The following is a 144,179-nucleotide window of genomic DNA, read 5'->3' on the forward strand; positions in this document are numbered from 1 at the left end:
AAGAGGAAAGAAGGAGAGCCCAGAGGAGAGAAGGAAGTTTCACAGAGTTGATTTGACGAGTCAACCAACAACCCGTTGAGTCTTCACATTCAAAACAATTCCAAGTTTAATACAAACCTTATATGCGATCCCTGACAGGTAGACTCTCCTTTAACCCATCTTATATTCAAAACAGTATGCTAGTTAGGGTTGATGTTATTGACTCATTGAGTCAACTCACTGAGTCATTAGGTTGAGTACTTAAATTTCACTAGAGAATAGAAACTTTAGTTTAATTTATGTATGACCAACAATTTTAATTTCATGTAGATGCCTTCACTAATTTACGTAGAAACTGTAAAGAGTTGCACCAAGTCCCTTAGTGTATAATGCGTTCAACTAAGTTAGATACGGGCAGAGTCAGATCGCGAACATGTTAAGACCAATCATACATCAAATTCTAACACATTAAATCAGGTAGGTAATCTTCCTGGTTGAAAACCCTACAGTTATACTATAAACTTACGTTAGTATGTAAATTTACATTCTTCTCTTAATTATCAAAGTGTATAATGAATTCCTTAAATTGTATTTACATGTTGTATATCAAATTTGTTTAACTCTTATTACGTGTATAGATTGAATTTAATGTATTATAATTATATGTTGTGGACTGCATTTATCATTATTTTTATATGTTATAGATTGGAATTATTTCATCATTATTATATTTTGTAAATTAAATTTAGTTGTTTACTATTACATATTGGACAATGAAGTTATTTGATGATTATGGTGTATTTAAGTTATTGGTGCTTTGTCCTAAAAGGAACATTACATTATTTTGTTACAGGTTCTCTGCCCAAGGTCATTCTTGAAAGGATCAGCACAGGTGATCTGTCCTGGGTATTTACCCTAAAAGTCTATTCATCGGTGCTCTGCCGAGAGTCATTACCTAAAAAGATCAACACCGGTGCTCTGCCAAAGATCATTCTCTGAAAAGATCAACACATGTGGGTGCTCTGTCTTGAATTGAACCAAAAAAGATTTTGAATGATTGTCTTATATTATTTTGTTATTATAAATCATTATTATTGTCATGTAAAATTCTGATTCAATACTTGTCATTAGTCATGTTTATGTTATTAATATATTGATATTATCATAGAATTTTCAATTTTGGAAAGGATGTGACCCTACGAGCTGTTGCGCTCACACCTGTATAGATTATTTTACAGGGTTTGTATATGAAGATTCAGTTAGGTAAGATTGAAGACTTTTTTCCTTATTTAATTAGAAATTAATTAAAATTCAATGTATGTTATTATTAATTATTTTTTAATATCAATGTAATTAGATATTCAAGAATTGATTTGTAGATATTATTTAATGATAATTATTTTTAACCCCTTTAGTTACTCTAATTGCCTTGAAAATCATGAAAAATAATGTGGGTTGTGGTGTATATTTTGTTCAAAGTCAACTCATAGCCCGTGAATTCAAATTCAGGCCTAGCCAACTCAGATACTAAATTTCGGGGGGTGACACGACCGGTTAAAATCTTTGGACCTATCGACCAAAGTTTTCGATCTGTCAAAAACACCAAAAGCTATCTAGAGAGTTTTGCCAAAAAAAAATGATTTAATTCAATATCCTTCAATCAGTTGACCAGACTATCGATCGGTTGAAGGGTCCTATTTTAACACAGATTTGAGGCATCTGAGTTTCAACAAGGAAATCTTCATAATCTAGTTTCAATAGAGAAATCATCATAATCTGTTATCTATATTAAAATGGTCATAAAACATAAATGGGGCACCACTTCTACTTGGTTTCTTGACAATGCATCTTTCAATCAGTGCGAGCATAGAACAGATGATTTTCTCCTTGATTTTTTGATGCAGGGATGGACGTGATGACCATCTTCCTGAAGGGGATACCTACTCCGAATCCATGGAGCTTTTCTGGACTCCTCGCAGAGATACCTCGAATCCATGAGGGAAAATAAGAAAATAGAAAAAATTCTAGAAATTCAAAATTTAATTGATGGAAGATGAAAACGCATTTACAACCATTTAAATAGTGATACCGAACTTTGGAATAAGTTTCAGAATCAAACTCCAACTCAAACTTCCTAAAATTCGTGACCTACTATAAATAGTAAACTTACTATTTATAGACGACCATGATTTCTACTAGACTTCATGGTTTTGGGCCAAAAATAGTAAGTGTCATATTTGGCTTAACCATGTTATTGATCTCCTCATTTTTCTAAGCACTTTTAATGTTGGACACAACTCCTAAAGTTCAAAGGATGAAGAGTTGCAATGAAACTAAAACTTACTATAAATAGTAAAAACGAAAATAAAATGGATTTTTAACCGTTGATCTGATGGAACCTCACAAATTCGGCATGGGAAATCTGGCATAGTGTGGTTGGGTGGCTAAAGTAGCTTCTCCTACCCCAAAATTATATACGGTACATCGACTAACACATTTGGGTTTGCAAGATACCCCATTTTAAGGTTCTAACGGTCCGGATCACTTCCACCTCCAATCAAGCCTTCTCTGGTCCATCTTGGACATGGAAGTGTCCGCCACCCCCTCTACATTAGTTTTGAAAGCTAACGACATTTATTTGCTTTAATTTCGTTTATTTTCTACTAGATTCTCCCAAATGACTATTGAACCAGTAATAATGTTTGAGATAAATAGTTTACTTTCGTAGTATTTCCCCCAAAATTACTTGAGTAGGTGCTTTTTTTCGTCGGGATGGGCAATGCACTAACTTAATTCAACAAAATAGCAGATGTAGCCCCGCACAAAAATAAAAAATAAAAAAATAAAAAAATAAAAAAGTACTAGAGACGGAAGACAGGTTAAGAGCAAGAGCAACGGCAAAAGCCCAATACTAGCTCAAACAGACCGAAGAGAGCTAACTGTCTCTCTTTGGCTACAGCAAGAGCTAGCTGCCCCTCTTTGGTGATGCAGGGGAGGACGTGAGGTCAAGCACTGTCTTCCTCAAGAGAATAACTATTCCGAATCCACGGAACTTCTCTAGACTCCTCACAGAGACTTCTCGAATCCACGAGAAAAGAAAGCAGAAAATATAAATAAATTCTAATAAATTCGAAATTGATTAATGAATGAGTAAAAACAAGTTCACAACCCTTTAAATAGGGGTACCAAGCAATGGGAAAGAAATCAAAATTAAGCTACAACTCAAACTCCTAGAATCCGCGACTTACTATAAATAGTAAACTTACTATTTATAGACGGTCGTGATGTCTACTAGTGCGCAAGGTTTTCGGCCAAAAATAGTAAGTGTCCTATTTGGCTTCACCAAACCGTTCTCTTAATTATTCTAAGCTCTTTTCACATTGGGCGCAACTCCTAAGGCCCGACGGATGAAGAGTTTTAATCAAACTAAAACTTACTATTTATAGTAAAAATGAAATTAAAACAGGGAAACGACCGTCGATCAAGGGGTTTTTCACAATTTCGGGCTATGTAATCCAGCGTAGCAGGGTTGGTTGGCTAAAGTAGCTCGTTCTACCCTAAAATCATATATTTTACGTTAGATAACTCATTCCGGATTGCGAGATACGCCCGATCTAAGGTCCAATGGTCCGGATCACTTCTGTCGTCGACTGGGCCTTTTCTGATCCATCTTGGCCATGAAACTGTCCGCGACCCGCTCTGCATCAGTCCCCTCCACTTCAAAAGAACTTGTCCTCGAGTTCTCATCCTGCGTTGGTTCATGATACTCGGTCAGGTTCGCGACGTTGAAAGTCCGTGAGATTGCCATGTCATCTGGAAGATCAACAACATAAGCGTTGTCATTAATCTTTCGGATGATTGGTACCGGTCCAATCTTTTTATTCTTCAACTTGTTATACATTCCAATCGGAAATCGTTCTTTGCGCAGATGGACCATTACTTGGTCGCCCACCTCAAACACTTTTTGTCGCCGATGCTTGTCCGCTTGCTCCTTTTACTTTTCGTTCGAGGCATGTAGCTTGGTTTGTACCTCCGCATGAATGCCAATGATCTTGTCAGCTATATGTTCTGCTGCAATGTTCATGCCTGGGAGCTTGGGTAGAGGGACCAAGTCTAGTGTGTGGCGAGGTACTCGTCCATAAATAACCTGGAACGGGGATTTTCCTGTCGAGCGGTTCACCATGTTGTTGAATGCAAACTCCGCTTGAGAGAAGGCTAAATCCTACTGCTTTGGTTTTTTTCCTGAAATACATCGAAGGAGGTTTCCCAACGTGCGATTCATAACCTTAGTTTGACCGTCAGTCTATGGGTGGTAGGCGCTGCTGAACTGAAGTCGTGTATCGAATCGAGTCCACAAAGTCCGCCAAAAGTGGCTTATGAACTTCGTGTCACGGTCAGAAGTAATAGTCTTGGGAACCCCGTGTAGCCGCACAATTTCTCTGAAGAATAGATTCGCCACATGTGTTGCATCGAGAGTCTTCTTGGATGGAATAAAGTGCGCCATCTTGGAGAAACGATCTACTACCACGAACAACGAATCCATGCCGCGTTGTGTTCGTGAGAGACAAAGCACGAAGTCCATAGATAATACTCTCAAGGGTCGTCAGGCACGGGTAACGAAGTGTAGAGGCCCGTATTATGAGATTGTCCCTTAGAGGTCTAACAAATATAACAACGTTGGACTGCCTTTCCCACATAACGTACCAATTGCGGCCAGTAATACCTTTCTTCCACAAGAGCTTTCTTCTTGTGTCGCCCAAGGTGTCCACTGAGGACCTCCATGTAGCTCTTAGATTATCTGTTCCCTTAGCAAACTGTTTGGGATGTACAGTCGATTTTCCTTGAAAAGGAACCCGTCTTGCATATGTAAGTTGCCGAAGTGACCTTCTTGGCATCTAACCTATGCGTCCTTGAAGTCGTTGTCATCAGCATATATGTCTTTGAGGCGCTCGAACCCGACAACCTCATTGCTCATAGTGACTAAAAAAGTTGCACGGCGACTCAGTGCATCAGCTACTTTGTTCTGTTGCCCTGACTTATGTTTTAGTACGAACGTGAATTCCTGTAAAAATGAGATCCATCTAGCATGCACACGGTTAATGTTAGCTTGACTATTAATGAATTTGAGAGCTTGATGGTTCGTGTAAAGTATGAATTCCCTTTGAATCAAATAATGTCACCAATGCCATAGTACCTGGACCACCGCGTATAACTCGATCTCATATGTAGACCACTTCTTGCGTGCATTGCTAAGTTTCTCGCTGTAGAAGGCTACCGGCCTACCTTCTTGAGACAAAACTCCCCCAATTCTGACATATGAGGCATCACATTCGACTTCAAACAGTTTTTCGAAGTTGGAAAGTACAAGAACCAGGGTCGTAGATAATCTGCGCTTGATTTTGGCAAAGCTCCTGTCGGCTTCGTCAGTCCACTGAAACTACCTTTTCTTCATGCAATCTATGATTGGTGACACAATGGTACTGAAAATTTTCGCGTACCGATGATAAAATGTCGTCAGTCCATGAAAACTTCACACTTCGTGAATATTTGTAGGAACCGGCCATTCTCTGATTGCCTTCACCTTTTCCTCATCCACCCGAATGCCCGTGGATGTTACGACAAAACCTAGGAACAATAAGCTATCAGTCATGAAGCTGCACTTTTTTAAATTGAGGTACAGTTTATTTTTAGTGAGCACTTGAAGGACCTTCTTGAGGTGTTCCATATGAGTGGTTTCTTCTTGACTGTATATCAAAATATCATCGAAGTAAACCACAACGAACCGCCTAATGAAAGGTTTCAGAACTTAGTTCATCAATCTCATAAATGTGCTAGGCACATTCGAAAGACCGAAGGGCATGACCATCCATTCGTATAATCCTTCTTTAGTCTTAAAGACCGTTTTCCACTCATCACCCGACCGTATTCGAATCTGATGGTAGCCGCTCCTTAGGTCCAATTTAGAGAATATTTTTGCACCCTCTAGCATGTCCAGCATATCGTCCAACCGTGGTATAGGAAACCTATATTTTATGGTGATTTTGTTGATGGCTCAGCTGTCAACACACATGCTCCAACTCCCATCTTTCTTCGGAGTTAATAGAGCTGGTACAACACATGGACTCATGCTCTCTCGAATAAGACCCTTACGGATCAACTCCTCTACTTGTGCAGAATCTCGCACTCATTCGGACTCATTCAATAATATGGACGATTAGGTAAACTGGACCTAGGGACAAAGTTGATATGATGTTGGATATCCCGCATGGGGGGTAACTCATCGGGAAGGTCATCGAGCCAGATTTCTTTGAATTCATGTAGTAGGGGCCTTACTCTTTCAGGGATGTTGGTAGGCTCGAGTTCTTCCCCTTTTACAATTAATGCATAAGTCTGTCCTGTTTCCTTGGATTCTTCCACGAAGTCCCATATGGTTAAGAGAAAACGGCCCTCCACTTTAGAAGTTTCAGGTGGTCCCTCTGGATCCATAGGGGCCAATATAGTTTTTCGGTCGTTCTTGACGAAGATATATATATATATATATTATCTGGCCCTTTATGAGTGGCGTCATGGTTAGATTGCCAGGGCCGACCTAGTAGTATGTGACATGCTTCCATGTCAACCACATCGCATACTACTTCATCCTTATAATGTTTGTCAATTGAAAAGGATATGGTGTACCGTTCAGTTACCTTTGTTTCGCTGACCTTCTTGATCCAACCGATTGTATATGGAGAGGGATGACGCTCCGTTTTCAATTGTAATTTTTTCACTATGACCTTAGAGACGATGTTCTCGCTGCTCCCACTGTCAATGATCACGTCATAAACCTTTCAATTCACCGTACACCTAGTGCGAAAGATGTCATGCAGCTGTGGATGCACCTCTTTTATTGGCGCATATAATAGTCACCTTACGACGAGTGACTCACCGTGATCTTGCCGAACCCAATCTGAATCATCTGCCTCGTCCTCGGTGGTATCCTTCTGTTTTTTAATATTTGGATCTTCATAAGCGTTATCAGCACTACCATCATTGATGGCGAGGTTTGCTACTTTTCGCTGGGGATAAGTATTTGATAGGTGGCCCGGTTGGCTACAACGATAGCAGTTATCGGGCCTTGGCCGAGCATAGGGGTTCGGGATTCTACTTAGACCAGCAGCAGTCGATACGCCCCTTTGGGGTCTAGCTTGCCCGCTTCCCTGATCTCGGTTCTCAAACGTAAGAGGTTGAGTGCGTGCTCCTACGGGTTCCTTCCCCTTAGGTTGTGCAGTTCCTTAGAGTAGACCTGCCACAGGGATACTTGCAGTATGATAGGTCCATGTGTTAGGATGTTCAAGTTGCGCTTCTGCCCGAGTAGCCAACTTGATCGCATCATTCATCGTCTAGACAGACTGCATCTGGACCCGATCCTAGATAGCCATACGCAATCCATCGTTGAATCAGGCGACTTGCTGCGATTCAGACTCGACCAAATTGTTACGCGCCGCCAGGCGGTAAAATTCTTCTGCGTATTCTCTCACCGACCGACTACCCTGTCAACAATTTTGATATTGTTGGAATAATACCTGATCGTAATTGCTAGGGAGGAATCGGGCACGTAGTAGCTGCTTCATCTGTTGCCAGGTGCGGATTGGTGTTTTCGTCTGCCTGGTTCGCGCTAGTTGCAGTTGTTCCCACCAAGCTAAAGCTCCTCCTTTCAACTTGTAGGCCACAAGCTTGACTTTTTTTACTTCAGGGATGTCCATATAGTAGAAAAATTGTTCAACTTTAGAAAGTCAATTGAGGAAATCCTCAATGTGTAGTTGGCCATTGAAGCTAGGAATATCAACCCTCATCTTGAATTCTCGATCCGTTCGATCTACTCGATCGCCGCCATGTCTGGGTTGTTGGAAGATTGTGTCATCGATTTACTCCTCACTGGATCCCCCATCCTCAGGAATGACCCTTAGATGCACTGCCGGTACTATCCTGCGATCAAGGCGATTAATTGGGGGTGGAGGATTACCACCAGGAACATGGAGTTACATTAAGTTTTCCATAAAGAGATCCGCTATGTGGTCGATGGAAGCCTGCAGCCCTTGCATGTCTTGCTGATTCTCTCGTTGCGCTACTTCGAAAGCTACCGCCGTTAAAGGTAAATTCCCTGGAGCACCACCCATGGGATTGTTGCCCGACCCGTCGTTAGAAGCATCAATCCGAGGAGAAACCTCGCTTTGATACCAAACTGACGCAGGGGAGGACGTGAGGTCGAGCACCGTCTTCCTCAAGAGGATAACTATTCCGAATTCATGGAACTTCTCTGGACTCCTCACAGAGACTTCTCGAATCCACGAGAAAAGAAAGCAGAAAATAGAAATAAATTCTAATAAATTCGAAATTGATTAATGAATGAGTAAAAACAAGTTCACAACCTTTTAAATAGGGGTACCAAGCAATGGGAAAGAAATCAGAATCAAACTACAACTCAAACTCCTAGAATCCGCGACTTACTATAAATAGTAAACTTACTATTTATAGACGGTCGTGATGTCTACTAGTGCGCAAGGTTTTCGGCCAAAAATAGTAAGTGTCCTATTTGGCTTCACCAAACCGTTCTCCTAATTATTCTAAGCTCTTTTCATGTTGGGCGTAACTCCTAAGACCCGACGGATGAAGAGTTATAATCAAACTAAAACTTACTATTTATAGTAAAAACGAAATTAAAACAGGGAAATGACGGTCGATTAAGGGGTTTTTCGCAATTCTGGGTTGTGCAACCCGGCGTAGCAGGGTTGGTTGGCTAAAGTAGCTTGTTTTACCCCAAAATCATATATTTTATGTCAGATAACTCATTCTGGATTGCGAGATACGCCCGATCTAAGGTCCGATGGTCCGGATCACTTCTGTCATCGACCGGGCCTTTTCTAATCCATCTTGGCCATGAAACTGTCTGCGAGCCGCTCTACATCAGTCCCCTCCACTTCAAAAGAACTCGTCCTCGAGTTCTCATCCTGCGCTGGTTCATGATACTCGGTCAGGTCCGCGACGTTGAAAGTCCGTGAGATTGCCATGTCATCTGGAAGATCAACAACATAAGCATTGTCATTAATCTTTCGGATGATTGGTACCGGTCTAATCTTTTTATTCTTCAACTTGTTATACGTTCCGATTGAAAATCGTTCTTTGCGCAGATGGACCATTACTTGGTCGCCCACCTCGAATACTTTTTGTCGCCGATGCTTGTCCGCCTGCTCCTTGTACTTTTCGTTTGAGGCATGTAGCTTGGTTTATACCTCCGTATGAATTCCAATGATCTTCTCAGCCATATATTCCGCTGCAATACTCATGCCTGGGAGCTTGGGCAGAGGGACCAAGTCTAGTGTGTGGCGAGGTACTCGTCCATAAATAACCTAGAACGGGGATTTTTCTATCAAGCGGTTCACCATATTATTGAATGCAAACTCCGCTTGAGACAAGGCCAAATCCCACTGCTTCGGTTTTTCTCCTGAAATACATTGAAGGAGGTTTCCCAACGCTCAATTCATAACCTCAGTTTGACCGTCAGTCTGTGGGTGGTAGGCGCTGCTGAACTGAAGTCGTGTATCGAATCGAGTCCACAAAGTTCGCCAAAAGTGGCTTATGAACTTCGTATTACGGTCAGAAGTAATAGTCTTGGGAACCCCGTGTAGCCGCACAATTTCTCTGAAGAATAGATTCACCACGTATGTTGCATCGAAAGTCTTCTTACATGGAATAAAGTGCGCCATCTTGGAGAAACGATCTACTATCACGAACACCGAATCCATGCCGCGTTGTGTTCATGAGAGACCAAGTACGAAGTCCATAGATAAATCCTCCCAAGGGCCGTCAAGCACGAGTAACGGAGTGTAGAGGCCCGTATTATGAGATTGCTCCTTAGAGGTCTGACAAATATAACAATGTTGGACTGCCTTTCCCACATTACGAACCAATTGCGGCCAGTAATACCGTTCTTACACAAGAGCTCACGTCCTGTCTCGCCCAAGGTGTCCACTGAGGCCACCTCCATGTAGCTCTTGGATTATCTGCTCCCTTAGCGAACTGTTTGGGATGCACAGTCGATTTTCCTTGAAAAGGAACCCGTCTTGCATATGTAAGTCACCGGGGTGACCTTCTTGGTATCTAACCCATGCGTCCGTGAAGTCGTCGTCATTGGCATATATGTCTTTGAGGCGCTCGAACCCGACAACCTCATTGCTCATAGTGACTAACAAAGTTGCACGGCGACTCAGTGCATCAGCTACTTTGTTCTATTGTCCTGACTTATTTTTAGTATGAACATGAATTCCTGTAAAAATGAGATCCATCTAGCATAGGCACGGTTAATGTTAGCTTGACTATTTATGAATTTGAGAGCTTCATGATCCGTGTAAAATATGAATTCCCTTTGAATCAAATAATGTCGCTAGTGCCGTAGTGCCTGGACCACCGCGTATAATTCGATCTCATATGTAGACCACTTCTTGCGTGCATCGCTAAGTTTCTCGCTGTAGAAGGCTACCAGCCTACCTTATTGAGACAAAACTCCCCCAATTCCGACATATGAGGCATCACATTCGACTTCAAATAGTTTGTCGAAGTTGGGAAGTACAAGAACCAGGGTCGTGGATAATCTACGCTTGATTTCGGCAAAGCTCCTATCGGCTTCATCAGTCCATTGAAATTGCCCTTTCTTCATGCAATCTGTGATTAGTGACACAATGGTACTGAAATTTTTCATGAACCGACGATAGAATGTCGCCAGTCCATGAAAACTTCGTACTTCGTGAATATTTCTAGGAACCAGCCATTCTCTGATTGCCTTCACCTTTTCCTCATCCACCCGAATGCCCGTGGATGTTACGACAAAACCCAGGAACAATAGGCTATCAGTCATGAAGCTGCACTTTTTAAAATTGAGGTACAATTTATTTTTAGCGAGCACTTGAAGGACCTTCTTGAGGTGTTCCATATGGGTGGTTTCGTTTTGACTGTATATCAAAATATCATCGAAGTAAACCACAACGAACCGCCCAATGAAAGGTTTCAGAACTTGGTTTATCAATCTCATAAATGTGCTAGGCACATTCGAAAGACTGAAGGGCATGACCATCCATTCGTGTAATCCTTCATTGGTCTTAAATGCCGTTTTCCACTCATCACCCGACCGTATTCGAATCTGATGGTAGCCGCTCCTTAGGTCCAATTTAGAGAATATTTTTGCACCCTCTAGCATGTCCAGCATATCGTCCAATCGTGGTATAGGAAACATGTATTTTATGGTGATTTTGTTGATGGCTCGGCTGTCGACACACATCCGCCAACTCCCATGTTTCTTTGGAGTTAATAGAGCTGGTAGAACACATGGACTCATGCTCTCTCAAATAAGACCCTTACAGATCAACTCCTCTACTTGTCCCTGCAGAATCTCGGACTCATTCGATAATGGGGACGATTAGGTAAACTGGACCCAGGGACAAAATCGATATGGTGTTGGATATCCCGCATGGGGGGTAACCCATCAGGCCAGATTTCTTTGAATTCATGTAGCAGGAGCCTTAGTCTTTCAGGGATGTTAGTAGGCTTGAGTTCTTCCCCTTTTATAATTAATGCATAAGTCTGTCCTGTTTCCTTGGATTCTTCCACGAAGTCCCATATGGTTAAGAGAAAACGGCCCTCCACTTTAGAAGTTTCAGGTGGTCCCTCTGGATCCATAGGGGCCAATATAGTCTTCCGGCCTTCCTTGACGAAGATATATATATTATCTCGCCCTTTATGAGTGGGGTCATGGTCAGATTGCCAGGGCCGACCGAGTAGTATGTGACATGCTTCCATGTCAACCACATCGCATACTACTTCATCCTTATAATGTTTGCCAATTGAAAAGGATATGGTGCACCGTTCAGTTACCTTTACTTCGCTGACCTTCTTGATCCAACCGATTGTATATGTAGAGGGATGACGCTCCGTTTTCAATTGTAAATTTTTCACCATGACCTTGGAGACGATGTTCTCACTGCTCTCACTGTCAATGATCACGTCACAAACCTTTCGATTCACCGTACACCTAGTGCGGAAGATGTTATGCCGCTGTGGATGCACCTCTTTTCTTGACGCATATAATAGTCGCCTCACGATGAGCGACTCACTGTGATCTTGCTGAACCCAACCTGAATCATCTGCCTCGACCTCGGTGGTATGCTCATGTTCTTCAATATCTGGATCTTCATATGCGTTATCAGCACTACCATCATTGATGGCGAGGTTTGTCACTTTTCGCTGGGGACAAGTATTTGATAGGTGGCCCGGTTGGCCACAACGATAGCAGTAATCGGGCCTTGACCGAGCATAGGGGTTCGGGATTCTACTTAGACCAGCAGCAGTCGATACGCCCCTTTGGGGTCTAGCATTCCCACTTCCTTGATCTCGGTTCTCAAACGTAGGAGGTTGATTGCGTGCTCCAACGAGCTCCTTCCCCTTAGGCTGTGCAGTTCCCTGGGGAAGACCTGCCACAGGGATCCTTGCAGTAGGATAGGTCCGTGTGTTAGGACGTTCAAGTTGTGCTTCTGCCCAAGTAGTCAACTTAATCCCATCATTCATCGTCTAGACAGACTACATCTGGACCCGATCCTAGATAGCCATACGCAATCCACCATTGAATCAGGCGACTTACTACGATTTAGACTCGACCAAATCATTACGCGCCGCTAGGTGGTAAAATTCTTCTTCGTATTCTCTCACCGGCCGATTACCCTGTCGACAATTTTGGTATTGTTGGAATAATACCTGATCGTAATCGCTAGGGAGGAATCGGGCACGAAGTAGCTGCTTCATCCGCTGCCAGGTGCAGATTGGTATTTTTGTTTGCCTAGTTCGCGTGAGTTGCAGTTATTCCCACCAAGCTGAAGCTCCTCCTTTCAACTTGTAGGCCACAAGCTTGACTTTCTTTACTTCAGGGATGTCCATATAGTCGAAAAATCGTTCAACTTCAGAAAGCCAATCGAGAAAATCCTCAATGTGTAGTTGGCCATTGAAGCCAAGAATATCAACCCCATCTTGAATTATAGATCCGTTCGATCTACTCGATCGCCACCATGTCTGGGGTGTTGGAAGATTATGTTATCAATTTCGTCCTCACTGGATCCCCCTTCCTCAGGAATGACTCTTGGATGCACTACCCGTACTATCCTGCGATCAGGGCGATTAATTGGAAGTGGAGGATTGCCACCAGGAAGACGGAGTTGCCTTAGGTTTTTCGCTAAGAGATCCGTTATGCGGTTGATGGAAGCCTGTAGCCCTTACACGGCTTGCTGATTCTCTTGTTGCGTTACTTCGAAAGCTGTCGCCGTTAAAGGTAAATTCCTTGGAGCACCGCCCATGGGATTGTTACCCGACCCATCGTTAGAAGCCATCAATCCGAGGAGAAACCTCGCTTTGATACCAAACTGACGCAGGGGAGGACGTGAGGTCGAGCACCGTCTTCCTCAAGAGGATAACTATTCCGAATCCACGGAACTTCTCTGGACTCCTCACAGAGACTTCTCAAATCCACGAGAAAAGAAAGCAGAAAATTGAAATAAATTCTAATAAATTTGAAATTGATTAATGAATGAGTAAAAACAAGTTCACAACCCTTTAAATAGGGGTACCAAGCAATTGGAAAGAAATCAGAATCAAACTACAACTCAAACTCCTAGAATCCGCGACTTACGATAAATAGTAAACTTACTATTTATAGACGGTCGTGATGTCTACTAGTGCGCAAGGTTTTCACCGAAAAATAGTAAGTGTCCTATTTGGCTTCACCAAACCGTTCTCCTAATTATTCTAAGCTCTTTTCACGTTGGCGCAACTCCTAAGGCCTGACGGATGAAGAGTTATAATCAAACTAAAACTTACTATTTATAGTAAAAACGAAATTAAAACAGGGAAACGACCGTCGATCAAGGAGTTTTTCATAATTTCGGGCTGCGCAACCCGGTGTAGCAGGGTTGGTTGGCTAAAGTAGCTCGTTCTACCCCAAAATCATATATTTTACGTCAGATAACTCATTTTGGATTGCGAGATACGTACAATCTAAGGTTCGAAGGTCCGGATCACTTCTGTCGTCGACCGGGCCTTTTCTGATCCATCTTGGCCATGAAACTGTCCGCGACCCGCTCTACATCAGTTCCCTCTACTTCAAAAGAACTCGTCCTCGAGTTCTCATCCTGCGCTGGTTCATGATACTCGGTCAGGTCCGCGACATTGAAAGTCCGTGAGATTGCTATATCATCTGGAAGATCAACAACATAAGCGTTGTCATTAATCTTTCGGATGATTGGTACCACTCCAATCTTTTTATTCTTCAACTTGTTATACGTTCCGGTCAGAAATCGTTCTTTGCACAGATGGACCATTACTTGGTCGCCCACCTCGAACACTTTTTGTCGCCGATGCTTGTCCGCTTGCTCCTTATACTTTTCGTTCGAGGCATATAGCTTGGTTTGTACCTCCGCATGAATGCCAATGATCTTGTCAACCATATGTTTCGCTGCAATGCTCATGCCTGGGAGCTTGGGCAGAGGGACCAAGTCTAGTGTGTGGCGTAGTACTCGTCTATAAATAACCTGGAACGGGGATTTTCCTGTCGAGCGGTTCACCATGTTGTTGAATGCAAACTCCGCTTGAGACAAGGCCAAATCTCACTGCTTCGATTTTTCTCCTTAAATACATCGAAGGAGATTCACAACCTCAGTTTGACCGTCAGTTTGTGGGTGGTAGGCGCTGCTGAACTGAAGTCGTGTATCGAATCGAGTCCACAAAATCTGTCAAAAGTGGCTTATGAACTTTGTGTCACGGTCAGAAGTAATAGTCTTGGGAACCCCGTGTAGCCGCACAATTTCTCTGAAGAATAGATTCGCCACGTGTGTTGCATCGAAAGTCTTCTTACATGGAATAAAGTGCGTCATCTTGGAGAAACGATCTACTACCACGAACACCGAATCCATGCCGCGTTGTGTTCATGGGAGACCAAGCACGAAGTTCATAGATAAATCCTCCCAAGGGTCGTCAGGCACGGGTAACGGAGTGTAGAAGCCCGTATTATGAGATTACCCCTTAGAGGTCTAACAAATATAATAACGTTGGACTGCCTTTTCCACATTACGAACCAATTGTGGCCAATAATACCGTTCTTACACAAGAGCTCACGTCCTGTCTCGCCTAAAGTGTTCACTGAGGCCACCTCCATGTAGCTCTTGGATTATCTGCTCCCTTAGCGAACTGTTTGGGATGCACAGTCGATTTTCCTTGAAAAGGAACCCGTCTTGCATATGTAAGTCGTCGGGGTGACCTTCTTGGCATCTAACCCATGCGTCCGTGAAGTCGTCGTCATTCGCATATATGTCTTTGAGGAGCTCGAACCCGACAACCTCATTGCTCATAGTGACTAACAAAGTTGCACGGTGACTTAGTGCATCAGCTATTTTGTTCTGTTGCCCTGACTTATGTTTTAGTACGAACGTGAATTCCTGCAAAAACGAGATCCATCTAGCATGCACATGGTTAATGTTAGCTTGACTATGAATGAATTTGAGAGCTTGATGGTCCGTGTAAAGTATGAATTCCCTTTGAATCAAATCATGTCGCCAGTACCGCAGTGCTTGGACCACCGCGTATAACTCGATCTCATATGTAGACCACTTCTTGCGTGCATCGCTAAGTTTCTCGCTGTAGAAGGCTACCGGCCTACCTTCTTGAGACAAAACTCCCCCAATTCTGACATATGAGGCATCACATTCGACTTCAAATAGTTTGTCGAAGTTGGGAAGTACAAGAACCGGAATCGTGGATAATCTGCGCTTGATTTCGGCAAAGCTCCTGTCGACTTCGTCAGTCCACTGAAACTGCCCTTTCTTCATGCAATCTGTGATTGGTGACACAATGGTACTGAAGTTTTTCACGAACCGACGATAGAATGTCGCCAGTCCATGAAAACTTCGTACTTCGTGAATATTTGTAGGAACCGGCCATTCTCTGATTGCCTTCACCTTTTCCTCATCCACCCGAATGCCCGTGGATGTTACGACAAAACTCAGGAACACTAGGCTATCAATCATGAAGCTACACTTTTTTAAATTGAGGTACAATTTATTTTTAGTGAGCACTTGAAGGACCTTCTTAAGGTGTTCCATATGGGTGGTTTCGTCTTGACTGTATATCAAAATATCATTGAAGTAAACCATAACGAACCGCCCAATGAAAGGTTTCAGAACTTGGTTTATCAATCTCATAAATGTGCTAGGCACATTCGAAAGACCAAAGGGCATGACCATCCATTCGTGTAATCCTTCTTTGGTCTTAAAGGCCGTTTTCCACTCATCACCAGACCGTATTCGAATCTGATGGTAGCCGCTCCTTAGGTCTAATTTAGAGAATATTTTTGTACCCTCTAGCATGTCCAGATATCGTCCAACCGTGGTGTAGGAAACCTGTATTTTATGGTGATTTTGTTGATGACTCGGTTGTCGACACACATGCGCCAACTCCCATCTTTCTTTGGAGTTAATAGAGATGGTACAGCACATGGACTCATGCTCTCTCGAATAAAACCTTTACGGATCAACTCCTCTACTTGTCCTTGCAGAATCTCGCACTCATTCGGACTCATTTGATAATGGGGACGATTAGGTAAACTGGACCCAGGGACAAAGTCGATATGGTGTTGGATATCCCGCATGGGGGGTAACCCATCGGGAAGGTCATCGAGCCAGATTTTTTTGACTTCATGTAGCAGGGGCCTTAGTCTTTCCGGGATGTTGGTAGGCTCGAGTTCTTTTCCATTTACAATTAATGCATAAGTCTGTCCTGTTTCCTTGGATTCTTCCACGAAGTCCCGTATGGTTAAGAGAAAACGGCCCTCCACTTTAGAAGTTTTAGGTGGTCCCTCTGGATCCATAGGGGCCAATATAGTCTTCCGGCCTTCCTTGACGAAGATATATATATTATCTCGCCCTTTATGAGTGGGGTCATGGTCAGATTGTCAGGGCCGACCGAGTAGTATGTGACATGCTTCCATATCAATCACATCGCATACTACTTCATCCTTATAATGTTTGCCAATTGACAAGGATATCGTACACCGTTCAGTTACCTTTGTTTCGCTAACCTTCTTGATATATGGAGAGGGATGACGCTCCATTTTCAATTGTAAATTTTTCACCATGACCTTGGAGACGATGTTTTCGCTGCTCCCACTATCAATGATCACGTCACAAACCTTTCGATTCACCGTACACCTAGTGTGGAAGATGTTATGCCGCTGTGGATGCACCTCTTTTCTTGGCGCATATAATAGTCGCCTCACGACGAGCGACTCACCGTGATTTTGCTGAACCCAACCTGAATCATCTGCCTCGTCTTCGGTGGTATGTTCCTGTTCTTCAATATCTGGATCTTCATAAGCGTTATAAGCACTACCATCATTGATGGCGAGGTTTGCCACTTTTCGCTGGGGACAAGTATTTGATAGGTAGCCCGGTTGGCCACAACGATAACAGTTATCGGGCCTTGACCGAGCATAGGGGTTCGGGATTCTACTTAAACCAGCAGCAGTCAATACGCCCCTTTGGGGTCTAGCTTTCCCGCTTCCTTGATCTCGGTTCTCAAACGTAGGAGGTTGAGTGCGTGCTCCTACGGGCTCTTTTCCTTTAGGCTGTGCAGTTCCCTGTGGGCAGACCTGCCACAGGGATCCCTGCAGTAGAATAGGTCCGTGTGTTAGGACGTTCAAGTTGCGCTTCTGCCCGAGTAGCCAACTTGATCGAATCATTCATCGTCTAGACGGACTGCATCTAGACCCGATCTTGGATAATCATACGCAATCCACCGTTGAATTAGGCGACTTGCCGCGATTCAGTTTCGACCAAATCGTTACGCGCCGCCAAGCGGTAAAATTCTTCTGCCTATTCTCTTACCGACCAACTACCCTGTCAACAAGTTTGGTATTGTTGGAATAATACCTTATCGTAATCACTAGGGAGGAATCGGGCACATAGTAGCTGCTTCATCTGCTGCCAGGTGCGGATTGGTGTTTTAATTTGCTTGGTTCGCGTGAGTTGCAGTTGTTCCCACCAAGCTGAAGCTTTTCCTTTCAACTTGTAGGCCACAAGCTTGACCTTCTTTGCTTCAGGGATGTCCATATAGTTAAAAAATTGCTCAACTTCAGAAAGCCAATCGAGAAAATCCGCATGCGTAGTTGACCATTGAAGCTAGGAATATCAACCCGCATCTTGAATTCTCGATCCGTTCGATTTACTCGATCGCCGCCATGTCTGGGGTGTTGGAAGATTATGTCGTCGATTTTCTCTTCACTGGAGCTCCCTTCCTCAGGAATGACCCTTGGATGCACTGTCGGTACTATCCTGTGATCAGGGCGATTAATTGGGGGTAGAGGATTGCCACCAGGAACACGAAGTTGCCTTAGGTTTTCCGCCAAGAGATCCGCTATGCGGTCGATGGAAGCCTGCAGCCCTTGCATGGCTTGCTAATTCTCTCGTTGCGCTACTTCGAAAGCTGTCTCCGTTAAAGGTAAATTCCCTAGAGCACCGCCCATGGGATTGTTGCCCAACCCGTCGTTAGAAGCCATCAATCTGAGGAGAAACCTCGCTTTTATACCAAACTGATACAGGGGAGGATGTGAGGTCGAGCACCGTCTTCCTCAAGAGGATAACTATTCCGAATCCACGGAACTTCTCTGGACTCCTCGTAGAGACTTCTCAAATCCACGAGAAAAGAAAGCAGAAAATAGAAATAAATTCTAATAAATTCGAAATTGATTAATGAATGAGTAAAAACAAGTTCACAACCCTTTAAATAGGGGTACCAAGCAATGGGAAAGAAATCAGAATCAAACTACAACTCAAACTCCTAGAATTCGCGACTTAGATGTCTACTAGTGCGCAAGGTTTTCGGCCAAAAATAGTAAGTATCCTATTTGGCTTCACCAAACCATTCTCCTAATTATTCTAAGCTCTTTTCACGTTGGGCGCAACTCCTAAGGCCCGACGGATGAAGAGTTCTAATCAAACTAAAACTTACTATTTATAGTAAAAACGAAATTAAAACAGGGAAATGACCGTCGATCAAGGGGTTTTTTGCAATTCCGTGCTGTGCAACCCGGCGTAGCAGGGTTGGTTGGCTAAAGTAGCTCGTTCTACCCTAAAATCATATATTTTACGTCAAATAACTCATTCCGGATTGCGAGATACGCCCCATCTAAGATCCGATGGTCCGGATCACTTCTGTCGTCGACCGGGCCTTTTCTGATCCATCTTGGCCATGAAACTGTCCGCGACCCGCTCTACATCATTTGGCCACAGCGTCTGCATCCCATTTGCCTGGCAATGGACATGCAAAAAGAAAACCTGCTGGCCGAAACTCAGATCAGTAACTTCCTCCACGTATGCAAATCTCCATGGTAAATTCCGCATGAGGCCCAACCAATAGCATTCAGCAAATCAATGGACCTAACCATTTTAAGATGAGCCACGGCATCCGCATAATTTGAATCTCTCCAATCTGATCGGAAAAGGTAAGATTGCGGAGAGAGCAGCTGTCAAAATCAGCTTTAAAAACCAGCACTAGAGGGTGGCTATTTCGGGGATCCAAATTCCTTTTACCCTTGTAATCACTGCTCAGATAAAACTATTCCAGATTTTGGTTTCAATTGGTCTTTCATTCTGAATAACAAATTCAACAGCATGAGAGGATTCAGATAAGCATAACTATACTAATATACTTTCTTTTATTAATTTAGGCTACTAATGTCTCGAAATAGAAGAGCACAGCCCCTATATAAGTTCAAAATGGACGTTCCTTTTTAAAGTTCATCTATCAGACCCTCAAAATACAAACCTGCACAATCAAGATATAAATAGTGGCCTTACAGAAAGGAAGAATGATCTCATCATGTGTTGCAGATCGAATGATTTTTAGTCCAGAAGATCTAGACAATGTGGCCCACCTGACATGTGTCCCATGCGGGCATGTGTGCTGGTTCCACACACATGTGGGCATCAAAAACTTGAGTGTTTCATAAGTCAGTTGAGATGTACGGGATTTGCACGGGCAACGGGGACACACACCAAGGGACGTGCCCTAGTGAGTGTCAATCCTGGGCCCTCCATCATATCAACAGTTGCACACTCTCCACGGATCCCAACCGTCCAATCAAAGCATTGGATCATGGAAGCGAGCATCGTTTGTACAACCTGCAACGCTAGAGAAGTACCTGGGCAGCCTCTCTGTCCGCTCCCAAATGGCAAGAAATGGAAATGCTGCCCCCTAACATCCACGTTATGACTCCGGTCACTTTCATCGGATGGCATGAATCTCTCAGGACAGAATTCAAGTGGGTCAACCCAATGCTCGGGGTCCCTTCCAATGGCCCACACATTAATGAACACTTGGGTGTTAGCTGGTACATCGTAGCCTCCTATTTTGCAGTCTTTAGTGGATTCTCTAGGAATCACTGGGACTGTCGGGTGCAGTCTGAGTGTTTCTTTGACAATTGCATGGAGGTAAGGAAGATTTGGGAAGTCGGATTCTCCGACCAATCTATTTTTTCCAACCACTGAATCGATCTCTACCCTTGCTTTCTTGAACAGGTCAGGATGGTTGATGAGCTCCGCCAAAGCCCATTCTGTTGTGATTGCAGTTGTATCAGTACCCGCCACAAAGATATCCTGTTGAAGATTCAAAAGATGGCATAAATACTTAACTGAACAAATAGTAAATAAGCTGGGATGGGCTTCCTCCAATTTTTGGGCCTCTGGGTAGTTAAAACCCCAATTCAGCCTATTTATAGTTGGGGCCTTTGGGCTTAGAACTTTGGAGTGGGGCGATGGTTATAAGAGTCAGGCAAGTCCATCCGAGTCGACTCGGACTCGGCCGGACCTGATCCGATTCGACACCAAGAGTCACCCGGATGAATCATGGTAGAGCCCGGTGATTCAGCCCCCACTCGCCCGCAACTTAACTCGAGACTGGACGAATACAATCGCATGGAGGGCCAACCTGGCCCAAGGGCTTGACTGTTTACAATCCATGCCATCCATCCATTTTACCGGCTCGCCCTAAAATGAGGCAGATGCAAGTCTCAGGTGGACCACCCCACGGTAAACAGTGGTGACCGAGCGCTCACGGTTGAAAACTTTCTAAGGCTACTGTAACGTTTATTTGCCATCTAACCTGTTGATTAGGTCACACAGACCTGGAATAGGGGAACACATGAATATCAGCTTTATCCAAAACTTTGATAGCCCCCTGGTAAATTTTTAATGGAGAGCATTCAATCACCACTGTTTTTTATAATGTGGTCGACCTGGCATTTGGATCTGACTCATTTTTGGACTCTTTCCTTAAAATGAGCTGGAAAAATGTACGGACAGCATGTATATAACACATACATCATGGTGGGGCCCATATTGTTTTTCTAGCATCAACGTAGGTGCTGTGTGCTATGCTACGCAATCAAGTTCGTTGTCACACATCTGATGTACAGGTCGTATGTGCTGAATAATCACGTGGACCACCGACCACGTGACGCCTGCTGGGAGGTCGGTGGATCCCTAACTATGTTACCCACCGTGATGCATGTAACTTGCATCTATGTCATCCATTTGTTTTGAAAGCTAATTTTATGCCATGATCCCAAAAATAAATCGGATTTAAAAAAAAAATAATAATAATAATATAGATGGACCACACCAAAGGAGTTAGTGGTGATTAAATACCTACCATTAAAATTTTCTTTGGGGCCATAAGAATGTTTATTTCCCTGTTTATAAGCTTACAAAGACCTGTTTGAAGAGGCCACTTAAATATCATCTGGATCAATCACTTTTACAGCTCACAAGTAGTTCTTAACAGTTAATCACCATTGTCTCCTACGGTATGGTCCACCTCACATTTGGATCTGCTGCATTTTTTTTAATCATACCGTAAAATGAGCTGTAAAACCGGATGGACGGGTGGATGTAAGGCACAAACATCATGATGGGCCCCACTGTTTAAGGATCCACCCCGGATCCATCAATACTCCCCCATCACGGGGAGCGGATTGGTGAGACCCCGGATCCACTAGGTGGTGGGACCCTGACTATAGGGTTCACAGTGAATAGACCTTAAATCCACAGTCCGACGTTTTGAAAGCTAGTTTTACGGCATGATCCAAAAATTGAAGCAAATCAAAATATTAAGTGGACCACCACAAGAAATACTGGTGATTGAATACCCACCACTTAAAACTTCTTGAGGGCCACCGGAATGTTTATTTGCCATCCAACCTGTTGATAAGTTCACAGAGACCTGGATGAAGGGACCGCACAAATATCAGCTGATCCGAAACTTTTATGGCCCACAAGAATTTTTTAATGGTCAATCACAACTGTTTCCAATGGTGTGGTCCACCTGATATTTGGATCTGTTTCTCTTTTACTAACACGCCCTAAAACTAACTATCAAAACGAATGGACGGCGTGGATTCAAGGCATGTACATCAAGCTGGCCCCCGCAGTCGGGTATCCAATGACCTCGGTGGATCCGGGGATCCATCGAAGCCGTGCCCAGCTTCCGAGCGCAAGCCTTACGAAAAAATACAAGGTGAATGGGCTTACCATGATAAAGGCTTTAATGTTCTCCATCGTCAGTTTCATCTCGGCGCTCTCATCTTCCGATATCTCGAGCAAAATATCGAGAATATCCTTCACACCATCGCCTCTCTCCATCTTCGTCTTCCTCTCTTCTTCACGCTCTTTGATGATACTCTTCATCATCGCATCGAATCTCCCGTGCACGTTCCCATACCTCTTCTTCAGCCCCTGCAAATCCAAATTCCGACATAACCCGATATAATCCGATACGTTAAACGTGCCGACTAGCTCTGCCATCTCATGCACAATCTCCCTCACTTCCTCTGCTTCCCCTTCTGTGTCCGAACATATCCGGCTAATCGCCATGCTTGATACTATGTTGTTCATCATCGTTATGAGCTTTAGGCCAACAGCGACTGCTTCCCCGCCGTTGCATTTCTTATGTAGCAGTCGCAAGAATCGTCGGATCTCTTCACGGCGGATGGGCTAGAGCTGATCAAGCATGTGACTGCCTAAGAGATCGGACATGCAGAGTTTCTTCATGAACTTCCAATAGGGGCCATAGGGAGCGAAGGCGAAACCAGAAGCACCGTAGGCGAGGTAGTAAATGGCTGAGTATTGAGGTCTGGATGCATAGGTGGTCCTGTGGGTCTTGAGGATTTCTCTTGCTATATTGACGTTGGAGGCAACGACAGCAGGAACGGAGCCGAGGCGGAGGTGGATCAATGGTCCGTAGCGCTTGGAGAGCTTGTGGAAGGCTTGGTGAGTTATGGGATCGAGGAGGTGGAGGTGTCCGATGACCGGAAGCGGTATCGGGCCCGGCGGAAGGCAGCGTGCCGTGGTTCGGGAATTGGAGAAGATGATCCGGATAAGTACAGTAGAAATTAGCCAGATGAGGAAAAGGATGGCGTAGGATTGGAGGTCGTCGGCCATGGTTTGTTTGATGGACGGTTGGGTGGAGAGTGGAGAGGAATGGGAATGAAGAGCTGATCAGATGCCACGGGGTCAACTGAAATACGATCGGGAAAATGAAAGCCGACCAATTGCCCTTGTCGAGCTGAGAAATAACGAGAATGCACTTGTAATAATGTGAGGCCAGCTGCCTGTGTCCCCCGCGCCAACTGGACGCGGAATGCCTGCCGACACAACCAGCAGCGAGGGAAGCGGATTGGCAGGTATACCATACACCTGCGATATAGCTGGTGTATCGCTGATGTGTTGACATCACTAAGTTTATGATATTTCTTTTATCCTCTTCATCCAGGTCGTCTTTGTAACCTTTTGAACAGATAGGATGGAAAATAAACATTACGGTGGGTGTTAGAAATGTTTTAACTGTAAAAATTATTATCCCACTTCTATTTGTGGTGTGGTCCAATTAAGCATTGTATATGATTATTTTTGAGATCTTGCTCTAAAATGATCTTGGAAAATGGATGAATCAGTGTGGATATAATAAATACATCGTTTTAAGTCCATGTGACTTTGATATCCTTGGAACCGTTCATACAAATGGAAGTTCCAAGCGCGTTGGCGCTCGTCTCTGCGGACGCAGATTTTCTGCCAAAGGCTTCCGCATGGAAAGCGAATTGGCTGGGGTAGATCGTGTGTACAAATGGTTCAAAGGAGATCAAAGTTACGTGAGCCCCACAATGATGTATTTATTATATCCACACTGTTGATCTATTCTTTGAGATTATTTTGGAGCATTAGATAAAAAATAAATCATACCAAAAGCTCAAATAGACCACACCAATAATAGCAGTGAGGATAATAATTATTTACTGTTAAAAAATTTATACGGCCCACCATAACATTTATTTTCCATCCAATCTGTTAATAAGGTCACAAATACATAGATGAATATGGAAAACAAATTTCATATTGATCCAAAACTTCTATGACCCCGAAAGGGTTTCAATGGCATAAGTTCAATCTAGCACTGTTTTTTTTGCAGTGTGGTCCAATTAATCTTAGATCTGTTTTATTTTTCCAATCAAGCCTTAAGATGAGCTCGCCAAATGGATGGATAGTTTAGATATAACACATACCTCATCATGGCACTCACGATGCCGACGTTAATACACCAGCTTATATGACGTGTGTGTGTTACACTAGCCGAGAAATGAATCATATCCAGATCAGATGTCAACCCCGCTGTAAAAAAGAGTGTAGATAGTAACGCCCACCCTTAACTCATCCTTAGGCACACCATGATATTTATTTGAGGTCAACCCTGTCCATGAGTCAACACAGACATGGATTAAGGGAAAGAGTCACACAAATATCAGCTCGATGGAAAGCTTTTTTGGCTCCCACTATGTTTTTAATGGTAGACGTTCAATATCTACTGTTTTTTTGTGGTGGGGTCTACTGGAGCTTTGAATTTGCCTCTATCTTTGGATCATGCTCTAAAATGGTCTCTCAAAATGGATGGACGGTGTGGATACTACATATACATTATGGATGGGCCAAAAATTCTGATGATGTCACTTAGCGAGATTGCTGCTCAACCAGTCAGTAGGTAATCCGCGTCCGTCATACGTTACTATTTTCAACTAAAAAGTAAACGGTCCAACTTCAATAATGAGGGCTTTAATTATAAGCGGCTAGAACGGTGGAGTCAATCTAACTTACAGATACAGCGGCAGCGTATGTTATACGTGAGGTGGGGTCCACTAATGGAGACCATTAAGATTCTAGTGTGCAGGTGTTACCCGGGTAACACCTCTCGAGTGTTACCCTGGCGTGGCCCACCTTGATGTACGTGTTCTGTAACCGTGTTGTTCGTCAGTTTTGCGGTATAATGTAGGGCATGTTTCCAAAAATTGAAGCTGACCCAAATCTCAAGTGGACCACATGAAAGGAAATAACGGTAATTGAACACCCACCATTAAAAACTTTCTAAGGATCACTGTAATGTTTATTTGTCATCCAACTTGTTGATAAGGTCACACAGACCTAAATGAAGGGAAAGCTTAAATATCAGCTTAATATGAAACTCTTGTAACCAAGTCTTTAACCGTGGGCATTCAATCCCGACTATGATCCACTTGAGATTTAATTCTGCTTCATTTTTTGAGATCATGTATTAAAAAGAGTTGAAAAAAACTTATGAACGTCATGGATGAATAACACATACATCAACGTGGGCCCACAGTCAGGACAACACTCACTAATGTGTTACCAATGCAACTCCTGTTCCACTCTCGCTAAGGCCGATATGGACGAGAGGATATAACTCTCAGATAGAAGCAACTTGCATATACCCCCCCAGGCCGAGGATCTTATCTACCTCCTGCGATGATAAATAAATGGAATCAAATTTGTTGGAGAAAAAATATGACAAGTTCGGAGACTCGGTTATAAAATATGTGTTATATCTATACCGTCCATCCATTTCAGTAGGTCATTTTTTAGCATGAGCCTATAAATAAAGCCGATACAAAGCTCTAGTAGATCATACCATAAGAAAAGTGGGATAATGACGCCCACCATTGAAACCATCCTAGGACCCACCTTATTGTTTATTTGCCATCCAACCGATTCACAAGGTCACTCTAACCTGGTGATGGGAAACATAAATATCAGCTTGATCTAAAACTTCTCTAGTCTCTAAATATGTTTTCAACGTGTTCAGTCCCCACTGTTTCCTATGGTGTGGCCTCTTTGAGCTTTAGATATAGCTCATGTTTAACCTGACACCTATAACGGGCTGGAAATAAAGGATGGACCGAGTGGATATAATACATACATCACAAGATCTCACAGAGCTTAGTAGTGCAAGAATCCCTACAGCCAGTGGAATGATAATTTAATTTTTATTGATGTTAAAATCTAGCTAAACCTTTATCGAACTTCGACTACTCAGACCGAACCCTGTATCCTACACAAGGGGAAGACAAAGTAAACCCTGGCTAGAGTAGGGGACCCTCCGATACCAATGTCAGGCTAGGAATCTGAGTCTAAGTTGAGTAGAGTAAGCTTAGGGTGTGATATGTTGCGTACCTTTATCTGTTGTTATGTCCTCTATTTATACCTTTGAGTTAAGGTGAACGTGTTCGTCAATCTTGGCACGATTTTTCTCATCAAGCGGGAGCCACGCACGCGCTGATATTGGCCGTTACCCTTAGATCGTGCACCGAACGACTCTCTAGACATGCGTTACTGGAGTTAATCCTTCAGCGTAATCCTCGACTACGCTCCCATCCTGGCCGAGCCTTGCCCGCGACCATCCGATCTCACGAGTGAGCTGATCATGGTTGGGGCTAGCAAGTCGGATGTGTAATGGCTTCTTCCGGGTTCTAGATCAGTATCAAGGCTCTACAAAAGAACATGGAATCGAGTCAGTTCGGATGCACTGCTATCAGTCCGAAGCTTTGCTCGTCGACTTCTCTAAGTTAACCTGGGTAGGGTTCGGCTTAAATTTTCCCATAACAGAAGCCCCCTACTTTCTGGGTCTGAGCTCGGACTCAGAGAGTAAACGACTTGAAAAATGAACCACCGCTTCCCTCATGATGACTAGCCCTCAAGGCCGAGGTGAACAGTTGCAATGATGGCCCCTCGTGATCCAGGCGCCGTATGATGACAGCCACTTTTTGGGTACAAGCCAATGTGCGTCGAACACGTGGCAGCGGATGAGGATTCGAATCGACCAAATGAACCGGATGACACCACGTGGACATCAAGAGGTGAAAGCCATCTATACATTGAATGTTGTTCAGTTCTAGCAGTGCACGGCTCGAAGGATGTCAGCTCGGACGACTAACTTGCTGCCACATATACAGTCAGGTTCGGAACTGAGCCGTTTCAGCTTCAGAAACAATTGTCTGTCATGATTGCAGCCGGCTGGCAATGGCTATATAAGCCCCTCCATTCTCTCATTTGGACTCTCCTGCATCCCATTTGAGTTCCTTTCTTCATTTCATTTTCCTAGAGTGCTTGCGCTGCGAGACGCCTTCTGGAGAAAAGTCTCATGTGTCCCGAAGAGGAGTCTCCTGTGAGTTCCTCTCAACTCTATCTCAATTTCCTTTAGTCTCGCAATATTGAACGATTCAGATGAAGTTCGGATAGTTGGAGTCAGAGATGAGTCCGAACCGGAGAGCACAGACTACGAGCGCCAGGATTCGGAAGGTCCCTTTGAGGTGATTCCTCTTCGGCCTCCAGCAAAGAAGACCACTAGTCCAAAGGTTAAGGGTCGTACAGAAGGATCAAGGAGGATACCTCAGAATCCGGCTAGAAGGGCTGTTGCCGGGCCTTCAGGAGGTCGATGGATGCTGAGCTTGTCCCAGGGGGTCGGTCCTGGTCGAGTCCCAAATGGCATCTATCCGAGCAGAGTACTAGATCCCGAACTCTGTGAATATCCAAGCTCCTGCTCCGATTGACCCCACTAGGAACCCAGCGAAGGGCAAGATAATTATCTTCCTCTGCACTCTCCAGTGTGGGTTGCAGCTCCCTCTTCATCCATTCATGTGTATGATGACCACATGCCTGAAGCTGGCACTAGGTCAGCTCGTCCCAAACACCTGGCGAATCTTGGTTTATTCATATATAATCTGGCGCTAGCTAAAGAACTAGGATTTGTCGCCAGATGAATTTTTGGCCATGCAATAAGCCAAGCACAACTCGGCCGAGCCATGCTTGTATTATTTTTCAGCAAGAGCCTAATGTACTCTGAGCCTCGTAGCTAAACTCCCCTCTTCCCACAAGGATTGGAAGGGAAAATGGTTTTGGGCCTCGGGAGAATGGGAGGCGTTGGCATCCGAGCTCGAACATCTGTGGGTCAGAGTGCCCACAAAATTTGCTAACTTGGGTAGAATCCTTCAAGATCCATATCGCATTTTACTTTTTTGGCTCATTCTTTGCTCTGACATGTGCCTCATGTTTGTAGATTACCCAAGAGGTCCTCTGGAGTTGTCATCTTTTCTCTAAGCTCAAGTGGCCAGGGCTCGATTGCTCAAGGAAGAGGAGCGCGTCTAGCACAGCCTCATCAACCCGAACTATCTTATTCAGTCCAGTTTTTACAAATTCAAGCCTCTCCCTACCGCCCTAGGTGAGTCTAACGGCTTCGTACATAGCTTTGGTTTTCCTTTGTAAACATAGATCTGAACCAAACTCCTATGACCAAGTATGGCCGAGGCTTTAGGCTCCTAGAGGAAGAGGGCGTCAGTACCACGTCCTCCCCTCAGTGTAATAATGACATCCGAGCCCAGTGTGAAAATCACGTTGAAGAAGAAGAAGACCACCCCTTCCGCGGCCGAGCCGACTGCGGCTGAAGTATCCATAACCCCCGTTCTAGCCTTTGAGGCTCCCTCAACAGCACATCCTCCTCCTGAGATTCAGAAGGAAACAGTAGGGGATCTCTCACGTGATGTCTCGGGTGAGCCCAGGGACATCGTGCTTACCGCCGCCGAGGTGGATTTCTTAGCCGACCAAACCAACACATTTGTTGGAGGTTCTGCTGCGCCAAAGGCCTAACCCTAGGCCTCATCTGCTAGAGGCATCAGGAGAGCCGCCAGTCCGGTCCCTCCCTCGGGACCGGAGACTTTTGCGCCTAGCTACCACATGTCCCTACTGAACGACTAGGCAGCCAAGCACGCGATTGAGGCATCGATAGCCAAGACTATCACACGCCTTCCCGAGTCGGTCGTGAATGACTTTTCCTCGGTCTGCTACACAGTATGCTTTCAGCGTTATTTACTAGCTCTGTTTGTCATTTCTATCCTCTAACCCTTTGCTTTTTTAGGCGCTGTCGATGTTTGTTCAGATCTGAGAACGGCTGAGGGCGATGACTCGGATGGAGGGAGAGAAGGCCAAGCTTAAAGGGCTCTTGAATGCCTCGGTCGAGGAGGTAGGAATTGAAGGGCCTAGTAGGAGAAGGCCAGCTAAGAGAGCCAATGCTCCAGGGAGAAATCAATGAGCTCCAGTCTTGTATGGATTCGGCCAAGTCCTAGCTGGTCAGCTCAAAGGCTCTCCTCCAGCGCGTGGAGGAAGTACAAGGCACGGCTTGCAGTTGAGCTCGAGATGGCCAAGCGTGATGCTGCTAAGGAGCTTGAAGCCTTGGCCGCTTCACAAGCTAATGTGCCCCTTGAGGAGTTTATGTCGTCGGCGAAGCGGTCCGTCAAGCTGGACAGAGTCTACTACTTTGCTTACAATGTTTTCTTGGGCGACATCAGAGGTCTCTATCCAGATCTGAACCTTGACTCTCTGGCGACGGACGATGCTGAAAACTCTCCTAATGCCACTGAGGCCGAGAACGCTCCAATCATGGCCGAAGCTGAGAAGACTTCTATTGCTCAACCTCCCTAACCCGCGGCCGACCCAGCTCCTCGGGGAGAGTGACCCCGCAAATTTCTCTCTTTTTTTATATTAAAATTTTATAGTAAAACGCTGGAGTTTTTATAATTTCATCTCTCTGTTTTTTAGTAATGATTTAATTAGTTGTGGATGCGTTGTTGGATCTATTTAATTAATTGTCGAATGACGAGTCGACCTCTTCTCTAAGAGTCGGCTCGCCGAAGGGTTCCATTTCTGCACATGAGAAATGGCCCCTTGTGGCGCACTAGGGTGACGAGGAGAACATTTTTAAATGATTGGCTCATCACTAAGGTCATGTTCCTCGAAGGAAATCCCATGTAGAGCAACGTTATATAGAAAATAACTCTTTATTAGCAATGTCGTCACAACAAGTAGTTCCGACCCATACATTATTTCCCTTTATGGGTAATAGATCTTCAAATGCTCGGCATTCCAGGGATGTAGTAATGGTTGACCTTCTAAATCTTCCAAACAGTAAGACCCCTGTTTGGCTGAGCCAACTACTTGGTATAGTCCTTCCCAATTCAGTCTGAGAGACCCCACTTCAGGTTCCGTAGTGTTTTGAAACACACGGCGAAGGACGAGGTCACCGCGTCGGAATTATCTTGTTTTGACTCTAGAATTGTGAAAACGCGCAACCTGCTGATGCTGAGCCGCAGCTCGTAGTTTGGCAGTGTCTCGCAATTCTTCAAGTAAGTCGAGGCTTGTTGCGATCAACTCTATATTCTACTCATCTTGATAGGTCCGTACCCGAGTGGTGGGGAGTCCTATCTCGACCAGGACGATAGCCTCCGAGCCGAATGATAAGGAGAACGGGTTTCTCCTATAGTTTTCCGAGCAGTAGTTCTATATGCCTACAGAACGAATGGGAGTTCCTCGGCCTAGTTGCCCTTGGCTCTCTCCAACTTTGTCTTGAGGTAATTCTTGATGATCTTATTCACTGCTTCCACTTGGTCGTTGGATTAAGGATGACGAGGGGATGAGTATGTGTTGACAATGTCGAGCCTTCGACACATACCCATGAATCTGTCGTTATTAAATTGCTTCCCGTTAGCGGATACGATGGTATGCGGGATGCCGAACCAACAAATAACATTCTTCCAGATGAAATCTATTATCTTCTTCTTGGTAATCTTTGTCACGGGCTCGGCCTCTATCCACTTGGTGAAATAATCGACCACTACGATCGCAAATTTGGTCTGCCCTTTGCCCCGAGGCAGAGGTCTAATGATGTTGATCTCCCATTGGGCAAACGGCCACGGTTCGCTCATAGGGGTCAACTCTTCCGCTAGCTGCCTCGGGACGGCGGTAAATCTTTGGCACTTGTCGCACCTCTGAACGAAACCTTTGGCATCTTCTTGGATAGTCGGCCAAAAGTACCCTTGACGAAGTATCTTCTCGACCAAAGCACGACCCCCGGAGTGGTTTCAGCAAATTTGTTCATGAATTTCTCGAATCACGTAATCCGCTTCATCTGGTCGGAAGCATCTGAGGTATGGCTGGGAGTATCCTTTTGTATACAACGTGTCGCCCATAATCGTGTATCGTGCTGCCCTGACCCTTAGACACGGAGCTTCCAACCTATCTCGTGGGACTTCGCCGCTTGTGAAGTATCTGACGATAGGATCCATCCAACACGTCGTCGCTTGCACTAGGTTGATAGTGTCTTGGTCAGCTCGGTCGATGCTCGGCTTATCTAGAAACTCCACGGGGATGATCCTCGAGATATTCCCTTCAGTTGCCGAGGCTGACTTTGCAAGGGCATCGACCCAAGAGTTTTCAACCCTCGGTATCTGAATCATGGCGCAATCTTTGAATTTCTCTATTACTTTTCGGGTTTCACCCAAGTAAGCTATCATTCTTGCTTCCTTTGCCTCGTACTCTGTTGACACTTGGTTCACAACGAGTTGGGAATCTCATCGGACATCAATGAGCTGAACCCCTAAGGTGATAGCTAATCTGAGCCCAGCTAATAGGGCTTCATATTCTGCCTCATTGTTGGACGCTCTAAAGTCGAGCCTGATCGCATACTGAATGGTGGTCGAGTCGGGTGCGACCAGGATGACCCCTGCTCCTCCTCGCTTCGAATTAGATGACCCGTCCACGAACAGGGTCCATTTGTCAAACCTCGTCTGTGCCCCAGCGTCCTCAAGAGGTGAAAGGACTGGGGGGTCGGCAGGGCTCGCCGATGAGTCTGTTAATGCTTCCAAGCTGACTCCTCCAAGTTCGCAGTTTGGAGTAGTGAATTTAACTATAAAATCGACCACTACTTGGCCTTTAATCGCGGTCCTCGACTGATACTGTATATCGAATTCTCCTAGTTCGACAGTCCACTTGGTCAGATATTCAGACACCTTCGGATTTTAGAGCACTTGTTGAAGCAGTGAATCTGTGATGACAATGATGGAATGCACTTGGAAGTATGGACGCAGCCTACGTGCAAAGATGACCGGACTTAAGGCCAGTTTCTCCATACTTGGATACCTTGTCTCCGCTGGAACCAGGGCCTTGCTGGTGTAATAAACAGGATGTTGCTTTCCTCCAGCTTCTTTGGTAAGAGTCGAGTTGACGGCCGAGGCGAAAACCGCTAAGTAGAGGAACAATGGCTCCCCTTCTTTTGGCTTGGATAGTAATAGTGGCGATCCCAAATATTGCTTCAGCTATTGAAAGGCCTGCTCACAATCCGAGGTCTACTTAACCTTCTTGTGGCCCTTCAATTGTTGGAAGAAGGGGAGGCACTCATCAATGGCTCTGGAGATGAATCGGCTGAGCGCGACGACCCTTTTAATGAGGCACTAGATCTCTTTCACTATCCGAGGTGAGCTCATGTCAAGCAGAGCCCTAATCTTGTCAGGATTTTCTTCAATGCCTCTCTGACTAACTTGAAAACTGAGAAATTTACCGCATTTAGTCGGGTTCAGCTTCATACGATACTTCCGTAGAATCGAGAAAGTCTCTCTGAGGTCCGAGATATGATCAGATGCTTTAATGCTCTTTACGAGCATGTCGTCGACGTAGACCTCCATAGTCCGACCAATCTGTTTGGCGAACATTTGGTTTACCAGCCTCTGATACGTCGCATCAGCGTTCTTCAGGCCAAAAGACATGACCCGCTAATAGTAGAGCCCTTTGTCAGTGATGAAGGTCGTCTGCTGTCTGTCAGGAGGATACATCGCTATCTGATTGTAGCCAGAGTATGCGTCCATGAAAGTAAGGAGCTCGTGCCCGGCTATGCTATCAACTAATTGATCGATCCGAGGGAGAGGAAAGTTGTCCTTAGGGCACGCTTTGTTCAAGTCGGAGTAATCTACGTAGATCCGCCATTTCTCATTGGACTTCTTCACGAGCACCACGTTCGTGATCCAATCCGGGTAATGAATTTCTTCAATGAAACCAGCACCGAGTTTAGAGACCTCATCAGCAATTGCAGCATACCTCTCAGGCTCAAAGGATCTTCTCTTCTGTTTAACTGGCTTATGCTCTGGTTCCACGTTCGGCTTGTGGACCATCACCTCAGGAGGAATATCTGGCATATCGTGCTGACTCCAAGCGAAGACGTCTTGGTGTTGCTTGAGGAGTCGAGCATTAGGGTTTGTTGGTCATCATACAATGACAATCCGAGCTGAACTGTCTTGGTCGGCTCATGATAAAAGGTCCTTCATGGAAGAAATTTTTTCTGAAGTATCTTCACTGGGGTCGAGCATGTTGATTGTAAGGGCTTGTTTTACCGCGCCCTTCCTAACTGACATAGAGTAGCAGTGTCGTGCCTCCTACTGATCTCCTTGGAGATAGACCCCTCCCAACGAGGGGAATTTCATCATTAAATAATATGTAAATACCATCGCCCTCATGGAGTTGAGGGAGGGTCGGCCAAGAATTACATTGTAGGCCGAGGGGGTATTTACTACCAGAAAGTCAACTAATAGAATGACCTGGTTCTGACCTTCACCAACAGTGACCGGTAGGGAGATCGCTCCTTCCGAGATCACTTTATCACCAGTAAAATCGTGCAATGGAGTCCGGACAGGTCAGAGACGTAACCTGCAATCCCCATCTTGTCGAATGCTTTGGAGTAGAGGATGTCAATTGAGCTTCCGGTATCGACCAGAATTCGATACACTTTTCAATTAGCTATGGTCATCGTGACCACCAATGCATCGACATGAGGATGTTGAATCCCTCGCGCGTCGTCTTCCGCGAACGTTAGGCTGCACAGACTCATCCAAGGCTCCTTACTCAGTCTTTCAGCGAGGTGGATATAATACTCGAGGTCAGTGATCCGAGCATGGGCCTTCCGAGCCTGGTTCGAATCCCCACCTCCTAATGGGCCCCCGTATATCGTCCGAATCTCGATGGCCTCATCTACTGCTCAGCTCGAGGATTCATCCTTCCGAGGTTGCTTTTTCTCCTTCACATATTGTCGTAGATTCCCCTTGTGGATAAGGGTCTCTATCGCTTCTTTCAGGTCGACACAATCACTAGTGTTGTGCCCATAGTCGCGATGAAAACGACAGTACTTGCGCTTGTTTCGCTGGCCTACTTCTATCTTCATGTAGCTCGGCCAATGTAGTAGTCTCTTATCACGGATATCTAACAAGATCTGCTCTGGAGATGTATCTAGGGGCGTATACTGTAATGCTCCATGTTTTCAGGACCTGAGTATATGACTCATTTCCCAAAAACCCGAGTGGTAACCTATAGAGAGCCAAATTTCATGTATTATTTTTTCTTCTTTTATCAGAGTTAGCAGTTAGCGTAAAATGAACAAATCAATATAAAGGAAAAATTACAATTACATTTAGAATATACAAGAGGCTGCCCATAATGACTTATACAAACCAATATCCGAATACTTACAATTACAAAATGAAATAATTTCGTATGTTAAACAAAGTAAATCATAACAAATCTTGAACTGTAAAAGCACGTAGTAACTCTTAGCAACAAAATCAGGCATCTTCGACAATGGTACCCTGCTCCTCATCAACATGAACATGAATATCATCTAGGCCACCTGCTCTACCTGTATGGTTATATATTTGATAGATGAGTGTTTAGCTCAGTGTGAATTCTCCTTAAGATTACACACCGCCACATTAGGTAAGCACAGTTATAAAAACATAATAAGGCATACAAAACAATACATGATGTAGTCTTATTAAATGCATGGATGCATGAGTGCACATTAACTGAGAATGCTCATCCAGTTGGCTTTTGGGTAAAACTCATGCAATGTGGTCGGTTACCAGTGAAAGTACATAGTTCAATGTAAATTTAAACCGCTTATCATTAATCAGAGTTAACAGTAATAAAGCTAGTATAAACCATGCATTGTATAAAAGCACTTCAAACACCATACCAAATGTAACGCCGATATAGGACTTATACAATCCCAAATAACAAAGTTCATATAAGCAAAAATATGAATCTATCAACTAATGGTGGAGCTCAGTATAGGCCACAGGGCCCCCGTCTAGCTCGTCAGCTACTCGATTACTCTAGCAATCCGGTGAAGAGCATCAGCTCGCTCTACACCTACATACTCTGTATGGTTGGATATTCGATGAATGAGTGGCCAGCTCAGTATGAATTCCCCTCAAGATTACACACCGCCACCTTAGCAAACATAGTTTAAAGAAAAATAAGGAAATAATCCAAAACAGGCAAGATGCAGTCTTATTAAAATGCATGAATGTATGAATGCACATCGACCTGGGGATGCTCATCCAGTTGGACTTTGGGCTCGTCACCCATGCAATCATCGACCTGGGGATGTATCCAGTCGAACTTGGGCTCGACACCCATGCAATCATCGACTTGGAAATGCTCTTCCAGTCGGACAAATAGGTCAATGGTCGGTGGTATGGGAGCTAGCAAAATAATACCTCAATGACCCTAAGGGCACATGCTACAACATCCAGAGTTAGCCACTTGTCATCGCCAATATGCTATGGATGCATGATTAGCCAAATCATTATTAGTCCAGTTACAATCAGCCAATTTAGGTAAGCTCAAGGTCACTACCGGGGTTTGTCACCAGCGTAGGTCGACAGCTCGGGCATAGGTCCCGTACCATCATCTCCGGCTCATGAGACTACCACCTTAGGATGTTAAATAAAACCCTTTGATCAAAATGACACTAGGTTAAGGGCCCTATTTTCCATATAAAATCTGTTTAGTTACACACCAAGTGTGGCTCACATACAAAAGTAGAGTTCTCCATGCATAGTATTGTGAGTTAGTTATTAAGGCGACTCACGATCATAAGTTTTTATATAAAGGTGCATAGAATTACTTATTGAAGGTAAAATTTTCAATGTGTTATCATGAGACTATAGTACCAACTATCCATCGATACAATATTAAACATAAGAACAATGATCATTATTCATGAATGGTACTCATTAACCAGCATATGAGCCTAGCATGTAATATGAACATAATACATTAATCATGAATTTGAGATAAGACAGCTAATAAAACTTAGAAATTTATGACAAGTATTAGGACCTTAAACTAGTAGTAGCAATTTAATGTATACTATGTTTGGCTAACATAGAGATGGAAAGCCCAAGGGGAAAGTAATCACCTGAGTCATCGTAATCCTGCACTTGATTTGAATCCCCGTGTGCAACTAATGGCCCCAAGTTACGTAAGTAGCTTCCTAGAGGATTAGCTTGCATTGGTTAATAACTTCTAAACATCTTGAAGGTTTGAAGGGTCCATGAATAGAATCACTTAGGCTCGCTTTAGAGCGGTTGGGCCCACCAGATTTTTGTTCTTCAAATGGCTTAGATTGGGCCTAGGATTTTGCTCCAAATTTAGGCCTGAATTGGCCTAACATTTACAGCCAGGTGGTCCAAAGGGTGGCCTATTATTATTAATGTCATATAAATAAGTTTAAATAAAAGTAATATAAATATATATAATTAAAAGTGGAGTAATCATGAATAATATTATATGATATACAATAAATATGTTAGTATATAAAGATATAATAATTAATTATATATTATTAAATTATCAATATTATATTAATATTATATTATACATACGAATTATTATAATAATAGAAAATTAATATATATTATTCAAATATAATAAATTTTAATATTTTATTATTTATATATATGTGTGTGTTATTACTTAATGATATCAATTTAAATATAATTTCTAAAAAGTAGTAATATTATATATTCAAATATTTGATAATATGATTTAAAAATTATAACAAATTAAATAATGTAAAAGTATTAAAATTATAGAATAATTTGTAATAATCATACATGATATAAAATTAAAGATTATAATTATAATGAATATATATATATATATGTTATTAATTGAAAATATTTAATATTAAATAATATGAATTATACAAAATAGCATTGATTAAATATGAATTACCTGACTCGGTCGTGCTGGAGTTGGAGGGTAGCAACCCGCGTACCCACACTATCCTCCTCTCTTTTCTTTCTCTCTTTTCTTTTGCTCTCTCTTTTCCCTTTTCTTCCATCTCGATTCGTATTTTGTTGCTGATAGGTCCAGTGGGAGGGTTGGCCGTCTTTCCCTCTCCTCACGTTTCTCTTCTCTTTCCTTTCTTCCTACGGTGCTTCTCATATCACTGGGCGAGGGTACCCTTTTATAACAGATCAATGAGTCTTCCAGACTCTTCTTACGAAAGCTTTTGCCAGTCTGGCTTACGCAGTCTCTTTCCTGCACAACGAAAATCGGGAGGATGACTTGTGTAACAACTAAGATCGCCCAGCCCATCGGTCTGATCCTCCCGACCTGATTTCTTAGGAATGGTTGGAGCTCCCTTTGGTAGGGTTTGGATGGTCTGGATTGGACAAAGGATCTGGAGGTGGGTCATCCAATGCGCAGAGAAATCCGGGTCGTTCCGGGTTTCTTGTTTCTTGCGTATTGCTATGGACGAGCCATTTTTGGCATTAACCGTGAGGTCCACATCCTTTGATGTCTGAGGAATCCACTTCTTCCATCAAATTCCTCGAGAAGCCTCGGTCCATAAATCAAAATATGAGGTGGATCCATGCTCTGGATGGTCCGCATAGTTCATCATGGTGCGGATCCGTTTACAATCGGTTGTTTGTACTCGAAACTGTGCGTGCATGAGTGCTTGGAAATAGATGGCGTGGACTAGGCGTCCTATGTTATCAGAGGGTTAAGATTGTTTGCCTGGCCGAGATTGAGGAGGGAGTTTCCTCATTGGTTTTGCCAACGAATCCGTGGCCGGAATGGACGGAGATGAATATGGGATTCCCTGTTTTTTTTTCTACATTCACGTGGGTTATAACAACTAGCAATAATCACGGGCCAGGTGGGGTCCAATTGTGATGTTTGTTTGATCAATCCATTCCATTCATCCTCTTGATTGGACCATGTAAGCCCATGTGTTTAAATATGGAGTTGATCTAAGATTTAGGTAAGTCACACTAATATGATAGAGGATCTTCCAGAATTAGGGATTTAGAGAAGGAAATTTCCCTCAACACGTCTCTGTACATGGGGTAGTTTGGATGCGCACGCCGATTGTCTTTGTATATAATGTGGGGTCCACTATGATGACATTTAAGAAGATCCACACTCTTCATTGACTTCGGCATGCCGTGACGGCCCATGGTCCCAAGTATGGAGTTGATCGGGGCTTATCTTAAAAATGCCCTAGTGGGTACCCAAAACGAAGTTGATCTAAATTAACAGTCAATACTTGATGATTAGGGCTCAAGTTTGGGAGAAAAGGATAGGTAAACATTTAGAACAAATTTGGTGGTTGATGGATGGTGGGAACAACCTAAATCTAAAATATCACCTTTTGTGTCAAAAGGAAGGAACTGAATTCAGCGTTCAAAGGTGTAAGATCATAGATCGAGGCCCAAATTTTATATAACTTCGTAGTCATGTGAGGCCAAGGTGCGGTCCAAGTTTGAATTGTGATAAACAGCAAGAAGTGGCTAGATCTGAAGATCTAGATTTATAAGGAATTGATAAGCTCGAAAGGATAACTTCTCGCCTAAGAAAAGGCCTAGGTTCTCATACTTCACCCTTGGTCTATGTGATGGGCAATCCAAGTCGTTCTTATGAAGGAAAATATCTAACTACAACTATCCATGAGGTTTCTTCACTCAATGGACACCAAGATCAACGGTTAAGGGGTTCATCTATCGATTAGGTCATTTTTACAATGATCTAAGGGCTGAAATTTGACGTGTATGGTTAATTTATGATACATAGGCATGGTACAAATTTTCACATTAAACGGATAATGGGAACCATGTGATATAGGATTCGGGGTCTAAGTTAGTGGCATTTTCATAATTATTGCTGATCTAAGAGTTTTGTGAAATCTAATGGTTCTACTTGGTTCTATGTCCATTTCTAAACAATTCTTACAAAAGAACTTGCATCTAAATCGTTATGGTTAAAGAGTTATTCATCGATTTAGTCGAGTGAAGGTACATATGTCCGACCACATGATCAACGGTCGGATGACTTGATTTTTAGATGAATATTATTCATAATCGGTCAGATTCATTTCGAAGGATGAATGTATAGTTATAAAAACATAACAAGGCATACGAAACATTACATGATGCAGTTTTATTAGATGCATGGATGCATGAGTGCACATTAATTGGGGATGCTCATCCAGTTGGCTTTTGGGCAAATTCCATGCAATATGACCAGTCACCGGTGAAAGTACATAGTACATGCGTAGTGACAAACTCACCGAAGGTGGGTCGATAGTCAATGGTTTGGGAGCTAGCGAAACGATATCCTAACTAAATCCTATTAGGCACGTGTTACAACATTCAGAATTAGTTACCCGTCATCGCCCGAATGCTATGAATGCATGATTAGCCCAACCATTATTATTCCATTTACAACCAGCCAGTTTAATAAAGCTCAAAGGTCACTACGAGGGTTTCATCACCCAGTGTAGGCTAACAGCTCGGGCATAGGTCCTAAACCACCGTCCCCGGCTCATGAGATTACCACCTTAGGATGTTTAATGGAAACCCTTCGACTATTGGTCAATCATATTTCAGTATATGGGGCTTACCATCACATGATTGCACAAAATAATACATCAAACCTGTATAGGGCAAATACCAAAACAAACCTGCCTAGGGCGAATATCAAAACTAAGCCACATAGGTCAATTATCAAATCTAAGCCACATAGGGCAATATCAAAACCATATGATAAAAGACCATCCTTTAAAAAAAAAAATACTTAGACACAGCAACCCCTGGATGGTAAGCCCACATCAATATTCAATTTAAATCATCATTCAATAACCACTAAGTCGAAGGTCTATTATAATCACAATCAATCGAGTTACATCCCAAGCATGGGTGTACATTTATAAGTGGAGTTTCCCACTGATGTACCAGTTTAGGTTCCATAAATAATCTACAAGTAATCTACAGGCATAAGAAAATATGCAGGATAAGTATTAAGCATGTTACCTGGCAATTCAATTCCAACAATTAACACATGTGATTATAAGTTAAAGATATCAATTAACAATCAAAATTAAAATAAAAACTAATACTTGAACTAATTTGGAAATGGAAAGCTTAAGGGGAAGAAATCATCACCTTGTAGATTGAATCGCCTACCAGCATTGCTAGGGAATGCGTGTTCCCTTAGAATCAAATCCTACCATAAATTGTGAAGTTATACAGTTGGACCCAAGCTTTATACGCTATTCATGGTTAAGGTCTTAACTTAGGGTTTGGATTACCTAGGTTTAGGGTTGTATCTATTAATCAAATCTTAGACTTTAGTTTAGCGTTTAAAATCTAACTCATATAATTAATTTATAATAATATTAGAATGAAGTAAAAATAAATAATAATCTTCTATTAATACTAACAACACTAATCTTACAATCAATAACCTACTAATGACAAAATAAGAATAGAATTAATAATGATAATTGTTAATATCAAATATCTATAATAACTAATGCTAGCAAAATTAACCTACTAATGGTTAACCACATTTAATAATTGCAATAATTTTAGTAACACTAGTGACGATGATAAATCATGAAATTTACTTTGGGAGGGGGAGCTAACTCACATTGGTTGACTCAACAGCAAGTTGCGATTTTGACCCGATTTTTGGCCTAGACTTGGGCTGATTTCAGCCCGTTTCTGGGACTAATTTCGGCCTAGTTCCAGGGTTGATTTCAGCCCATCACATGGCCTAAATTAGTAGCTGCCCTCGGCCCAAACTTGGGCTGATCTCGGCCCACCTTACTGCTGGTTTAGTGGCTGGGACCCAGCCAATGGATGGCAAAAATACCAGACGAATGTAACAACACCCACCGTTGCAGCTGCTCAAGGAGTCATTACCGCTCCTTGAGTTGAATCTGGGCCGGCCCAATATGCCCATTGGTAGTCTGGCTCGGCCCAGACTTTGTGGCTGAGCTGGACCTGGTTTCTGGTTACGGCCCAGGTCTAATTTCAGCCGAATATGAGGCTGGTTTCGGCCCTGATCGGAGGCTGATTCCAACCTTGATCTGAGGCTGGTTTTGGGCTATTCATCTGGTAGAAAAAGAGTGCAAAGCCTCCTCGTTGAAGCGAGAGATATAATCTTTCAGCAACTCTCCACTCTTTTGCTTAAGAGTGAGTAGATGAGTTAACGATTTGCAACTCTTCTTCCCGACAATGAATTGCATCAGGAATGCTTTACTGAGCTCGACGATTGTGTTAATCGACCTTGGCTTCAGTTGTTGATACCAACTTCTTGCGGCCCCTGTGAGGGTTGTGGAGAACGCTCTACACATCATCACCTTTGATGCGGACTGGATTTGCATCCACAAACGGTAGGACTCCATAGGCTCTGTCGAGTCCCCAGAACCCAAATATTAAATGATAGGGGGCATCCTGAACCTCAGAGGCATTGCCGCGCCCATGATATCATTGGTAAACGGAGGTTCGGTCTCTTCCATCATTGTTTCCACTGTGGTCGGGGTTGACGTCTGATGCTCTCGTTGTAAGCTCTTAATTTGTCTCCAGAGCTCATTAAGATGAGCCTCCCATGGGTCTTTGTTCTCGGCGACAGTCTCATGAGGAACCTCGACCTCAGGCATTTTTCTCTTCCTTCTCCTTTCCAATTCATGTCGGAGATCGGTGGGAGCTAACGCCGAGGTCTCGGACACATAGGTTGGAGCCCGAGTCGCTGCATTTCATGCATGATTCGGTACTCGAGTTGAGACGTTTTGGGATGCCCCTGCCTGTGAACTCAAGAGGATGGGTTGCTCTGTCCCCCTTGGAGCGATCTCCTCTTGAACGGGAGGTAGTTGTTGTTTAGCTTGCTGTTGTTTTATCCGGTTGATCTCATTGACCAATGCTTGTACTTGATTCTGCAGTGCCACCAAGGCAAGGGACGGACTCCATGGGACCAAGATCAATGGAAGTACACGCCAGGGATCCACGAAAATCGAGAAACTGAAGCTCAAGTGGCCTGAAAGTCCAGAATGCAAGATCACGAGGTTCCCACCATCCGTTCAGCTCAAAACTTCATACATGGCCAAGGGCCCACAAGTTAACCGTACATGTCGAATTTCAACCCTTAGATCCCTCCGGAAGTGGCCCAACGGACAGATCAGCCCCTAAAATCTTGATTTGGGACCCGCCTGATATCTGGATATACTTAAATTTCATTATCGACGCCTTAAAGTGGATGAGGGAAAGGATGGACGGAACGGATTTCTCACAAAAATCCCAGTGGACCCCACTCAAGAGAGTGCATGTGCACAATGTGCACGTACTCGCCGTGCACCGCGATTGTCCCAATCGGTCAGTGTTACACTGACCGATATCTTCTCAAAACTTCAAAAACAGCTCCGGCGTCTTCACACTGCAGCTGCGGTTTTGGCCAGTGGGCCTCATCAGACGCCTGGAGTGATGATCAGAGCCGTCCATTCATTCCACGGGTTAGCCAAAACCCCCGCCTAGGTTTCCTTTCTCCTTCATGCAAGCATACGGGTGAAGATCTTAACCGCACGCAAGATGAACGGTAACACAGAAGATCGTTTGGGCCACACCGATTCCAGTTCAAAAATAGCCCTCTTCGAATGGTTTTTCGAAGGCATTCCAATGAATGGATTGGATTGTCCTGAATACCTTGATCATGGGCCCACCGATCGTCAAAACAGAGTTCCCGAAGCTCTGTTTCGCAACGGAGTTTGCGGAAAATCATGTTGGGCCACCCTCTGAATTGATCAAGACGATCCAAGCCGTCCATTCATTCCAGAAGGTCGAATCGACCGTACAAAAGGAGTTCCTCCAAACCCATGCACACACACTCAGAAAAGTCATGGTCAAACGCAGTTCGGACGGTAGAACAATATTCTTGATGGGCCACACTAAATGCGACCCGAACAACATCATTTCCGACCGTTTTTGCGAGACCAAACCAGTGGTCGGAATGGATTCATTGCCTGTTGATCGATCATAGGCCACACAGAGCGTCAGCGCAAGCAAATTGCGACAACATCGTCCGAGACCCGATTGATCCGGGCCATTCAGGGACCATTGACAGGATCGGTCCGATGATTGTGACTGTCCAAATCCAACCCAGGCGACCACCAATCAAGTCCAAGGAGCCTGGATGGCTTGGATCTATCATATGAGGCAATCATGGGCCAAACGCAACGCTCTTACGGTTGCTGCGTAAAAGAAGCGGGCATGCACATGCGAGCTTGCACACCGACTCCAGCAGGCCTCTCTGACTGCTAGCTGACTATATAAGCAAGGAAAGAAGGAGAAGAAAAGGGCATTCTTGGAGGCTGGAACGGGGACGTAGCAAGAGTTGGGTTTGAGAGAAGAAACAGAGAAGAAACAGAGAAGACAGGAAAGGAGGACGTGAAGTTTTTTTAAGCTGGTTTTTTTCCTTTCCCTCTTGTTCTTTTCTTTCTTTTTTCTATTATCACTTGCTTTGTTTAGCCCAGTCATGTGTGACTAAACCTCTTAGCTAGGCTAAGAGGTGAAGCTGTAGCGAGATGGGAGATTCTATTTGTGCCTTTAATTTAAAATTCATAAAGCTGAATTTGATTTTAGTTGATTAATAAAGGAATATTTTTCTTAGTCTTTAATGGTCTCTTGAGTGAAATTACAATGGGTTTGCAATGGCTTTGAGTATTTCTTTTTCCTTTTTATGTTTATGAAGTCAGGAACCCCTGTTGTTCATCATTGTCCCATGGGCATGGTAGGATGACAGTACCCTTCCTTATCTTCATACATTGTTAGTTGGTTGGTAATTAGTTTAATTCTATTGTTTACTTTGTCTCCTGGGCATGGTTTGGTGATGGAATCCATTCTAATTCATATACCTTTCATCTCTTGAAAACCAGATCAAGTAAGTTCAGTTTGAATTCCATAATCCTTGATGCAGGCATAAGATCTCCCTGATCCCTACAAGTGGATCCTCTGAATCCCTAGTTTCTTTCCTTTAAATTCCTTAAAGTTTTAGATAATTGTTCCACAATTATTTTTTAAATTCTATTTGGTTTAGATCACATCTTAGTCTATTTCTAGTTCTACTTGGTTTCAGATAACGTACAGGTATCAGTCCCTGTGGATTCGACCTCGGTCTTACCGAGTTTATTACTACATCACAACCCAACACTTGGGGAGTGAACAAGTTTTTGGCGCCGTTGCCGGGGCTACGATTCTCTGAAATTAATTGGTTTTAGGATTAATTTAAGATTAAGATTTTACTAACCTTAGTTTTTTTATTTTTATTTGAGTTCAAAACTAACTTGTTTCCTGTTTTATAGGATCTTGACATAAGTTTCTCAATTGGTAATTCCTTCCTAATCTCTCTACTTTTTCCTATTTTTAGAATTAGGGTTTAAATTTTAGAAATTTTCTAATTCTAGTATCCTCCCTTCTGTAGGAAATAGTTTATTTTTAGAAATTAGGTTATTTCTTTCCTTTTTTTTAGAAATTAACCTTCTATTTTTATTTTAGTAACATTCTAATTTTAACTCTTTTAGAATCTAATTTGTTTCTTAATTTATTTTTAGAATTTTTGTTTAGAAACTAACCTTCTTATTTTGTAGGCTTTTAAGATAGAAATTTCTAATTCGGTAAGCTCCTTCCCTTCTTTCTATTTTTCAGTTCTCTTTTAATAATTTACTTTCTAGTTTAGGTCTTTCCTAATTTATTTTAGAAATTTCCACTTTCTTTTAGGAATTCCTTCTTTTAGAAATTAATTTACTGCTATTTTTCTTTTAAAGGATCGTTCTTCTCTTTTTAGAATCTAACTTATTTTGTTTTATTTTGCAGGTTTTAACTTAGGACTCCAATTTGGTAATTTCTTTCCAACTCTCTCTTTCTTTCTAGATTTTCTTTTCCTTTCTTAGGATTAGATTTTTAATTGAGGGCTGCGAGTGTTTCATGCCCAAGTGGGCCCGTGACGACACTCGACGTCTCTTGACTGAAGGAGGATTGGTTGAGGGGTTGACTATCCATCGCAGGACTAGACACCGCTCGAAATCCCCTGAGTTAACTGAAGTTATGGCTGAAGACCAACCTCCTCTACTTCCACCCAGGGTGGAGGATACCCAAGATGAAAATGAGGTGCAACAGGCACCCCCGCCTCGTACTTTACGAGATTATCTACAACCGGCGGGAGTGAGTACGCCCTCATGCATGATTTTTCCTGAAAACACAGGACAAATGGACATCAAGCCAGGAGTTATCCAACTCCTTCCCAAATTCCATGGACTTGAATCAGAGAGTCCATATTTACATTTGAAAGAGTTCGATGAGATTATGGCTACATTATGTTTTCCTAATGTATCTGAGGATACAATTAGGCTGAAACTCTTTCCTTTTTCCTTAAAAGAGAAAGCTAAGACGTGGTTACATTCACTACGTCCTAGATCCATTAGCACATGGAACGACATGCAGAGGGAATTCATAAAAAAATTCTTCCCACATCATAAAACGATTACCCTCAGAAAAGCAATCATGAACTTTGCCCAAAAGGAAGATGAAACATTCTTCCAATGTTGGGAAAGGTTCAAAGATTTGGTCAGTTCATGCCCACAACACGGATTTGAAACGTGGCGCATTACAAATTTTTTCTATGATGGACTGACATCTTCCATGGGCCAAATGGTCGAGACAATGTGTAATGGAGAGTTCATTAATAAAGATGTTGACGAGGTATGGGATTACCTCGATAGTCTCGCTGAAAAAACACAATCATGGGACTATTACCCAATGGCGAACACCACGTCTAGGCCGACTCAATTAAAGGAGAAAGGTGGATTATATCTCTTGAAAGAAGAGGATGATCTCAAGTGTAAAGTGACTACGCTCATAAGGAAAGTTGAGGCCATGGAAGGAAAGAAGGATAAGGTTAATGAAATTGTTTGCGGCATCTGTGATTGCAACATTCATACAACTGAAAATTGTCCTACAATACCCGCCTTTCGAGGAGTATTGAATGAACAAGCTAATGCCGTAAACAACTATCAAAGACCTTTTACTGGACCTAACTCCAATACATACAATCCTGGCTGGAAAAATCATCCAAACTTTAGTTGGAGGAATGGACAAACGGCTACTCCTCCAGGTTTCTTCAATCAAAATCCAAATCAAGTGAAACCTCAAGAGGAACCGGTTCAAAATTTCATACAAGAGCTGGCTCAGGCAATGCGGGGAATTACAGATTTTATGCAAAAGATAGATTCTCGTATGACGGTTATAGAAAAGGGGATGCTTCCTGCACAACCTCTCCCCAATCCTAAACCGCAATATGAGATCAATGATCCCAGCTCTTCAAATCAGATGGGGCACGCTAAATCCATCACCACTCTTAGGAGTGGAAAGATCATTGATAAAACTCTCCCGGTTAGGCCCGAAAAGCCTCAAGAACCAGAAGAGGACAACAATGATGGATCCAGTGATGCCCCACAAAAATTAGAACCGAAACTTCTAGAGAAGCCAGTTGCTCCATTCCCCCAACGGTTGGTTTCACCAAAACCTCTCTCTAACTCTCAGGATATCCTAGAGGTGTTGAAACAAGTGAAAGTCAACATTCCTCTACTTGATGTCGTTAAACAGATACCTTCATATGCCAAATTTCTGAAAGACTTATGCACGACCAAAAGACGGAAAATTATTCAAAAGAAAATCTTCTTGACTGAGAAAGTGAGTGCCATCCTGAAGCAAGACGTGCCACAGAAATTCAAAGATCTCGGTAGCCCAACCATATCATGTGTAATCGGGAACCATCGAATTGATCACGCACTTCTTGACTTAGGAGCGAGCGTCAATCGATTCCCTACTCGGTATACAAACAGCTTAGGTTTGGGTGAATTAAAACCCACCCTAACCTCACTAAACTTGTCGATCGCTCTGTTCGTGTACCAAGAGGGATAATTGAGGATGTGTTAGTCCAGTCGATAGATTTTACTACCCCTGTAGATTTTATCATCCTGGACACCGAACCCATCAATAACATGAGCACTCGATTCCCGTCATTCTTGGTCGCCCATTCCTTGCCACATCAAATGCAATTATCAATTACAGAATGGTGTCATGACTATGTCTTTTAGAAATTTGACATTGGAGTCAAACATTTTTTTCAATAACGGCAGCTCAGAGGATGATGACGATTTCCACGACATTAACATGATTGACTCTTTCGTGGAAGATACGACACCTCTGACCTTATCCTCCGACCATCTAGAGACGTGCCTGGCCCACTCCCATGATTTTGATGATGACATGATTAGGGAGACGTGTGCCTTGCTTGATACTGCACCGGTACTTGAAGTTAACCGGTGGAGGCCACAATTTGAAGAATTGCCACAAACCGATGTAGTGCCTCTACTGTCTAACCTCAAGCCGCCGAAGCTTGACCTAAAACCTTTGCCCTCTGATTTGAAATATGCCTATTTAGGTCAAGATGAGACATACCCGGTGGTGATCTCTGCCCACCTGGAGAAAGAACAGGAGAGTATGCTCATATCTACTCTCATTGAGCATAAAGGAGCCCTGGGATGGACGATAGCGGACCTCAAGGGAATCGATCCCTCGATTTGTACTCACCGTATATATCTTGAGGATAATGCAAAAACCGCTCGGCAACCACAACGTAGACTAAATCTAAACATGAAGGAAGTGGTGAAGGCCGAGATTCTTAAACTATTGGACGTGGGTATCATATACCCTAAATCCGATAGTCAATGGGTGAGTCCAACTCAGATAGTTCCTAAGAAGTCTGGAATCACCATCGTAGCCAATGCTAATAATGAACTCGTGCCAACTAGAGTTACTACTAGTTGGAGAATGTGCATTGACTATAGGAAGTTGAATACCGTCACGAGGAAGGACCACTTTTCTTTACCCTTCATTGATCAGATCTTGGAAAGGTTAGCTGGTCATTCCTATTACAGTTTCCTTGACGGGTATTCGGGCTACAACCAGATAGAGATAGCCCCTGAAGACCAGGAAAAGACCACATTTACATGTCCCTACGGCACCTTTGCCTATCGAAGGATGCCATTCGGACTATGTAATGCCCCTGCCACTTTTCAGCGATGTATGCTTAGTATTTTTTCTGACATGGTGGGGCAATATCTAGAGGTCTTCATGGACGACTTCTCTGTTTATGGTCCATCTTTCAGCAAATGCTTGGAAAGTCTTAAATGTGTGCTGAAAAGATGTGAAGAAAAGAACTTGGTACTTAATTGGGAGAAGTGTCATTTCATGGTTCAGAAGGGAATTGTCCTTGGGCATATCATCTCGTCCAAGGGAATCGAGGTAGATAAGGCAAAAATCGATCTTATCTCTAACCTACCTCCACCCAAGAACATCAGAGACGTGCGATCCTTCTTAGGACACGCAGGATTTTACAGGCGATTCATAAAGGACTTTAGTCTCCTCTCTCGTCCTTTATGTAATCTTCTTCAAAAGGATGCTCCATACGAGTGGACTGAGCAATGCCAGGAAGCTTTCACCAAGCTTAAGGGCACGTTAACCACTGCACCTATCATGCAGCCACCCGACTGGAGCCTTCCTTTTGAGCTTATGTGCGACGCTTCTGATTATGCTCTTGGGGCGGTCCTAGGCTAGAGAAAAGATAAGAGGCCCTACGTCATTCATTACGCAAGTAGAACTTTAAATTCTGCCCAGGTGAACTACTCGACTACGGAAAAGGAACTCTTAGCTGTAGTATTCGCCTTGGACAAATTTAGGTCCTACTTGATCGGATCCAAGATCATTATCTACACAGATCATGCGGCACTTAAGTATCTTCTTTCTAAGAATGATTCTAAGCCCCGTTTGATACGATGGATCCTTCTACTCCAAGAATTTGATTTGGAAATTAAAGATAAAAGGGAGTAGAGAACGTAGTGGCCGATCACCTTTCTCGCCTTAATACCTCGATTCCCTTGAGACAACCCATATCAATGACATGTTCCCTGAGGAACAATTGTTTAGAGTCTCCCATTCACCTTGGTTCGCTAATATTGCTAATTTTCTTATCACAGGTTCTATACTAACACATTGGACTGCGCAAGATAAGAAGAAATTCTTTACCAAGGTGTGCAACTTTTTTTGGGACGATCCATATTTATTTAAATATTGCCCAGATTAAATCTTAAGGAGATGTATGCCAGACGAGCATCCGAGCGTCATCTCCTTCTGTCACTCAGAGGCTGTGGTGGTCACTTTTCGCTAAAAAGACCATGGCCAAGATTCTGCAGTGTGGCTTTTATCGCCCACTATGTTTAGGGACACTCATGAGTTTTGCAAAGCTTGTGAGCGTTGTCGAAATTGGGAGCATTGTCCGTCGAAATATGATGCCTTTGAATCCCATCCTTATCATTGAAGCATTTGATTCTTTGGGGCATCGATTTCATGGGACCATTTCCCCAATCGTTTGGGAATCTGTATATTTTGCTCGCCGTGGATTATGTCACTAAATGGGTCGAAGCGATTCCATGTCGAAAGAATGACCATCGCACGATCATTAAATTCCTAAAAGAAAACATCCTTTCTCGATTCTAACGCCTCGAGCCATCATTAGTGATGGGGGCTCACACTTTTGTAATAGACCATTCGAGAGCTTAATGAAGAAATACGGTATCTCTCATAAGGTGAGCACCCCATACCATCCACAGACAAGTGGACAAGCTGAGATTTCCAATAGGGAGATCAAACACATTTTGGAGAAAACGGTTAACCCTGATCGTAAGGATTGGTCAATCCGATTGACCGATGCCTTATGGGCATACCGTACTGCCTTTAAAACCCCTATTGGAATGTCTCCCTTTAGACTTGTCTATGGGAAAGCTTGTCACTTGCCTGTGGAGCTGGAACATAAAGCGTATTGGGCGATCAAAAATCTTAATTTCAATCTGGACAACGCTGGCTCGCTACGCAAACTTCAATTGAATGAACTTGAGGAAATCCGGAATGATGCGTACGATAATTCGAGAATTTACAAGGACAAGATGAAAGCATTTCATGACCAACACATTTTGCGAAAATCATTCACGCCTGGTCAGAAGGTCCTTTTATACAATTCTCGATTACATCTCTTTCCGGGTAAGCTTCGATCTCGTTGGACCGGCCCTTACATTGTTGTCACTGTTTTTCCGCATGGGGCCGTTGAGATAAGAGATCCCGACAATGGCAAGGAGTTTAAAGTCAATGGACATCGATTGAAACCATTTGTCGAGAAATTTGATTCAGAGGACATGTCCATACCTCTGACTGATCCTGTTTACCAGGATTGATCTCCTAGTCTGATGGAGGTATAGGTAGGTTTCCTGTTTTCTTAGGACTAGGATAGTTTCCTGTATACTATTTTAGGATAGACGGTAAACTTAGCGCTCCTGGGAGCCAACCCAGCTTTTCATTCTATTTCATTTTCCTAGTTAGTTAATTCAATGTTTGTGGGTAACATTGCTGCAAACCCTCACGAGACTACAACTCGTCCACTAGGAGCAACCTAGGGGTTTAAAGGCTTGTTACATACGCTAAATGCAATCGAGAGTACCTGCGAAAGTGGTGTAGGTAGGATTTTGTCTTTATTTTTGTTGGTTTCTCTCCTGTGCTGACCCCTTTTACGTAAATAGCTATGGAAAGCCTCTTGATTCTTTCAAGTATTATCTTCCCATCACTTCTCATTTACTTATTTTATTACATATGCATTGTATGTTTATTTCTTTTACATTGAGGACAATGTAGATTTTTGGTTGAGGGTGGGAGATTAGGTTTCCTAATCAGTGTTTTCTTGGTCTTGAGCAAAAGTTGTGAAAATTTTAAAAATTTTCTAACATTCTGATGAAGTCGAAGTGATTTTGACAGGCCATCTAGGGCACTTAGAATTTCAAGATGCGTGATGTTGGTACTTCATGACTCTTGGATTCAGTTATCTATTAAAATTCACAGTTAAGTTTGAATTATTAATCCATTATTAGAATTTGTAAACATTGATTGAGTCATGAATTCGCACGACACATCTCGCTTGCATATTAAGGTTTTAGTTCGATATTAAAGGATTAACTTGGTAATCACTAAACATGAAAGGAACCAACTTGAGAAATCGAATGGATTGGGCGAACAGTCTTTACCATAGGTTTGCTCCCTATAGGTGAGGATTCGATTCCCCATGGATAATATGTGAAAAAGTTGGGTGTACAGTCTTTACCTTAGGTTTGCTCCCTATAGGTGAGGATCTGATCCCTCTTCTTGGCGTTACTTCTAATGAAAAAATCAAAAATTAAAAGAATAAAAAGATAATGTGTAAGCCAAGTTGGGTTATCGTGAATTCTCTTAGTTGTTACCAATGATATCCTTGAATAGAGAAGTGAATCTTAATGTTGATAAGTCGAGATTAGGCTATACATCCATGGAATTCAATATTTAGAATCGTTCTAATTAATGGATTAATATTTGAGCTTGATTATGAAGTTACTGTGAATTTGATTCTAGGAGAAAGTAATGTCAACATTCATGAATCTTAGAATTCGAATATATGAATTGTTTTTCATGAATCTCTCGAGTTTATAGAAATTGTCCTGTAATTCTCAATTTATTTTTCGCATACCTTGCTCGGGACTAGCAAGATGCTGGTTGGGGGTTGTGTTGAGGGTCAAATATTGCATATCAGACCCTGTATTACCTGGTTTTTCATACATGATACTGTTTAACGGCCCGATTTAAATCGTGTTTGTGTTGCAGGGCGTATTTACAAGCCTGGACTGAAAAGGGTACTAAAAGCATGGACTTAATGCTCAGAATCCACCAAGGCAAGGGACGGACTCCATGGGACCAAGATCAATGGGATTACACGCCAGGGATCCACGAAAAGCGAGAAACTGAAGCTCAAGCGGCCTGAAAGTCAGCCAGAATGCAAGATCACAAGGTTCCCACCATCCGTTCAGCTCAAAACTTCATACATGGCCAAGGGCCCATAAATTAACCGTACATGTCGAATTTCAACCCTCAGATCCCCCCGGAAGTGGCCCAACGGACAGATCAGCCCCTAAAATCTTGATTTGGGACCCGCCTGATATCTGGATATACTTAAATTTCATTATCGACGCCTTAAAGTGGATGAGGGAAAGGATGGACGGAACGGATTTCTCACAAAAATCCCAGTGGACCCCACTCAAGAGAGTGCATGTGCACAATGTGCACGTACTCGCCGTGCACCGCGATTATCCCAATCGGTCAGCGTTACGCTGACCGATATCTTCTCAAAACTTTAAAAACAGCTCCAGCGTCCTCACACTGCAGCTGCGGTTTTGGCCAGTGGGCCTCATCAGACGCCTGAAGTGATGATCAGAGCCGTTCATTCGTTCCACGGGTTAGCCGAAACCCCTGCCTAGGTTTCCTTCCTCCTTCATGCAAGTATACGGGTGAAGATCTTAACCGCACGCAAGATGAATGGTAGCACAGAAGATCGTATGGGCCACACCGATTCCAGTTCAAAAATAGTCCTTTTCGAATGGTTTTTCGAGGGCATTCCAATGAATGGATTGGATTGTCCTGAACATCTTGATCATAGGCCCACCGATCATCAAAACAGAGTTCCGGAAGCTCTGTTTCGCAACGGAGCTTGTGGAAAATCATGTTGGGCCACCCTCTGAATTGATCAGGACGATCCAAGCCATCCATTCGTTCCAGTCGAACCGACCGTACAAAAGGAGTTTCTCCAAACCCATGCACACACACTCAGAAGAGTCTTGGTCAAACGCAGTTCGGACGGTAGAACGATATTCTTGATGGGCCACACTAAATGCGACCCGAACAACATCAATACCGACCGGTTTTGCGAGACCAATCCAATGGTTGGAATGGATTTATGGCCTGACGATCGATCCTAGGCCACATAAAGCATCAGCTCAAGCAATTTGTGACGACTGCGTAAACATAGTCCGAGACCCGGTTGATCCGGGCCATTCAGGGACCATTGACAGGATCGGTCCGACGATTCTGACTGTCCAAATCCAACCCAGGGGACCACCGATCAAGTTCAAGAAGCCTGGATGGCTTGGATCTAGCGTATGAGGCATCCATGGGCCAAACGCACCGCACTTACGGGTGCTGCGTAAAAGAAGCGGGCATGCACAAGCCAGCTTGCACACCAACACCAGCCAGCCCTCTCCGACTGCTAGTTGACTATATAAGCAAGGAAAGAAGGAGAAGAAAAGGGCATTCAGGGAGGCTGGAACGGGGACGTGAGGAGCAGGGCTTGGACGAAGAAATAGAGAAGACAGGAAAGGAGGACGTGAAGTTTTTAAGCTGGTTTTTTTCCTTTCCCTCTTGTTCTTTTCTTTCTTTTCTCTATTATCACTTGTTTTGTTTAGCCCATTCATGTATGGCTAAACCTCTTAGCTAGGGCTAAGAGGTGAAGCTGTAGTGAGATGGGAGATTCTATTTGTGCCTTTAATTTAAAATTCATAAACCGAATTTGATTTTAGTTGATTAATAAAGGAATATTTTTCTTAGTCTTTAATGGTCATTGTGGTGAAATTACAATGGGTTTGCAATGGCTCTGAGTATTTCTTTCCTTTTTATGTTTATGAAGTCAGGAAGCCCTGTTGTTCATCATTGTTCCATGGGCATGGTAGGATGACAGTACCCTTCCTGATCTTCATACATTGTTGGTTGGTTGGTAATTAGTTTAATTTTGTTGTTTACTTTGTCTCCTGGGCATGGTTTGGTGATGGAATCCATTCTAATTCATATACCTTTCATCTCTTGAAAACCAAATCAAGTAAGTTCAGTTTGAATTCCATAATCCTTGATGCAGGCATAAGATCTCCCTGATCTCTACAAGTGGATCCTCTGAAACCCTAGTTTCCTTCCTCTGAATTCCTTAAAGTTTTAGATAATTGTTCCACAATTATTTCTTAAATTCTATTTGGTTTAGATCACATCTTAGTCTAGTTCTAGTTCTACTTGGTTTCAGATAACGTACAGGTATCAGTCCCTGTGGATTCGACGTGCGTGATTCGGTGCTCGAGTTGATATATTCTTAGATGCCCCTGCCCGTGAACTTATGAGGACAGGCTACTCTGTCCTCCTTAGAGTGACCTCCTCTTGATAAGGGGGTGGTTGTTGTTTTACCGCAGGCTGCTATTTCATTTGATTGATCTCATTGACCAACACCTGCACTTGATTCTGCAACACACGATATTTGCCTCCTCGGCTCCGAGTCCGTTGGGACGGTCCCGTAAGATGATTCAACATGAATCGTTGAAGACGAGCATCGTTGCCCAATAGGCTCAGGTTCCGCCACTGTTACTGGAAGTGCTTTCTTCTTTCCTCGAACCATCTTTGATTATTATGACTTCTTGTTACGTTTCCCACAAACGACGTCAAAATGTTGATGTTAAAATCTGGCTCACCCTTTACCGAACTCCGAGTACTTTGACCAAACCCTGTATCCTGCACAAAGGGAAGACAAAGGAGACCTTGGCTAGAGCAGGGAACCCTCCGATGCCAAAGTCAGTCTAGGAATCTAGGTCTAAGTGGAATAGAGTAAGCTTAAGGTGTGGTATGTTGCGTACATTTTTCGGTCGTAATGTCCTCTATTTATACCTTTGGATTGAGGTAAACGTGTTCATCAATCTCGGCACAATCTATGCCATTAAGCGGGAGACACGCGCACGCTGATATTGACCGTAATCCTGAGATCGTGTGCCGGATAACCCTCTGGACGTGTGTTACTGGAGTTAACCCTTCAGCGTAATCCTCGGCCACATTCCCATCCGGGCCGAGTCTTGCTCACAACCATTCGAGCTTCATGAGTGAGCTGATCCTGGTCAGGGCTGGCAGGTCGGATATATAATGGCTTCTTCTGAGTTCCAAGTCGGTATTAAAACTCTACAAAAGAATGTGGAATCGAGTCAGTTTAGACGCTATCAGTCCGAAGCTTGGCTCGTCGACTTCTCTAAGTCGACCTTGGCAGGGCTCGGCTCAAATTTTCCCTTAATAATATTAATAAAAGTCATTTTGAAAAAGATAATGCCATGTAAAGTTTTTATTAATTAGGTAATTGTTTGTAAATTTTATTTTATTTTTATTTATTAGTTTTTCAGATGCCATGGCACTGTGTTGCCCGTTTCCCCATTGGAGCCTATTAGTCGCGGCCTAGCCTCCTCCAAGACCATTTGGTCCTTACCATGGGGCCCTTTAATCTATTTATTTTATATTTATGTTGTCTATCTATTTTTCAAAATTATTTTAAAACCTAAGTTGGAAAATGAAATAGATCCAAATCACAGGTGATCCATATCATCAGAGACAATGGTGATTGACCACTCGTAGGCTACAAAAGTTCTGGATCAAGCTGATATTTCATTTTCCCATTATCCACGTCTGTATGACCTTATCTAAGCTGGATGGAAAATAATCGTTAAGGAAAGATTAGGGTGGGCCATATGAAGTTTTTAATGGTGGGGCATTCAATCACTAGTGCTTCCTATAGTTTGGTCCACCTGAGATTTGGATCTGCTTCTTCTTTTGGTTCATGCCCTAAAATAATCTGGCACAATGGATGGACGATGCTGATATAGGATAAATACATCAAGGTGGGCCCAATGGAAATAATCATCCTCTAAATCATTTCCCTTAGTATGGCCCACATGAATCAGAGATGGATGTAAATTTTGAGACCCAGGCTTATATTAGGTGTGGCATTGAATGGTTGGGGTGAATTTCATACAATCATTGCTGTGGGCTTCTTAAAATCAAGGGAGCTCTGCCCACCATTTCTTTTAGCGTGGCCCACCTTAATCACAAAATAGCCTGACGTTTTAACCTTTGACCTTGGGACTAGCATGGGATTAGAAATCTAATGGTCACAGTGGATCTCCTTTAAATCATAGTGGACCTTCTCAAAAATAAAGGTGGGCCTCGCCTAAAATTCACTACCTTGGGCTAAGCGGGGTTTTTCACCCACCCAACTTGCTGTGTGCATCATTTCTAAGCCATCCATGGTATGGTTCTTGGAGTGACCCTTCGTCCACGCCAAATGAAGGGGCTGAATGGTCCAGATTTGGTATACATATTCTGATGGCCCTATACAAAACCAAGGGTAGGTGGCCCCCTTTCAATTGTTACCCTTGGTGCAGCGCACCTGAGTCACAGATGAGCCTGATTTTAGGACCTGGGCCTAGTGTGATGGAAAGCATCTAAGGGATGGATGGGATATCATGTAAACATCCCGGTGGGGCAACTCCATGCAGCATCTGTATATACACGCTATCACGGTGTGGCCCACATCAAGGTGGGACTCTATTACCATGTGATCATTCCCGAGTGCTACCAGCACTATATGTTACAGTGCTCCTAGTTCCATTGGTTCACTTAGACATTGCAGATCTGAACGGTTTATTAAGTGTTGGACAAATTTCATGAGCTACTATGCAAAAATCACACTATCAAATCCATCCTTGATTTGCCCTTATTTTCTATGACCATCCTTCTATAGAGCCATGGATGGGATGGTTTACTATCGCCTAGCAAAAGTGATACTTCATGATCATAATTAATCCATGATGGGACCCAACAAGTAGATGGATCAAATTGTTGATTGGACCCAAACTTGTGTAAACGATCTTGGCCATCCATATTAAAAGCCATTGATCAAATGGTAAATATTTGTTAGATTAGAGTGATGTGTGCATGGTAGCCCATGAAATGTGTATTGTACCTAATGAACAGTCTGGATCAATAAATCGAACTAGCTAAGTGTCCCAAATGCAACTAAAGCATTGTACCTTGAGAAATTCCTGAACCAAAAGATAGCGCAGGAGTAGATTTTTCACAATTGGCTCGGCCTAGATTGTGGACCCCACCGAGATAAACGGCTCGGGCTGACCGTTATTCTAACCAAACTAATTACCTCGCTAGCTGCATTTATGTGGAGGAAAGCACCACTTTAGACCAGCGAATCTGACATGTAGAAGGTGTGGGGCCCACCTAAATTAGGATTAGGCTTAATCCCAAATTTGAAACGAATCCTTCCACAAAAGGACCTTAAGTTGTAATTGCATGTAGCAAAACATTTATTTGATTCGCAATAATCCATCCCATCACGAACTCTAATTATAAGAACTCTTTAAAAGCTGATTGAACAGAAAATGCACGTATACCAAAGACACGTGCAACACGCACGTGCGAACATTAGGTACAAGGCTTCTACTTGCTAAGAACACAAGCACATGCTAAGGTGGCACGCTGGCAACATTCTACCTTCTCAATTAGGTGGGACACGATGTGTAGTAGATCTTCTGATTTTCAGACCGGAATATCTAGAGAATGTGGTCTACTTTATGAGAAGCATGGACCTCATACATGTGTCCCATGCTGGCATGTGTGGTGGTTCCACACACGTGGGAATCACAAACTTGAGTATTTCATATGTCAGTTGAGAGGTACGGGATTTGAACGGGCAACGGGGACACACACCAAGGGATGTGCCCTAGGGAGTGTCAATCCCGGGCCCTCCGTCATATCAACAGTTGCACTCTCTCCACCGATCCCAACCGTCCAATCGAAGCATTGGATCATAGAAGCGAGTGTCGTTTGTACGACCTGCAATGCTAGAGAAGTGCCTGGGCAGCCTCTCTGTCCGCTCCCGAACGGCAAGAAATGGAAATGCTGACCCCTAACGTCCACGTGATGACTCCGGTCGCTCTCATCGGACGGCATGAATCTCTCAGGACGGAATTCAAGTGGGTCGACCCAATGCTGGGGATCCCTTCCGATAGTCCAGACATTGATGAACACTTGGGTGTTAGCTGGTACATCGTAGCCTCCGATCTTGCAATCTTTGGTGGATTTTCTATAAATCACTGGGCCTGGTGGATGCAGTCGGAGTGTTTCTTTGACAATTGCCTGGAGGAAAGGAAGATTTGGGATGTCGGATTCTCCAATCAATCTATTCTTTCCAACTGAATCGATCTCTGCCCTTGCTTTCTTGAACACGTCAGGATGGTTGATGAGCTCCGCCAAGGCCCATTCCGTTGTGACTGCAGTCGTATCGGTTCCCGCCACAAAGTTGTCCTGTAGAAGATTCAAAAGATAGCATAAAAACTCATCTGATCAAAATATTAAATAAGCTAGGATGGGCATGCTCGATTGGTTGGCCCAATGTGTAATCACAAGCCCAGTTCAGCCCATTTAATCTTTGGGGCCTTGGGCTTACAACTTTGTGGTGGAGCAATGGTTTTAGGACTCAGGTAAGTCCATTCGAGTCGACTCGGACCTGATTTGATTCGAAACCAAGAGTCATCTGGACAAGCCCAATGGCTTGACTGTTTACAACCCCGTCTCTGCATTTCCTAATTCTTGATGGGGTCATCCTTACCACACGAGCGTCTAAGGCAGCCACACGTGCCCAAGTGGCACTTGTGTAATAATGGCTTTGCCATCGATAGGGAATACCCAATCGTAAAACTCTTAGATTGGAAAATTTTAAGGCTTCTATCATTTAAGTCGTTTCCTTTTGACCATGGAACATCCCCTTCACCGTCGATTTGGGGGCCATTGATCGAAAGTTTAGGTGACTTTATATGCCAGTTGCCCTTCATAATTGATGCCGACTAACTACAGTACAGCTCTCCAGTATCATTTTCCGCTAAGAAAGTCAAAGTCAATAGTCCAACTTCAACAAAATAAAAAATAACGAGGCGGCTACGACAGTTAGAGATATGCTCGGCGCGGTATGGGGTCTAATACTGCGGACCATTCTCCCTATTCTGATTGAAATATGTCAGGGAGCGGATTTGGTGTTTTCCGGGTACCACATTGGAGGGTGTTTCCGTGACGTGGAGCCCACCTTGATGTATGTGTTGTATATCCAGGCCGTTTATCATTTTTTTTTTAGCTTATTTTAGTGCATGGTTCCAAAAATGAAGCAAATCTAAATCTCAAGCAAATGAAACCAAAAGAAAAGGTGATGATTGAACTCCCACCGTTAAAATCTTCCTAAGACTCACTGTAATGTTTATTTTCCATACAACCTATTGATAAGACTCACTGTAATGTTTATTTTCCATACAACCTATTGATAAGGTCACATAGACCACAATAACAGCTTGATCTAAAACTTTCGTAGCTCCAAACAAGTTTTTACCCCTTGGGCATTCAATACTTGTCTTATTTAATGGAACATGCCCTAAAATAAGTTGGAAAACTAATTCACGACATGGATATACAACACTACATCAAGGTAGGCCCCGGGGTAAAGGCAACACCCACCAATATGTTGCTCATATAACACTTACTTTGATGGAGTTTTCCTCCTCAATTTATGGGAAAGACAGTGCAGTGGGTTGAAAATTCGAAGTGTTTCACCATGTTGCTCGACCGGTCGAGTGGGCCACTCAATCGGTTGTGGGTGACACTTGACCGATCGAGTGAGGCTCGACTTAAAATTCAGCGACCATCTGATGTATTTTCTCCGGGGTGCTCGACCAGTCGAGGGAAGTGCTCAACCACTCGAGTGGGCCGCTCGACCAGTCGAGGTTATGCAGATTCGTTCCGCAATTTTGTGAGGATTGCGGAATTTTGAGGCCCTTTCACAAGGGGTACGAAAGGGAGTTTCCTAAACTATAAATAGGGGTGCCTAGGGCTTTTCTAGGTAAGCTTTGCAAGAGTTTGCTAAAGGATTTAGGGCTATCAAAGGTGAGAAGGAGAAAAAGCAAAAAGAGAGAGAGAGAGAGAGAGGAAGCTTGTGGAAGAGAATCGACGTCTCAACGCTTCTACGTCCTGGTGATCGATAAGATCTCTCCATTTTCTTTTTATTCTCTTCTTGTTTATCGACTCCTGCGTGAGTGAAGAAGGTTTAATCCAAGCGATGTGTGCTTATGATCGGTTGTAACGTTCTACTTCATAGTGAATTGTTGATCTGGACGAGGTCCCATGGTTTTTACCTCTTTGAGATTTTTGCACGTAAAAATCTCTTGTGTCATGTGGTTATGCTTTGATTTATTTTATTGCTTTATTATCCCATAATTCGGGTGTTTTTGGGAGGCTAAATCCTAAGGTTTGGTGCAAGGCCCCCAACAAAGTGGTATTAGAGTGAAGTTCATTGAACAGAGTGGGATCGATTTTGAATTATGGAATGTGGCTCATCAAGGATGATCAGCCTCAATGGTTTTAACTAGACCATATGGAATGATAAGATGGAGAACTCCCTTTATTGCAAGGACTTGTATTCTCCAATTCAAGGCATATCAGCAAAGTCAAAGGATATGATAGATAATGATTGGAAGAAATTGGACCAGAAGGCGGTGGGGTTTATTAGACCATGGTCGGACGATTCCGTATTCCACCATGTGTCTACGGAAACCTTAGTCGCTAGCTTATGGCTGAAACTGTAAGGGCTATAGGAGAGGAAGACAGCCAGCAATAAAATTTTCCTGATACAACGACTTGTGAATCTCAAGTTCAAATAGGGTGGTTCTATAGCTGAGTACATGAATGAGGTCAGCAATATTTTGAACCAACTCTCCGCTATGAAGATGGTCCTGAATGATAAATTACAGGCTTTATTATTGGTTAGCTCATTGCCTGATAGTTGAGAGACATTGGTGGTATCTCTAAGTAACTCTGCGTCAGACGGAAATGTATTAATGGAACAGGTAACTAGCTGTCTCTTCAATGAGGAGACAATGAGAAAGTCGCAGGAGCCTACTCAACAAGAGGCCCTTGTAACACAAGAATGAGGGAGAGGAAAGAACAGAAAGGGTAGGAAGGTCTGAGATAAATTAAGAGGCAAGTCAAGCACCAGAAAGGATGTTAAATGCGGGAATTGTTGAAAAATGGTCACTATAAGCATGAATGTCGTAAGAATAAGAACGACAAAAAAGAAAAAGGAAAGGAGAAGGAACATGAATTAGATTTCACTGTGGTCGCTTCAGATGGCGTCGTTGTATCTATTCTTTATGCAGATCATGATATTTGTCTCACGGCTACGAGTCAGGACACCGACTGGGTGATAGACTCGGGAGCCTCGTTTCATGTGACTCCACGTAGGGACTTCTTCACAGGCTACAAGTCAGGTGATTTTGAGACTGTAAAGATGGGAAATTCTGACGTATCAAAGATTGTAGGGGTCTGTGATATTTGTGTGAATACTGATGTGGGCTGCACATTAGTTCTCAGGGATATGAGGCACATTCCAAACATTCGCCTCAACTTGATGTCGACAGGAAGGTTAGATGATGATGGCTATGAAAGCTGATTTGTTGGTGGGCGCTGGAAGCACATCAAGGGTTCATTGATTGCGGTCATTTGAGCTTTGGATATGATTCATTTTTTGGCTAATGCTCTAAAATAATCTCTAAATATTGATGAACGGTTTGGATATAATAAATACATCATTTTGGGACTCATGTAAATTTGATCTCATTTTAGTAAGTCACGTTAGCTAGAGGAGTCCGAACTCCCAAAACCTCGGGAAGGCTATTTTAGTAAGTCAGGTTACTCGACTTACATGGCCCTATATATGTATAGATGAATGGTCTTATTGGGCCCACTGTAATGTATATATTTTATCCATGTCGTCCATTCATTTTAAAAGATCATTTTAAGGAATTAGCTCAAAAATGAAGCATGTCAAAGGCTCACGTGGACCACACCATAGAAAGCAGTGAAATTGAAAGCCTACCATTGAAAACCTTTTAGGGCATAAATATTTTGGATGTAACTCATTTTTTAACCCATGACGTTAAATTAAATTCTAAATCCAATGGACGAATTGGATTCGACACAAAAATCACGACAGGACCCACAATCCTTATAGCATGACAACATCAACCCTTATTACGTTACAACCACAAAATACACACATCACGTAACAACCTCGACCCATATAACATGATAACTACGACCTATATAATATGACAACCACGACCCATATAACATGATAACCACGACCTACGTGACAACCATAACCCATATAACATGACAACTACGATCCATGACAACCACGACCCATATAACATGACAACTACGACCCATATAACATGACAACCTCGACCCTTGCTACATGACAACCACGATCCATTCGAAGGGTTGTGGTTCACATGCAAAATGGCTTGTGGTTTTCATCCACAAAGGGTTGTGGTTGACAACAACGATCTATAGTGCATGTAAACCATGACCCTTCGAATGGATTTGTCATCTACTTGTTTATTTTTAAATAATAGGAGTCGAGGCCCACCATGGGTGATCTATTCTATCCACCTTGTCAGTCAGCTCATTGTGGGGTTAAAAAGTCTTAACTTGGGCAGTGTCCACTTCTAACAAATATCACAATAAGCCTAGAAAGTTTTAACAATGGATGTCATTGTCACCATTATTTCCTATTATCTAGCCCACACCAGCATCGTATCAGGCTGATATTTGGGCCTTAGCCCTAAATGACATGGCAAAAAGGATGGGTGGCATGGATTATACACATACATTAGTGTGGGCCCTACAACTTAGGCCTCGCCTATGTTAAAAAAGGCTTTCATCCACATCACTTTTTCGAAATTGAAATAACACTTACTTCATTTGCAGTCCAAACGGTGCAACTGCTTATCCAAGAATAAGGGCATTTTTGTCCAAAATATTTTTTAAAAGTCGCCAGAAAGCAGCCTTAAGCCGCCTTCATGCAATTTGGAAGGTTGAATTTCTTTAGGAAAATTTACGAGGCTAGTATGGTCAATTTCTCGAGCGGATAAAGTATCCATGTTTGAAACGTCATCCCTAGGGAAGCATCCTCCAATCCCGAGGACTTTGAAGGGCCTGTTTGACTTATTCCAGTTGTTCGAAAGCCCATCCAAAATGCAGCTCTCATCCAACGGAATCCATGAGCAAGAAGCAAAGACTGAGGTGGCTGAGATTTTCCCCCGATTTGACATAAATACGTTTTCTTTGCGATGGGAATTTTTGTTTTGTTTTTTTATTTTTTTGTTAATATGTTTCAAAGGATTACTATTTCCTGTAGTCACGCATGGGCCGCCATTTATAATACATTTGCCCCCGACTTCTCTTGTCCTCCCTCCTCCCCGGTGAGTTTCTCAGTAGACAATCTTCCTTCACTTTGAAGGAGACATGACCGGATTAATTTTCAGGCCATGCTTAGGCTCTAGGCATTTTAGCTTAGCCCGGACTGACCTGACCTGACCCAACTAGTTCAAATGTACATATGCCTTATGTCCTACAAATATACTCATTCGAATCATTGATTAGGCAACACATGTATCTTGAATGTAGACCGTTGATTTCATTCCTCATGAATGTCCATTTGTTTGTGCATTGTGGTCCATTGCTTAACAGATAGATTAAGAACCTTTAATGGTAAAATAGGAGTTTTATCAATTTTCTGGTCGAGCCTAGGATGGGTTCAAGCTTGGGCAGTCAGTGCTAGGCCCATTCCAGATTTGGGCCTAGACGGTTAAGCGTTGGATGCTAGGCCAGGCCTAAACCCAACCCAGTGCCCCTATCAATCATAAAATACTATCAGTTACATTGGTAGAGTATAGCGGTCCACACTCCAGTATGTGTCCATGTAAACCTAGATACATGTACATTAATCCAAACATTCATGGGTTCGAGCACCCATTAATATGGTGTGAGTGTGCGGGCACATGTAGTGTACGAGTGCATGTGAAGAATAATAAAAATAAAAATAAAAACAAAAACTTTTAATTGGGCATCTGACTGCTCATTCAAAAACGTTTAGGACAATTGCTAAGGCCAAACCCTTTGTAGACATGCATGAATGGGATAATTGCACCCTGAGTTTATAGGGGTGGAGAAACAAGATGTGGTCTGATTATAGAGATGGGGACTATCACATGCTAATGTGATGCAGAGTGGGTCCCAAACACTTATTACATGGCCAAGATGGACCAAAGAATGCCCGATTGGAGGTGAAAGTGATCAGGACCATCAGAACTTTAAAACAGTCATATCTCGCAAACTAAAATGAGTTTTCCGACGTATTATATATGATTTTGGGGTAGGAGAAGCTACTTTAGCCAACCAATCTACTACACCGGGTTCCCCAAGCCAGATTTGCAAGATTCCATTATATGATGGTCGAAAGTTCATTTTATTTTCATTTTTATTATAAATGGTAAGTTTTAGATTCATCATATCTTTTGATCCTTTTAGTTTTAAGAGTGGTGCCTGTTATGGGAAGATCCGAGCCACTTCAATTCTGAGGAGAACCGACATCTCCTTAACCCGATCGGACACATAAGAGTCGATCTAGAATGATAAATACTACTGAAGAGGGAAGATTCCCGGCTCGGCCACAGTCACGTTCCAGTTCCAAGGCAAGTAGTCAGGTCGGAGTGATCCAAGACCGGGATAGTCGGTGTGGAGCTCAAACCTGAGACTCCAGACCGTCCCACTATTGTCCGACCAGAAAACAATAACTCGACCACTCACATCTGTATCACCCGTTACGGGAACACTTAACTCGACAGGATAGGTCCGCCGCCCACCTCAGAGCTTGGAGGGGAGATCTTCGGAATATTCGACAGACAAGCAAAGCTGGGTCCACCACGAGCCCAAGTCAGAGCTCGGTTCGGATTTGGGACGTGATCTCCATTGGAATAACTCAATGGCAAAAGTCCGTGTGTATGTTAATCTAGGTCCGAGGCTCAAAGTAAGGACCTCTCTGGCCCGAGCCGAAGCCAGACTTGGACGTGGACGCTCCATGCTTTAAACTAAGAAACTACCTTAAGCAGAGATGGCCGATTGTTTCGCTCGCAGATACGCACAATACGCTACACGATCCCTAGATTACAAGCAATATCTCTACAATTATAAAATCCCACTGATTGAGCGAATCGTCCCGAGATTAACGGACCCAGACCGTCCGATAGTCAGGTATAAATACAATGAGACTACATTGCTACAGGTACGCAACATCTTGCACTCTCTTCACCAAGATTCTCTTGACCTGACTTAGGCATCGAAGGGTCCCCTGCTTAGACCAGGGTCTCCTTTTCTCATTGTGAGTGTGCAGGTTTAAGACGCTGAAGCAGTTTGGAGTTCATGGGTCGAATTGGAGAATCGTCCAGATTTAGTCATCGACAGTGCCCGATATGAAAAAGGCTTAGAAAAATTAGGAAAACAGCGAGGTTAGGTCAAATTGAACACTTATTATTTTTGGCCAAAAACGATGAAGTCTAGTAGGAATCATGATTGTTTATAAATAATAAGTTTATACTATTTATAACAAGTCATGTTTTTAAGGAGTTTGAGTTGGAGTTTGAGTTTACAACTCCATCCTAAGTTTAGACTCATTATTTAAATTATTATAATTTAAATTTTGTCAACAATCAATTTATTATAATTTATTTTTATTTTATTCTTCGTAAATTTAAGGAAGCTTCTTAAGGAGCATAGAGAGCTCCATGAATTTGGAGTAGTTATCCTTGAAGAAGATAGTGATCGACCTCATCACATCCCTCCCTGCATCATTTAAGTCGTTTCCTTTGAGTATAGACCATCCCCGTCACCGTTGATTTGGGGAGGGCCATTGATCGAAAGTTTAGGTGACTTTATATGCCACTTGCCCTTCATAATTGATGGCGACTCGCTGCAGCGCAGCAGCTGTACAGTATTATTTCCCACTTTTAAAAAAAAGTCAAAGTCAATGGTCCAACTTCAACAAAATGAAGAATTACGAGGCGGCTATGACAGTTGGATCTATCCAACTTAAAGATATGCTCCGCGAGTTATGGGGTCTAATACTGCGGCCCATTCTCCCCGTTCCGATTGAAATGTGTCAGGGAGTGGATTTAGTGTTTCCCGGGTGCCACGTTGGTGGGTGTTTCCGTGACTTGGAGCCCAGCGCGTTGTATGTGTTGTATATCCAGGCTGTATATCATATTTTTTATCTATTGGTCGGTGCTGTGTGGGCCCACCATGATGTACGTGTTTCATCCCTTTTTAAATATTATATTAAGTTTTGGTACCAAAAATGATAGGTATATAAATATTAGGTGGACCACACCACAGGAAAACAATAATGTTGGATATCCACCATTAAAATCCTCCTAAGGCTATTGTACTTTTTATTTGACATTTAATCTGTTGATTAGGTCACACAGACCCAGATGAAAGGAAAAAACAAAGATCAGCTTGATCCAAAACTTTTATGTCCCCAAAAAGTTTTTAATGGTTGAGGTTCATTCAACGCTGTTTCCTGTAATGTGGTCCACTTAAGATTGGGATATACCTAATTTTTTGTCTCATGCCATAAAATGATCTCGAATAATATATGGACGGCATGGATGAAACAGATGCACCATGGTGGGGCCCACAGAGCACCAACCATCAGCCATTGGCTGGTGGCAGGGGGAGTAGCCAGTCCGTTTCGGCTGTATATTATTGGTCCGCAGAAGCTGTCAGGTTGGACCATCAACTTTCAGAAGTCGTCGGGTTCGCGCTCGAACCCCCTCTGAGGGACATCAACAGATCGATGCTGCCAGGTCAGGGGTAACATGGGTAACACCTAATCCAATCTGAATACATCACGTGGGCTCTACCCTCTCCCTATCAGGGAACGGATTGGCTACTCCCCCTGCCACCAGCCAATGGCTGGTAGTTGGTGCTCTGTGGGGCCCACCATGATGTATGTCCATCTATTTCTATAGATCATTCTATGGTATGATACCAAAAATGAGATATATCCCAATCTCAACTGGACCACATTACAGAAACAGTGTTGAATCAACGATAGACCATTAAAAACTTTTTGAGGGTCATAAAAGTTTTGGATCAAGCTGATCTTTGTTTTTTCCCTTCATCTGAGATTGTATGACCTAATAAACAAATTGGATGTCAAATAAACAGTACAGTGGGCCTTGGGATGATTTTAATAGTGGATCTCCAATCACCATTGTTCTCCTGTGGTGTGGTCCACCTTAGATTTATGTCTCTCTAATTTTTGGAATAAAGCCCTAAAATAATTTTTAAAAATGGAAAAACAAAGTGAATGAAACACATACATCATGGTAGGGCCCACAGAGAACCGAACACCAGCCACGGGGCTGGTGGCAGGGGGAGTAACCAATCCGTTTCCCTCCCACCAGGATCTTACGACTGCTGGACACGGATTGCCTACTGACGCTGCCAGTACTGGATAATGTTCTGTGGGCCCACCATGACGGATGTATCCTATCCACGCCGTCCGAAAAAGACAAGGTGAATGGGCTTACCAGGATAAAGGCTTTAATGTTCTCCCTCGTCAGTTTCATCTCGGCGCTCTCATCTTCCGATATCTCGAGCAAAATATCGAGAATATCCTTCGCACCATCGCCTCTCTCCATCTTCGTCTTCCTCCCTTCTACATGCTCTTTGATGATCCTCTCCATCATCGTATCGAATCTCCGGTGAACATCCTCGAACCTCTTCTTCAAGCCTTGCAAATCCAAATTTCGACATAATCCGATATAATCGGATACGTTGAACGTGCCGGCCAGCACCGCCATCTCATGCACCATCTTCCTCACTTCCTCCGCTTCCCCTTCCGTATCCGAACATATCCGGCTCATCGCCATCCTCGATACTATGTTGTTCACCATCGTTATGAGCTCTCGGCCAACGTTGACTGCTTCTCTTCCGTTGGATTTCTTATGTAGCAGTCGCAATAATCGCCGGATCTCTTCACGGCGGATGGGCTGGAGCTGATCGAGCATGCGCCCACCTAAGAGCTCGGACATGCAAAGCTTCTTCATGAACTTCCAGTAGGGGCCGTAGGGAGCAAAGACGAAACCGTAGCCGCCGTAGTCGAGGTAACGGACGGCTGAGGATTCAGGTCGGGATGCAAAGGCGGTCTCGTGAGTCTTGAGGATTTCTCTTGCGATATCGGCACTGGAGGCAACGACAGCAGAGACAGAGCCAAGGCGGAGGTGAATCAAAGAGCCGTAGCGCTTGGAGAGCTTATGGAAGGCTTGGTGAGGGATGGGACCGAGGAGGTGGAGGTGTCCGATGATCGGGAGTGCTATCGGGCCCGGTGGGAGGCAGCGGACCGTGGTTCGGAAATTGGAGAGGATGGTCCTTATCAGGACAGTGGAAATGAGCCAGATGAGGAAGAGGATGGCGTAGGATTGGAGGTCGTCGGCCATGGTTTGTGTGATGGACGGTCCGGTGGAGAGTGTAGAGGAATGGGAATGATGAGGTGATCAGACGCAATGGCCTGTGGAGTTCTTAACGAGATCTGAGATGAGAGTGCGAAAATGAATGCTGACCAAATTGCCCTTGCTGGAATAAGAAATAACAAGAATGCACTTATACCCCCAACCAGAGGATCTGAATTTTCCTTCAAATCTCGAACATTCACCATTTTACGTTTGACCGCACATTTATAGACATTAAGGGCATGTTTGGCCAGTGGTATTAAGTTGTAGTAAATGGGATTGTATTGCTAATCCCAATTCAAAATTGAGAATGACATATTTGGAAGTAGTGTGAGATGTGATTAAAATTAACTTTAGAGGCTTTTGAAAATGAGCTTTGTGTTGGAAAGTGTGAGATGGGATGGGATTTCATATCCGGTGGATGATGAATTTATCTTTTATCCAAGTTCAGTCCAAGTGTAATTTGAAAGAAAATTTGGAGATTAACTTTTCAGTGCATCCGTTCCAAACATGATATTAGAAAACATGAGATACACCCAATACAACAATACCTTTCACATGCAATTACTTTACCTTTACAATTCCATCCACCTTAATCCCACCTAATGTAGTTGGCCAACCGAGCCAACAAAATGGACGGTTGAAAAGGCAGCGGATTGCATGATGTGCCTTCACCATATTACGTGAGCGGATAAAGTATCCAGGTCTGAAACGTCATCCCTAGTTAAGCATCCTCCAATCCCAAGGACTTTGAAAGGCCTGTTTGACTTATTCCAGTTGTTTGAAAATCCATCCAAAATGCAACTCTCATCCAACGGAATTTATTAGCAATTTCCAGGGCTCTTGGGAAGCAAAGGCGATTTGGACGCGGATTTCCTGAGATTTTCCCCCGATTCGGCATAAATACGTTTTCTTTGCGATGGGAATTTTTGTTTTTTTGAAAAAAAAATTTGTTTAATGTGTTTCAAAGGACTACTATTTCCTTTGAGGAGTCATGCATGAACCGCCGTTTTTTTTTCAGTCACGCATGAACCGCCGTTTATAATACAAATGGCCCCAACTTCTCTCGCCAATCTGCTTTCACTTGGGGTTCCCGTCCTTGCCTCAGTGATAGACTTAGAGGAGTTCCAACATGAGGTCTTGAGTTTGAAACCCATAGGTGGTGAAATCCCACTACGGCCCGTGCGTGGGTGTGTGTCAAAAAAAAAAAAAAAAAAAACTCCTTTCACTTTGAAGGAGACATGATCGGATTAATTTTCAGGCCATGCTTGGGCTCTAGCCATTTTAGCTTATTAGCACAGACTGATCCATTGCTTAACAGATAGATTGAGAACATTTAACTGAAAAATAAGAGTTTTATCAATTTTATGGTCGGACCCGGGATGGGCTCAAGATTGGGCTGTTAGTGCTAGGCCCATTCCAGATTTGGGCCTAGACCATTTAAGTGTTGGATGCTGGGCCATGCCTAAACATAACCTATTGCCCCTATAAATCATAAAATACTAACAGTTATATTGGTAGAGTATAGCGGTCCACACTCTAGTATGTGTCCATGAAAACCTAGATACATGTACATTAATCCAAACAGTCATGGGTTCGAGCACCCATTATGGTGTGAGTGTGCGGGCACATGGAGTGTGTCAGTGCATGTGAAGAAAAAAAAAAAACAACTGTTGCTTGGGGATCTGACTGTTCATTCAAAAAAGTTTAGGAGACTGCTAAGGCCGAACCCTTTATAGACATGCATGCATGCATGGGATAATTGCACCTTGAGTTTATAGGGGTGGAGAAACAAGATGTGGTCTGATTATAAAGATGGGGACTATCACATGCTAATGTGATGTAGTGTGGGTCATGGATATTTACATGGCCAAGATGGATCAAAGAAGGCCCAATTGGAGGTGAAAGTGATTGGGACTACTAGAACCTTAAAACAGTCATATCTTGCAAATTGAAATGAGTTTTCCGACACATCATATATGATTTTGGAGTAAGAGAAGCTATTTTAGCCAACCAATCTGCTACACTAGGTTGCCCAAGCTTGATTTGCAAGATTCCATCGTATCGATGGTCAAAAGTTCATTTTATTTTCATTTTTACTATAAATAGTAAGTTTTAGGTTGATCACAACTTTTGATCCTTTTAGTTTTAAGAGTCGAGCCCAACATGAAAAGGGTTTAGAAAAATTAGAAAAATAATGGGGTTAGGTCAAATTGAACACTTACTATTTTCAACCAAAAACTATGAAGTCTAGTAGGAATCATGATCGTCTATAAATAGTAAGTTTAATATTTATAATAAGTTGCGTTTTTAGGGTGTTTGAGTTGGAGTCTAAGTCTAAAACTCCAATCCTAGGTTTAGACTCATTATTTAAATGATTGTAATTTTATTTTTATCATCAATTAATTTATTTTCAATTTATTATAATTTATAATTTATTTTATTTTTCCTAAATTTTGAAAAAGCTTTGAGAGGAGTCCAAAGAGCTACATGGATTTAGAGTAGTTATCGCCGAAGAAGATAGTGACTGACCTCATCACGCCCCTCCCTGCATCATAATGCCATAGCGAAGATGACCACCCACTGAGTCATCTACCGTGGCGACAGTGCCCAATGGCATAGATTGAAAACCCAAGTACGATGTGTTTATACTTGGATTACCAACTGCAGCCCACAGTTGCTATTGCATCTGCCACTGAGAAGCATGAAACCCGATGGCCACAACATCAGGAGCCCATGTAACAAAAAGCTTTGTGGGCCATCATGATATTTGTGTAATATCCAGTTTGTCTATCGGTTGTGCCGGCCAGATCTCAACTTAAGTTGGCCACACCACGAAACAGTGGAGATGTGGATACCTACCATTAAAATCTTCCTATCTAGGCTCACATGGTGTTTATATTCCATCCAAACCATTCACAAGACGAGCCCACTGTTTCAATGGTGTGTGCATAATAGCCACTGTTTCCTCTGGTGGGTTCCACTTGAGTTTTTAGATCTAGTTGACTTTTGTTCTCAATGTGGACCCTACATAGCTACAGGAAATTCAGTACTCAGTACGTCATATGGACCACGCGAAAGTTAATAAAGAGAAGGATCGGGTCATAGTCCAAATTAGAGGCACATCAGTACTTGCCTCTAACCGGCTACGGCTCTCATGTAACCCAAAACTCCGTGGCCCTATCATAGTGTTTATATTACATCCACTCCGTCCATCGGTTTCGATAGCTCATTTTAGTTACAAACTCAAAATTGAGGGAGATTCAGAATTCAAGTGGACCACACCACAGGAAACAGTGTGGATATAGATACCAACGGTTGAAAACGTTTCTAATGCCCACCCCAATACGTAGATGCCATCCAACCCCTTTATAAGGTGATTCCTACCTCAATTCATGGAGGGTAAACACTAATATAACACTAATGGAAAACTTTTGTGAGACTACATGTTTCAATGGTGCCCGTTCAATCCTCACCCGTGTAGCTAACTTGAGTTTTGGATCCGCCTCTTGTTTAATCCTGAAGGCTAGGTAACAGCATGCATCATTTATTCATTTTCAATTATAAAGAAAGTCAACTATCCCAACTTCAATGATGACAATGAGGGCTTTAATGGCGGCCAGGACAGTTGAATCAATCCAACTTGCAAATATTACAGATGTGCACAACATGATGTGGGGTCCATTACTGGTCACCTTTCGGATTGAAGTGTGTAGGTGTTACCCGGGCAATATCTCGTGGGTGTTGCCTACACGGTGGGTCCAACTTGATATATGTGTTGCATATCATACCGTCCATCAATTTTTCCAGCTGATTTTAGGGCACGCCCTAAAAAATGAAGCATATCCAAATATGAAGTGAACCAATTCCTTTGGAAACAGCAGTGATTGAACACGCATGGTTAAAAACTTTCAAAAGCTCGTCATAATGTTTATTTTCCATCCAACGGGCTGATAACGCCATACAGACCTGGATGAAAGGGAAAAGTAAAACACAAACAGCAGCTTATCTAAAACTCTTGGCTGGGCCTAGATTGCCCAGAAGGAGTTTTTTTTACAATTGGCTGGGCCTCGATTGTGGACCCAACCGATAAATGGCTCCGCTCAACGTGATTGTAACCCAACCATAATTATGCCCGCAGTGGAAACATGAAACATCTACTAAATTCCCTCTTTCTGCAGTGCTTCGAGGATGCTTGGGTAGGGTAGAATTAAAATGAGCATTTTGATGGAATTTAGGGCCCACTTGGATACTACCCAATAAGTAGCTTTTTTAACTTATGTAAGTTAATAAGTTAATTTTTTTAATTAAATAAGCTTGGTTATTAATTAAACTTAAATAAGTAACTTTTTTTAAAAGTAACTAATTTCTATTAGTCATTTTTTATTAATTTTAAACTTACAAAAGTAACTTATTTCCTTCATTTTCATTTATGACAAGGTAACTTAGTAAATTATGTAAGGAAATATACTTTTTATGGCCATAAATCCTTTCTAAGTTCATGAGATTGGAAAAACATCCCATAAGTGGGTAGACTATCTAGTGGGCCTCACATGATGATGGCCCATATTGAGGTCGCCCCCACATAATGGATGATCCACATCAAAGGTCCGCTTCTAATAATGAATGGCCCACATCCAAGGCTAGCCCCACATGATGGGCAACTCATGTTGAAGGTTGGACCCACATGATGGGTAATTAATCATGGTGGGCTCCACAAGATGGATGATTCACATCAAGGTGGGCCCCACATGATGGACAATTTGCATTAAAGGTCAGCCAAATGATGAGTGGCCCATATTCAAGGGGGTCACGCATGATGGATGGTCCTCATGACAGTGAGCTCCATATAATGGGCAGTGTATATTGAAGGTGGGCCCCATATGATGGATAAAAACATTGATGGTGGGCCCCATATTATGGATAATTAACATCAAAGCTGGGACCTACCTAATGACCTATGCACTTTAATGGTCGACCCCTAATAATGAATGGCCCACAACCAATGTAGGCCGACGTGATGGATAACCCACATTAAAGGTGGGTCCTACACAATGAATGATATACATCAAAGGTTGGCGCCACATGATGGACGGTGGATGTGAGGTGAAGTAGGGATAAACATGATGAGGTCAATCACCATCCTCCTCAAGGATAACTACTTCGAATCCACAAAGCTTCTCTGGAATCCTCACATAGACTTCTCAAATCCACGAGAAAAAAGCATGAAAAATAGAAATAATATTTTAAAAAATTCAAAATTTGATTGATGAATGAAATAAACAAGTCTACATCCCTTCAAATAGGGATAACAAGCCTTTGGAAGAAGTTTCGGAATTAAACTACAACTAAAACTCCTAAAAATTGAGACTTACTATAAATAGTAAACTTACTATTTATAGACTATCATGATTCCTACTACTGTGCTTGATTTTCAGCCAAAAATACTAAGTGTCCTATTTAGCCAAACCATGATATTCCCCTAACTATTCTAAGCACTTTTCATGTTGGGCGCAACTCCTAAAGCCCAAGTGATGAAGAGTTATATTCAAACTAAAACTTACTATAAACAGTGAAAATAAAATTAAAACTGGATTACCCTGGTGAAGTATGTCCACCTTTTTATTATTAAAAAAAAAATAGTAAAAATGAAATTAAAATAGGAACTCGACCATCGATCTGATGGTATTTCGCAAATTCGGCATCAGCAATCTAGCGTAGTAGATTGGGTGGCTCAAGTAAATCGTCCTACCCAAAAATCATATATGGCACATTGGATAACTCATTGTAGTTTGCAAGATACGTCTATTTTAAAGTCTGGATGGTCTGGATCACTTTCACTTTCGATCAAGCCTTTTTTTATCCATCTTGGCCATGATATTATCCGTGACCCATGACCCATTATACATCATGAGGGACCAAATAGACTTCTAGATAACTACCCGTGATGTTGGAAACTTTATATGCTTTTCTACTTTTCCAATGATATTGAACGTACTTGCTGATTAATCAAAACATTTATTTCAGTGGCAATAATCTTTCCCATCACAAACTCCGATTATCAGAATATTATTGAAAAAGCTGACTATGGAGGGAAAACACGTGTAACACTTACACACGAACATTAGGTCCGCAGGCCTTATTGGAATAGCTCCTACCAGGCTACACATTGCTAAGCAAAGAAGCACTTGCCAAAGTTGCATGCTCCCCACATTCGACATTCTCCATCGGGTGGGACACGATGTGCAGTAGTATTCTGACTAGACAACGTAGCCCACCTCATGGAAAGCGTGGACCTCATACACGTGTCCCACACTGGCATGTGTGGTGGTTTCACACACATGCGGGCATCACAAACTTAAGTGTTTCATATAAGTCAGTTAAAAGGAACGAGATTTGCACGGGCGACGGGGAAACACAACAAGGGATGTGCCCTAGGGAGTGTCAATCCTGGGCCCTCCGTCATATCAACAGTTGCACTTTCTCCGTCAATCCCAACCGTCCAATCAAAGCATTGGATCATGGAAGCGAGCGTCGTTTGTACGACCTGCAACGCTAGAGAAATGCCCGGGCAGCCTCTCCGACCACTCCCGAACGGCAAGTAATGGAAATGCTGCCCCCTAACGTCCACGTGGTGACTCCGATCACTCTCATCATCAGACGGCATGAATCTCTCAGGACGAAATTCAAGTGGGTCAACCCAATGCTCAGGGTCCCTTCCGATGGCCCACACATTGACGAACACTAGGGTGTTAGCCGGTACATCGTAGCCTCCGATCTTGCAATCTTCAGTGGATTCTCTATGAAGCAGAGGGCTCGGGTGCAGTCGGAGTGTTTCTTTGACAATTGCCTGGAGATAAGGAAGATTTGGGACGTCTGATTCTTCAACCAATCTATTCTTTCCTACGACTGAATCGATCTCTACCCTTGCTTTCTTGAACATGTCGGGATGCTTGATGAGTTCCGCCAAGGCCCATTCCGTTGTGATTGCAGACGTATCGGTTCCTGCCACAAAGATATCCTGCAGAAGATTCAAAAGATGGAATATCAAATACTCATCTGATCAAATACTGTATAAGCTGGGATGGGCTATTGGGATTATTACTTTGGGCTGAGGCAGTGTTTTTAAGAAACTGGAATGTCCATCCGAGTCGACTCGGACTCGTTCGGACATGATCCGGTTCGACACCAAGAGTCAACTGGACGAGTCATGGCTAGCTGAGCCTGGCTGATTCGCCCCCGACTCGAGACTGGACGAGTTCAATCACATCAGCCCCCATCCCTCATTGTCGCCTAGCTACCCTACTACGGTACAGACTGCCTTTGTATCATTTCCCAGTAACGGTCCAACTTCAACACAATAACAAGAAGGGCTTTGTAGGCGGCTAGGACAGTTCGATCAATCCACTGTTGAATATGCTGCGGTCCACTACTCCGGCAATTGGGATTGGAAGCGGATTGGCGGGTGTTCCGGACACCAGAGACCTCGCGAAGTCGCCAAGTTCTGTAGGCCTTACCATGAGGTACGTGTTATATCCAAACCATCTGAACATTTTTCCAGACCGTTATAAGGGTTGAATCCAAAAATAAGACAGATCCAAAGATCAAGTGGACCACACTGGAGAAAGCAGCAGGAGATTGATCGTCTATCATTGAAACCTGCTTGAGGTTTTTGGATCAATCTGATATTTGTTTTTTCTTTCTTCATCCATGTTTGTGTGACCTTATGAACATATTGGATGGAGAAAAAAAATGTTGTGGGTCTTACGAATGTTTTAATGGTGGGAATCATTATCCACACTGCTATTTGTTAAGTGGTCTACTTGAACTTTGGATATGACTCTTTTTTGGGAAAATGCCCTTGTAATGATCTCAAAAAATGGATGGACTGTGTAGATATAATAAATATATCATGATGGGGGCCACAGAACTTTGATCACTTTCCGTGGTTGGTAATGTTACGAGGCTTGATCACTTCCGGGCTCTTTTGAATGCGCCAGGTACATTCCCGGGCTAGGTCGCTGGTGTGCGATACAGCAGCTAATTGACTCTTTCGATGGCCATTTTACTAGGATTATCATTTTTTATCCCAGTTGTCTAAATCTGTAAACCTTACCGGGAAAAAAACAAATTAAAACCAAACAAAACAAGGAAAGAAACGAAGAAATAAAACAAAATGAATATTGAAAAGGCCGGTTCCACTTATCCTCCATGTCCTTCGTGGAATGAAAGTCCAACGGTCCAAATTCAACATATCCCATTTTTACTACATGGCATGTTTACATTAGAGACCACCTAATGAATGGCCGTGATCGATCATCCGATGAGAAAGATTGACGATCATAATTCAAAGGGCGAGGCTTGGGGTAGGCCCGGGCACGGATTTTGAACTGTTTCGGGCCGGGCCATCTGCTAGTTCTATTCAAATTTTAAGATTATTAAGGCCCGAGCTCGGCCCATTGACACGCCTATCCAGTCCGAAACGGGGTCCATTCCAGTGGTACCGGTACTATCGTAAGCTACGGTAGTACGGAGAAGATGTAGCGCTAACTTCACTCATGCATACAAATCTAACCCATCCATCCGATCCTACAGTCTATGTTACCACCAACGCCCAAAATTCAGGCTGATCCATGAAGCAGGAGGACCACAACAGAGGGAAAAAGTCGAGAGGGGATGCCCAATCTTGTTTTGCGTGGGGTCCACCGTGTTGTTTATATGAAATCTGGGCGATTCGGACATTTCTTCAGGCATGGATAAATGTTCAGACCCAAAACTTAGGTTTGTTTGCAACTCAGGTACCCAACTTGTTCCTGTGCTGTAGCCCCCATGTGATTTGTATCGATCCGATTTTCGGAACCCTTGGTAATATGTGGTCACGCATCTGATGTACGGTTCGGATGTGATGAATACATCACGTGGGCCACACATCTTCCCTTACCACCGTAAGCTTACCACCCCAAGCCGTCTGGAAAAGACAAGGTGAATTGTGCTTACCAGGATAAAGGCTTTGATGTTGTCCCTCGTCAGTTTCATCTCGGCGCTCTCATCTTCCGATATCTCGAGCAAAATATCGAGAATATCCTTCACACCATCGCCTCTCCCTATCTTCATCTTCCTCTGTTCTTCATGCTCTTTGATGATCCTCTCCATCATCGCATCGAATCTCTGGTGCACGTCCTTGTACCTCTTCTTCAGTCCCTGCAAATCCAAATTCCGACATAACCCGATATAATCCGATATGTTGAACGTGCCGGCCAGCACCGCCACTTCGTGCACCAGCTTTCTCATCTCTTCCGCCTCCCCTTCCGAGTCCGAACATATGCAGCTCATTGCCATCCTCGATACTGTGTTGTTCGTCATCGTTACGAGCTCTCGGCTAACATCGACTGCTTCTCCTCCATTGGATTTCTTATGTAGAAGTCGCAAGAATCGCCGGATCTCTTCACTACGGATGGGCTGGAGCTGATCAAGCGTCCGCCCACCTAAGAGATCGGACATGCAGAGCTTCTTCATGAACTTCCAGTAGGGGCCGTAAGGAGCGAAAGCGAAACCAGAGGTGCCGTAGGCGAGGTAACGGATGGCTGATGGTTGAGGTCGGGATGCGAAGGTGGTCTCATGGGTCTTGAGGATTTCTCTTGCAATGTCAGCGTTGGAGGCGACGACAGCGGGGACAGAGCCGAGGCGGAGGTGGATCAACGAGCCATAGCGCTTGGAGAGCTTGTGGAAAGCTTGGTGAGGGATGGGACCGAGGAGGTGGAGATGTCCGATGATGGGGAGGGGTATCGGGCCCGGAGGGAGGTGGCGGGCCCTGGTTCGGGAATTAGAGAAGATGATCCGGATAAGGACAGTGGAGATGAGCCAGATGAGGAAGAGGATGGCGTAGAAATGGAGATCGCTGGCCATGGTTTGTGTGATAGACGGTTAGGCGGAGAGTGGAGAGGAATGGGAATGAAGAGGTGATCAGATGGAATGGTGTGTGGACTTTACAGGAGGAATGAAATGAGAGTGAAAATGAAGGATCATTTAACTTTTGCTGATAACGTCAAACAGACTTGTACGAAGGGAGAAAACAAATATAAACAAATGGGAGAAAACTTTTGTTGCGCGTGAGAAGTTTTTAATGTTGGGTGATCAATCACCTGTTTCCTGTGGCGTGGTCCACCTGAGATTTGGATCTACCTCATTTTTTGCCTCATGTCCTTACAATGAACTGTAAAGATGGATAGACCGCGTGATAAAACACATACATCATGGTGATGGTGAGGCAAACAGCATTGACTTATTGGTACATCCATATTGGCAGGGTCTAGACTCGGGATAAAATATGCGTCCGAACAATGGCCCTTGTTGCCCGCGAATGACGGATAGGGTATTACCGCCACTGGCATCTAGAGACGGAAGGTCTTAGCTGGGGATATGCGGGCCCACTGTAATGTATGTTTTTTATCTATTAAATAGATCAGTCAAGAATAAAAGAAAGAAAAAATCAAGTAAACCCCGTCACAAGAACTGACAGTTTCATTACACATGGGCGCAGATTCCGCGCGAAGTTTCTGAGCTGGTAACCTATGCAAGGTCCAACATGATGTTTTTGATAAATCTATTTCGTTCATTCATTTTGCAAGCTTTTTTTTATGACTGAAGGCCAAAAATAATCCAAATCTAAGACTCAAGTGGGCTGAAAAGGAAATAATTGAACATCTACACTTGGAATATTCGTAGGGCCACATAAGTTTTGATTCTATGTAATATTATTGTTTTATATTCATCTCAGTAATAATGATTTTATGAGCCTAATAGATGGCATGTAAGCATTGAAGCGGATTGGCTGGTGTACCTCATATTGATCATGAGTAATGTGTTATATCCAAACCATGCATTCATCCATTTGGTAAGCCCATTTGGTAAGCTCGTCTTAAGGCTTTTGACGAAAAATAAAATAGATCTAACTATCAATTGGACCACGAAAAATAAGACAGATCTAACTATCAATTGGACCACACTGCAAAAAGTAGTTTGACATTGAACGTCTATCATTGAAACTCTTTTTAGGATCACAAAAGTTTTAGATTAATATAAAAAAAAAATTTCTTCCTCTTCATTCAGGTCTTTTTGACGTTATAAACAAATTGGATGGAAAATAAACGTTATGATAGGCCCTAAAAATTTTTTAACGGTGAAAATCATTATCTCCACTGCTATTTTTGGTGTGGTCCAGATGATCTTTGAATATGATTTGTTTTTTGAATAATGCTCTAAAATGATCTCTAAAATTAGATGAACGATGTGGATATAATAAATACATCAGTGTGGGGCCCATGTAACTTTGATCTCCTTTAAACCGTTGGTACAACTCGGAGCTCTAGGAGTGTCAGTGCTCGTTTTCGCACAGCACGTACCTACAACGGTTATATTGCAGTTATATAGCAGGTATGTGGTACACTAGCAGCATCACTCTCAACCTTAGGAAGGTTTCAACGGTAAGAATTTTTCTATCCACCTTTTCCTTTGCTGTGGCCCACTTGAGTCTTCGATCCAAATGAATTTTGATCTCATGTCCTAAACTGAGCTAAAAAAAAAAAAAAAATGGACGTAATGAATTTATCAAAAATATCATAGCAGGCTCACATTGGTTACCGGCGCAAGAATTTCCCATGAATGCCTTTTTCCTGCGAAAGCCTTTAGCAAGAAATCCTTCGTCCTGCAATGCGCGTCCCGGAAGGAAGCATATTGGTTGCTGTACCACAAAGCAGCTATATAGCTGCTGTAGGTACGTTACGAGCACCGATGCTCATCGAGCTCCGAGTTGTACCAACGGTTCAAAGGAGATTAAAGTGACATGGGCCATACAGTGATGTATTTATTATATCTATACTGATTATCTATTTTTAGAGATAATTTTAAAGCATTATCCGAAAAATAAATAATATCCGAAGATCATCTGGGGCCCACCACAAATAGCAATAGAGATAATGATTTTCACCGTTAAACAATTCGTAGGGCTCACCATAACATTTATTTTCCATCCAATCCATTCACAAGGTCATAAAGACATGAATGAAAAGGAAAAAAAAAAAATTCATATTGATCCAAAACCTTTGTGACCCCAAAATGAGTTTCAATGGTAGACGTTCAATCTCCCACTGCTTTTTTGAGTGTGATCTACTTGATAGTTAGATCTATCTTATTTTTCGTTTCAAAACTTAAGAATACCTCGTTATATGGATAGACGGTTTGGATATAAAACATATCCTCCTTATCAAACCCACGGACCTCGTTGAAGGCAATACTGCAGCTATATACCTGGCGTGAGGTACACTAGCCAATCCACTTCCGTCCCCGCGTACGAGCTCAGGCTTCTCTGACAGATATTTTAAGGACGTCGAAGCATTTTGAACACGTCAAAGTCATATCATTCGAAAAGACAAAACAGGTATTAATTAGGGGCACATGTGTAATTAATTGCACAATTACAGAAATTTTGTGATGTTCCTCTCCGGCCGAAGGCGACTTGCGTTGATCCAAAACTCCGTGGCCCACCGCGGGGTATGTATCATATCCACCCCGTCCATCCAATTTTTTAACTCATGTAGAATCAAAACTCAAGAAGGCCATACCACATGAAACGGTGTGGATGAAGACACTCGCCTGAAAATCTTGTGGATCTTATAATTGAAAATTTCTTGGTAGCTATGTTTTCTTTTCATCCACGTCTACGTGAACTTATTAACTGATTGGTTGCGAATAAATATCATCGGTCGCCTTTAAAGAAGTTTTCAATGATAAAGAGTTCAATCCTCAGTTTTTTCCTGTGATGTGGTCCACTTGAGCCTTCGATCAGCCTCATTTTTTAGCTCACATCCTAAAAGGACCTGTTAAAATAAATGGACGGCGTGGATAAAACGTTTACACCTCTGTGGGTCCCACGGAGCCCCTGACTGGACCGGCGGTCTAGCTAATAACTCCTCGGATTTGACACATCCTTTGGTGGCCCGAGGCATTTAGTCCGAGTCTGCGGACTTGTATGTTTTGTCCCCAACAGAAACGATTATACAATACATATATATAGAATGGAACGGGATTCAAAGGCCCCCAGAAAAGGACGTCCTACCTACAGCATAAGCTCTGTGGGACTCACTTCGATGTATGTGTTATATAGACGCAGTCATCTCAGCATTAGATCATACATGAGACAAATCAAAAGCTCTTCTGGTGGATCACATAACAGGAAACAGCTCGCCCACCATTAAAACCTTCCTAGGGCTTACATGTGATGTTTGTTTCCCATCCAACATGTTCATAAAGTCACTCCAACCTGGATGAAGGAAAAACAGAAACATCAGCTTGATCCAAACTTCTCCAATCTCCAAAAAGATTTTTAACGGTGGTCATTCAATCAAAACATTTTTGCAATGGTGAGGTGTTGAGATCCTAAATTGATCTGAGAAAATGGATGAACGGTAATGATAGGATCCACATAGCTTTGCAGTATAAGAATCATCTGCAGCGGCGCTGCAAGTTGTCCGCGTGAGCCAGAAAGGATTGAAACGATATATAAAGGTTGAGCCTGCGTCAATCCATCCCTGAGAATTACAATACAATACGTTGGACTTTAGCCGATAGACTTGGATTTTTAGCTGATCCGAGCAGTTTCTACCGAAAACTTCCCATGACTGGTGAATGCTCTTCTTGATCGTTTGATCATTGGAAGGTCATGATGGCCGTCACATGCAAACCTAAAGTACCAAAATGATTTAAATTAGGAGTTTTATTTGTTTGAAACCACAATACAAAGTGAGACCCATCATATAAATAATTTGAGTCGTTGGAAGAGAAACCAGATTAATTAAGAAACTAGATTCCCGATGTATTCTCGTTGGAATGTACTCTACCAATCAATATGATAATGGTTTTATATATGTAAAGATGGAGAAGGTCTCAAGTCCAACACATACATTATTAAAAGGGAAGTTACCGTTGTGGAATATCACAAACTCCTGAGAGTCTACCACTGAAGCAAGAGTAAGGATACGATTAAAAGGGAAGTTATTTGCTTGGTAGATTATAGATTTAGGTTCAACCAGTTGGAACTGAGAGAGAGAGAGAGAGAGAGAGAGAGAGATGATCTCACGTGCGTGCACTAATGTCCAAGGTGTTATTTGCGCACCTAAATTTTTGACCCGCTTGGTGGTGGGAGAGACTCGCCGGACTCTCATGCTTCCTCCTCATTTATGGAAGTTCAAGAAAGTTGACTGCATGGTGTGCCGCGGTTACCAAGTTATGTGGCCCAACTATGATGCATGTTTCATATCTACACCACTCATCCATTTGGAGAGATCATTTTTGGGCTCATGATGTAGATCCAAATCTCAAGTGGACCACACGATTGAAAGCAGTGGGGATGATGATGTCACCGGTGAAAACTTACTAGGACCCACCATGATGTTTGTTTGCCATCAAACCCGTTCATAAAGTGTCACGGATGTAGATTAAGAGAAGAAATATATATAGGATTGATCCAAAACATCTTTGAACTCAAAGAAGTTTTCAATGGTAGGTGCGCAACCCCTACTTTCCTTTTTTTTTTTTTTTTTAATGGTTCACTTGAGATTTTAATCTTTTTTTTTTTTTACACACACACACACCGCCATACACTCACACCGTAGTGGGATTTCACCACCTATGGATGCTTGAACCCTTGATCGAGTGTTGAAACTCCCGATAGTCACTACCACTGGAGCAAGAGCAAGGATCCTTCGTATTTTAATCTGCCTCATTTTTTAACTCATGCCTTAAACTTAAACTGATCTCTTCAAATGGATGGATGGTTTTTTTTTTTTTTTTTTGCCAGATTATTTTAGTATATTGGCCTAAAAATGAGTTATATCCAAAACTCAAACCGGCTGCACTGTATGAAAAAGTGGACCGGGAAATGCCTGCTGTTGAAATCTCACTGAGTCCACCATGATGTTTACATGCCATCCATGCCATCCGTAAGGTCGTTCTTACTGGGATGAACTGAAACGGAATCATTAGCCTGATCCAAAACTTATGTGGCCCCACAAAATTTTTAACAGTGGATGTTCAATTGTCACTGTTTCGTGTGTGGTGTGGATTACTTGAGTTTTGGACCTACCTCATTTTTAGACCAATATCCTAACATTATCCGGAAAAAGAGATGGAGAGGATGGATTTCTCACCGACATCACGGTGGAGCCCACCTTAGTTCCCGCAGAAAGTTCGTGCAAAAGACTCTGGCAGGCAATCAGCTGCCAGCGTGAGACAGGGAGGGGCGAGCGATTGGTGAGAACCCAGCCTCACCTAAAAAGGTGCTTCCCTTACCATGTGGCCCACCTTGATATATCTATTTTGTATCTATGCGGTCCATCTTTTTTACCAACTGCATGATTCCAAAAACAAAGCAAATCCAATTATCAAGTGGACTATAACATGGGAAACAGTGGTGATTGACCATTAATGTACTACAAAAGTTTTGGATTAAGATGATATTTGTATTTTTTTTCCGTCACCCAGGTGCGCCCTGAGAAGTTTTTAATGGTAGGACATTCAATCACTACTGTTTCCTCGAGTATGGTCCGCATGAGATTTGGATATTCTTCAATTTTGGGATAATGTCATAAAATGATCCAGAAAAACAGATGAACGGCATGGATACCGAATAGATACATCAATGTGGGCCCTAACGTAAGGGCCGCACAGTCTTGGGTTAGGCCGTGGTCTCACCAAATCGGCTCCCTCGGGAAGAACAGTGACCAGAGGAAACGGAGTGTTCTGTAGACCTGTATATGTATATCCAAACCAGTTCATCCATTTGGTGAGATCAGTTAAGGGCTTAGCCCAAAATGAGGCAGATCTAAATCTCACGTGGATCAAACCAAAAAAAAAAAAAAAAAGTGAGATTGATTACCTACCATTGAAAACTTCTCGGGCCACAAAAGTTTTGGTTTGATCTCGCAAAATATTCATTACTTCCCTTAATCCAGGTTGTGAAAGCTTATCAACTGTGGGTATCATTGTCCCCACTGCTTTTAGTGGTGTGGTCCACCTAAGATTTGGATCTAAAGCACTTTTTTTGGGCCCATACTCTAAAATGATATCTCAAAATGATGTGTAGTGTGGATATGACACGAGTATCATAATGAGGTACACAGAACTTGGTGACGTCAGCCCACCAGCCAATTACATGAGCTTTCACACCAGATCTTTGTTCTTTTTTAACTCCAAAAGTAACTTCCAATTTTAACCTCTAAAAATAATCCAAAATCTTAAAATTTAGGTGCACAAAATAGCACCCTACGATCAGTGCGCATGAGATCTATTATGGGGAAATCTGAATAAGGACAATCAAGATCGTCCTGTGCTATCCAAATCAATTATTAAGGCCTCGGAAGGAGAGTGCAATTCGACCTCTGGATTACGACTATAAGCGGGCGGAGACGAGCTCTCATCTTCGTTCTCATCATCTGAATACGGCATTTAATGAACAGTCGAACTACATGTATGTCTGAGCCCGAGGTGAATTATTCGATTGATTCCGAGTGCTAGTACTTGGCCTCAGGTCTGGATAAGATGAGGCCGAGCCCAAGTGAGGATACTCCGAGTGCCGAGTCGGGAGACTAGCCTAAATGTGGACGTGACCGAAGATCTCGCCCAAGGATACATGTCATTAAGACACGATATGCCACATGACCCAAAGATTGCTGATAATATCTCCACGATTACAATATCCACGTGATTGAGTAAATCGTGCCGAGATTAATGGACGCGATCCTCTCTGCTCACAGGTATAAATACCAGGAGATCCTATTGCCACAGGTATGAAAGATCTCGCACACTCTCTCTACGTTACACGATTTAGACCCAGATTCCCTAGCATGACTTAGGCATCAAAGGGTCCCTCGGCTGAGCCAGGGTCTCTTTTGCTCACCCCTTTGTGCAGGACCAAAGTTTGCTTGAGGTTCGCCGCATTGAGTGGAGAGTGGTCCAGATTTTGACCTCAACAAGATCATATCTCTTTCTCATATATATATATATATATAATTCCATGTTTCCTCCCGAGTATCTTTGTTCTTTTTTAACTCCAAAAGTAACTTCCAATTTTAACCACTAAAACTGATCCAAAATCTGAAAAATTAGGTGCACAAATAGCACCTTGCGGTTGGTGCATGTGAGATTTTATATATATATATGATTCCATGAGCTTTCACACCCGAGTATTTTTGTTCTTTTTTAACTCCAAAAGTAACTCCCAATTTTAACCACTAAAAATAATCCAAAATCTAAAAAATTAGGTGTGCAAATAGCACCTTGCGATTAGTGTGTGCGCGCGCGCGCGCGGACATGATGTGACTCCTAAATCTGGACGTGCAAACTAGTTCGTACAGAACGTGCAAACGTTTTGGAGACCTCATCATACATGATGTGACTCCAAAATCTGGACGATCCACATGAAGCAACACCTGATGAAACTCTCCGGGCCCAACTTTTACTTTGATCCAAAACTTTGGTGGGCCATAGAAAAAGAAAACAGTTTCCTCCCTTGATTTGCATCTCTTTTCTATGGCCCACCAGAGTTTTATATCAGGGTGAAAATTGGTTCTCATGAATTTCATGGGATGCCGCATCACATGGACTGTTTGGATTAGACGCCCATGACACGTGTGCAAAGGTACACACGCCTCAGGTGAGCATGCCTCTATATAAATCAGAGTGAGGAACTCTCGAGTTCAACCGGCTAGCAAATAGCGACATGGAGATGGGATTTATTTCACACTTGCTAAAGGGGTTGGTGGCTGAGATAGGCCCTACTGTGTTTAGGTGAAATCCACCAAACCACCAAGTGTGTCACCCAATGTTAAGCTCAGGGCTTAGAAATCAGCCCCATTTATGATTCAGGTGGACTACACTATTCGAAAGTGTACAGCCTCGTCTGTAATTTAAGTGGACCACATGATTCCAAACAGTGTACAAGACAACACTCACCCTCCAAACTTTTTACCTTTGTGTAGCCCACTTGATCCAAGGAAAATAATCCAATGATCAAAGGTTTGAAATGGCCAAGTGGGAGTGCCTCATATGCACCGTATGAAACCTTGCACGTACGTAAATGTTACATCTGTTGATGAGCAGGTGATTAGCGTTCGTCACTAAAAACTATGCTGACATTATAAACAAGTTAGGTACAAAAGACAGTTTCAATTAAGAGTAATTAACAATATATTACAACTCCATTTCTGTCTTTAACAATCAAAATATGATCTTAAAGAATTCTAATAAATTTGGGATTTGTTTTTATTTTTTTATTTTTTTTTACACACCCACGCCGTAGTGGGTTTTCACCACCTATGGATACTCGAACCCTTGACCGGGTGTTGAAACTCCCAAGAGTCTACCTCCCAAGCAAGAGCAAGGATCCGGGATTCATTTATTTATGTACCGTTTTCTCCCTGCAGAGTAAATGGAAAAAGATGTAATAATACCTTTGTTGCAAATGATCTCACCAGTGTAAATTGTCCTAATACCAAACAAATCCAACATGCTTGAGCCAGTTAATGATCAAATTATCTAGACTGTAGTGTAGATCACTTGATGAGTGACTCGAGACCCCATACACAGTGACAAAAAAAAAAAAAAAAAAAAAAAAACAGAATTGAATTTGCATTCAAGCCTTTGATCATTCCCATCTGGCAGGTCAAGTTGACGCTTACAACTGAAATCACATTTTATGATGGTCCAAGACATGTACATGGGGTATGTTGGCTGGCAACAATTTCCATTTTTACCACCCACTCGATGACCGCTATTTGTATTGAAAGCATAGTCAGTTTTGACCAATTTTGAATGGCAGGCCATCCATGACTAGGACCACGAGAAGGACCGCCCGGCCACCGCCCCACCAACCTCGTGAGGTAGGGATGACAATCACTCCTTTTTATCCACGGGACTAACTGGAGGCAAATCTTTCCAATAAATAAAGGATTGCAAAGGTAGGTGTTTGAAAAGATGAGGTCGGAAGAACACATTAGAGAAAAAAAAAGAAAAGGGAAAAGCAAGAAAGATGGGATGGGCGCTGTGAAGGTGTTCTCCATGATTTTCTATCTTCTATATTTCAATTTTCCAGAAATTAATTAAAAATTTTCAGACATTACCCCAAAATGGTAGGTTTGATAATAATCCAGAACCCAAACAGGAAGCAGCACTGTTTTTTTTTTGGAAGGCATGCAGGAAGCAGCACTTGTAGCTTCTGCACTGCATGACCACAAAGCAATGGTAGAAACGTGATTGGGACCAGACCCATGCATTCGAATCGGCATTTCACTTAAAAATACTATACAGCATCTGCACGAACCAATTTCCACTTCCCTTGCAATGTGCTGCGGGTGCTCCCAATTCAAGCCAAGCTGTCTGATCAACCCCCACAATGGAGATCCTTCCACATAGTAACTCTCCATTTTCGTCTGTTGACTTGGAGCTCAGACCCTGTATTTGCATTCAGACATCACCCATTTATCTTTCCTGAAGCTGGCTTTGTAGAAGGAAATAACAAGGTTGCAGTTGCTTCTTAGGCTTTTACATGTCATGCTGTATCTTAGAAGATTGCTGCTGGTTTTTGTCAGAATATCTTGTCACTTGAGCTGCATTCTTCAATATCGCCACAGGACTGATGCCTTTGAGAAACCATAACCAAGGAAGATTGCTATAGCCAAACATTCAGAAACCGTTGGCTTGAGAGACTAGTTTACTGAATTACAACTTGATAATGCAGGACGACCCAACCAATCAAACACAACAAGAAAGGTGGGCCATGTTTCTGGAGAGAGGAAATGAATCTGAGGCATCCCGTTGCCAGTTGGGTCACCCACCCAAACTGACGCGGATTCCCTGCGAAAGCCTTTCGCAGGAAGTTCCTGCGCTGGGGACTCAGATGGGGCCCACTGTGATGTTTGTGAGAAATCCTCCCCTTCCATTAGTTTTGTGAGCTCAATTCAGTACATTATGCCAAAAATGAGCCGTATCTAAATCTCAAGTGGTCCATGCTAAAGGAAAATGTGGTTAGGAAAATTCCTGCCGTTGAAATCCACCTGGGTTCGACAGTGATGTTTACATGCCATCCATACCGTTAATAACTTCATTCCTACTGGGATGAACTGAAATCACAAATATTAACATTGTTTAAAACTTCTGTGGCCCACGAATATTTCAACTGTGGACATTTAATTATCAAGTTTTTGGCCCACTTGAGCTCTGGAAACGGTTCATTTTTGGCATCATGTCTTAAAATAAACTCAAAAAATGGATGGACGGGTAGGATTTCTCACAAACATCACAGTGAGCCCCACCTTGGTTCCCAGCGCAGGAACTTCCTGCGAAAGTCAGTTGGGTCACCCACCCCGAAATGATGGGAGCCACCTATGCATTGAATAAGGAGTCCAAATAAGAATAGGTGGGCCACATTTCTTCAACCAATAGGAGTTTGAAGAAATCTCTTTTAGTAGCCCGACTCTTATCAAAAGAACCTCTAAAACAAATGACAAAGAAATCTTTGGAAGGGGTAAAAAGAAAAGAAAAGAAAATGACAGTTGACTATTTGAACATTTGTTTGAAGGGTAGAAATTTCACTGTTGATCCACCAAAGAAGTACCCTACTTGGCGATATTTATGAAAGACAAACCCTTCGTAGAAAATACCCCACTCCATAATTCCAGATTGTTCATCCGATGTATAATACATATTGCGTGTCAAATGCCAAAACTCAATCCAGGAAACGACCAATGAAAACAATGCAGATGCCCTCAACAAAGGAAAGCATAGGGACTTGAAAAAGACTTGTAGTAAGCAATTTGACAGCAAAGTTGATGGAAATCAGTATATAGGTATACTATCGTGATTTTTTTCTTTACTTTATTTCTAAGAGAAATTTAATCCTCATTGGCAGGGGAAGAACCAAAAAAAAACAAACCTTGGTTCCAGCTATGATTGTACCATTGAGTGGATGTGCAGCACAAGCAGTAACACCTTTAGATAACGGAATGAATTTGTTAAGCACTCTTTGATTCTCTTCCTCAGAAATGCTCTTAGTTTCCTCGCTGAAGAAACAAAGAGAACAATCAACATGGAAAAAAAAATTCCAAGTTAACAACAACACTGTTCAAAGATATTTACATATTACAAAAAGGCTTTCACACAAACGCACAGATGCCCAAAAAAATTTAAAACCTTAAAATAAAAAATAAAAAATAAAAACTGTACCCTCGTAAAAATTAAATTTCTCAACTCAAATATTCAGAAACAATAAATTGTACTATCTTCCACAACTAAAAGAAAACTGATCACCTACAGCCAGCTATATGCTAGCTTAGCATGCAGCTCCATCTTTCCTGCTAATGAGTCACCTGTGGGACATTCAAGCATGCAAATGGTAGGCCCCATCATGAAAGTCACCTGAAGCAAAAATCAGTTGATCCACTCATCAAGCAGGTCACACCATCAAAACAGATAGATAAGCGATGTTCTGACTCAATATACAGGTGTGGCCCATCTAATGGGTGGATCGTCCTGATTTTCAAAATGTGATACTCATGGTGGGATCAATTGCTTGTATAACTTCATAATTGTAGATAACTAGATTTGGATATTGCTCACTTGAAATCCACATGGCATGCTGAGGTGGAGTCTGGGTAGAAGTCTAGCAGATGAATCCCATCATCAGATGAAGACCCAACTGCATATATCTGCACAAGAAGACAAGACATTACAAGATATTTTTGCTATAACTGAATCCCATGGTTAATTATTGCTATAGTTCTAAGAAAACCACAAACACATAAGGTCATGGCTTGCTGAGTGTAGCTCTAATCACAATATTCATATACATGCGTAGGTTGCTAACTTTGGTCATTCATCATTTGTGCACAAAAATAAATAGACAAATAACTTCCTTTTGGCATGCTACAGTATTGTTGTAAAAATCAACAAAACCTTCATTTAAGCTAATGCAAAACATACTTATATTTGGAACTTTATAAGCTCATAACCTTGAAAGAATGATACTCAGAGAGCAATAAAAGACTGGTGCCAGGCCTCACAATGACCTCAAATTATGTCACAACTTTCTGCTGTGTCAAACATAGTAAGGACCTACAGTCCGGCAAAAGCAAAGATAATAAACCTAATTCTAGTCATACTGATTCTGATGCTTAAGGTTCGGTTGGTATCTGTAGAAGGACCAGTGCTCGAAATATCGGTATCGCAATAAATTTCATTGGCCGAGGATACGGAAACAATGTCGATATCACCAATAATATTGCCGATAACCGGTAGTGCGGGAAACATGGGGAAAATGGTGGAATTTCTCAGTGAAACTTCAGGAGATGCTAAAATACACGTAGTTGTTTATTTAGGAATAAAAATTACAAAAAGAATGCATACATAATAAGTTTCCATTTAATGGGGGACCTAAAAGCATGTGTAGTCGTAAGAAATCAGTCCAACCATCCCATCCGTCCCATCTATCCATCCAAACATCCATCAGTATTTCAGAATATCGACAACACATGACATTTCACCAAGAAATCGTCAACAACTGGAAAGAAAATAGAAGATTGTGGTCTCGATATTGCCCATATTGCAATAATGATAATAGCACGATATTATTGACATTATTGCTGACAAATTGAACACCGCACGCAACCATGCACCCATGAAGAAAAAAAATTGAAATGAAAAATAAAATAAAATAAAATAAAAATAGATTTTTAGCGATATTGATACACTGGCAATATTATCAAAATATCGCCGATACACTGGCGATGCAAGCAACACCTGGAATTTACACAGTAAAAAATATTGGCGATACATTGGCAATACAAGTGACACCTAGAATTTGCACGGTCAAAATTATTGGCGATATCGATGCATTGGCGATACTTAGCAATACATAACCCATACCTGGAATTTCTTATACTACCAATGTTATCAGTATCACTACCGCTGTTATCAATATCACTGAGCTGGAGATAGGGATAATATCTAGGATATTTCGATGATATCAAAGATACTTCAAACGATGAGAGGGATTAGCAGTAGAGGTGGCAGATGAGTTTATGCCAAAATGAAGGTCCTTTCTAACAAAGGTTTCAATGTGAGCTCTAAGGGCAATGGACACCAATGGGTATTAAAGGGGGAAACACGACAGTTCAATAACTAAATTAGAAATAAAAATCAGGTAAAATTATCGGATTGAATCCTACCGAACAAGTTCCTAACCATGCTGGTTTTCGCAAGTGCAAAGAATTGGTTGACATGTCTTTGCCGTGCCTAATTCCCACAAATCAAAGAGAAGAAAAGGTTAATGGGAGAGGACAGATAATTGGCCTGACCTCTAAAATATCATGTCATATGAAAGTACATAGATCAACTTCACTTACAACCAAGCAGGGGGTGGGCAGTGCATGTGTGTCACTTGAAAATTATAAATATTCAGAACTCCAGACCTACACAAACAATGTAGATAGAATATGAATTAAAGATCAAACAGATGTGTCAAAGGAATCATACTTGGATTTATATACAATCTTGTGAAAAACTCAAAAAAAATGGAAGTATCATGAATGGCTTGAATCACTACAATAATCAGATAGCTATGATTTGTGGCACTTCAAAACTGCAGTAAGACTCATACATATCATGAAAAATCAAACCTGATTTTGATCAGTGTGCAAAAGATCAGAGTGCATAATAAAGGCAATGACATTCAAATCAACACTGCAAATTAGGAAACGTTGACACTTGACGCCCCATCTCAAAATTTGTGAGAAGACCCAAGGTTAGATATTGCTCATGTTGCAAGTAATTTCACTGGCTCTTCTATTACAACCAAGCTATGTAAAACAACATACAGCAAACAACAAATTTTCAAGATGATCGTATAAGATTTGCTCAATCAGAATCTGATCCATGCACATGCATTATATATGAGGAAGAAAGATTCGTAACTGATTATCTAACAATTAAAAACTGATTATCTTATGGAATATGAAAAGCCTGAAGGAATATGACGTCAAAAGTTAGTTTGTCGATGTCATCTCCGACAAAAGACTCTCATAACCTCACGTGTTTGATCTTCACAATTCCAAGCACTAACCACAGGCTACATCAGAAGAACCATGCACTGCATAACAGGCATAAATCGAAAAAACCACCAATGCACCAGCCATACAATCTTTTCAACATAGTAGATATTTGGAAATTTTAACTTCTAGCTGACCCAAATTAATTGGGATAAGGTTTAGATGATGATGAGATACTTGGAAATTTTAAAGAGGGTGAAGTAACCAAAAATAAATAAATTCCATTTATTCAACCTTTGAACTCAGTTCTTTGATAACATGGGAATAAATGGGAGATGCCTACTTTGAAGAGGTTAAGTCCTCAGGCAACATTTTCAATCACTGACATCTTGTCAGTTCCTCCAAAATGCCAAAGCATAACGGAAAATGATTGAAATTAAGGTATTAGATGAGTTAAACTTTAGAGGAGTACAGAGAACAATTTTCAACTAAGATGGTGACAACTAACTAATTTGTTCACAGAATTGGTCGCCAGGCCTGACATTGCACTTGTCACATACAGGAGCCACTGATATGCAACTAAGATGGTGACAACTGCTAAAACATTTACAAGAACTGCAGCAGCTGCAGAAGGAAACAGTGAAAAAAGCATAAATGAGCTCCTGTATGTGACATTGCACTTGTCACATACAGGAGCCACTGATTTGCAACTAAGATGGTGACAACTGCTAAAACATTTACAAGAAGTGCAGCAGCTGCAGAAGGAAACAGTGAAAAAAGCATAAATGGGCTAATTATATGATCGATCACGAGATTCTGAAGCGGAAGCGACATTATCTGCAGAAGTTTCATTCAATAATTAGTCCCAATTATTAACTTACTAGCTCTCCCAGATGACAATCATCTATACTCGTATGTCAATGTTACTGTGATATAGACATCATGATGCATATCCGAATTTGTGTTAAGGACATGGGGGTTGGATTTGAACCATGGTATGGGAAGGTGATTATGGAATGGAAACAAGGTTCAGGTAAACAAAATTTGCCCCCCCAACATAGTATTTGCGACAAAATTTCTCCCCAAAACCTATGAACCTAAAAGGGGAGTTTCTGGCCAAGTTTACAAACCAATGTGCATGTAAGACACAGAAGAGAGTATATGAACATGTAGGGAGCAGCCACAAGACATCTATACATATAAGAGTAAATGATACATACCCAATATGAGCACCGAGTTGAAGCTAAACAATTCATGTAAGAAAGCCCTTGAACCCGATCCAGTCAAACATTACAGCAATGGTTTATTGCTCTGATGGGGTATATTTGAAGGCAAAAGTCATGCCCTTGATGATTGCAACTTGCAATCTCAAGCTCACAGGATGCCATTTGCAAATGTAGGAGCAGAACGAAGCTTGCAGGGAAGCACTGTGTGCATAGGAACTGCAAGGGATTGCATAGGGTAACTATGGTGGAGAGGCATCTGGATCCTATTATTAGGTTTGCATTAGTCTCCCTCAGGTAATTAACTACCATAAGGGGTGTACCATCAGACTCTCTCATCAAATAACATATCCACAGCACAATAGTGAAATTTGTGGCCTTTTTCATATCAATTTTACAGCACATGCAGAGGGACATTACTAACTTGGTAGATATCCCATACGGCATGTTTGTCTGAAAAGCATGCACCGCTCACCGACCAACAACCAATAGTTCCCGCTTACTATCAGTTCTGAAGTCAAACAAGTAGAAGGCCAAATATCAGCCTCCCACTTATCTTTAGTATAGAGTTAGTCATGCCAGAACGCTGTCAATATTAGCATGTTGAATTTCAGAATGTATAGAATGCACCTAATGAAATGGGATATAGTTAAACATGATAGCCAAAGCACGTATCTCAAGGCCAGCATCAGCAATCGTGCCATATCTGTGATTATCCAGAAAACATTTAATAACAAGCAAAGATGCTGTGAATAGAGAGAAAATTGAATTATCTCCTCAACCTACCAACCATCGTCAAGATGGAATGCCAACTGATATGGACAAGATGGATCAAGGTCAATTGAGTGTATTTCCTTTGAGTAAATATCAGACTGTGCCTGCAAGATATCAAGAAACATTTGGTACAACTAAAGTTTTGGTAACATGTAATTTGCAAAGCTTACTCTTTTTTTTTCTGAATTATTTTATTTCATTTCGTTTGGTAGACTAAAAACATTCAGTAAGTGCTTTTCCAGGTTCAGCTAATAAAAAAAAGGAAACAAGGAAGAGAATCAAAGAAAATTGCCTAACCAAAAGAATTGCAAAGATGTGTGTAACTGATGTTGCTATAAACATTGATCAGAAATAGATTCAGTTACAATGCTGTAGAACTAAATAGAATAAACCAATCTGTAAAGAAAGTGTAAAGCAACCAGTGAAAGGGCAAACATTTTCTGTCACCATATGTTGAAATTTCTGTAATTATGTTGCACCCTATTTTCAGAACAGAACCTTTGTTAACAAAAGTAGAGCCTCCAAGCTTGAAATGAATATTTATGAATATTTTTATGTTTCTTGGGATAAGAGAAATGTTACTGCTGCTAGAGTTTGATTATTAGAATGACAAAAATAACTTTCAACCACGTGAAATATTTTCTAGTGGGGCTGCATGACCAGCTCAAGAGCATGGGTGCTAAAAAGTAATTATCAACAAAACAAAGAGGTCCCAGAGCACAGGAAATCTCTATGGCTGCATTTGTAAACTAGTGTGAGGAGAAATGAATTGTGCAAGAATAATTCAAAAATGGATGAGACAAGCTTCAGGGTTTTGTAAACAAAACTTTACTAATCCAGTAGCATAAATTACTTGCTAAGTACTGATTTTCTTCCTTTTTAGTGGTTATTTACAAAGCATTGCTACTGACGGCAACAGCCCAAAGCCAACCCAAGAACCAAGAATAGGCCATGCCCATAACTTGCATGCAAGCCCAAGTGCCTAGGGACCGTTAGATATTTAAGTCATTAAAAGAGGGTGACTAAGAAGGCGAAATGCATAGGAACTTTTGAATGTGGTTTTCAAACAACAAAGTTGCATTGGAATTAATCTAGTTTCCCAGGAAGATGAATCAATTAGGTAGTAAATATAAAGTAGCAGATTTCCTAAATTGACCATTAGCTTCTTTAGCAAGTTTTCTCTTCTATAAAAAGCCATGTACTAGTTCTCTTTTGAGCATGAATGGATGAAACAAAATTTTCCAGCACTTACTTCCTTGCTAATGTGAGTCCATCAACCCCCTTCAGAGGTCCGATGTATGTAATTGATTGGTGTGACTCCAATCTTGAATTCATCTAAGTTGACTCATCCAATTATCATTCTTTCTACTTCTCTTTCTCATTATCGACCACCACAAAAATCTCTCCACTCTTATTCGACTAATTCTAGGCCTCATATAACCCAAAACCTAAAATTTCAACTCACCTGTTAAATCTTTTCCTGCATTGGCTACAGAACAATCTCATGTGTTCCTTTGTTGGTTCATTTGGTTAAGCAGCAATCCGATTTTTGGTTGGGTGCCTGAATTAGGAGAATACATCTTTATGACTGATTATTTGGTATTATTTTTCCTTAACCATTTATCACAAAGCTTTACAGAGTACCACCACATCACCATACCCAGCCAAAAAGCAAGTCCCAAATTTCATGGACAAAACAAAATCAGAATATTGTTTTAATGGACATGGAATTGTTTTAATCAATTTGGATGTATCTTTTCACATATACATGCCCAAAGTCTTAGAATTAAAATGAGATGTGAATGCAAAGAGACTACAAACAACTTTGAAGTGCTTGCATGAAGATATTTAACATATTACCATAAGATGTGGATGTCAAATACAGGAATCAATACAAAAATATAAATCAAATAGCTGAATAAATTGTGATTAGTTTTGCATACCTTCAAGGATGTGATTTTCTCTAGCATCTGTGCTAGCTTCACAGATGTTACAGGTGGATAATATACCTGGTCCAAAAGCCCAACCGACATAAATACAATGAATGACTGAAACTGTAAACTAGATTCAAATAGGCAATTTGACATATATATGATCATAACTTAGGTTCTTGGATTGTAGATGTTACCAATTCATCTTCAAGGTTCATATTGGTTGACAGTTGACACATTATCCTGCCGGTTCGATTTAAAGAAAATATGGCAAGTTTAGTTTCTCTTTTGTGTGCACAAATTCACTTCGTATTTTCCCCTTCCTATGGATTCTTCTAACTCTTTTTTTTTTTTTTTTTTTGGCACAGACCCAAGAAATATCTATTGACTCGAAGAGTAACTGACCAAGACCCTTTGACTTAGAGATTCATTGAGCATGACTTGACCACTAAATATTTAAATCATGAATGTTATTAATCCCTTTCAATGAATTCCTAGACACTAAATGTGTTTAATTTCACTAAATTACAAGTGCATTCACTTGTTACACATGAGTTGGTAGAGGTTTCTAGGCATCCTGGACTCTTAGGCTCTTGGAATAATAACGTCATTGCCATGTTCACATTGTCATGAACATAGAACAAAGCCACTTTTTGCAAGCACATAATTGGATGTTGAAGAAAACATATATGTCCATTCTTGTATACCTCTTTGTGACTTTGAAAAGCAATAGATGTTCTCCCGCCACGAAGATCCCAGGCATAGATGATCCCTTGTTTACTTGCTCCATAAACTATCTACGAATCAAGAAGTAGTGAGGTTTTTTTTTAAATTTATATACAAGATAATATACAAATGTCGAGAGGAAAGTGCAAGAGTTAGATGCTTCATTAAATTATAACTTCAGGCGTCCTGCAAAACAACTAAAAATATTTAAAAGAACAATGGAGATATGCAGTAGGTGACCCCTTGCATATTTCTATTAATTAATTGTATGTTATTATTTTCCAAAGAAATTAGTTCGTTAACAAAATAATAAAATTTTGAAAAAGAAAATAACAAAATTTACTGATTACAATATAACAAATATGTAATGGGGAGACCATTATACATATGCATTATTAAAAATATTAATTATTTGAAAATATTTAATTAAACAAATTATTTTTTAAATACGAAAATTTGAAAAACCATATTAATTGTTATTTCCAATGCCTGTAGTCTTCTCTTGTTCTACTAGTCTAAAATGTCGGGAGATGGCAATCTGCCATCGGTTGGCAACATGGAAAGTGGATTGGGGGGGAAACAGATGCAGGTCCATGACTCCATGTAACTATCACAATCATATTTGCTGTGGAGTGACGGGATTGAAGGAGCATTGCAGGAGGTGATTTGAATGATATTAACTCAGTTATATAATGACATCAGTTATATTCAAGAGCGGATGGTATTGTCCCCTAAGCAATGGGAAAACTAGTGTGCATAGTTTTTTTTTCTTTTTCTTTTCTTTTCTTTTCTGTTCTTTTCTTTCTTTCATTCTTTTTTTTTTTTTTTGGTAATGTTTTAAGTGAATAATCATGTGACTATGAACATCTCCTGAAGTTTCACTAAAATATTCAACCATTTTCTCAGTTTTCCCAATTTTCCACAAATTACGGTATATTATCCAATGCATGCAATATTTCGCAATGTTTCCTACAAAATTTCTATATTCCAAGGGTGCAATACAGTGTGGTACTGAGACTTTGACCACTGGGTCTTCTTTTCATCCACTTTCCAGGCCTTTCAACCCAAATCAATGTTCCCCTCCTTACTGGAGCCACCTCATATCTTTGTTGCACATACAAAACCATCTCAAGATGCTCTCTATCATTTTATCTCCTAATGTGCCAACTCCTATGCTGCTTTGGATAAGCACATTCTTAATTATAATCCTCTTGATCGGGAGACATCCATCTCTACAACACAATAAATAAATATTACTCAGATTGGGTAAGATAGAAAATGTTAAGCACTGTTCTTCAAACTTTTTTTTATATAATTTTTATGATGCCTACTCATGATAAAGAATAAGCTCGTCTGATGAAGCCTAGGAGAAGTTCCAAAAGGAGATAAAATGATGAAGAGCAAATTTAGATAGTTCAGTCACCGTAAGGGCAGCATGAAACTAAAACACTACTAACCCCATCACCATTGCACATGGCAAAGTTCACACGTCCGAGTAAAAGAAGGTTACAGTATACACTACTAACCCGATCTTCCACATTTAATTGGATACTATTGAGTGTGCTTCGTAAATTTGTGGTAAGCTCTAGGCATGGATGGTCACTCATCCGCCTGTCCCATACATAAATAACACCGTATAAATCCGATGCAAGCAACCTACAAAATAATCAGAGAAGTCATTTAATTATCCCAAAAGAACATGGAATTTTTATTTATTTTTAGTTTTTTTGAATGACAACATGGAAAACAAATATTTCCATTTCATTAAAAGTTAGAAAGTAAAATGTTGCTAGGTTATATGGGCAGTGCAGATGCCAATTTAGCAGTAGGTGCCAATAATGGAAGAGCATATGCATGCTTGGCAAAAACTCTTAATTGGACAGCAAGCTGATTATGTAGGTACATTTTCACTACCAAAAACAAATAGCTGATATCCAACAAGACACACCTCATTATGGTGCTGAGACACATCTATGTTAAACATGGAATACATGCATCCTGATATAGACCACTCTAGCGAGCACGTTGTTGATGGAGCTAGCCTCAAAAGGCACCGATTGGATGATTCTAACCATCCAACCTGCTATTATCAAATGTATAGTTGGAAGAAGTTCTATCAGCCAACCAAAGTCAATGGGCAAAATCAGAAAGTTAAGATTATTTAATTATGGCAATTTTAAGGCTACGCTCCATCCATAATGGGGCCGATGAATTGGATTGTCAAAATGCATGTATGCTGGCTATGATGACCTTCAGCATGCAAGTGGTTTCCGGTAGTGAAGGATGCTGCATTGACCCTTACCGAAACGGGGAGCTTAATTACTAGTTGGCATCTTAACAAAATAAGTCGATTATAATCATATTAGTGATTTTCATTACCCAAATTGTTAATACAAATCAAAACTCAATTTTTGATAGAGGGCACAATGGAAATGGATATTCACAACTTTTTAGGTGCTGAACTTTTCTAGTTTCATTCAATGGAAAACCAGTTAGTCTTGAGCTGATAATCCAATCTAAGGATGAGATACCAACCTTGACTTGTCAGATGAAATAAAAGCAATGTCAGATAAACCATTGTATACTTCAGAACCATGCACTGTGAAGGTAGGCCTTGTTTTCAGTACCTGCATTAGTGCAAAATCAAAAGGGAATCATCACAAAAGTGAGAATAAAAACGAGACTATTATGGTCAAACTACAAGGCAACCTTAATATTGAGAACTTGACAAATTAAGACGTGGGCATGGAAACTTGGTAAAAACAGATTACATAGAGGTGGAATATATTCGTTCTTCTACTGCAGTGTGTGTGTGTGTGTGTGTGTGTGTGTGTGTGTGTGTGTAAAGAACAATGACCAAATTCTAGTAGTTCACCTTATTTGATATAGAGAGTTCGCAGAAAAACATCTTAACTGATGTCTCCTGTATGGTGTAGGGAATGGAGATTCCTCTTGATTTCTCTATAGATTGGAACAGTTATTACAACACTCTTGATTTCTCTGTAGTTTGAAATAGCTTCTAGAACACTCATTTCTCTTACCATGATTGACTTACAGTAACTTTCATTGTAAGATTCGAGTACTTAACTTTCATTGTAAGATTCGAGTACTTTGTCACATGCCAATTTTTATGAGTCCCATAATGGACCAAGAAAACCTCTGAAATTCAGAAAAAAAATTCCATGGATGTTGGGCTTAAGGAATTTCCATGTGATATCTTGGCTCAATACCTCATGAAGATGGAAAGATTGAGAAGCATGTTGCCCATAGAATTCAGGCTGGATCGGAGAACCGGAGATGTGCCTCGAGAGTTTTATGTGATTGCCATTCACCACTCAAACTAAAGGGGAAATTTTATAGGATAGCTATAAGACCAGCCGTACTTTATTGGACACTGTGTTGGGCAGTATAAGGAACAACATGTTCATAGGATGAGTGTAGCTGAAATGAGGATGTTGAGCTGGATGAGTGGCAAGACGAAGAATGATAAAATTAAAAATGAATGCATTTGAGGGAACTTACTACTTAGGAGTAGCACCAATGGGTAATAAGATGGTTAAGGGAAGTAGACTTAGATGGCTTGGTCATGTGCAACAGAGACTAAGAATTGCGCCGGTTAGGAATGAGTTGGTGCAAGTTGTAGGCTCTAAAAGGGCGGGGGGCTCAAAAGACAAGGGTGGATGATCTGGAGGTAGTAAGAAAAGACTTGATGACCTATGGTCTAATTGAAGTTACGGCCTTTGATCGCATGAAGCGGCAGAACAAGATTCATGCAGCTGACCCCAATTAGTTTGGATAAGGTTTACATGCTGATGATGTATGTTGGGTTAAGGAATTTCCATGCATGATCAGTGCAGCACAAGAACAGGACAAATTCTGTGCGGAGAACTTTCCAAATGTTAGATGGAAAATATCATGATGATTGTGCCCAACCAAATAGTAAGCAGAACTTAAGAATTGACCAAGGGCGCATTTGGTCGCACCAAGTATCATGAAACGTCAGCATATTTCATGATTAATCAGTCTAATTTGGTTCAAAGTATCATGATATTTAGTGCAACTAAAAGCACCCTAATTTAAATTTACGAAGTCAAACAAGTCAATTAGTTTTCATATCATCTGTTCAAGTCAGTCATGAGCTTTAGCTATTTTTATGCATGAAAAGTGTTAGCATCTTCTGACCAGGTCTGTGAATGAGTTTCGCTCACATAACAATGAAAATGGACATGGTTTTAAGCATTGAATAGGGTAACCAACTTAATGAACTAGAGTCTAGAAGTTTGGAAAACATGAAAGTAATTCCCAAGCATCAATTGAAGAAACTGATTGGGGAAAGGGATAGAGAACAGGTTTAACAACGTCAAACTTAATGGCACAGTGGGCAAGTATCACAATTTATGAGTGTAAAATAACAGCATGACTTACTTCAACTGGTTCGGAAGAGATATAACCAATATCAAACAGAAGAATTTTGTTACTTTGCATAGAGGCGCAAGCAACCTGCAGAAGTAAACAACTAAGTAATAAGTAGGGCTTGAAATTCTAGAAATAAAACTATTTAACCATCAAGTCACACTAACATGCCTAAACCGGGCACACCTCAATCAAATCAACAAAACCAAATTTGATAGGCAATCATTCTTAAGACAAACACACATAGGACCACAGGTAATGTCCTGGTATAGATACATAAACAACACAAAAATGCATGCATATATGCAAGTATAGACAAAAGTGGGTTCCCACTAGGGTGAGAAATAGACCAGCCCTGGGTTGGTTTGGGCCCAAAATTTGAACTGGTTGGGCCGGGCCTAAACAAAATTTTGATTTCGATCAGCCCAGTATACTCATTTGCCACCCTAGTTCCCATGACCAATCTTAAGCTAAAGACGAGGTCACGAGAGCACATACACTGATACACATGTACACAGATGTACAAATGTATATGTATGATGCAAGCATGCACATGTACAAGCATGTGCCTGTTCACAATCGGCTCAGCCAGAAAAATTGGCTATTAATATGAATTAATAAATCCAAGTGAAATTGGCTTCTACATTATCGTCCACACATAAGGTTAGCTGGCAATAAATACGATGACTAAATGTTGGCTCTTGTTGAGAGGTAAACCTTGAATGTGAAAACTTGCTTGCATTCAATCACAGAAGAACATAAAAATCCAGAAGAATTCATTGACTTCTTATGCCAGCATTTCCTTGTCTTGATGTTCCGAGCAAGTTATTCCATACCGGTAACGGTGGCCGTAATGGTCACCATCATTATCAATACGAGTATTGGCCGTAACGATTGAAAATTTTATTTTTCTTTAAAAATTCTGGAAAAAAAAAAAAACATCTAGAAAATCCATAATAATGTAAATATTATAAATATGTATTCATTTTTTGTTTTAAACATGTTGATGGTAGTGTAACAGTCCACTCTTTGTTGAGAGTGTTGTATCGGGTTGTCTAGTGAATTTATGAACATGAATAGGGACAGGGTGTCACAATCAAGCATTAGTATTAGATTTTTATTTTTTTTAAAGGCATCAATAATACTTCATTTTTTTTTAAATGAAAGGCCTTTTTGAAAAAAAAAAATTAAAAATTAAAAAAGGCCCTTCTTTTTTTATGACGACAGGGTGTCCCCACCCTCTTAAGGTGATACTATTCCCTGTGGATGGATGCAATCACCTGCCAGCCACGTGCATCAGGTAATCCACAGGACCTCGGAGCTTTTATTCGCTCAAATCACTTCAATATACAATTTTAATCTTAAAAACTACAGAAAGAGTGGTCGAAATCCGTTGTAAAATGATCTAGGACAGTTTTTGGAATGAGAAAATTGGAAAAAAAAAATGAGGAAAAAAAATGGATTTAAATAAATAAATAAATAAAATGATCGTTTTTCAATTGCCCCATAACGGCCTTTATGGCCACTGTAATGGATGATACGGTCCCAAAAAGTCAATTGCCCTATTTCACCCCCATATTGCGTAACATTCATGGCCGTTACCTATACGTATCAGCCTTTACAAGCATATCGTAATAGATACGGAACACCTTGGCTCCAAGCTTGCAGCATTGACACGAGGACAAGAGTTCAAGGCTGGTATTCCCCTCAGCGACAACATCTTGTCTATATTTTTAGTACTGGAATGTAGCACACATTGCACATTAAGATTGCTGTAATTGATTAACTGATATCTTTAACACTCCAATCTTTGGTTGGAGAGTTGGGTGTATGAATTTGAAAATGCAGCCCAGGAGGAGCAAAGGACCAATTGGTAGGTCCATGCTGAGGAAAAAAAATTGGAATGTGATATTCTAATTTATGCTGTTTCTAGCTGAGGAAGTTCATATATGATTTCATAGATGCACAAGTACACTGTTGAATTAAGTTAGAATCAAAATTTTCAGGAAGATCTTAGTGCCTGATAAGTTTTTGACATTGGACCCTCTACATAATAGAAATTTCTAGTTGTTTCTGTGGGGGAGAATCCTCATATTGTCATCCTAAAATATTTGAATCCAAATAAGTAGGTTAGCTGGATTCTCCCCAACATCCCATGTGGAAAACGAGGTGCTAAAAAGGCACCATTTGCTATTCCTTTCATTTTGCCTCCCACCTGAAACAAAACAGTTAGGGATTATCTTAACGGATTCAATCAGAGCCACTGCAACCCAAACAGGCCCTGAAGCAATTAAAATTGCCGCTGATTGTTATTGGTGAATTCATCAATATGAACTATGCCATGGTTTACTAATAGAAGGCAATCACCCCAGAAAATTATAACCACACCAAAAGGGCAACCTCATGTGCCCACAATACATGCATGAGGAATAGAAACAGTCAGAACCAAACCTCATCTTGATTAGCTATATTCCATCGAACAACATCTAGTTGCTGATGCGTAGTAAGGTGCACCAGGTGTTTTGTTTCGTCTTCCAATAAACCTACAAAATGTCAAGCGCATGCACTCATGTTTGAATGATATAAATGAATTACCAGGAAAAAAAAAAACAGAGTACGCAATAGCATGAAAAGACGTGGTAACAGATTCTCTAAGAATGAATCTGGTTTTAGTAGGAGCAACGTTTCCCATGAACAGCAAGACATCCACAGGAAAGTGGGGTAATAAAGCACATAGACTTAACATTGAACCATGACATGGGTCCCAATGTCTGCGTATATAGGCTAGCAGTAGAGGAGAAAGAAAACAACATATGTTTCTCTCCTAAATCAAATTCAAGAACAAAGTTGTCAAGAGGGTGAAGCAGAGTTGAAAACTGAGTACCGAGAAGAACAGAAGCATAAGGCATGTGCCGTTTGGGTATGAAATAGAAAGTAGTCTCTTCACAAAAGAAAGAAAGGGCTAACTAAATATGCATTCTTATACATGAATACCATCAATATCTCACTAAAACTGTCGAAAGCACGTCACATTCTGGGTCACCTTATTAGAATGCCTAAGAAGGCCTGGTTATAGATAAAATGACAAACTTGCAACGATAAGAATAAAGTGGTTTATTGACAAAAAAGTGACAAGCTAAAAACTTCTCAAACTGAAGGAGATAGAAAATCTAACATTAGTCCTCAAAAAGCCAAACCAGAAATAAGTACAAAATCTACCAGGATCGCTCCCACCTATTGTCATTGCAATCATTATGATTATTGTCGACAATGGATCCCTCATAGTCACTGATTTACCTTTCCCGACCTACATATCTTACTCTTCTTTTGCAAGACACTCACACTCTAATACTCGAGCATATCCTGTAGCTCTGTGAAAGGTACTAAAACCCCAAGTTGACGGCCTACACGTATGGGCAAATACAGACAGTTACTTTTGACGACCTTGTTCAACTCTTCAAGAAAGCCGATAACAATGAAAGTGAGCCACAAATATAAAATCTTTCCAACTACAAAATTGCCGGAATTACTTCAACATTTTCAGGGTCTGTTGGCTTTTCCATCTCTGAGTTGCTATAATCTGGGTTCTTTGGAAGAGAACTCCAAAAATTTGAAGACAAGGGAGTTTCAATCGCATTTTAACTGTTATCTGTGAATCCTAATCTGTATTGATACTATTTGGGCCTGTGGGTATGCCTGTACTTGTTTTGGGGATGATTTCTCCCATCTCCTTCTCCGTTGTAGTTGTTTTCTTGTTCTTGCAAGTTGCGATACTATTTGGGCCCTTTGGGGGATTGTTTGGCACATGAGCCGCTATGCTATAATGTGGGTTCTTTGGAAGAGAGGAACCGCAGAATTTTTTAAGACAAGGGAGTTTCAATCTCTTTTTTAACTGTTATCTTTGAATCCTAATCTGTATTGATACTATTTAGGCCTGTGGGTGTAATTGTAACTGTTTTGGGGATGATTTCTCCCATCTCCTTTTGTTTCTTCTTCTCCATTGTAGTTATTTTCTGTTCTTGCAATAAATTTTAGTTAAAATCAGAAAACTGATATATATAACTGATATATATATATATATATATAGAGAGAGAGAGAGAGAGTCATGCTCGCTTGCGCACCTTCTTATGTGAGCACCCGTGTCATAGGCACAAAATCCGAATGGTCCATGTGATGTGGCACCCCATGAAACCCTCAAGGCCCAACTTTCAGCCTGATCCAAAACTCAAGTGGGCCATAGCAAAGAGAGAGGCAAATCAAAGGAGGAAATTGTTTCCTTTTGCCATGGCCCACCAGAGTTCTAGATCAAGCTGAAAGTTGGGCCTTGGGGGTTTCATGGGGTGCCGCATCGCGTGGACAGTTCAGGTTTTGCGCTCACATCACATATCAAAAGGTGCTCATGAGTTCTCGTGAGAACCGGTGCGCAGCTGAGCATTTCATAGAACCTTTTCCTTATGTATGTATGTAGGGAAAAGGTTCTATGAGGTCGACCTTGTGGGAACTTCCCATCAAGTAAAGCTTTGAGGGCCCTACCATGATGTGTGTTGGACATCCACACCATGCATTTGGTGGGTCCCCTTTAGGTCACAGGATGTCCCAAATATCAGCCATATCTAAAACTCAAGTGGGATACACAATTTGAAACCATGTAAACTCATGCCTAAAACATCTAAAAGCACTTGGTGGAGCCCACCTGTGTTTCGGAATGGCCTAAAATTTGTGTGACCCCTCATCCAAGTGGTACACACACAATGGATGCTTTAGATGTCTCAACCATATCTCCGTGAATCCTGAATGGGACACTATCTTAAAAAGGATGGAAAGAAAAATGTCATCTTGGATGCTGAATGTTTTGTTCCTTGGGGGCAGGATAAACCATATAAAGGCATCCCTGTCTAGTATGCCCATTTACTACCAATCTATGTTTCACTACCCCAAATCGATCATCTCTTTTTGTGGAAGGTTACACTGAAGGTTTCCCATGCTTAAGTGGAAGGTTACACTGAAAGGGGGTGTGGGTATTAAAGATCTTGAGATTATGAACAAAGCCCTGCTCGGGAAATGGATATGGAGATTTGGCTCTGAGTCAAACAGTCTTTGGAGACAAATATTTGCAACTAAATATGGCACCACGCCTTTAGGTTGGTGGACGAAAGAATCAACCATTTACAGACCTTCCTCCCTATGGAAAAACACAGCTAGGATCTCCATGTCTGTGTGCAACAATGTTCACTATCCTTGTGACGAGAATAGAATTAGATTCTAGCTGGACCGATGGTGTGGTCCAACCACCTTAGCTGAAATGTTCCCCTCTTTTTGTATTATGCCCTAACCAGGAGATTGTGGCGAAATATTGCTTCTATCATAACAGTTCTGGAGGAGTTTGGATTCCTCCCTTTGGAAGAAATTTCAATGATGAGGAGATTAGCGATCTCTTATCGTTTCTCTCATTGCTGCAGGACTTCTCCCTTGACCCTGCGTCTCAAGACTCAAGTCCTTCTACAACCACTTATCCTCTTCAGCCAATCCATGTTCCTGTTGTCACACTGGGGCGATCTGATCCTACAGAATTCCTCCGAAAGTCGCTGCATTTGGTTGGCTTGCAGGAAGGAATCGCATTCTCAGTGGACAACCTCAAAAGGAGAGGAATGATCTTAACCAATGTGTGTTCTTTGTGCCTGAAGGATGAAGAATATGTTGATCACCTCCTTATTCATTGCCCGTTTTCTTCTGACATTTGGTGGAGCATAAATCAATTGGCATGTGTCTTGGGTGATGTTGTCTTTTATTGATCAACTCCTTTGCTCTTGGCACACCGAAGGAGGAGCTTTGGGTAAAGGAAAATGGCGTTGTATTTTGCTCGCGGTGTTGTGGAACGTTTGGGCTGAAAGGAATAGCATAGTCTTTAGGGATTTCAGCCACTTTCTCTAAAGTTCTGATTTGTTTTAAGGATTGGGCGTCGTGAGGGTCTTGGCTTTGTTTCTAGGGAGCGACCTAGGCGTTGGTTCTTTTTGTCTTATAGTTTGTTGCCTCTAGGTGTTTTTTTTCTTGTTGCTTCTCTGGCAGCCCTGCTGTCTTTTTTAATAAAGTTCTCATCTTTCAAAAAAAAAAAAAAAAAAAACATTTTTAATTAAAAAATCCCCAAATTACCAATAATAACTAGATCAAGTTACATACATGTTTGATTTTGTGTTTGGACACAAATTGCAACCGATTTGTGAGAAGTTGAAATTTTTCAATTTTCCACAACTAAGCCCATCTCCCCCAAATCTCAAAATCAAAGCGATCCAAGTCCATGATATTTCATGCAAAACATGAAGTACCATGGATTTGTGACTATTTGACACTAATTTAACATGATTTATAACCAACAAAAAAAGATCAAGGAGTTGTTGCCATCATCTTTAAAATAAAATAAAATTTTAAAAAAAAAAGATCAAAAATGCCCACCGGATTGGATTGGTGGGATCAGTGCTCGAAATATCGGTATCGCACAATGTATCGCACCCTTGAGATACAGATACGTATCGGTTATCGCATGGGATATATCGTTTGTATCGCATAGTTTATCGCACTTTTTGGGAAACATGGGGAAACATTGAGAAAATGGTTGAATTTTTTAATAAAACTTTGGGGATTGTTAAAAAACCCCTTAATACACACTTTTAAATCATAACATCTCAAAAAAAATATACACATAATAAGTTTCCTTTGTATAGGGTCCTGAGTTATGCGATGTTTAACTGAACTAATGTAACTATATTTAAATTGGATGTATGATATTTATAAATATATCGTAGTCATGTATTAAAACACAACCAATCTATTGAAAAGACAAAGAATAACTTAAGAAGTAAATTTTGAGAAATATACTTATGATTGATGGGGACATGAAGTGACATCACCAAGTTCTGAAGGGCCCACCATGATGTATGTGTTGTATCCACATCGTCCATCGCATGAGTCAGATCCAAAGCTTGAGTGGACCCCACCACAGAAAACAGTGGAGAGAGTGACACCCACCATTAAAAATTTCTAGGGGCCACAAAAGTCTTTGATCAAGCTGAAAGTTGTTTTTTCCCTTTTTTCAGGTGTCTTAACTTATAAATAGGTTGGATCTCAAATAAACATCACAGTGGACCCATGATCAGGGTTTCAATGGTGGGCATCCCTCTCTCCACTGTTTTCTATGGTGGGATCCACTCCAAATTTGGATCTGACCCATTCTTTATCTCATGCCGTAAAATGATTTGGCCAAAGGGATGGACGGTGTAGATGCAATACATACATCATGGTGAGCCCCACAGAACTTGGTGACGTTACTTTAGTAGCTGGTCTGGCTACACGTCCTGAGAATCCAAGGACGCGGATTTCCTGCGCAAGCCATTTGCAGGAAGTTCCGGCGCTGAAAACTTAAGTGGGGCCCAACGTGATGTTTGTGAGTAATCCACTCCGTTCATCCATTTTTTGAGATCATTTTAGAACAAAGAGCCAAAAATAAACAGGATCCAATTTTCAAATGGGCTGAAAATGTAAGGATTGAACATCCACATATTCGTGTGCCCAAAAAAGTTTTGAATCGTTAATATCAGTTTATGAGGTCACACTGTGGGCCCCACCATAATGTATTTGTTTCATCCATTTTCATCCATTTTTACGGATCAATTGGCTTGATACAAAAATTATAGGGATATGATCTCATGTGGACCACATCACAGAAAACAATAATGATTGGATATCCACCCTTGTTTATTTGACATCCAATCTGTTGATTGGGTCATAAAGACCTAGATGACAAACAAACATCAGTGGTCCTGGTTTCAACGGTAGAAATTAACAGCTCCACTATTTCTGTGGTATGGTCCATTTTTATTGGGCTGAACACCTAAAAGGATCAATGATGGGCGGCATGGATAAACCACATGCAATCACGGTGGCCCAACAGAGTTCTGTCAGCGGATTGGCTACTCCACCACCACATGGTCGGTGCTGTGGGCCCACCATGATGTATGTGTTTCATCCACATATATTTTTATATATCATTTTAGGATATTAAAGAAAAAAATAGATATATTCCAATATCAACTGGGCCACATTACAGGTAACAGTCTGAAATGAACGTTGTGGGTCTTTATGACCTAATCAACAGATTTGATGTCAAATAAACAGTACAGTGGGCCTTAAGAACATTTAAATAATGGATATCCAATCACTATTGTTTTCCTTTGGTGTGGTCCACCTGAGATTTATATCTCTCTAGTTTTTTGGATAAAGCCATAAAATAATATTTAAAAATTTATGAACGGCATGGATGAAATACATACATTATTGTGGGGCCCACAGAGCACTGACCATCATCCGCCGGCTGGTGTCAGGGGAGTATCCAATCTGTTTCCGTAATTGACGTATCCACACCATCTATACATTTGAAGAGATCATTTTATGGCATGAGCCAAAAAATGGGTCAGATCCAGAGCTCGCGTGGACCCCACCATAGAAAACAGTGGAAAGAGTGACGCCTTTAAGGTAGGCCCTTAAAATTCTTAAATTTATATATCAACCACTTAAATTAGAAAGGAAACCGGATGGACGGTGTGGATAGACTACATACATTAAAGGTTGGCCCAACTGAGTTTACTATGTACGATAAGAGCGTACTCCGTAACCCACCGCACGATCGAAACCCCTTGATTCTCGTTCCGGAGGAAGGGGATCCTCAATCTGGCCCGATTTCTTGCCGGAATCTCCGAGAAATCTCCACAGATATATCGTAATGGACCACCTCCGATCACCAATCTTCGCTAGTACTCTCCGATTTCTCTCTCTCTCTCTTTTTTAATCTAATTCAAATTTTTTTTAATTCTCCACCTATGCGCATGGCGATATCGCACGATATATCGTGCGATATCTGAATTTTTGCATTTTTGGTATCTTCCGGGCGTTATCGTCCGGGTATCGTCTCGTTGGGGCCCGATAACGATAATATCGGCCGATATATCGGCCGATAGTATCGATATTTCGAACACTGGGTGGGATATATCAGCACTACCTGTGTGTTTCATATCGCACAAGTGGAATACATGATATATCGTGGGATATATCGGCCGATATCATTATTATTAAAAACATTGGTTCTCCTAAGATCAACCTTGGAAAGCTCCTTTTCTATATATATATATATATATATATATATATATATATATATAGAGAGAGAGAGAGAGAGAGAGAGAGAGAGAGAGAGAGAGATTAACTTCTTTGGAGGGTGCTTGCTTGCGGGGAAAAAGAAGTGTTTGTGATATTTAGATTCAAAACTACTAAAAGCTACTAATATTACGAAATTATTGAAAATGATAGTGGGGCCCTGGCGGTGATAAGTGATAACTAATGAGGGAACAAAAGGTTATGAAATGAGACAAGGACTGAGAACAAATGGTTATGAAATTCGCTTTAATAGCCTCAATTGGAGGACATCGTTTCACAATATTAACTTGTAAAGCATTACTACAAATAGAGCCAACTTGTATTTCAGTAAATTAAGATTAACATGAATGTCAAATGTGTCATAACTTGATGGAAGCAATTACAATAGCCCATTGTAATATGGAAACTTACATGATGATTGACTGTGGCTCAAGTAGTAAAGGGTTTCAAAGTCATGCACCGTCAAACACCCTGATTTTGTTACTGATGCCAGATATATTCCCTAAAAATCTTGAAGTGAACAATCCATCAACAGATGAGAGAGAGAGAGGGTATATCCAAAATACCAAAAACGAAGGGGAAAAATGAAACACCAACATCATAGTTGAAGCATAATATATATGAGAATCTAAGAATGCCACTTTCATTTGAAAGCATAAAAAGGAAATGGAAAGGAAGAAGAAAGAAAAGCTTAAAGTAACACTCATACGACATAATTGTGTGGAAATGATCTCGGCCAGGTCAACTTGAAAGTCAAGATAAGTTTGTATGGCAAGCAAACTGAACATGGTAGTTTTAAATAGTACATCAATTACTAGAAGTACAAGACCAAAAAAAAAAGTAAAGGCTTATCTTATTAGAGAAGTTCACAAGGAAAAAATTTCTAATGCTGCAAAGCCACCCATCACCCTAGTTTCCACTCTTTCTCAAATAGATGTTTCACATCATTGAAAAGATACCGAATTCTTGACGCGACCTATTTCACTTCTCCTGTTTTATTCAGCGAAATACACAGGCAATGTTTCTCACCATACTGTTGAGATGCGATTCTAATGACTAACTCTAAAGATGGGATCTTGACCAGATAAACTTGAAATGTCAAGCAAAGTCATATATTTAGCAAAATGTAGACCACGGTACTTTTAAGTAGTACATTAATTTCTTTAGCAGTATATTAATTTCTAAAAACACAAAAACGTAAAAAAAATAAAAAATAAAAATAAAAAATTTAAAAATTTTAAAAAAATTAAAAAAAAAAAATTAATTTAAATTTAAAAAAAAAAATTAAAATTAAAAAAAAAAAAAAAAAAAAAAAACACCAAAGACAAAAAGGCGCATGTTAGTAAAAGACTCGTGTGGGAAAAGTTATGTTGTAAAACTGCTCGTGTCCATAGTCTCTAAAGCTGGGAACTCTGATCCTTAGTCCTACATTGGTTGATGAAGTATATAATAGCACTTATTGGGCATAAATTAATCAGCAATGTCTACCACAAATAATCCAGTCAATTTTCCTGCAATTAGAGCTACCATCATTATCTTGAGAATGGCAATTAGCAATAATATTTGCTTGCAAATCCATAGCCCGGTGGGGCCCTGGTTGTATCCCCCACAAAGTTGAGTGGAGATGGTTTGGATTACTCTCATGGTGTCTAAACATCACCATAACATTTGGAATAAGGACTCAAATCTTTGAGGCTACTCTAGGCACAACAAGGCAGACCTCAAGAACCAAAGAATGTCATGAGGGCATCATTGTGTATGTCCAATTCCACTAGTAGACCTGGAAAAGGAGATCTCTAAACATCACCATAACATTTGGAATAAGGACTCAAATCTTTGAGGCTACTCTAGGCACAACAAGGCAGACCTCAAGAACCAAAGAATGTCATGAGGGCATCATTGTGTATGTCCAATTCCACTAGTAGACCTGGAAAAGGAGATCTGGAGCAATCTGCAGCGCAAATCATCTTGTTGTGCATTGGCTTCTTCGTTAGGCAAGGAATGACAATGGTGAAAGCAATCATGATAGTTATTAGTTAATATGTCACTTGAAAATCTTACAGGATTGCTAGACTTGAGAATGCAATGATATGATTCACCTAAGCTTGTGGTGGCTTTTAGAAAAGCCTGCGAGTGTGGGGTTTTTGCTGAAAGAATGTGGTTGGTAATGAAATTCAGAGAGGCAAAAACAATTTAGAGGGGATAAGAAACCATCAAGACAGAAATTCTCAACCTGAATAGTAATGGAACCAGTGCAAGGTTATCTAGTTCTCATCTAATTGTTGGGAATGTATAATAGTTCATTTCAAGTTCTTGCACATTCAAAACCTAAAGATTCCAAACATTATGGTTAATATTCGATTACGGTCAAGCCAAAAAAAAAAGGGGAAATAGAGGCTTTTTCAATACCTAACAGTGAATTAACATATTCTTAAGCACAAAAACACTGGAAATTGCTGTTGCATACCAGGCTTGACAGTTGACATGCATGGAAGAAATAAGTGAAACGCCGAAAAGAGAGAGAGAGAGAGAGAGAGAGAGAGAGAGAGAGAAGAAGGAGAAGAAGAACATAAAAAAGCAAGCAAAAAAGACTTATAAGTTTCAAAAGTCACAATAATGGAAACAAAGATCAAGAATTCACCTTGGTGTCGAATTCCAATCCTGATATGCCTTCCCTGAAAGGGAAAAAAATGCGTTTAAGACTGGGAGTCACTTGGAAAACATGTAAAGAAACAATAAGGAAAAACAGAGAAAATGCCACGTGTAGAAATGCACAAATATATGGCCAATAGATCAATAGAAACTGATTGAGTAAAACATCAAGCTCCAGTGTACCTCATAGTGGATGGGCCATCGTCCCAAAAATGACAAAATCGGAGATCACTGTCCACGAAGTTTTTCAGTTGAATGAAGACAAAGGATGCTTTTATTTCACAAATCCACTTCAATTCCATAAATCAGATGTTCGATATCACCAATCAGCGTGATTTATGGAATATTGCCCATCCATTGTTGGAACCACCATGTTGGTAGTTCTCATCGTCCGACCTAACAACCTAACCATGTAAGCCCCATCCAGCAAGGAAGGCACTTGGTCCAATTGATAATCCATGAAGTAATTTCATTCAACCATCTAAAAGAACTCTTCATTTTATTCACATCAATCGAATTAACAAATCATATGTGTGAATCCATTGTAAGCGCAGGCTACATGAAATGGCTGAGGATCAAAATACATACCAGATGAAGAAGAAGAAGAAGAAGAACATTAAGATGAAAAAGAAGAAGAAATAATGATAGCAATAAAACATCCCCTGACTATTAGGGCTGCAACTTGGGTTCGGGTCATCCCAAACCTGATTGACCCAACCTGATCAGGTTGGGTTGAGTAGGGTTGTCAGGGTCCTTGGGTTGGATGGGAAACTCCAACCCGATTTGAAACCACATTGGGTTTGGGTTGAACAAATCTGGGTCAGGTTAGGTCATGTTGGGTTGGAAATAATCATGTGTATTTAGGTCAGGTTGGATCGGATTTGGTCGGGTTAGGGATGACTATGGAGGAATTTGGGTTGGGTAAGGGTTGAGTACCTTGGGCTGGGTACCTTGGGTTGGAATTCGAGTTGGGTTGGGATGCAGGTTGGGTCCGCTTTGATAAGCATTACCTACACTGAATTGATTTTCCCTTTCATGTATATTCAAATTCCCTTCCATGTATATCAGCTAATTAATATTTTTCCTTATATACACATTGTACAACCCTATATGAATCCCATTGGGGCAAAGTAGAAGATAGTGAAATCTAGAGAATTCTCCAAAACTCTTCTTGTGTTTATCAGGTTATCATGGTATCAGAGAGGTTCCTCGGTGTCATTGCTTTCTAAGCCTTGTTGTGGTCCTCATTGTCGTTGTCAAGCTGCCAACCATCATGGCCTTCGTTATCATCATTGCAAAGGCCAGATCGCCAAATCATACGCGATATGCCATCGTCGCCTACACCCATCCCGGCAGCCCCTAGCTCATCATCATCAGCACTCTGCCAAAACCCAGCCTCTGTCCACTAGTTCCAGAGCTTTCAACAGCCACTGTCCCTATTTGGCCTTTGACTCACCACGGCGGTCCGTGGTGGGAGGGTCACCATGCAATCTGCCTCCAAAACAAACCACCTCGGGTGAAATCAAATATCGAAATCTTGAGTAACTATGCCTATCAATATATATATATATATATATATATATATATATATATATATATATATATATATATATATATATATATATATTTGAGAAACTGACCTTGAGAAAATGTCTAATAAATAAAGAATGCAGAAAATTAAAGAAAAAATTTTAATAAAATACACAAAAACGCAAGTGTAATTCATTCTGTTCCAATCCAAAGGTTTCTCTAAATAACGAAAAAATAAAAATGAAAAAGAAAGAAAGAAAGAGAATGAATAAAGAAAAAGAAAAATAATATATCAATTCAATGGCACAAAATAAAGCCGAAGGAACATGATTCTGCAATCCCCACTACCCATTTCCTGACCACCCTTCCACATCAACACACCCCTCGAATCTTCCCTGAAGACGAAGTACCCAACATTGCCCCTTCAACCACTAGCGCGTTGACCATGGGCCAGATGACCAAAATACCCTCCCCCACCACGACGCACACCAGCACGTAGAGAAACCCCATGAACTAGAGTACCCAAACACCATGTCGCCCGGCTTCCACCACGCCAAAAGCACGAGGCACACTGCCTGCACCGGCACAAAGAGGGCCACTAAAAATGCTAGCCAGCAGATCCGAACCCTCAACGTCTTGTTGATCACAAGCGACACTGCCCTCCAGCAAACCGCCACGAACCAGGTCAAGAAGCCCCTGTTGAACCCACTGAGGACCACCATACTGAAAAGCGAGTAGGTGCAAAGCACCTTGTCTGCGTGTCCCACCCTCCGTAAGACTACCGAATCCCTCCTAAAGGCTTCAAGTAAGTTCTAGAAGATGGAAACCCTAGAGGAGAAAAAGATGAGAAAGACCTGGTGGAGCCGTGGAGGAGGACAAGAAGGCAGATAAGGAGGATGCTGGAGAGGGCCTTGAGAGGGTATTACGGTAATTGGAGCAGTGGAGGGAGACACTAACGAGGAATAGGAGAGTGAGGAAGAAAGCGGGCCGTAAGAGACCCTGGGAAGCAATGATGTAGGCCTTGTAGAGGGACTACTGGTGTGGGTAGGATTGTAAAGGCCCAATCTGAACTCAAACCAAGTCGAGTCAAAGTTACCTAGTAACTTGACCCAACTCGACTCAACTCGATCCAAAACCCGACTGACTCGAGTACGAGTAGTGTGTGTGTGTGTGTGTGTGTGTGTGAACCTAATTTTCTAAAGTCTAACCCTACCCGCCGCACCCAACCCAAGCCCTCTCCCTCCCTCATCCTCCTCTCCTAAGCCTGGCGGCCACCACCCACCCAGACACTCTCTCTCTCTCTCTCTCTCTCTCTCTCTCTCTCTCTCTCTCTCTCTCTCTCTCTCTCTCTCTCTCTCTCTCTCTCAATGCGAGAGATGCAAGGCCAGCAGCACTGCAACAACTTATCCAAACGATCCGCACCCACCCGGCCACCCAGCTCTGCCTAATCAAGAGGAGTGATAAGCATTACCTTCAATGCATTGATTTTTCCTTCCATGTATATTCAAAATCCCTTCCATATATATCAGTTAATAAATATTTTTCCTTATATACACATTGTACAGCCCTATATAAATCCCATTGGGGCAAAGTAGAAGATAGTGAAATTTGGAGAATTATCCAAAACTCTTCTTGTGTTTATCAAGTTATCACTCTTGAGGTAGACTCGTGCTCAAGATTGATTCTCAACACAACTCAACCCTCCCAAGTTGCACCCCTGCTGACTATCACATACTTCAACAACTATTTATTGACACTAAAAGGCAGCAAGAATGCAATAAATACCCTGGAATTTGAATTATGTTGGGGAAGCCAAGCTCATACCAAAGTGTAAATAAGCTATAAATTCATATAGAATGCATGAACTACATTCACAGATAAAAAGTATTGGACAACATAAACAAGGGAAAAGACCACATGATATTGCATACAAAACATCTACCACCTTTCATTAGTGTTGGGCAGAACCCCATGCCCCTTTCCCGTCCATGGATCGAATCTGGAATGTTCATAGGATTCCCACTGACAGCCAACAGGAGATGTTTCGTACACAATATGCCTTGTACCGATGGAAACAAGTGAGTAGTAAGTTATGAACAAAAGCACTTACTTTCTACTAGGCACTTGGAGATCAACATTCGCATCATTAACCATTCGATTCAGCTGTACACAGATTCCAATTCTCCAAACTCAGAATAGAAGACTCAAACAAAGGAAACCATGTGATGAGATTAGTTAAAAGAGGAATTGAGAAACAAAATCACTACGTACATGCGTCGGACAGCTTTGTCCACCAATATTGTAGCAATGGGCGAAATCCCCTATCTTTCCACAACATCAGATCGCCAATTATATAAGGAAATAGATCGGAAAGCAGCCATAGCAGAATCTAAAGAAAAGACATCAAATTCGGTAGAGGTTCAATTACCTCGGCGTATGATTCAAGCAGTAGGGCAGAGATCTCATGGCGGTGCTTTGGCGGCATCCTGCCATTCAATTCCACGAGGCTCATCTTCCATCGAGACCTTTTAGCAAAGAGAAATTAGGGTTTCAGAAAAATGTCGGGAAGATGAAGATGGAGATTGAGGGTTGCTTTTCTTTTACCTGCGGAGGGGTTTAGGGTTTGGAGGAGACGAGGGGCGGGGGACTACGTATTTATCCATGCGCGCGTGCGGGTAGGAATTCAGACGATCGGGGAGAGGGAAGACGTGCAGCCGCGGCGCAGGTTTCTGTGCACAGGAGCAGAGCTGCTGCAATGGCTGCATCTGGGCCAGGACCCTGGAGGTTTTGGAGGTTGGTTTTCCCGCGCTTTGACAAAACACTTTTTCACTGAAATGACCAAAATCTCCCTCTAGACTGGTTGAATGCCTAGCGTCCCGCTTTCGCCCTTTGTACGGTTAGTACTGATACTCGCTCGCGTGAGATGGATGGGGTTTCACCTGACACGTGCTGATGTAGATGACATGTGAAAGATCTGATCCATTCATCATGTACGGATACCTGTGAGCATGTACTAAATCTTGGATTGGTCAATCACATTGTGTCAGGAAAAATAAAAAAACATCCTTTTACAGCGTGCACTGTTGGCAACTGGATGATCGTTCCAGCTTAGGGAATGCTCGCAGTGGACCCTACGCGAGGATTTGTTCGCATGTTGCACACGTCTGCCAAATTGATGCGTACACTCGCTCATCTCCCGTGATTTTGTGGTTCTTTTTTTCGCCTAAAAAGCTTGTACGCTGTTACTTGATGCTACTGCTGCGTATGACAATGGATACACAGGCACCTAGAAATTTTACCTCTCGCGTACATAAGCCCGAATCAAATGTACTATATTGTGTAACCCATCATGGATGAGTCGGAATCCTATCATCAGACCACTTGAAATAGGACCATTAGATGTTTTCATTTTTAACCGTACACTAAATGTCCACCGTACGGCTGTTTCTAATTAATATTTAAGTGGGAGAAAAATGGGTGGTTAGTGGACACTCACAACACACCGTAAATCAAAACAGCTGACAAACCGCACATAATGTGGTTGGCTGTCAGCTCAAGTGGACCATAATGTGTTTTTGTCATCTATTGGACCATCAAATGCGTCAGCTCATGTTGGGCCCAAGGCCCAAAATCAGCCATAAATTCAAGTGAGCCACACCAATAAAAACATTTGTAAGAGATGCCCACTCCTGATTTTGACGGGTGTCATCATGCTGTGTATGTGCAATCCATTCTAACCAAAAATCACACTGCACTTGATTCAGAGTAATTCAGTCAAAGCCAAGACAAAATGAAACATTTGGGAGAGATGTGCATCCTTATTTTTTGTAAGGCCCAGGATGGCGATGATGTGAAATTCACTTAAACAATTAAATGGCAAACAATTTTAATTTCATTTATGATTTGGGTGGGCCATGTCAAGGGAAACAGTTAGGTAGATGAGCATTGCCTTGTACAACATTTCCAACCATGTGGTCCACCTAAACAATGAATGGGGCTTGTGTTTTGAGCTCTATGATTAAAATTGTATCATGCACTTTTTGTAGGAGGGTGAGTGTCGCCTTATACAATGTTTCCAATTATATGATTTATCTGAATCATGGATGCAGTTGATTTCAAGCTCACATGCACCTAGGCCACTTATCTCATATCGGAAGTCATTTTTTACAATGGAAAAGCTCTGCATTTGTGTGAGAAAAATGGATTCATCTGACTTGGGTAGGCTCCATCATGATGTGTTTCTAAAATCATTTCCAACCACCAAACAATGTTCTAAGTTTAGGCCTGGGGATTAGTATCATGCACTTTTTGTAGGAGGGTGAGTGTCGCCTTATACAATGTTTCCAATTATATGATTTATCTGAATCATGGATGCAGTTGATTTCAAGCTCACATGCACCTAGTGTTCCAACCCCATTTGGGAAGCACATCACAGTAGGGCCCACCTCATCCCCTGGCCACTTATCTCATATCGGAAGTCATTTTTTACAATGGAAAAGCTCTGCATTTGTGTGAGAAAAATGGATTCATCTGACTTGGGTAGGCTCCATCATGATGTGTTTCTAAAATCATTTCCAACCACCAAACAATGTTCTAAGTTTAGGCCTGGGGATTAAAAACTAATTCTAGTCATGATTAATGTAGACTACACTAAGGAAAATATTTGGGAAGAGAACACCTACCCTTGATTCAATATTTGTAACATTTATGTGAAATCCACTCCACATGCATTAGGCCTAAGGCTCAAAACTTTATTCATTTGTGATTTAAATGGACTATGTAATTGGAAACAGTGTACAAGCCAATGCTCAACCTCCAAATTATTTCCTTAGCATGGTCAAATTGGATAATGGATAGACTTGAGTTTTGGGTCCTGAAATTAAATTTTAGTTTGAAATTTAATGGTTAAAGTGAATTTCACATTGACAGCATAATGGACCCAGTAAAAATCAATAGCATATGTTTCTCTTCTAACTCTTTCCTTTAGTGTGGGCCACCTTACACTTAGACCTAACACAGGATTATACATCTGATAGTCAGATTGAATTTTACATACACATCTAGGCAGGCTTTGCTAAAAGCAAGCAAGGGCATCCCTATCCCAACTACTAAAATACAGTTTTATTTGTTTTCTTCTCACACACACACACACACACACACACACACACACAGAGAGAGAGAATTTCATGGGATATAAGGCACACCATGATCTGTAAGTGAGATTCCCTTGACTATTAGATGCATAAATCATACATTAAACCCAAGGGCAAAAAATTAGGCTGACCTATGCTTCAAGTGGACTATATTAAAGAAAATAATTAAGAGAGAAATGTAAGCCTTTAATTTTTACCAAGCTCACCATGATAATTATACCAAATTCATCAAATATTAGCTGCCACACCAAAATTTAAAATGCATTGTCACTTATGTAGGTTAGGGTGGATTTCATATGAACAACATGTAAGCCCACCAGAACTGTTGACCACTTTGCCAACAACAGATAATAATAAATGAAAGCAGGTACTCCAACATACATACATACATACATACATATTGAAAAATATGGCAATGATGTAAGTTCAATATTAAGTGCGCTTTAAAAAAAAAAACTGCCAACCAAAGCTCCACCGACCATCTTCTTTTGTTTCTAACAAACAATCATCTGGTCTAAAGGTCTGGATCCTAGTCTGATTTGAATTTAAGAAAATGGCCGATCCAAGGTAGGGCCTACCTGATGATCAGCTTTGAATCTGCACGTGTTCAATTATTATAGGTTTCCTCACGGGGAGACACGCTGTCAATGGGCCATGCTCGGGCTTGGCAAAATGAAATTTTTGAATAGGGCTGGCTCAGCCCGTTGATAGCCCTAACAGAAATTAGGTTGGTGTCCTTTAGTAAGGTGAACCTCCGTGGACAGCTTCATTTCTTGGGAAAGAAATGCATCAGCCTCCAAATGCCTCCTAGCCTTCGAATAAGAAAAATGGAAAACACGCAACTGCTGCTGCTGCTGCGTGTGTGAAGAGAGAGCACTATTTCTTCAATGCATCAGAACCAAAATCACATACAACTTTCTTAAATAATAAATGCGTAGGGCCATAGACCATTGGAGTGTTAAAGTCCATTAATATACATTAATACACCATTCTTCAAACGCTCAAGCTTTTAGGGCGTGTTTGGGCAGTGGGGTTAGGTGGGATGGAATTCATCGTGTGCCAATTCCACTGCAGGGAAGAATGGAAAAGCTTGGAATTAGATTAGATGGAACTGTATTGGGTCCCATGCCAATTTCAATCAATGTTAGTAAGTTTGTAGGTCACATCATGATGTCTAGGCTATATCCACACTATTCACTCATTTTTTGAAATTATTTTAAAGCATGGCCAAAAAATCAAGTAAATCTAAAGCTCAAGTAGACCCCACCATAGAAAGCAACAGGGATTGAATACTTACCATTGAAAACTTCTTTGGGGCCACATAAGTTTTGGATCTACCTCATTTTTAGACCCATGCCATAAAATGAGATTACAAAACAAATGAACAGATTAGATATAACATGTGTTATTCTCAGTAATTTCAAGTAATAGTAGGTATATCCATTCAATATACCACCGTATTACCAACAAAGCATGGCATTAATCTTATCCCATCCCTACCATAGGTAATAATTACGTTTTTTAAAATCCCATCCCACCTAATCCCTTCTAATACCACCGCCCAAACACGCCCTTAGAGAAACTGGTGATTTGGTATTTACAATTTAAAACTTTACTAGTATCTAAATAACTCTTTAATTTTAGAGTACTTGATGTAGGGACGCATATAATTTTATGCATCAGAAAATCATATTGTGACTAAGCACAGTGCAAACAGCAAGGACCATACTTCTACATTGCACACCAGTGATCTGATGATGGTCTAAATCAACAAAGATGCTGTAAAAGGCTCCTAACCCTTCAATATAATGGAACAGGAACAGTAAAAATTCCCTCAATAGTCACAATCTTGTTGTGGGGAAAGAGACGGATCATCAATCTACCATTTGGTGAGGTGGGTTACCAGATCTGGGCCAGCGTATTTGGAACCTTGCTACATCTTAGATCTCAACTAAAGAAAATGAGAAAGGGAAAAAAAATGAAAACAGAGACCTAAGATATGAAAGAAAAGAGGAATATGAAAACGTTGAAGATTTTCATTAGCAGTGTACAGGAACAAACCAAAGATAGAAATCTGCAGCCACATCCAAAATGACAGAAATAAAGAAAACAAAGGCAGCAGCAACTGCATCAAGACCATTGATCATCTAAGCCCTTTCTCCACGGATCCTGCGTGCAAGCTGGATGTCTTTGGGCATGATGGTGACCCTCTTGGCATGGATTGCGCAGAGGTTGGTGTCCTCAAAGAGGCCTACCAGGTAGGACTCGGCAGCCTCCTGGAGAGCAGCGACAGCGCTGCTCTGGAACCTCAGATCCGTCTTGAAGTCCTGAGCTATCTCACGGACGAGCCTCTGGAAAGGCAGCTTCCTTATCAGAAGCTCCGTGCTCTTCTGGTACTTCCGGATCTCTCTCAGGGCCACCGTCCCTGGCCTGAATCGGTGCGGCTTCTTCACGCCTCCGGTCGCTGGGGCCGATTTCCTCGCAGCCTTGGTAGCCAGCTGCTTACGTGGGGCCTTGCCTCCCGTCGATTTCCTGGCCGTCTGCTTAGTGCGAGCCATTGGTCTCTGATATCAGCAAGGAAAGGGTATAATGGGAATTGGTAGAGATGAATGGAATGTTTGAGAGTTTGTGTTGTTTGAATAAGATGCGGAGGGAGAGGGATTTGGGGGTTGTATTTGTAGGGAGGAAGGGAGGCTGGCGGGAGAATGAAATTTCTGTGCTTTTTGAATTTTACTTTGTGAATAGATTCTGGCCGTTCGATTTGAAAGGATAGTAACGGTCGTCATTTGTTGGAGTGGCTTCACGCGGATCGCGATCCGCTTCAGGCGGGATTCGCTTTTTTTTCTTTGCGGTTTACGACCAACAAGCGTCTACTTTTGAGAATTACTTACATGCCAGCGTATCATCTATCACTCTGCCAGAGTATCAAAGTTTTTCTCATGCTCAAAATTCTTCCATGATAGAAAAATCCCATCCGTTCAATGTTTTGCCTATTTCACCATAATGCGGTGAATGCGCTCTTCTTCTTTTTTTTCGATTACCCCTCGAGCCACTGATCCGACGGTTAGGATTGTCCAATCAGAGATATTTTTAGGAAAAAGCCTCCATGCACAGCATGGCGGATCAACGGTCTGGATCACCAAACCATTGGAACCACTTGGAGAGACATGGTACTTGAGGACAATATTCAGTAATGGTGCCAATGGGCTACGCTGCCCAGCCTAGCCCTGTAAGGCCAGGGTTTGTGCCCTAAACGTGGCGGCACGAGGTCCGGGCCTTGAATCTAGACCACCGGTGTTTGGTCCAGGCTGAGCTAGGGCTAGTCATGAAGTGGGTCACTGCTTTACACAAAATGGACGGTTTGAAGACAGTCGTAAGGGGACCCATCTAAGGTATATGTGTAGTTTATAAACATTTTTCATACCATGGTCATGTTTCCTATGGTGTGGTCCACTTGCCAATCCACATGTGGTGTTAAGTGGGTAACACCTTAGCGGGTCTCTTCCTCACTGTGGGACGCACCTTTGTATTCTTTTCACATGCATTCACAACCAACAAACGCATCGAAGTAGAATTTTATCAAAACGGGTACTTAACCCCGTGACTTCATGTTGAAACTATTGTGAGTCTACCCCACAAGCATGAGCAAGGACCTTCACGTTGATGTATTTGTTGCATATTCCTTGCATCCATCAATTTTGTAGCTCACCTTGGGGCATTGTGCTAGAAATGAGGTAGATTCAAATCTCAAGTAGACGACACTATAATAAACAATGGTCATTAAAAGCCCACCATTAAAAGCTTCATAGTGCTCATTATAATGTTTATTTGCCATCGAACTCATTACTAAGGTCACATAGACTTATACGAAGTAAAAACACAAAATGTCAACTTGATTTAAAACATTTATGGCAAGCATTTGATCCCTACCGTGTGGTCCACTTGAAACAGTTGGAAAACAATGGACAATATAGGTATACAACATATACATTAAAGTAGGCCCGTTGATTTGGGAAACACCTAGTATTGTGTTACCCAAGTAACACCTAATTTGCTCTCCATTTTTTATAGACAAGTCTCTCACCATAGAAGAATTGGGTTTTAAAAGATTTTACAAGCATTTCTAACTATTAAATATTTGTTTTGCCCATTGGAAAATAAATAAATTGTATTATGATAATATGATAGTTTTGATTTGGTGTAATTTGTCATTAAATTTGTGTGGCGATTATATATATATATTGGGAAAAGGTACTATGCGCTCGACCTCACAAGACCGTCCCATGAGGTCGAGTTGTGTGAGCCCCATCGTGATGCGTTTCGAACATCTACCCCATCAGTCAGATGCACTATTCCATCGTGGGCCTAGGTCTCAAAAATCAAGTCAATCCGTGACTTGTGTGGGTCACACCACATACAAAAGTGGGGAGGGGTCGTGCACCATTAAAACATTCATAATCATTTTTTGGGCCCACCGAGATGTGGTTTACAAATCCAGCTCATCCATTATGTGTGTCCCACTTAGATGAGGGTTCATACCAAGTTTCAGCAGCATTCAAAACTCAGGTAGGCCCCACCAAGTGCTTTTATATGTTTTTGGCATGTCTTCATATGATTTTAGATGGTATGGCCCACTTGAGTTCCTTATACGGCTGCTTTTTGAAATATCCCATAATTTAGAGGGGACCCATCAAATGCACGGTGTTGATGGTCGACACACATCATGGTGGGGCCCACACAGCTCGACCTCACGAGAGCTTAACGTGAGGCCAAGCGCATAGTACCTTTTCCACACACACACACACACACACACATATATATATATATTAACAAGTTAAAATGGAACCTTTTATCTCTCCAACACTTAGTAAGAGGGAGCCTCGTATGTCTTTACCCCTTAGCATAATCCATAAATATATAGGGAGAGAGGAAGAGAGAATGTGTATGTGTCATGCTCAGCTACACACCTTTACACAAATATCATGGGCAGAGTTTGAATGATCCATGTGATGCGACACCACATGAAACCCTAGGGCCCAACTTTTAATTTGATCCAAAACTCTTGTGGGCCATACAAAAGAGAGACAAATTAAGGGAGCAACATGTTTCCTTTTATCATGGCCCACCAACGTTTTGAATTATGGTAAAAGTTGGGCTACAACAGTTTCACATTGTGCTACATCACATAGACTGTTTAGATTTTGCGCTAACATCACATGAGGTGAGTTATCAAAGTTCTCATAAGTCATTGTGAGAATCCGATCCCATGTGAGCATCACCATATGCACCTTTGCACTCATAGATATCATGAGTCATGCTCACTACATACCTTCTCACGTGAGCATTCATGTACACTTTTGCACACGTATTGTGGGCCCAAAATTAGAATGGTCAACGTGATGCAGTACCTCATGGAACTTCCAATGCCTAACTTCTAGCCTTATCCAAAAATTTAGTAGGTCATATTAAAGAGAGAGAAAAATGAAGAGAGATAATTGTTTTCTTTTACCATGGCCTACTAAAAATGTGGACCAAATTGAAAGTTAGCCCTTAGGGTTTCATAGGTTGGCACATTACATGAAGCATTTAGATTTTGAGCTCACATCATGTATCAAAAGGTGTTTACAGATTCTTATGAAAATGGGTTCCTAAATAAGCATTTCACATTCACACGTCGAGGGAAAAAAACGAGATTTTATCTTTCATTCCTTCCCTCTTGCACACTATCCATATAAAGGGTCCTTCTATCACACCCCCCATACAAAGGGCTTATTGCGTGGACAACTCTGTATTTCTCCTTTGATCCTATTTTAAGAGTCTTAACTTATTCAAAAAGTTCATGATATTATAGTTGAATCCATGACTTTTTAGATTTTTATTTTTTATTTTTAAGTGCATTTGAAATAAAGCGTGGAATGTGGGTTTTTGAAAACTGTTTAATTTTTAATGAAATTTTAAAATATTAAAAAGAATAAATAAATAAATAAAGTCATCACAGATATCGCCGTCCGAGAGAATCGAACCCGCAAACACATGGTTAAAAGCCATGCGCTCTACCAGCTGACGTAAGAAGGCAAGCGACTGATTACTAAATGCGTACAATATTGTTATATGTAAATATTGTCATTACCTGCCCATCCAGTCAGATCCACTTTTCATGGCCCACCACTGACTGACTGGAGGCGCTTTTCTACCTGGTACAGTGCCATACAAAATGGACGACCTAGACCAAAGAAAGTAGAATGGCCGATGAGTAGTTCACTCCATGAATGGACCTTTTGGGGGGTGCTGATACGACACTGGGACCACCACTATTTGTGGCTACCGCCGGCTGTTATGGGCCCACATGATGTGTGTGTCTGATCCACAATGTCCATGTTCTCCACCTCACACTTACTGTAGAAACCAAAAATCAGGCCGACCCAAAATGTAGGTGGGCCATAACGCAAGGAGCGATGCAAAGTGATACCTAGTCAATTTAGGTGGGCCATAACGCAAGGAGCGATTCAAAGTCATGCCTAGTCGCTTGAGTTTTGCAATAACCTGATTATTGGTTTCGCTTCATCTTGGTGGGATGCGAGTGATAAATTGACTGGATGTCATATACACAATACTGGGGTCACCAAAAGTTGTCTTGGTTTTTTTTATTGGTTGGGCATCCCCTCTGAATTGTTCCAGAGGTGTCAGCCAACCGAGTTTCCTTCCGGACTGATTTTTGGCCCCATACACTAACATTGAATGGCACATCTAGTTGATGGAGTGGATCTAACCCACATATCATGTGGGCCCAAAAATAGTACCTTGTTAGCCTGCCCCTTTCCAAAAAGGTCCAAAATTTGTAGCCAGACCCGTTTAAAATCTTAATCACCAATTTCAGGTATTTCTCATCTTAACCATCTATCTGTAACTAACGCAATGAAAGGTTAGGATTCTCTATCGGTAATAATTTCAAGATATGGTCCACACATTAGGCGGGTCACTCCAGGACGCGGCCGTACCATCAGCTTTACAGTGATATCCTGATGTTTGTTTGCCAGTATATGTGTGGATCGGGTGATTTTATATCAGGTTATCATAATGATATGGCCCACCATTTTATGGACAAAGTATTATAAATGTGTCGCACGTCATTTCTATTTTAAAAAAAGAACAACATTAACTTATAAATTACACGCTCTACGGCATGCATTAGACAATTTATGTTAATACCAAAAACATGTATTTGCTCCGACCAGAGGTATTCAAGCATTTGTATTCTTTATATAGGAAATGAGCGATGAGGGTCACCTGAGGGGACCATTTGGATGCAAACAAGGTTGCCGCTGCCAAGCTTTTGAAACTCCTAGATAAAGAGCTTGGAAATGGTTTGTCACACCTATTAGGGACAGCAACTCACGAAAACAAGGATAGTTTGTGTTGAGGTTTTTTTTTTTCCTGCTAAAATAAAATTTTTGAAAATAAAATTTCAATTTCAATCCCCTCTCAAATGTCTTGAAAAACTAAAAAATCTATCCCATATTACTTAAAGATTAGGATATTTTATCACGCCTCAAATTTTGAGTACAGAGTATGCACTCTCAAACCCGAGTTTCGAGTTGTAACTTATAAACAATGTGTATTAACTTCATTCCATTATACGATTATTAAGAGGCAAAAGTAATATTTATTTATTTTTATATTCCAACTAGGTTCATTCACGCGAATCATTTAAGCACCAACATCCGTCCATTCTCATCATACACAAACATTTAATTAGTATAAATTTGGCATCATTCACCAGTCAATACTACTTACCAATGAATACTTGTTACAAACCTAGAACAATTTAACTAAATAAAACCAATCAAATATTTAAAAATTCTATAAATAATACTATCATTTATTATATATAAATCAAATCATCATAACAAAGAAAATTCTAATTAATTAATTAGGAACAGCCTAAATGTAGTCAATTCCTCTCCTGACAGATACTATCACGTCTCACGTGTGTCGTGTACCAGTTCAGTGTTGAGGGTCAAATATTGCATATTAGACCTCAGTTATTGCTTGAATTTACGAACATGATACCGGTTAATGGCCCGCTTTAATCATGTTTGTGATGCAGAGTGTAGTTACGAGTATGGACTGAAAAGGAAGCTTAAAGCATGGATTTAACGCTCTGATGACACTAAAGGCAAGGGACGAACTCTAGGGGACCAAGATCGACGGAATTACATGCCAGGGATCCGCAAAAATCGAGAAACTGAAGCTCAAGCGGCCTGAAAGTCAGCCAGAATGCAAGATCACAGGGTTCTCACCATCCGTTCAGCTCAAAACTTCATACATGGCCAAGGGCCCACAAATTAACCGTACATGTCGAATTTCAACCCTCAGATCCCTCTGAAAGTGGCCCAACGGACAGATCAGCCCCTAAAATCTTGATTTGGGGCCCGCCTGATATCTGGATATACTTAAATTTCATTGTCAATGCCTTAAAGTGGATGAGGAAAAGGATGGACGGAACAGATTTCTCACAAAAATCTCAGTGGACCCCACTCAAGAGAGTGCATGTGCACAATGTGCACGCACTCGCCGTGCACCGCAATTGTCCCAATCGGTCAGCGTTATGCTGACCGATAACTTCTCAAAATTTCGAAAACGCACCAGCGTCTTCACTACGAGCTGCAGTTTTGGCCAGTGGGCCCCACTAGACGCCCGGAGTGATGATCAGAGCCGTCCATTTGATCTGTAGGATGGCCAAGACTAGTTCCTAGGTGTATTTTTGCCACCATGCAAGCATTCGTGTGAATATCTCAGCCGAACGAATGATTATCTGTGAAATAAGAAGATCTTGTGGGCCACATCAAAATCAATAAAATCTCACCATTTCCAGACGATTTTTCATTGGGAATCTAATGGTCGGCGTGGATTTCTCCATCACTGTCAATATGGGACCCACCGACCATCACAGCGCGAAGCCGGAACCTCTGTTTCGCAACAGAGGTTGCGGTCCGATCTTGTGGGCCACCATGGTCGATGATCCAGATAATCGGGACCATCCATCAGGCCTAAAAGGGCCCCATAAACATGGTCTAAGTGGCAAAATTGTAAGAAACATCGGAGGTCGGTTTTCGAACGTCAAAACTGAAGACAGACGGTGGAAAGATTTGATTTGATGGACCGCACTAAACCCGAGTAAAAGCACCCCTTCCTGACTGAAATTCCGAGAGGAATTCAATGGACCGGTCGGATTTCTCTATTGACATCTTTCATGGGCCCCACCAAGCTTCAACGTAGCTCCCCTGCGTATGGATTACGCACTTACGGCGCGTCCGAAATTTGCTCGGATTTACCGGGCTGTTACACGTCCATAGAGAGGATCGGTCCAATGATCCAGACCGTCTAAAAGCCGGAGAAGGGGGTTTTCACCCTTCTTATAAAGGCAGAATTACTAGAATGGAGGATCTCTTCTCTTGATCTCAGATTAAACGCAGCTGTTGGTGCGTTTTTGCTGCACATAACAAATATTCGCAGTCCGGTTCTGCTGCAAACGGAAGTATGGAATAAGGTCGGTTCTTTCTAATCCAAACCGACCTCCATCACTCTATAAAGGGAAGGCTTGGAGCTTAGGATAGGGGGGGGGGAACGTGGAGCCAAGAACGGGTGGAGTACGAGCGATCTTCAAAGAGTTCTTTTTCTTCTCTTTTGCTTAATTGTTGTTTATATTTATTTGAGATTTAGCCTAATCATGGTCGGCTAAACCTCTTAGCTAGGGCTAAGAGGTGAAGCTTGTAGTGAGATGGGAGATTCTAACAAGGGTTATTCAAGTTAGGGGCTTCATCTCAGCCCTAGCTAAGAAATTTAGCTACTCATGGAATCAACTGGAAAGAAGGAAAAATATAGATGATAAAAGAAAAACATCCTTCCAATCTCTCCCTTCTTTCTTCCTCTCTATCTCTTTTCTCAGCTCCATGTCCAGCCGCCGATTCCCCTATCTTCTCTCTTTTACTTTCTTCTCTCCCCAAAACGAGCTCTCTCTCTCTTGCTTTCTTCTCTGGATCTGTTCTTCTCAAAACGAGCTTTCTTTCCTCTTTCTTATAGCAGTGTAGGCGGTGGAAACGCTGTCGCAGCAGCCGCCGCGTGCGGACTCCCTTTCGCTGCCGAGTTCATATGCAAAACCCACACATCTTTTCTTGCTCAATTACCAAATAAATATCGTCCCTTAGGACGTTTCCAAGTTGTCTACATGATGGACGGCTTGGATTGATCATACGAGCCGTAGAGGTGGGCCACAACTGCTGCAAAAGTCGGACAGCGTCCGGCGCGTGAAAATAGGGTATGCGGCTTCCTTCCGCTGCGATGCTCGGTGGGCCCCACATAAGCATTTTCAGGAAAATCTACCCCGTACATTGGATAGAGGACGAGATTTTGTTTAAAGATGGATGGTTTTGAACGTCCATTGACACGGCTCAGAGAAGGAATCATGCTGAGATCTTTTTGAACGTTACAGGGCAGCCCGCTTGTGACCTCTGTAGCTCACACGTGTGCACGTATGGGCACAAACTGTAAACATGGTTTTGTAGCTCATGAACCCTTCTACACGATGAACGGCTTGGATCAGACGATCGTGTTACCGGTGGGGCCCACAACGGTCCGTAAAAACGGACTTTCCGTCCGTTACGCGCGCCAGAAACGACAACTGCCGTTTTTGAAAAAGAAAGTCGGGTCAGCAACGCTGACCGACTTAGGTCCGTTCGGTGCTCAGGCAGTGCACATGTGCACTATGTACACACACTATACATATGGGGTCCACTGTGATGCTTTCGAGAAATCCAATCCGTCTATCTTATCGCTCATCTTATTTAAACCGTCTAAGTCAACTTTGAAATATATCCAGATTGTAGGTGGGCCTAAAATTGGAGATTAATGGGCTGATCTGTCTGTTGGCCCACTTCTCGAGATATCCAATGGTTGAAATTTAATATGTACGGTTTATTTATGATCCCCATCCCATGTATGGAGTTTCGAGTTAATCGGATGGCAGAAACCATGTGATCTTGCATTCTGGACCTTTTTCGGGCCTTTTTAATGTGAACGGCTTGATTTCCTCGGATCCCTGGCATGTGAATTCTTCAGTCTTAGTTCTCTGGGGTGCGTGCCTTGCTCTGGTGACTTCAGAGTGTCAAATCCATACTTATAGTAGTCTTTTTCCATCAACGCTCCTGATTTCATCCTGCAACAAAAATATAATTAAAATATTCCATTAAACATTATTATATACGTAAAATCATGTACTAATTGGGGTTTGATATGTGATATTCGACCCTTATCAACGCTCTCTAACGAGGGCATGACCAGTGTGGTTGTAAATAGAGCTGGGCAGAATCTGAATCGATTTGATCCGAAACGAAGGCCAGGATTTGGTCGGTTCAAGTAGGCCCACTCAGATCCAAACGTATATTGAGTCGAGTTTGGATCAATGGCCAATCTGGACCAATCTGATCCGAATGGATCCGATTCGGTCGGGTACTATATAATTAATATCTACTTTTTTATTTTCACTTTTTTACCACCCGCCTCACCCGAACGAAGCCCTAATCACTCCATTCTCTTTCTCTACCCGAACGAGCGGCGCCACACCCACCCATCTCTCCTCCTTTCTCTCCCTCTTTCTCTCCCGATTTGCCTCCTCTCATTCTTTCTCTCCCCATTTATCTCCTTCTTTCTCTCCTGATTTCCCATATCTCCCTCTTTCTCTCCTTCTTTCATTCCCTCTCTCTCCCGATCTTGATTCAGCCCAATTCGAATCGACTGGACAGACTTAACTCAATCTGACTCGATTCGGTTTCCTAGACCGAGTCAGACTCGGTTCGGGTCAGGCCAGTAAGGATTCAGATTGGATCGAGTTAGTCCTGCTGGACTCGATCCCGGATCGAATCGAGTTCGAGTCAGGTTCATGGAAAAATCGGATCGAGTCGAGTTGGACCCAATCCAGTCCGACTCGACTCGATGCCCAGCTCTAGTTGTAGAGGTGCTGGTGGTGCACGTGAGGCAATGCAAGATGTGCAAAATGAGAAGATCAACTTTTATAGTAATCCAACGGTTACAAATGATCAAATAATTGATCCAACGGTCTGAAACGTGTTGATTAATTAGCCAACTGTGTCTCTTATAACGTTCTGACCATTAATGGCCTCGGATCAACAATCTACTTGCCCCATCTATATAAACAAGATCTCTCCAGGTTCAGAGCATCAGAAATCAATGAAACTATTATTCTTGATAAGAAAACATCTATCTATTTTCTTTTAATAAGTAAAAAACTAACCGAGTTATAGAACTCATTGAGTTATTGGGTCTTAGAACTCACTGAATCTAACAAAGACTAATTAAGTTAGACAAGTTCCCCTTGTGATCCTTTCGTGATTGTTGTACGCATTATTAAAGAGGGCTTGTCATATACTGAGAGTAATTCTCTTGCAACCCGTCAGTGATCGTTAATATGAGAAGAGGGGGCAAATCACACTTCAAGGACAACGTATCTAATATGTGCTTTTCACTTCACACATGCGCATTTTATTGTAAGTGGTCGCTCCCTCATGACCTTACACGAACCGTCGCATGACGGTGCGATTGCGGTGTGAGATGTGCGAAATGTGAAGATCATCTTGTATAGTTTCCGTCAAATAATCAGATCCGTCTGTTATAGAGAATGGCTAGAAACTAACACTGATTAATGCCAATGGTCCAAAAATGGCTCTAGCCAAATAGTTAGATTAATAATCCATCATATCTAAACGGTTAGATCATTAATCCAATGGTCTGAAGCATTTGGATTAATTAGCCAATGGTAAGAAATATCTCTCTTAATATTCTAACCATTGATGGCCTCAGATCAACGGTCCTCTTGCCCCATCTATATAAACAAGACCTCTCCAAGTCTAGAGCATAATAAATCAATGAAACTATCATTCTTTACAAGAAATTAAACAACTCTCTTTTCTTTTGATAAGTAAAAACCCTACCGAGTTTTAGAACTTGTTGAGTTACTGAATCCTAGAACTCACTAAGTCAACCAGAGACTAATTGCATTAGCAGAGTTCTTACTGTGGTCTCTTCGTGATTGTTGCATAGAAGACCAAAGACAGCTTATCGTATTCCAAGAGCAATTTGTCTGTAACCTGTCAGCAATCCCTAATCTAAGAGAAGAGGAGAAGAGGGGACAAATCATGTTTTAAGGACAACGTATCTAATAGGTGTTTCAGCCATATTGAAACAATTTTCTATTTTTATTTTTTGGTATCCGAAATATTATTTCAAAATATTTTCTAACAGTTTGTTCTCGAAATTTAAATGTGAGTGAAGATATATGTCCTTGAGAAAATGTGTCGCGACGGTGAGAAAAGTTTATCCCTAATTAGAAGTTAAGGAGTAGTACTGTGCCATGCACATGCAATACATGTGCTACATGTGCAACCATCAATGTTCAAGTTCCTCACATGTGTCATTCGATGCTATCAATCTTCAAGTGCAACATATGTCCCTAACCACCTTAAGATCCTTACACCTTGAGATCCTTAATTGCCAGTGCTGCATTACATCTTTACTCTTTATCCTACATGTTTGAAAAATAGAAAGCATAAAAGCTAGCCCAAGGTAACATGGCCTAAATATAGGGCTGTTAGGGTTAGGCCTTGGAGTTTCCAGACGTACATGATCAGGTTCTGGTATAGTCATTTTAGGACTTTAATTGGGTTCTGGTAATCATTGGGTCTTTGGGCTTGAGTTGGCTTTGGTACGGGTCCATGCCAAATAAGGCTATTACATGGTTGGATCCCCTCAATGGATGGATTAGATCACATACACGTGCTAATTTAACACATGCATAATGTAAACAAGCTCTCTTGTAAGTTATTAAAAAAAAAAGAAAAAATGAAAAAGAAAAGTTATATACACAGTGGTGAAATTCCACTGTGTGGTGTGAGTGTATGGGTGTGTGTGTGTGTGGAGGTGTGACTGTGTGTGTAAAAAAAAAAAAAGAAACAAAAAAGAAAAGCTCTCTTACATTTATGTAACTTAAAAAGCCTCATTACATTGCCACAATAATTAATATATATTTAATATATTATCACCACCATATGTAATCTGTATTTAAGAAAATGCTCTGGCGATAATCTTTCTAGATTTAAATATTTAATATAAAAAAATATTAAAATTTACTGCACCTGACCCAGATCCCACCCTACTCCATTTTAACTCAGGTCTAAGATGGTGGGTCCAACCCCACCCTATAACTTTTTCTTTTCTTTTCTTTTCTTGTTTTCATCCAAGTCTGAAATAGCGCGCACATCAAACCTGTCCAATTTCTGTAATGGGTCTAAGAAATTGGAGCCAGACTAGTTAAAATTGGGTGAGGTCTATTGGATACCCTTGGTCTGATAACCATATTTAGATAATCTGTTCAAGACATCATGACCTGGATAGATGAATTGTACTGGACATAACTTGGCCTGCATCGAGATGGGCCGAGGAATGGATGGACATGGGTTCCCCTTTTAAGTATTTTTAATTTCAATGTACCTAATTTGCTTGTTTCTCACCCTAGTGAGAAATGGCCAAGCATTCCGGACAACAGGGAAGGTTGGATAGAGTAGCTAATAATAAAAATAAAATAAGCTAACATGTAAACGGGTTACTGTTGTTTGCAGGCCAAGCCTTATGACAGAAGTCTGCACTCATCAAAGACAACAGAAATACAATCCATGCCATATGGCACATGCGTGAGAGATCTGCACCAATAATTAGATGGAACCAACCATGCATATGACATCGCCTCTAAATCAGGCCAATCTACTCATCAGGTGGGCCATACTGGTACCATGAAAGCGTATGGTTAGAAATCCACTTGGATGGAGGCGAAGATCTATTACATGTGTTCTATAATGATGTGTGCCGCTGTTGACCTCTTCAACTCACAAGTAAATATTTAGGAAGTGCGTACTGTACACGTGGTAAACATGTATCGCGTTCTGAACCATTGATCTTGTGAGAAATCAAATGAATGTCATAGATGCATCACACCCTTCTCTAGCTTTGATTCAACAATTCGGTGGGCCACCCATAAAGTTGTACCTAAATGCCTCTTATTCAACATGTAGTAGAGAACACGAATAGCATCTAAGATGCAATTCCTGGTCAAACCCTGCCGGCTGGAATACTGTAGGGGAATCCTAACGGTCAAAAGTCAAAATCCCATTCAAATTGGCTTCTGTACTGTGGAAGTAACTACCAGTTCACATTTTCTAACTGGGGGATGACATGACGTATCACCCCTTCTCTAGCCTTGATAAAGAAAGTAGGCTGATTCAACGCTCAGATGATCCACCCCATAAAATTATGGTTATATACCTCTGAATTCATGTGTTATGCCCCACCTAAGTTTTGAAGTTAGATTATTGGGTAATTCTTTCATCCTGCACATCGGATGAATGGATAGGATGACATATAAACATTATGGTGGGCCTACATGAAACTAATGGTGGGCGTGGCATTCAAATATTTTCCTAAGATGCTGTCTACCATATGGATAGAGTGGATCTCATGAAAGTTCAGCCCAGGTGGCCGAGTGTTAACTATCAAATGAACGGCCGTCTGATCGCCACACACAAGTGACCAAGTGCAACCAATGATGCTCTGGTCGAACTTCATGGAGATTCCCTGAAGACTAGGTCATGATTTTCGCTGTAGTAGCATTCATATTGGTCAACTTAACAAGGTCAAGTCAGTGATTATTTTTAACAGAAAAGCTTTGATACTCTGAAAGTATGATCCATGATACGCAGGTACTTAATAATTACTAGGAATTTGCATACGTGGGTGGGGTAAAATTAATACAAGTTATAACTGTCAAAAATTTGAGCCTCAGTTTAAATGTATAGTGAACCAAAAATGTGATTGTTCAATCATTTGCCTATTTTTGGACGGTTAAAAATGAAAACATCCAACTATTTCGAATTTCAACAAAAAAGTGTCCATAAATCAGAGGGTGGAACTTTTCACTCAACAACATTTAATTTAAGTATGTGCATGCCACATGTATAATATCTGAATACCTGCTTATCATGTATCATACTATGCAGAGTACTAAATATTACCCCCCTGATTTTACTAGCTTGGATGCACTTGCCCCTATCCATCAACGTCAGCATGATTCTTTCTTAACGGTGGCAGGAATTTATTTGACGTGCCATCATCTAATCTTAGCTGTCAAAACGGAGATGTTGACCGTTGAATACTTTTTCTCTGGACCATTATCTTCTCAGTTCATACATCCGACGGTTAGAATAAAAAATCTGATGGTAAGCCTTACGCAACCGGTGTGTTTTGTGGACCGTCGTCCATCCACATGAGGCCTCCATACGTATCACTTTGGATGGCAATAGTCAAAAGGTTAACCCGATCGGCTGATCCTAGCCATAGGAAATAAAAACACGGCCAGTCCACCTTCCACATTCCACAGCCAAACGCCAAACGTCCACCTATTCTGGTAAGTGTGAACATGGCAGCGGCTCATCTCGGATGGCGCGCCAGCAGTATGAAACGGTCCGCCCATCGTGTGACGTTTCAACGGTTAGGATGTGCTCTGTAACACCTCAAACATGCAGTAATCCTTTTTTAGGCCACGTGCCGTACTAGACACGTGAGAGGTTAATGGCACCACGCGCGTGTGAGATCCGGCCATGTACTACCTGAGTCTGCATCTCAACATGGCCTGTCCCAAGACCCTGCTGGTCGGCCGGTGATTTGGGCCACATGTGCACGGTTAGTTTAAGCCGTTGGTGGTTTTCCTTCCAACCATCCATTTCCTCTTACATGTGTGGCCCATATGATGAGTCGATGTCATGATTTAGGGGCCAGTTCATTTGACGGTTGATCCCACCTATGGCCCAGATCTCACCCAAGATCACCGCGTTTCGCCTCTCCATTATAGCACTGGAATGGCATGCAGTCATTGAACACCTGACACAGAAGACAAACGCTGCTTGAAAACGGACACAAGACATTCACACGTGCTACACATATAAGTTGATGTGGACGACTGGCCTAGTTTTTAGTTTTTAGTTTTGTTTTGTTTTTTTTTTTTTTTTTTCATACAGTGTGAATCATCTGAAGAGGAGATACCCCGGATTCACCCAAGATGGTGCGGCCCTTACAACACCTTGATTTATGTATTCTTTATCCACGCCGTCCATCTGTTTTTCCATATATCATTTTAGGCATTATCCCAAAAAATTGAAGCAGGCCCAATTATCAGGTTGACAATACCATAGTAAAAAGTGGCGATTGAAAGCTCTAGTATTAAAAACTTCTTAAGGCGCACCTTAATGTTTCCGTGGTGTTTATTAGCCATCCCATATGTTGATAAGGTCATATAAGTCAGCCAGGATTAAGTGAAAAAAAATATCAGCTTTATCCAAAACTTTTGTGGCCCATTAATGGTCAACCACCACTGCTTCCTATGGTATGGTCCACTTGATAATTGGATCTCCTTCATTTTTGGGATAATTCCCTAAAATGATCCGGAAAAACGGATGGACGGCGTGTATACATAATATATACATCAATGTGGGCCCCACGGTAAGGGCCGCACCGTCGTGGATGAGTCCGGGGTCTCACCTAATCCGCTCCCGAGTTACCGATACTTACGAATGGGCGTTTTTAAAGAGTCGGTTACGTATGCCGAGACTAAGAATGACCAGCATGTATCGCAGCACTAGTTCTTCATGAAGAAATGATCCTATGATCGCTACCATCCATTTTCTGGGCGCTACCCAACAAAGTATCAGAGAAAAAACCTAAAGCTGAATGGATGATTCTCATCACCGAAAAGTGTAGAAAACTTTCGACCATTGAGAAGAAATTTCAGAATCAATGGCCAGATCACCAACTCGTACAGTACAATTGGGGGCCGCATCCAGAGATAATTAATCAGATGCTTGGAACCGTCAATTTCCTGAATCTAACCTGAATGTGCTAGAGCCAAAGTAAACTCAAGTTGGACAGATGATCGTCAGCGCTCATATGGGTAGCTGAAAGGAACATTGAACGGAAATGATTCACATTCAACTCCACGTATCAATGGTCAAGATCATGCTTTCAAAGTGGTTAATGGCCATAGACCAGTAAAAAAACCCTACGAGAAGGACGATCTTTATTATCCAAAACTACCCACGTAACGGTGATGCCGTGTGGAGTGTTCTCTTTCAAGGGTTGAAACCTCGACGTGTTTCTTGGCATCATATGGTATCAGTCAAAAAGGTCAGGTCATTTTGACTGAGTTTGTAACGACTCTGAAGACCTAGCAAGGGATGACTTGGTTTCTTTTGGAAAGGGCCGTGCTTTATGATGACCGGCGCCATTGGTTCCTTGTCGAGACGTGTCTATGGGGCCCCACAGATGTTTTTGTAACGGGATATCATATTCCCCGCACTCCCATTCGATAGTTCCACATTTACTCCGATAGTGGGCTACAAACGTCATGTTGGCTCCACATATGTTTTTGTTGCATAGGCTCTACGTTAATAATGCACGGAGTTAAGCTTTAAATTTGAATTACACAGTATTAAATAAATATAAACAAAACAATCACAAAGCACATAATTTTATATGGAAACATTTTTGTAGGAAAAAAACCTACAGCACAAAAAGATAAGAAATCACTATAAAAGAAAAAGTACATCACATGAAATCACTTACAATACTTGAAAACCCTCGTTTTCACCTTTTTAAGCCCTAAAAATATTTAGCTATCTTTAAAATAGCTTGAGATTACCTTAATCCCACAATTATACCCACATATAGTGCCACACTCAAAATAGAAAATAATTTTCGCAATTCCACAAAACCACATGCTTTTGTCAATGGGATTGAGTTGCACCCCAAAACAATCCATCAAGCCGCATGTTTTCCTCAATGGCATCGAGTTGCACCCCAAAACAGTTCATTGAGCAATTAGAATAAATCGATATTTTCTCGATGAGATCAAACATATCCGTCAATGGCGTCGACTGATGCTTGATGGGTACGATGATCGAGTGGTTTGTCGATTGCATCGACAGAGCCTGTTCTAGTAAGATTGAACATATCTGACAACAATCCCCACCATGACTTCAATCATCATGAATCGTAACTCTAAGGTCTATCTCTAATCGCTTCCATCATAGCTTTACCATCGTCATAACTTCTCCTTCACACTCTGTCTTCATCAATTTTTCGTCAAATTTAGAGAAGTCGAACAGAATTGAAACTTCTCAGTGGGAACTACATTGTCAGCATATCTGCCGAATTCATGCTCGTGTGAATTTTCTCTAAAGTGACACTGTTTTCTTCAAACACGTGTTGGATAAAATGGTGACAAACATTAATATATTTATTTCTAGAATGTTAAACCGAATTCTTCGCCAAATTAATTGCACTTTCGCCATCACAATTAACTGGCATGGCCTCCTACTGAAGCCTGAGTTCGTTCATCATTCCACGTAGAAAACACCTTCCTTGAATGCCTCTGTTACTATCATATACTCAGCTTCTATTTTGAAAAGAGAAACCACCGACTAAAGTGTCGACATTCAACTGATTGCTCCATCCACTAATACAAACGAGTAATTGAAGGTCGACCTTCTGTTGTTAGAGCTGGGCATCGGACCGAGTCGGAACGGATTTGGTCCAACTTGATCAGGTTCAAAATTTATAGGTCCCAACCCGAACTCGATCTGATTAGAGACTGGATCCGTGTCATTTAACTCGAACAGACCCAAACTCCTGCCAGCTTGAATCGATCCGAGTCCGACTCGGTCAGAAAAATCGAGCCGGATCGGATTAAGTAAGGTTCGGATACAAACTAATGAACGGTGTGGATAAACCAAAAGAGATCCAAGATAAGCCCACATAATTTACTCGGTATGAAAAAATCGGACGGTTAGCTTACTGAGAAGCTTTGTAGATAGCTTCTTGAAGAAGCTTTACACTGGTTAGCTTCCTGGAGAAGCTTGGTAGATAGCTTCTTGAAGAAGCTTTACACCACAGCAATAGCTTCTTCAAGAAGCTTTGTATGGCTAGTGGTCGGTGTTCTGTGGGGCCCACCATGATGTATGTGAGTCATCCATGCCGTCCATCTATTTTTATATATCATTTTATGATATGAGAAAAAAATTAAGTATATCTCAATCTTAAGTGGACCACATTACAGGAAACAGTGTCGAATTAATTTTAACCATTAAAAATGTTTCGGGGGCAATAAAAGTTTTGGATCAAGCTGATATTTTTTGTTTCCCTTCATATGGGTCTTTATGACCAAATCAACCGATTGGATTTCAAATAAACAGTACAGTGGACCTTCTGAGGATTTTAATGGTGAATATCCATTCATTATTGTTTTTCTGTGGTGTGGCCCACCTAAGATTTAAATCCCTATAATTTTTTTTTATCAAGCCCTATAATGATCTGTAAAAATGGATGAATGGAATGGATGAAACACGTACATCATGGTGGGGCCCACAGAGCACCGACCATCAGCTAAGTGTCATTATTGCTGTCTTGCTGTCTGTAGCTGCAGCCTAGCACCAGCTATAGGGTACGTGTCGTGCGAAGATGAGCACCGATGCTCCTCGAGCTCCGAGTTGCACGAACGGTTCAAAGGAGATCTGCATTACATGGCCACACAGTGACGTATATACTATATCTACACCGTTCATCTATTTTTAGATATCATTTTAGAGCATTGTTCAAAAAATGAATCATATCCAAAGATAATCTGGACCACACCATAAATAGCAGCGGAGATAATGATTTTCACCGTTAAAAAATTTGTAAGGCCCACCGTAACGTTTATTTTACATCCAATTTGTCCATAAGGTTACAAGTACCTGGAAAAAACATATTTCATAAGGTTAGAGGAAAAATAAATTTCATATTGATCCAAAACTTCTATTACCCTAAAAAGGGTTTCAATGGTAGACGTTCAATCTACCTCTTAGTTTTTGCAGTGTGGTCTAGTTGATGGTTAGATCTGTCTTATTTTTTGTCTCAAGCCTTAAAATGAGCTTGCCAACTGGATTAACGGTTTGGATATAACACATACCTTGTGATCATACCCACAAAATATGCTAACGGTACCTGAGTCCATCCGCTTCGTACCCGATCAAAACAGGGTCTCTCTTTCCCTTCTTCTCTGTAAATCTCTCTCCAGCAGGTAAATCCAAGCTCCAGAACCTTCTTCTTCAATAGTAATAGAGTAGCAAATATGGAGAGAGAATCACAAATATAGAAAGAAGGAGAGAGATAGAGTGATAGGGACGGGCCAAAGTGTTAATTGGGCGGGATTTTTTGGCGCTCGAACGTAAAGCTAAAAGTAAAAAGATATATACACACACACACACACACACACACACACACACACACACATATCCACACACAAAAATATATGTGGTCCGGATCGGGTCGGTCTGAATCGGATCCAATCGGATCGGGTTCCGGATCGGGTTGGGTCGGAACAGGGCCTATCCGGATTCGACCCGAAAATAATTCGAATTTGGATTACACTGCCTGATCCTGACTGATCCTGACCATCGGTTCTGTTCGAATCGGGTCGGATCGGGTCTGATCGGGCCGGATCCACCGGTTCGGGTATGAAATGCCCAGCTCTATCTGTTGTCCACATTGCCTACGTAATCCAAATTAATATAGCTTACAAGTGTTTCCTTTGATTTCTAAAATCTCAAGCCGTAGTCTATTGTACCTTGTAGATAATGAAGTAATCATTCCATGGCTTCACAATGATTCTTGGCAGGGGTTAACATGTATCTGCTCACAACACCGATTGTATGTGAAATATCCGGTCTTGTAGAGACCATGGTATACATCAAATTGCCAATTATGCTCGAATAAAGTATACGAGACATAACTTGTTTTTTCAATCTGAAATAAGATGTTGCTATTAAGAAAGCTTAAAGTGAACAACATAGGGTGTGCTAACTGACTTAGTCTCATTCATCCCAAACATCATTAATAGCTTCTCAAGGTACTCTACTTGAGACAATTATAATCTGTTCATCTCCCTATCTCTGTATATGTATATGCCGAGAAATTTTTTTACAGCCCTCAAATCTTTCATTTCAAATGTCTCTAACAACTGAGTCTTCAATATATTGATCTTAGACATGCTTTAACTGGTGATAAACATATCATTAACATATAAAGCCAACAAAATAAATCATTCTTCACTCAATATCTTATAGTAGACATAGTGGTAATATTCACTCATGATAAACCGTTATACATCATAAAAGTATCAAACTTCTTGTACCATTGCCTAGACGACTATTTAAGGCAGTATAATGACATTTTCAACTTGTAAACCTTATTCTCTGACTTACTTTCTTCGAACCCCTCTAGTTGCTTCATGTAGATATGCTCTTCCAATTCTCTATATAGGAAAGCAGTCTTTACATCTATCTGTTGTGACTCAAGATTGTATTGGACAACAAACGCTAACACAAACTTAATAGATATCTTCTTAACAACCGGCGTGAATATTTCACTGATGTCGATACATTCTTTCTGAGCATACCCCTTTGTTACCAACATTGCCTTGTATATGTCATGTTTCTTCTTATAAATCTACTTGAACCCAATTACTCTATGCCTAACGAAAAGCTCTATTAGCTCCCACGTCTCATTCTTGTATAAATAGCCCATCTCGTCTTACATCACTGCCATCCACTTCTCAACATATGGGTCATCCGATGCTTCTTGGAAGGTGGATGGATCCCTTTTATTTGTAATAAGGGCGAATGTAATGTTTAAGTCATCCCTATACTTCACTGATAATTTGCGATGTCTAGGTGAATTTCTCCTCATAGGTGGCTACTCTACCTGCTCTTATACCGCTTGTTGCCGCTCAGCTTCAGCCTGTGTTTTATCCTTATCAATTTCAATATTCATCAGTGCTGATTTTTTCCATTCCTTGTGTTCTTCCTTACAGAACAAAGAATCCTCATCAAACTTGACATCACGATCGATCATAATCTTCCGTGTGACCTGCTCATACAACCTATATCCCTTCATACTATCATTATAGCGAACAAAGATACACTTCTTAGTCATTTGGTCTAGCTTATCTCTCTCAATTGATGGTACATGAGTGTAAGCATTGTAACCAAAAACTTGTAGCCTCGATTAATCAATATCATGACACTCTACATTTCTTTTGAAATTTTACAATCGATCAACGTAGATGGGGACCAATTCACTAAGTAACAAGCTGTGCTAACGATTTTAGTCTATAGCTCATTGCCTAATCTAATGTTGCTCAAAATGTTTCGAGCTTTCTTTAAGAGCATCCAATTTATCCGTTATGCTACATCATTTTGCTCAGGTGTATGCCTGACTGTGTTATGCCTTACGATCATTTCATCTTTACAAAACTAATTACGTTCATTAGAAGTGAATTTACCTTTATTATTTGTCCTCAAAACTTTCAACTTTCGCCCTGACTGTTTTTCCACCATTGCCTTCCACACTTTAAAGGTGACAAAAATGTCTAACTTATATGTTATAAAGTACACACACCTTTATAGAATACTCATCTATGAATGTTGCAATGAATAATGACACTCTTCCAGAAACAATGGGCGAAGGCTCCTATAGATCAAAATTCACATAATCTAGAGTACCCTCGCTAACAATTTTCCTGACTTAAAAGATAACCCTAACTATTTACTAAATATACAATGCTCACATATATTCGAATCAATGCTTTTAAATGCAGAAATCAAAGAACGTTCAGAGAGTACTTTCATACTGCTCTCGCTCATGTGGTTTAGACATGCATGCCACAAA

The 144,179-nt window shown here is 41.5% G+C and overlaps 4 protein-coding genes, 1 non-coding gene and 1 pseudogene across 10 annotated transcripts; all 6 read right to left on the minus strand.

The window, feature by feature from the left end:
- Positions 1-19,775: 19,775 nt before the first annotated feature.
- Positions 19,776-78,654, minus strand: LOC131220524 (cytochrome P450 93A3-like). Of its 2 annotated transcripts, XR_009158662.1 has the most exons (3): positions 77,602-78,654; positions 74,883-75,625; positions 19,776-19,978 (listed from the first exon to the last, which is right to left on the minus strand). XR_009158662.1 is itself a non-coding variant. In XM_058215390.1 (2 exons), exons 1-2 carry the CDS (start codon positions 78,508-78,510, stop codon positions 74,981-74,983), a joined length of 1,554 nt encoding a protein of 517 aa, XP_058071373.1. In that variant the 5' UTR covers positions 78,511-78,654; the 3' UTR covers positions 74,607-74,980. The 2 variants fall into 2 exon arrangements, 1 of the variants encoding a protein (XP_058071373.1); XM_058215390.1 differs by lacking the exon at positions 19,776-19,978 and having other exon boundaries at positions 74,607-75,625.
- Positions 19,988-23,713, minus strand: LOC131220514 (cytochrome P450 93A3-like; annotated as a pseudogene).
- LOC131221798 (small nucleolar RNA R71) lies at positions 45,920-46,026 on the minus strand. The gene has a single exon (XR_009159596.1). It is a non-coding gene; the product is annotated as a small nucleolar RNA R71 (small nucleolar RNA).
- LOC131220543 (cytochrome P450 93A3-like) lies at positions 57,490-68,783 on the minus strand. The gene is made up of 2 exons (XM_058215396.1): positions 67,684-68,783; positions 57,490-58,513 (listed from the first exon to the last, which is right to left on the minus strand). Exons 1-2 carry the CDS (start codon positions 68,590-68,592, stop codon positions 57,872-57,874), a joined length of 1,551 nt encoding a protein of 516 aa, XP_058071379.1. The 5' UTR covers positions 68,593-68,783; the 3' UTR covers positions 57,490-57,871.
- Positions 78,655-87,693: 9,039 nt separating the features above from the next.
- LOC131220554 (uncharacterized) lies at positions 87,694-117,974 on the minus strand. 5 transcript variants are annotated; one of them, XR_009158689.1, is made up of 17 exons: positions 117,751-117,974; positions 117,575-117,671; positions 117,418-117,471; positions 117,257-117,309; positions 113,606-113,639; positions 111,376-111,466; positions 104,215-104,306; positions 101,776-101,850; positions 99,886-99,977; positions 98,877-99,006; positions 97,332-97,421; positions 96,637-96,702; positions 94,706-94,797; positions 92,055-92,120; positions 91,878-91,944; positions 89,919-90,359; positions 87,694-88,495 (listed from the first exon to the last, which is right to left on the minus strand). XR_009158689.1 is itself a non-coding variant. In XM_058215403.1 (17 exons), exons 1-17 carry the CDS (start codon positions 117,909-117,911, stop codon positions 89,525-89,527), a joined length of 1,539 nt encoding a protein of 512 aa, XP_058071386.1. In that variant the 5' UTR covers positions 117,912-117,974; the 3' UTR covers positions 89,008-89,524. The 5 variants fall into 5 exon arrangements, 2 of the variants coding, with proteins under 2 accessions (XP_058071386.1, XP_058071397.1); XM_058215403.1 differs by lacking the exon at positions 87,694-88,495 and adding an exon at positions 89,008-89,714 and having other exon boundaries at positions 90,271-90,359; XR_009158691.1 differs by lacking the exon at positions 87,694-88,495 and adding an exon at positions 89,588-89,714 and having other exon boundaries at positions 89,966-90,359.
- Positions 117,975-122,315: 4,341 nt separating this feature from the next.
- Positions 122,316-122,957, minus strand: LOC131220580 (histone H3.2). The gene has a single exon (XM_058215417.1). The coding sequence runs from the start codon at positions 122,855-122,857 to the stop codon at positions 122,447-122,449; it is 411 nt and encodes a 136-aa protein (XP_058071400.1). The 5' UTR covers positions 122,858-122,957; the 3' UTR covers positions 122,316-122,446.
- Positions 122,958-144,179: the final 21,222 nt, after the last annotated feature.

The sequence above is a fragment of the Magnolia sinica genome, chromosome 1, assembly GCF_029962835.1.
Source record: "Magnolia sinica isolate HGM2019 chromosome 1, MsV1, whole genome shotgun sequence".
NCBI classification, from domain to species: Eukaryota; Viridiplantae; Streptophyta; class Magnoliopsida; order Magnoliales; family Magnoliaceae; genus Magnolia; species Magnolia sinica.

Coding starts and splice junctions, on each gene's coding strand:
- LOC131220554 (XM_058215403.1), bottom strand. CDS start 117,911: ATGCAGCCATTGCAGCAGCTCTGCTCCTGTGCACAGAAACCTGCGCCG. Junction 113,640..117,256: donor CTCCAAGTGCCTAGTAGAAA/GTAAGTGCTTTT, acceptor TTTCCCTTTCAG/GGAAGGCATATCAGGATTGG. Junction 90,360..91,877: donor CATGGTTAGGAACTTGTTCG/GTAGGATTCAAT, acceptor CTTCTTGTGCAG/ATATATGCAGTTGGGTCTTC.
- LOC131220543 (XM_058215396.1), bottom strand. CDS start 68,592: ATGGCCGACGACCTCCAATCCTACGCCATCCTCTTCCTCATCTGGCTC. Junction 58,514..67,683: donor ACATTAAAGCCTTTATCCTG/GTAAGCCCATTC, acceptor AATCTTCTACAG/GACAACTTTGTGGCGGGAAC.
- LOC131220580 (XM_058215417.1), bottom strand. CDS start 122,857: ATGGCTCGCACTAAGCAGACGGCCAGGAAATCGACGGGAGGCAAGGCC.
- LOC131220524 (XM_058215390.1), bottom strand. CDS start 78,510: ATGGCCAGCGATCTCCATTTCTACGCCATCCTCTTCCTCATCTGGCTC. Junction 75,626..77,601: donor ACATCAAAGCCTTTATCCTG/GTAAGCACAATT, acceptor AATCTTCTGCAG/GATATCTTTGTGGCAGGAAC.